At 48.5% G+C, this 117,500-nt stretch overlaps 2 protein-coding genes across 4 annotated transcripts in view; one reads left to right on the top strand and one right to left on the bottom strand.

Annotated features, from left to right (window-relative positions):
• Window positions 1–7,833: 7,833 nt before the first annotated feature.
• rhpn2 (rhophilin, Rho GTPase binding protein 2) lies at window positions 7,834–68,925 on the bottom strand. Of its 3 annotated transcripts, XR_014382873.1 has the most exons (16): window positions 68,583–68,924; window positions 53,254–53,369; window positions 39,851–39,979; window positions 33,627–33,702; window positions 28,849–28,926; window positions 28,589–28,713; window positions 27,161–27,327; window positions 24,546–24,733; window positions 23,455–23,611; window positions 21,341–21,460; window positions 20,493–20,687; window positions 18,830–18,906; window positions 16,400–16,549; window positions 14,466–14,621; window positions 11,997–12,758; window positions 7,834–11,955 (listed from the first exon to the last, which is right to left on the bottom strand). XR_014382873.1 is itself a non-coding variant. In XM_045708120.2 (15 exons), exons 1-15 carry the CDS (start codon window positions 68,646–68,648, stop codon window positions 12,498–12,500), a joined length of 2,031 nt encoding a protein of 676 aa, XP_045564076.1. In that variant the 5' UTR covers window positions 68,649–68,925; the 3' UTR covers window positions 7,834–12,497. The 3 variants fall into 3 exon arrangements, 2 of the variants coding, with proteins under 2 accessions (XP_045564076.1, XP_045564075.1); XM_045708120.2 differs by having other exon boundaries at window positions 7,834–12,758; window positions 18,860–18,906; window positions 68,583–68,925; XM_045708119.2 differs by having other exon boundaries at window positions 7,834–12,758.
• A 36,225-nt stretch (window positions 68,926–105,150) lies between these two features.
• The window catches only part of LOC106588049 (asc-type amino acid transporter 1), a 63,391-nt gene continuing 51,041 nt past the window's right edge, over window positions 105,151–117,500 (top strand). Inside the window, exon 1 of the mRNA XM_045708128.2 lies at window positions 105,151–105,410. Within this exon, the coding sequence (XP_045564084.1) occupies window positions 105,233–105,410 (178 nt within the window). The 5' untranslated portion in view covers window positions 105,151–105,232. The remainder of the gene's footprint in view (window positions 105,411–117,500) is intronic.

Here is a 117,500-nt window from a genome sequence, read left to right as displayed (position 1 = left end):
AGGCCGGGGGGGCGATGGGGGAGGGGTACGGGGTACAGCAGGCCGGGGTGCGATGGGGGAGGGGTACGGGGTACAGCAGGCCGGGGGGGCGATGGGGGAGGGGTACGGGGTACAGCAGGCCGGGGGGGCGATGGGGGAGGGGTACGGGGTACAGCAGGCCGGGGGTGCGATGGGGGAGGGGTACGGGGTACAGCAGGCCGGGGTGCGATGGGGGAGGGGTACGGGGTACAGCAGGCCGTGGGGGCGATGGTGGAGGGGTACGGGGTACAGCAGGCCGGGGTGCGATGGGGGAGGGGTACGGGGTACAGCAGGCCGGGGGTGCGATGGGGGAGGGGTACGGGGTACAGCAGGCCGGGGGTGCGATGGGGGAGGGGTACGGGGTACATCAGGCCGGGGGGGCGATGGGGGAGGGGTACGGGGTACAGCAGGCCGGGGGGGCGATGGGGGAGGGGTACGGGGTACATCAGGCCGGGGGTGCGATGGGGGAGGGGTACGGGGTACAGCAGGCCGGGGGGGCGATGGGGGAGGGGTACGGGGTACAGCAGGCCGGGGTGCGATGGGGGAGGGGTACGGGGTACAGCAGGCCGGGGGGGCGATGGGGGAGGGGTACGGGGTACAGCAGGCCGGGGGGGCGATGGGGGAGGGGTACGGGGTACAGCAGGCCGGGGGGGCGATGGGGGAGGGGTACGGGGTACAGCAGGCCGGGGGGGCGATGGGGGAGGGGTACGGGGTACAGCAGGCCGGGGGTGCGATGGGGGAGGGGTACGGGGTACAGCAGGCCGGGGGGGCGATGGGGGAGGGGTACGGGGTACAGCAGGCCGGGGGGGCGATGGGGGCTGCAGGGATAAAGCCATGAGCTATGTGCTTCTAAATGAAAACAACCACGGGAAACCTCGTTAGGGGAAACGTTGACGACAACACAGTGAAGGTGAGTTGATGAGGTGTGAGGAGAGAATATCGACGTTACATGGAAGTTGATGATTGTTGGAGTTGACGAAGACTATCTGTCTGAGCGAGTGGACGGAACCACAGCATCACACACACACACACACACACACACACACACGCACACACACACACGCACACACACACACACACACACACCTAAAAAGAAAGAAAAGGCACTTCTAAACCACTTCATTCTAGACAATTGCTTTTCTGTTTGTCATACAGTGTTCAATGTAAAGGGGAGAGAGGGGTGAAGTAGAGCCATCTTTTAACATACAGAATCACTCTGGAGAAACACTCCCCATCCAAGCTGACAGAGCTTGAGAGGATCTGCAGAGAAGAATGGGAGAAACTCCCCAAATACAGGTGTGACAAGATTGTAGCGTCATACCCAAGAAGACTCGAGGCTGTAATTGCTGCAAAAAGGTACTTCAACAAAGTACTGAGTAAAGGGTTTGAATACTTATGTAAATGTGTTACTTCAGCTTTTTTAAATTAGTTTTTTAATATAAATTAGCAAACATTTCTAAAAACCTGTTTTTGAGTTGTCCTTATGGGGTAGTGTGTGTAGATTGATGAGGGGGAAAAAAAACAATTTAAATCAATTTTAGAATAAGGCTGTAACCTGAAAAAATGTGGAAAAAATCAAGGGGTCTGAATACTTTCCGAAAGGCACAACCAGTCCAGGACCCCTGGACATTGAATAAGGTACTGACCCGTCTATACAACCAGTCCAGGACCCCTGGACATTGAATAAGGTACTGACCCGTCTATACAACCAGTCCAGGACCCCTGGACATTGAATAAGGTACTGACCCGTCTATACAACCAGTCCAGGACCCCTGGACATTGAATAAGGTACTGACCCGTCTATACAACCAGTCCAGGACCCCTGGACATTGAATAAGGTACTGACCCGTCTATACAACCAGTCCAGGACCCCTGGACATTGAATAAGGTACTGACCCGTCTATACAACCAGTCCAGGACCCCTGGACATTGAATAAGGTACTGACCCGTCTATACAACCAGTCCAGGACCCCTGGACATTGAATAAGGTACTGACCCGTCTATACAACCAGTCCAGGACCCCTGGACATTGAATAAGGTACTGACCCGTCTATACAACCAGTCCAGGACCCCTGGACATTGAATAAGGTACTGACCCGTCTATACAACCAGTCCAGGACCCCTGGACATTGAATAAGGTACTGACCCGTCTATACAACCAGTCCAGGACCCCTGGACATTGAATAAGGTACTGACCCGTCTATCCAACCAGTCCAGGACCCCTGGACATTGACCTGTATATACTTGTATTCTTGTGTTCTTTAACTCTCATCATAGTTCTTGTGTGGTCTTTATTCTTACTTGTATTTTGTATTGTATTTTCTGTTATAATTATATATTATTATCACTACATTGTTGGGAAAGAGCTCTCAATGTAAGAATTTCACTGTTCTGTTTTACACCTGTTGTATCCTGTTTAAGTGGCGAATTAACTTTGAAACATTCATGCATGGGTTCAGAACCTCATATTGAAGCATAGAGAGCCCGACTAACGTAAAGAACAAACTTAAAATGATCGACTTCTTTGGGTTTAGATACAAACATCATGAATCCTTTAAGTAATACATTCATTTGACCTGGTGAAATCCGTTTCTCCATGAGGTTTCTTCCTTCAACAGACTCCATGAAATGATTGATCTCTTCCTAAATAGCCTATTTGGTCAAATTATGACATTTTTGTGGATGGTTTCCCTAGAAACAAGGGTGGCTCAATTTAACCCACTCTCCCTATAGCTATTAAATACATTTGGTATATAAATATTATATAAAAAAAAGTTTAAAATGTCTAAATGTTTTTTTTTTTTTTAGACTTAATCTCAAGGATGAGTCTTGAACTATCACCTTGTAAGTTCACAGGTTTGAGACGTCAGTTCCCATCAATCATTAGCAGCTGGCTCAAATCAGTTCATCACCAAAGTAGCTCATTTAGCTTAGCTGAAGTAGCTCATTTAGCTTAGCTGAAGTAGCTCATTTAGCTTAGCTGATGTAGCTCATTTAGCTTAGCTGAAGTAGCTCATTTAGCTTAGCTAAAGTAGCTCATTTAGCTTAAGTTATTTAGCTTAAGTTATTTACTTTATTTACTTTGCCACCATGGCCTTTTTTTGCCTTTACCTCCCTTATCTCACATAATTTGCTCACATTGTATATAGTCTTATTTTTTTCTACTGTATTATTGACTGTATGTTTGTTTATTCCATGTGTAACTGTGTGTTGTTGTATGTTGTCGAACTGCTTTGCTTTATCTTGGCCAGGTCGCAATTGTAAATGAGAACTTGTTCTCAACTTGCCTACCTGGTTAAATAAAGGTGAAATAAAAAATAAATAAATAAAAAAGTTGAAGTAGCTCATTTAGCTTAGCTGAAGCAGCTCATTTAGCTTAGCTGAAGTAGCTCATTTAGCTTAGCTGAAGCAGCTCTTTTAGCTTAGCTGAAGTAGCTATTTTAGCTTAGCTGAAGCAGCTCTTTTAGCTTAGCTGAAGTAGTTCATTTAGCTTAGCTGAAGTAGCTCATTTAGCTTAGCTGAAGTAGCTCATTTAGCTAGCTGAAGTAGCTCATTTAGCTTAAGTTGAAGTAGCTCATTTAGCTTTAGCTGAAGTAGCTCATTTAGCTTAGCTGAAGTAGCTCATTTAGCTTAGCTAAAGTAGCTCATTTAGCTTTAGCTGAAGTAGCTCATTTAGCTTAGGAAGTAGCTCATTTAGCTTAGCTGAAGTAGCTCATTTAGCTTAGGAAGTAGCTCATTTAGCTTAGCTGAAGTAGCTCATTTAGCTTTAGCTGAAGTAGCTCATTTAGCTTAGCTGAAGTAGCTCATTTAGCTTAGCTAAAGTAGCTCATTTAGCTTTAGCTGAAGTAGCTCATTTAGCTTAGGAAGTAGCTCATTTAGCTTAGCTGAAGTAGCTCATTTAGCTTAGGAAGTAGCTCATTTAGCTTAGCTGAAGTAGCTCATTTAGCTTTAGCTGAAGTAGCTCATTTAGCTTAGGAAGTAGCTCATTTAGCTTTAGCTGAAGTAGCTCATTTAGCTTAGGAAGTAGCTCATTTAGCTTAGCTGATGTAGCTCATTTAGCTTATCTGAAGTAGCTCATTTAGCTTTAGCTGAAGTAGTTAATTTAGCTTAGCTGAAGTAGCTCATTTAGCTTTAGCTGAAGTAGCTCATTTAGCTTTAGCTGAAGTAGTTCATTTAGCTTTAGCTGAAGTAGCTCATTTAGCTTTAGCTGAAGTAGCTCATTTAGCTTTAGCTGAAGTAGCTAGCGACGTTAGCTAGAAGAAGCGCTAATTAAACCATTTCCACCAAGCAGAGAGGCATGTTGGTTGCCTAGGCAACCAGTCTAGTAAGAAGCATAGCTGTCTTGAGAGTCAATAGTAGTGAGGGGGTGAAAAAACTTGACTTACAAAGGCTTTCTTTTCACTTCTCCTGAAGCTAAATTTTGACATCCTGTCCTGATGTCGAATTTATGGTTGATTTGGTTGGAGGAAGACGTCTCTTGATGTTTGTTGTTTTTAGGCACTATAATAAAGAGTAGCTAACTAAATAGATAAAAGACAACGAAAAAAAAACATTTGTATTCACAGTCTTCTGTATCCAGACGCTTTGCACCTCAGTACAACGGCTAATTTTATTGGCTTATAGTAAAATTAGTAGCCACTCACCGTGTAGCTTTAATCCTCTTAGCAACGCCACCATTTCTCATTTTACACACACACACACACACTGCACGTCTCACAACAGCAGATGGCGCTATCAGACCACGTTGGTTTGACCATACAGGGACCTGAAATGTTGAGTGAGTGAGTGAGTGAGTGTGTGAGTCAGTCAGTCAGTCAGACTCTCTCTCTCTCTCTCTCACTCTCACACACTAGTGAAAAAAGTATTTAACTGGTCGAACCAGATATGAATTATGTACAGAATGTCTAGCCGGCTTTTTCATTTCATGCTTATTTCCTGTGATTTTCCTTCTGCAGACTGGAAAGGTCTTTTAGCTACTTATAATACACTACCAATTTCCCCTCATTCCTCTCTCTCTCTCTCTCTCTCTCACACACACACACACACACACACACACACACACACACACACACACACACACACACACACCACTCTGACATCAGCGCTGGGCTGCAGAAACCTTCGCTCTTTAATAACTCAGCCAAACCATCCAACCCACAACATCAGAAAGTGGAATCTGTGAGCCATTTAAAACCCATTAGGTCTCCGCAGGCTCTGCAGTGCCCACCGTTCTCATGCTTCTAGTATTCCACAGAGGTGAGGAAGGCATGGACATGTTTTAGCACTTAAAGCGTATATAATCTGGGTTTGAGGAAGGTAAACGTGTAGTGAATTACAGTAGTGAATAGGCCTATATGGGTATACTGTTAAATACATATGAAGGATACAGCTTTGTTTTCACCTCTCTTCTCAAAGCTATTGAAAGTATAAAATAAAGAACAAAACAGAACTTCTTTCATAGTCTTTTATAAGAGTAGCCTACACAGGATTTCAAGTTGGAGTTTCTGGCTTCTGCTTACAGTGTTGTTGTCACCCGTCTTTCCCCATGTGAACAACATGGGCTAGTCTCTCTCTCTCTCAGGTTGGGGTGGCAAGTGCACTGGAGCTGTTGATCATATGAGAAGACAGACGGACAGAGGCAGGCAGGCAGGCAGGCAGACAGACAGACAGAAACAGGAAGTACAGGAGACCAAGTCTTAGTCTTGAGAGAGGAAAGTCACACTGGGCTACATCTGAATCACATGGCGTTCCCAGACCAACACAGACAGAGAGGGATTTGTGCTGCAGTTTCAACAACACTTTCCATGAGGAATAGGGCCAGACTGGCATGGAGGGGAGGGGGGGATCAATGACAAAAAAATATCTGATTTTTAAGTAGACAAATGTTTCTAATTAAATGCATTCTGGTTCTTTAGCAGATGCTCATGTCCAGAGTGACTTACAGTGTATTCAGCTAGAGTAGAACTTTTCCCATTATGCATGTAATATCAATATCCAATAAACCAGTAGAATAAAGTACTTAACAAAAGTATATTTGTTTAGGAATGTAGTGAAGTAAAATAAAGTTCTCAAAAATATAAATAATAAAGTACAATTACATTTTGAATGCTTAGCAAAACTGGAAAAATTGTCAAATTCACGCACTTGTCAAGGTCATCCCTACTGCCTCTGATCTGACGGGCTCACTAAGCACACATGCTTCCTATGTAAATGATGTCCTAGTGTTGGAGTGTGCACATGGCTATCAGTACATTTAAAAAAAACTAAGACAAATGTGCCATCTCGTTTGCTTAAAATAAGGAATTTAAAATAATTTATACTTTTACTTTTGATACTTAAGTACAGTATATTTTTAGCAATTACATTTACTTTTGAGCCATAAGTATATTTTAAACCAAATAATTTTTGACTTTTACCCAAGTAGTATGTTTTACTTCAAGTAGGATTTTACTTTTACTTGAGTCATTTTCTATTAAGGTATATTTACTTTTATTCAAGTAAGACAACTGGGTACTTTTCCCACCACTGCAATAAACATGGACTGTATGTTAATTAAGCAATAAGGCACAAGAGGCAGTGCAGTATCATGAACAGGGCATACAATTCACTTTTTTGGTCCACCAGCCACTGTGGCAGGTAGATTTAAAAATCCCAAAAATATTTTTTTGCTACTGAAATTACACCAACGAAATGCACAAAAAAAAAACGAATGAACATGCTTTGTAATGTTTCTAAAGCAATACATGCATTACCAGTAAGAAGTAGCTAATGTGGTATATTGTTTAATTCAATTTTTGTGAGTCTTATAACCAAAATACTGTATCACAGATGAGACAAAAATGTTCACCTGCCCCTTTAAGGAGGCAGGTTCGGCGGTAGTGCGACTAGAGTCTGTGGCTTTGAGATTGAGTCTGTTATCTTCCCTAGTGGTTGAACCTCAAACATAGAAAATCCAGCCTGGCTTGTGAACAAAACAATGTAAATAGCCAAGAAACACAAGGACAAATTCTCACTTCAGTAGACTACCGGAGCCACGCAGAGATCAAATTGAGCTCTGTACCGCGTCGCTGTACGTCTCACAAAATGTTAGTAACAATACGAACGGCTTAAATATAGTTTCGCATTAACATGATTGGTTGACGGTAGCTGAGGAGGCGGGAGGTCCTGTAGAAACACACAAAACTCACTTCCTTGACAACGTCCTTCACAACGGCTCTCGTGTCGCTCGGCGAAGCACTAGAATTACGAATGCCCTGCTTTCTGCAGAGGCCATATCACCTAAATGCTGCACGGCCAATGCAGACCTTGCTATATTGTATTTACTTTGCCACCATGGCCTTTTTTTTTGTTGCCTTTACCTCCCTTATCTCACCTCATTTGCTCACATTGTATATATACTTATTTTTCGACTGTATGTTTGTTTTACTCCATGTATAACTCTGTGTTGTTATATGTTGTCGAACTGCTTTGCTTTATCTTGGCCAGGTCGCAGTTGTAAATGAGAACTTGTTCTCAACTTGCCTACCTGGTTAAATGAAGGTGAAATAAAAAATATAAAAAAATGGACCATGCAGTACCTTTTAAGGAAGGCACAGTGATTTTTCAGATGGACCTGTTAGCAGGAATAGGTGTGTCTGTGACGGCCAATAAAGCACAGCTTTGGACCGCTGCTCATCCAATCAGCATTTAGGATACATAACAACCAGTTTTTATAATAACGATTCGTCTTTATAAAATGTATAACACTTTGCTCAAACTCACTCCACTATGGGTGTAATGTCCCCTATAATGGAAAGCAGAAAGATGCTTCACCTATTCCGTTTATTCCCGTAGTTTATTGAGATTCAAGTTGACAGAAACATACATCGTGATGATAAAATAACAAATAGGTCATTGATCAACAGCAAGACATTGTCACCACAGATATTTTGTATTGTGCAGTAAGAAAGTAGGTACAGAGTGAAGCCTTGGAAACATCCAAAATGGCCTCCTATCCCCTTGTATAGTGAACTACTTCTAACCAGCGCTCTATGGGCTCACTATATAGGGAAATAGGGTGCCATTTGGGACGCACACCCACTGTAGAAGAACATGAGGACTGTGAAGATATATTAAATATATGCCTCCAAAAACAGAGATTATTAATACTTTATATAATCATGCAGTATACTGTATAACTCCCAACAGAGAAAAAAAAAACAGATTAATACTTTACAATAATATATCAACTCAAATCATATCAATTCATACATACATGAAGTCAATATGCCCATCAATTCATTTTCCTTCTTAATAAAATGTCACTTCATATTTAAAAACATAACTGAGCAGGACAGCGATTCATTATAAACCGTACTAGCAAGGCGGTAGTCGGTAGTACAGTTTACACAAGCATTATAAAAAAAACTGTACAACAAACTATTTAGTCATAATTGACTTCAGTAAAGATGAGACGGGCGACAGAAAAGGAAGGTGTCTGTCCTGGGGACGACAGGTGTGTTACAATCAAACTAAACGTAGAGTACCTATGACCTGCATACAATATGCTGCTTTGGAGAATTCAGGAAGCCGTGAGTGGCATTTCCTGAAAGAAGATGAAATGCAGTGAGAATATATATATATTTTACATACACCTTTGAAGACAATGATCTCAGAAAATACATTACAACAGCCAACAAGCTTCACAACTTTACCCGTCCACAAACGCTTTTACCGTCCACAAACGCTTTTACCGTCCACAAACGCTTTACAATGTCCACACATAGATATTCAGATGTTTCTTTTTTGTTGTGTTTTTTTATTACAGAAATAAATTTGATTATCAAATGTATAATAATCTACTTTGTAGATAATGAAATAGTGCAACACTGCAGTGTCAGCTAAATGTACAGGTGTACATCCAGTAGAAACCAGTAGAAACCAGCAGAGACCAGTAGAGACCAGTAGAGACCAGCAGAAACCAGTAGAAACCAGCAGAAACCAGCAGAAACCAGCAGAAACCAGCAGAGACCAGCAGAGACCAGTAGAGACCAGTAGAAACCAGTAGAAACCAGTAGAAACCAGCAGAAACCAGCAGAAACCAGCAGAAACCAGCAGAATCACAATGGTGGAATGAAACAGGGAACTGTTCCCTTCCATGGAACCCAGGCTTAGCGATATTACCATTAACCCGTTATATACGACTATATTAAACGTTAGCATCTGCAATACACTGAGAAAAAAAAAAAAAAACAGACAACACAACACCAGTCTCTCCCTTTTTATAAAAAATATCCTTCATTTGTTAACAGCAAATATTACACAAACATTCACAGAGACGGAACCACAGCTGTCCGAAGGGTAGGGAGAGTTGTCCTCGCTCGACCAGAAAATGGAGGTCATTAAAATGGCTGCCAGTCAGCAGTACAGGAAGAGGAGTGGGGATGGATATCTGAGTTCCACTGAAGACCACTTTCATTTAAAGGTTTGTGTTATAGAACTCACTATTACAATATGTCAGAAGCTTTAGGTTGAGAGCTATGTCTTGATGGCCCAGAGGATTTCAAGGCCCCTTTCTCCATCCCGTACACTTTCCCCCCCCCCTCTCAACCCAGGCCCTCTCTCCCTCCCTCCTCTTTTCCCCTTAACCCAGGCCCTCTCTCCCTCCCTCTCTTCCCTTAACCCAGGGCCCCTCTCCTCTTTTCCCCTCAACCCAGGCCCCCTCTCCCTCTCTCTTTTCCCCTCAACCCAGGCCCCCTCTCCCTCTCTCCTCTTTTCCCCTCAACCCAGGCCCCCTCTCCCTCTCTCCCTCTCTTCCCCTTAACCCAGGCCCCCTCTCCCTCTCTCCCCCTTAACCCAGGCCCCCTCTCTCCCCTCCATCCCCTGACATGCCAATCAAATGTAAAAACAGAGATTTCACAAGGCCTACATCAGAACAGCCCACCACACAATATTCCTACATTCAACCACAGTAATTGTCTTAACAAGAAATGACACCAAAAAATTCAAAAATTCAAATAAAAAATCTAATTTTCATCAGTTTACAGCGCATTGTGTTAGTCTATCACACACTCACTACAGACGTATCACTTCCTGGTTCAAGGGTTACATCCTTCACCGTTTACATAGTGGGATATCTCCATAGTGGGATATCTCCATAGTGGGATATCTCCATAGTGGGATATCTCCAGCCTCAATGTGCCCTCAAGGACAGCCTCAATGTGCCAGGACAGTCTCAATGTCTCACGACAGCCTCAATGTCTCAGGACAGCCTCAATGTGTCGGGTCATGGACTCTACAAGGTGTCAAAAGCGTTCCACAGGGAATGCTGGTCCATGTTGACTCCAATGCTTCCCACAGTTGTGTCAAGTTGGCTGGATGTCCTTTGGGTGGTGGACCATTCTTGATACACACGGGAAACTGTTGAGTGTGAAAAACCCAGCAGCTTTGCAGTTCTTGACACAAATCGGTGCGCTTGGCACCTACTACCACACCCCAGTTCAAAGGCACTTAAATATTTTGTCTTGCTCTTTCACCCTCTGAATGGCACACATACACAATCCATGTCTCAATTGTCTCAAGGCTTAAAAATCCTTCTTTAACCCGTCTCCTCTCCTTCATCGACACTTGTATAAACACATTTGTTTTCCAGTTAAAATGTGTTTTGTGTAGTCAATAATCATCCAATTACAGATCCAGATAAAAACCAGCCAATCACGGATCAAGATAAAAACCAGCCAATGATCCATGGCATTCTATAAAGTCCTTCAGTTTAAAAAAAAGTTGTGGAAGGTAAAAATACAGCCAGTACAGACATAGGGGTGACATAGGGATTAGTGGAGTATGGAAGGTAAAAATACAGCCAGTACAGACATAGGGGTGACATAGGGACTAGTGGAGTATGGAAGGTAAAAATACAGCCAGTACATACATAGGGGTGACATAGGGATTAGTGGAGTATGGAAGGTAAAAATACAGCCAGTACAGACATAGGGGTGACATAGGGACTAGTGGAGTATGGAAGGTAAAAATACAGCCAGTACATACATAGGGGTGACATAGGGACTAGTGGAGTATGGAAGGTAAAAATACAGCCAGTACATACATAGGGGTGACATAGGGACTAGTGGAGTATGGAAGGTAAAAATACAGCCAGTACATACATAGGGGTGACATAGGGACTAGTGGAGTATGGAAGGTAAAAATACAGCCAGTACAGACATAGGGGTGACATAGGGACTAGTGGAGTATGGAAGGTAAAAATACAGCCAGTACATACATAGGGGTGACATAGGGACTAGTGGAGTATGGAAGGTAAAAATACAGCCAGTACATACATAGGGGTGACATAGGGACTAGTGGAGTATGGAAGGTAAAAATACAGCCAGTACATACATAGGGGTGACATAGGGACTAGTGGAGTATGGAAGGTAAAAATACAGCCAGTACAGACATAGTGGTGACATAGGGACTAGTGGAGTATGGAAGGTAAAAATACAGCTAGTACAGACATAGGGGTGACATAGGGATTAGTGGAGTATGGAAGGTAAAAATACAGCCAGTACATACATAGGGGTGACATAGGGACTAGTGGAGTATGGAAGGTAAAAATACAGCCAGTACAGACATAGGGGTGACATAGGGACTAGTGGAGATAAATGCACTGTAACATAGCTAGACCAAACCAGTCAGTCCTGCTGTGTTAATACTACAGCCTCTCCTCCTCCTCCTCCTTCTCCTCCTCCTCCTCCTCCCTCCCTCCTCCCTCCTTCTCCTCCTCCTCCTCCCTCCCTCCCTCCCTCCTCCTCCATAACCGTGTCCCAACTCTGAGAAGCAACGCACAGTGCAGCAACAGAGACCACCACTCTAATGTGTAAATAGCGCAACGGGCTATGACTGTGCAAAACCTGTGCCTTTACTGACTGTGCAAAACCTGTGCCTTTACTGACTGTGCCAAACCTGTGCCTTTACTGACTGTGCCTTTACTGACTGTGCCAAACCTGTGCCTTTACTGACTGTGCCAAACCTGTGCCTTTACTGACTGTGCCAAACCTGTACCTTTACTGCAAACACATGGGTTCTCAGGCTGCTCCACAATGGGCTCCCTATTCCCTATATAGTGCACTACTTTAGACCAGAGCCCTATGGCACCCTATTCCCTATATATAGTGCACTACTTTAGACCAGAGCCCTATGGCACCCTATTCCCTATATATAGTGCACTACTTTAGACCAGAGCCCTATGGAACCCTATTCCCTAGATAGTACACTACTTTAGACCAGAGCCCATAGACCTCCAAAGTACTGCACTATATGGGGAATAGGGTGCCATTTGGGACCTTAACACAGTATTCTCTAACCCAGTAGAGTGTGTGTGTGTGTGTGTGTGTGTGTGTGTGTGTGTGTGTGTGTGTGTGTGTGTGTGTGTGTGTGTGTGTGTGTGTGTGTGTGTGTGTGTGTGTGTGTGTGTATATACAGTCCAGTATGTTTCAGGTCCTTCTCTAGTAAAGAGCGGGGTCGTTGTAGGAGCTGGAGGAAGGGAACGTTGGACAGGGTTTGTTCCAAGGCAGTGTTCCAGAGAAGTCTGCTGTGGGGAGGCTAAGGGTACTGGAGCTCTTCAGATGATTCTTCACGCCCCAGGACAGGAAGGAACCCTTCTTGGTCACCTTGCGACCCTTGGGGCTCTTGTCGTCGTCGAAGGCCAGGCAGATCATCGAGTAAGTCTTAGGGATACCTCCGCAGTACGTGGCACTCTTAGTGGGCTGAGGGGAGGAAGACGAGGGGAGAGAGAGAGACAGAAGGGGAGAGGGAGAGAGAGAGAGAGAGGAGGGAGAGAGGAGGGAGAGAGAGAGAGAGAGAGAGGGAGAGATAAGGGGAGAGAGGAGGGAGAGAGGGAGAGAGAAGGGGAGAGGGCGAGAGAAGGGAGAGAGAGAGAGAGAGAAGGGAGAGAGAGAGAAGGGGAGAGGGAGAGAGAGAAGGGGAGAGGGAGAGAGAGAAGGGGAGAGAGAGAGAGAAGGGAGAGAGAGAGAGAGAGAAGGGAGAGAGAGAGAAGGGAGAGAGAGAGAGAGAGAAGGGAGAGAGAGAGAGAGAGAGAAGGGGAGAGGGAGAGAGAGAGAGGAGGGAGAGGTGAGAGAGGAGAGAGAGGAGAGAGAGAGAGAGAGAAGGGAGAGAGAGAGAGAGAGAAGGGGAGAGGGAGAGAGAGAAGGGGAGAGGGAGAGAGAGAAGGGGAGAGAGAGAGAGAAGGGAGAGAGAGAGAGAGAGAAGGGAGAGAGAGAGAGAGAGAGAAGGGGAGAGGGAGAGAGAGAGAGGAGGGAGAGGTGAGAGAGAGAGAAGGGGAGAGGGAGAGAGAGAGAGAGGAGGGAGAGAGAGAGAGAGAGAGAGAAGGGGAGAGGTGAGAGAGAGAGGAGGGAGAGGTGAGAGAGAGAGAGAGAGAGAGAGAAGGGGAGAGGGAGAGAGAGAGAGGAGGGAGAGGTGAGAGAGGAGAGAGAGAGGAGGGAGAGGTGAGAGAGGAGAGAGAGAGGAGGGGAGAGGGAGAGAGAAGGGGAGAGGGAGAGAGAGAGAGGAGGGAGAGGTGAGAGAGGAGAGGGAGAGGTGAGAGAGGAGAGAGAGAGAAGGGAGAGGGAGAGAGGAGGGAGAGGTGAGAGAGAGAGAGAGAAGGGAGAGAGGGAGAGGGAGAGGTGAGAGAGGAGAGAGAGGGGGAGAGGGAGAGAGAGGAGAGAGAGGAGGGAGAGAGAGAGAGAGAGAGAGAAGGGGAGAGGGAGAGAGAGAGAGAGAGGAGGGAGAGGTGAGAGAGGAGAGAGAGAGAGAGAGAAGGGGAGAGGGAGAGAGAGAGAGAGAGAGAGAGAGAGAGAGAGAGAGAAGGGGAGAGGAGAGAGGATATTACTACAGTTAAAGACTAAACATTTCTAATTTCTACTTAAATGAGAAACTGTATGAAAATTTTTATTTTTTTAAATCCCCCAAAACTCTGGGTATTGTCACACAATATAAAAGCTTCTTGCAGTAGTTACCCATTTAACATGGGAAACTGCACCTTCTGTGTGTAACCACCAAGCTGAGAGAGAGAGGAACTCCTCCTCATCGAGAGCTGAGAGTTTGACAGCCCTGATAACAACTTAATGCAATTTATCTGCCATCGCCTGTCGGTCACAACTGAGGAAACAGAAAGGGGGACCTCCCGGGCTTCCTCAGGAGCCAACGAGGACCTCCCGGGCTTCCTCAGGAGCCAACAAGGACCTCCGGGCTTCCTCAGGAGCCAACAAGGACCTTCCGGGCTTCCTCAGGAGCCAACGAGGACCTTCCGGGGTTCCTCAGGAGCCAACAAGGACCTCCCGGGCTCCCTCAGGAGCCAACAAGGACCTTCCGGGCTTCCTCAGGAGCCAACGAGGACCTTCCGGGCTTCCTCAGGAGCCAATAAGGACCTTCCGGGCTTCCTCAGGAGCCAATCAGAGCCAGCGGGTGGACCTTACCATGGGCAGGCCGCTGTCCATCAAGCTAACAACGCGGATGTCGATCCCGTCCTCGTCCACGTCCTTCAGCAGCCGCATCACCTCGCTCACTACCATCCACTTACAGTCCGCGTCTCCCACGGCAACAATGTAGTCCCCCTCTTTCAGCCCGTCGACCTGGTAACGGAGAGATAACATTTAGTCATGAACAACAGGTGAAAGGAGGCTTTTAACAAGGGGGGGGGGGGTCAGTCCCAGATATAACACTGTGTCTGAAATGGTACCCTAAATAGAGCTCTTCCTCAATTCAATTCAAAAGGGCTCTACTGGCATGGGAAACATGTTTAGATTTCCATAGAGGCTCCAGAGGAAACATTACACTCATAGAGGCTCCAGAGGAAACATTACACTCATAGAGGCTCCAGAGGAAACATTACACTCATAGAGGCTCCAGAGGAAACATTACACTCATAGAGGCTCCAGAGGAAACATTACACTCATAGAGGCTCCAGAGGAAACATTACACTCATAGAGGCTCCAGAGGAAACATTACACTCATAGAGGCTCCAGAGGACACATTACACTCATAGAGGCTCCAGAGGAAACATTACACTCATAGAGGCTCCAGAGGAAGAGAGACCTTTCAGTTGTCATATAAAATGTATATTTACAGGGTTGTAACAATGTACAAATAGTTAAAAGTAAAAAAAAGGAGAAAAAAAAATCAACATAAATATGAGTTGTATTTACAATGGTGTTTGTTCTTCACTGGTTGAACTTTTTCTCGTTCAGTTCTGGCATTTAGGTCGACCAGACTATTAAATGCCCCTGGAAATGATTGATTTCCCTTCTGGGATGGAGAAGCTGTCTTCATTAAAGTACTAGTGGGGGGGATTTACAGTGTAATCGGGGGAGAAGGGCTTTGGTCAGGGAGGTGACCAAGAACCTGATGGTCACTCTGACAGAGCTCCAGAGTTCCTCTGTGGAGATGGGAGAACCTTCCAGAAGGACAACCATCTCTGCAGCACTCCACCCATCAGGCCTTTATGGTAGAGTGGCCAGACGGAAGCCACTCCTCAGTAAAAAGCACATGACAGCCCGCTTGGAGTTTGCCAAAAGACAAACAAAGGACATTCAGATCATGATAAACAAGATTCTCTGGTCTGATGAAACCAAGATTGAACTCTATGGCCTGAATGCCAAGCGTCACGTCTGGAGGAAACCTGGCACCATCTCTACGGTGAAGCATGGTGGTGGCAGCATCATGCTGTGGGGATGTTTTTTCAGCGGCAGGGACTGAGAGACTAGTCAGGATCAAGGGAAAGATGAACGGAGCAAAGTACAGAGAGATCCTTGATGAAAACCTGCTCCAGAGCTCTCAGGACCTCAGACTGGGGCGAAGGTTCACTTTCTAACAGGACAACGACCCTAAGCACAAAACCCTCCCCCCTTTAGCCCAAGTGTGCATCAGCCTAACCCTTCCCCCCTTTAGCCCAAGTGTGCATCAGCCTAACCCTTCCCCCCTTTAGCCCAAGTGTGCATCAGCCTAACCCTTCCCTCCTTTAGCCCAAGTGTGCATCAGCCTAACCCTTCCCTCCTTTAGCCCAAGTGTGCATCAGCCTAACCCTTCCCCCCTTTAGCCTAAGTGTGCATCAGCCTAACCCTTCCCTCCTTTAGCCCAAGTGTGCATCAGCCTAACTTTTCCCCCCTTTAGCCCAAGTGTGCATCAGCCTAACCCTCCCCCCTTTAGCCTAAGTGTGCGTCCGCCTAAATCTTCCCCCCTTTAGCTTAAGTGTGCGTCCGCCTAAATCTTCCCCCTTTAGCCTAAGTGTGCGTCAGCCTAACCCTTCCCCCCTTTAGCCTAAGTGTGCGTCCGCCTAAATCTTCCCCCTTTAGCCTAAGTGTGCGTCCGCCTAAATCTTCCCCCCCAGTAACCAGTAGTATAGCAGACTCACAGCGGCAGGGCAGAGTGGGTCCAGGGAGGTAACCTGGACAGGTACAGGGTCTCCTCTCAGGGTGAAGCCCAGGTCTCTGTCCTCCAGTCTCAGCCTGACGGTGCGAGGAGCTGTCCAGCGTAGCTTAGCAGAGAACACTGACAGAGGACCCTGGAGGGGGGGGGGGGGGGACAGGTTATTATGGGAGGGGGGACAGGTTATTACGGAAGGGGGGACAGGTTATTACGGAAGGGAGGGGAACAGGTTATTACGGAAGGGGGGGACAGGTTATTACGGAAGGGAGGGGAACAGGTTATTACGGAAGGGGGGGACAGGTTATTACGGAAGGGAGGGGGACAGGTTATTACGGAAGGGGGGGGAACAGGTTATTACGGAAGGGGGGGGAACAGGTTATTACGGAAGGGGGGGAACAGGTTATTACGGAAGGGGGGGAACAGGTTATTACGGAGGGGGGGGGACAGGTTATTACGGAAGGGGGGGGGGACAGGTTATTACGGAAGGGGGGGAACAGGTTATTACGGAAGGGGGGGAACAGGTTATTACGGAAGGGGGGGAACAGGTTATTACGGAAGGGGGGGGAACAGGTTATTACGGAAGGGGGGGAACAGGTTATTACGGAAGGGGGGGAACAGGTTATTACGGAAGGGGGGGAACAGGTTATCACGGAAGGGGGGAAACAGGTTATCACGGAAGGGGGGAAACAGGTTATCACGGAAGGGGGGAAACAGGTTATCATGGGGGGGAAACAGGTTATCACGGGGGGGAAACAGGTTATCATGGGGGGGAAACAGGTTATTATGGGGGGGAAACAGGTTATTATGGGGGGGAAACAGGTTATTATGGGGGGGAAACAGGTTATTATGGGGGGGAAACAGGTTATTATGGGGGGGAAACAGGTTATTATGGGGGGGAAACAGGTTATTATGGGGGGGAAACAGGTTATTATGAAAACTTCCCATGGACACCCCAACCTCGATAGGACTGACAAGTGTGCATCCCAAATGGTACAATGAGGCCTGGTCAAAGGTAGGGCACTATGGGGCCTGGTCCAAAGGTAGGGCACTACGTAGGGAACAGATGAGGGTCCGTTTGGGACACCACCACTGTTATTGTTATTGATTCACCATGACAAGGTGACCGAGTAAAGAGGCGTATTAACAGAGTTCAACACCACCGCTAATGACTTAGAGTTGACACGTTCTGTTGGGTTTGGATCCCTGTCTCCAGGGTTAATGTTGGTACTGCCATAGTGGTTCTGTTGGGGTTGATGTTGGTACTGCCATAGTGGTTCTGTTGGGTTTAATGTTAGTACTGCCATAGTGGTTCTGTTGGGGTTAATGTTGGTACTGCCATAGTGGTTCTGTTGGGGTTAATGTTAGTACTGCCATAGCGGTTCTGTTGGGGTTAATGTTAGTACTGCCATAGTGGTTCTGTTGGGGTTAATGTTGGTACTGCCATAGTGGTTCTGTTGGGGTTAATGTTAGTACTGCCATAGTGGTTCTGTTGGGGTTAATGTTGGTACTGCCATAGCGGTTCTGTTGGGGTTAATGTTGGTACTGCCATAGTGGTTCTGTTGGGGTTAATGTTGGTACTGCCATAGTGGTTCTGTTGGGGTTGATGTTGGTACTGCCATAGTGGTTCTGTTGGGGTTAATGTTGGTACTGCCATAGCGGTTCTGTTGGGGTTAATGTTGGTACTGCCATAGTGGTTCTGTTGGGGTTAATGTTGGTACTGCCATAGTGGTTCTGTTGGGGTTAATGTTGGTACTGCCATAGTGGTTCTGTTGGGGTTAATGTTAGTACTGCCATAGTGGTTCTGTTGGGGTTAATGTTGGTACTGCCATAGTGGTTCTGTTGGGGTTAATGTTAGTACTGCCATAGCGGTTCTGTTGGGTTTAATGTTAGTACTGCCATAGTGGTTCTGTTGGGGTTAATGTTAGTACTGCCATAGCGGTTCTGTTGGGGTTAATGTTAGTACTGCCATAGTGGTTCTGTTGGGGTTAATGTTAGTACTGCCATAGTGGTTCTGTTGGGGTTAATGTTAGTACTGCCATAGTGGTTCTGTTGGGGTTAATGTTAGTACTGCCATAGCGGTTCTGTTGGGTTTGGATCCAGAAAACAGCACCACACCGTCTGGGTGTTCAGAGAAAGTTGAACTGAATTTAACCGTTTCAACAAAAAAAAAACACAAATCCAGAGCTTTGTGATGCCATTTTCTGAATAAACCAGACACTTTACACCAAGGGCCGGTTTCCTGGACACAGATTAATCTTAGTCCCGGACTATAAAAAAACGAGTTTTTAAGAGTCACTTGTGATTCTCCATTCACCAAGTTTCATAGTCCAGGACTAGGGGTTTTAAAAATCGGTGTCCCGGGGACAGCAGCCCTGAAACGTTAGAACGTTAAAAAAAAATTAGTAAACCCACATACCAGCCTCCGGAAAAAGTCTGTGACTTTCACCTTTGTGGACATGGGTGATTCCATCTCTGCCTTGTGCTCCGTTTTAGCTGAGGAAGGAAAACAGGTCTGTTTATTACCACAACAACGTCCCTCTGGAGTACAGGGAGAGCATGACGACGCCGTAAACATTACATCAATACAACATCCTGTACCTACTAAATAACTGTCTAAAGGTTATTAGGTTGTTGAAGGTGAGGTCCAACAGTGACTCTCTCTCTCTCTCTCTCTCTCTCTCTCTCTCTCTCTCTCTCTCTCTCTCTCTGAAGTACATTTGGAAGTCAGTTGTATTGGATCAACAGTAATGTGGAACCAGAGCTGATGATGATGTAAAAAAGGCTTTTAAATAAAATAATGAAACTGTTCTGGAGTGGCAAGTGATAAATCCAGACCCGAATCCCATCAAAACCTATGTTGAACTTACTAAACGACAGAGAGTTTTACTGTGTGATATTAGGCTGCTTCTTGTGTAAATATTTCCCATCTGGATTTTAATGATTTGTATGTGCGTCACTTGAGAGGGTTGAGTCACTGACGTGGTCTTCCTGTCTGGGTTGGCGCGCCCCCCCCCTCTTGGGTTGTGCCATGGCGGAGATCTTTGTGGGCTATACTCGGCCTTGTCTCAGGATGGTAAGTTGGTGGTTGAATATATCCCTCTAGTGGTGTGGGGGCTGTGCTTTGGCAAAGTGGGTGGGGTTATATCCTACCTGTTTGGCCCTGTCCGGGGGTTTCATCGGATGGGGCCAGAGTGTCTGCTGATCCCTCCTGTCTCAGCCTCCAGTATTTATGCTGCAGTAGTTTATGTGTTGGGGGGCTAGGGTCAGTCTGTTATATCTGGAGTATTTCTCCTGTGTCCTGTGTGAATTTAAGTATGCTCTCTCTATTTCTCTCTTTCTCTCTCTCGGGGGACCTGAGCCATAGGACCATGCCTCAGGACTACCTGGTATGATGACTCCTTGCTGTCCCCAGTCCACCTGACTGTGCTGCTGCTCCAGTTTCAACTGTTCTGCCTGCGGCTATGGAACCCTGACCTGTTCACCGGACGTGCTACCTGTCCCAGACCTGCTGTTTTCAACTCTCTAGAGACAGCAGGAGCGGTAGAGATACTCGAATGATCGGCTATGAAAAGCCAACTGACATTTACTCCTGAGGTGCTGACCTGTTGAACCCTCGACAACCACTGTGATTATTATTATCTGACCCTGCTGGTCATCTATGAACATTTGAACATCTTGGCCATGTTCTGTTATAATCTCCACCCAGCACAGCCAGAAGAGGACTGGCCACTCCCTCATAGCCTGGTTCCTCTCTAGGTTTCTTCCTAGGTTTTGGCCTTTCTAGGGAGTTTTTCCTAGCCACCGTGCTTCTACACCTGCATTGCTTGCTGTTTGGGGGGTTTTAGGCTGGGTTTCTGAACAGCACTTTGAGACGTCAGCTGATGTAAGAAGGGCTTTATAAATACATTTGATTTGGGTTGATTGATTGGTTGGTTGGTTGATTGATTGATCGAGTTCCCAATAAGAGGTTCACTTACAGATGATGTCTGGAGCTTCACAAATACATTTGATTGATTGATTGATTGATTGATTGATTGATTGATTGATTGATTGATTGATTGATTGATTGTTCGACTCACAGATAATGTCTGGAGCCTCCAGGTAGTCTGTGAACTCGTCTTCTCGGTCGTTGTCATTGAACTTGGCCAGGGAGCGTTTGTGACTGGCCTGGAGGATGTCCTGGAGCACATCCAGCTTCCTGAGGTGACGACACAGACCATGGATCCTCAGACCCTCCTCATGACCCATCACAGCCCGCCGCAGGTGGGCCTTACCTGGGGGAGGAGAGGGGAGGGAGGAGAGAGGAGGTGGAGGAGGGTGGAGAGAGGGAGAGTCATTAAGGTAGGTGAGTAAGTATACAAGGTGTAGAGTCCAGACAGTCAGGGACTCTCTAAACGACAGCGTCTGTAGAGTCCAGACAGTCAGGGACTATATAAACGACAGCGTGTGTAGAGTCCAGACAGTCAGGGACTATATAAACGACAGCGTGTGGAGTCCAGACAGTCAGGGACTCTCTAAACGACAGCGTGTGTAGAGTCCAGACAGTCAGGGACTATATAAACGACAGCGTGTGTAGAGTCCAGACAGTCAGGGACTCTCTAAACGACAGCGTGTGTAGAGTCCAGACAGTCAGGGACTATATAAACGACAGCGTGTGTAGAGTCCAGACAGTCAGGGACTAAATAAACGACAGCGTGTGTAGAGTCCAGACAGTCAGGGACTATATAAACGACAGCGTGTGTAGAGTCCAGACAGTCAGGGACTAAATAAACGACAGCGTGTGTAGAGTCCAGACAGTCAGGGACTATATAAACGACAGCGTGTGTAGAGTCCAGACAGTCAGGGACTATATAAACGACAGTATCTAGACCTCAACCACATAATAAAGGGCCTGTGTAAACACGGCATTGGGGTTTGGGAGCCTTACCGACGTGTCGTCTCTCCTCTCTCTTCCTGAGGATGTCGACTGCGGAGCGGCCATCTGGCATGGCATCATACGCCTGGGACAGAGCCTTCTCCTGTTGGTCCTCATCATCACTGGGTCTCACTGGAAAACACAGAGACAGGAGACGGGGATTAGGGACGCGGCAACACAGAGACGAGGATTAGGGACGCGGCAACACAGAGACGGGGATTAGGGACGCGGCAACACAGAGACGGGGATTAGGGACGCGGCAACACAGAGACGGGGATTAGGGACATGGCAACACAGAGACGGGGATTAGGGACATGGCAACACAGAGACGGGGATTAGGGACGCGGCAACACAGAGACGGGGATTAGGGACATGGCAACACAGAGACGGGGATTAGGGACATGGCAACACAGAGACGGGGATTAGGGACATGGCAACACAGAGACGGGGATTAGGGACATGGCAACACAGAGACGAGGATTAGGGACACGGCAACACAGAGACGGGGATTAGGGACACGGCAACACAGAGACGGGGATTAGGGACGCGGCAACACAGAGACGAGGATTAGGGACACGGCAACACAGAGACGGGGATTAGGGACACGGCAACACAGAGACGAGGATTAGGGACGCGGCAACACAGAGACGGGGATTAGGGACACGGCAACACAGAGACGAGGATTAGGGACACGGCAACACAGAGACGAGGATTAGGGACATGGCAACACAGAGACGGGGATTAGGGACATGGCAACACAGAGACGGGGATTAGGGACATGGCAACACAGAGACGGGGATTAGGGACATGGCAACACAGAGACGGGGATTAGGGACATGGCAACACAGAGACGGGGATTAGGGACATGGCAACACAGAGACGGGGATTAGGGACATGGCAACACAGAGACGAGGATTGTAGGGATGTAGCCTTGGCTGTTGGCAGAAAGACAGTGTTGGCAGAAAGACAGTGTTGGCAGAGGACAGATCCAGCCTGGGACTGAGGCAGTTTGTTTTGAACAACACAAAAGACGTGTTACATAAATATTTATAACTGAACAGGGTGGTTCAGACTCAAACTCTACGCCGCTCTGGTCTCTACGCCGCTCTGGCCTCTTTATAAAACTAAAGATCTCAGTCCTCTGAGCTGCTCTGCTCTGAGCTGCTCTGCTCTGTCCTCAGTGGGGAGATTCCAATAAAAGTATTGATGAGAAGAGTCCATTAAAAGTCAATTTAAACTGATACCTGAGATTATGTCTTTGGGATGTGAGAGGAAAGAGGGTGAATGAACCAGTCTGTTCAGGTAAGGTCCAGGAAACCCGTCTAGTATCTAACAGAACCAGTAAGGTCCAGGAAACCCATCTAGTAACTAACAGAACCAGTCTGATCCAGTAAGGTCCAGGAAACCCGTCTAGTAACTAACAGAACCAGTCTGTTCCAGTAAGGTCCAGGAAACCCGTCTAGTAACTAACAGAACCAGTCTGATCCAGTAAGGTCCAGGAAACCCGTCTAGTATCTAACAGAACCAGTAAGGTCCAGGAAACCCGTCTAGTAACTAACAGAACCAGTCTGTTCCAGTAAGGTCCAGGAAACCCGTCTAGTAACTAACAGAACCAGTCTAATCCAGGAAACCCGTCTAGTAACTAACAGAACCAGTCTGTTCCAGTAAGGTCCAGGAAACCCATCTAGTAACTAACAGAACCAGTCTGATCCAGTAAGGTCCAGGAAACCCATCTAGTAACTAACAGAACCAGTCTGATCCAGTAAGGTCCAGGAAAAACATCTAGTATCTAACAGAACCAGTCTGTTCCAGTAAGGTCCAGGAAACCCGTCTAGTATCTAACAGAACCAGTAAGGTCCAGGAAACCCGTCTAGTATCTAACAGAACCAGTAAGGTCCAGGAAACCCGTCTAGTATCTAACAGAACCAGTAAGGTCCTGGAAACCCGTCTAGTATCTAACAGAACCAGTAAGGTCCAGGAAACCCGTCTAGTATCTAACAGAACCAGTCTGATCCAGTAAGGTCCAGGAAACCCGTCTAGTAACTAACAGGCATTACTACACATCTCCCCCTCCCTCTCGATCTCGCACAGAAGGGATATGATTGGCTAACTGCTTCTCGACTTACGCTGGTGGTCCAATAGCGCAGTAGCCAGGAAGTAGTGTGCCAGTGAACGGTAGTGGTTGGTCTTGACCTGAGCCATGGTGGACCAGAAGAACGGGACGTTGTCCTTGATGGGAGTCTGGATCATAGACTGGTGTACCTGGTCATAGGTGTCTCCGACCTGAGAGGGGACAGAGATGTACTGTTATAGTCCACATCCTACCTGAGATGGGACAGAGTCCACATCCTACCTGAGATGGGACAGAGTCCACATCCTACCTGAGATGGGACAGAGTCCACATCCTACCTGAGAGGGGACAGAGTCCACATCCTACCTGAGAGGGGACAGAGTCCACATCCTACCTGAGATGGGACAGAGATGTACTGTTATAGTCCACATCCTAACTGAGATGGGACAGAGTCCACATCCTACCTGAGATGGGACAGAGTCCACATCCTACCTGAGAGGGGACAGAGATGTACTGTTATAGTACACATCACAAATTACACCCTATTCCCTATATAGTGCACTACTTTAGACCAGAGCCCTATGGCATCCTATTCCCTATATAGTGCACTACTTTAGACCAGAGCCCTATGGCACCCTATTCCCTATATAGTGCACTACTTTAGACCAGAGCCCTATGGCACCCTATTCCCTATATATAGTGCACTACTTTAGACCAGAGACCTATGGCACCCTATTCCCTATATATATAGTGCGCTATCATAGACCAGAGCCCTATGGCACCCTATTCCCTACATAGTGCACTACTTTAGACCAGAGCCCTATGGCACCCTATTCCCTATATAGTGCACTACTTTAGACCAGAGCCCTATGGAACCCTATTCCCTACATAGTGCACTACTTTAGACCAGAGCCCTATGGAACCCTATATAGTGCACTACATTGCACTACTTTACTTTCAGCGTTGAGGTGAAACTCTCTCAGATTAACCCCAATTAGGGCAAAGCAGATGTGTTGAACATCAACGGACAAATCCATCCATCCATCTAACAGTGGTACTACACACCTGATTTAATCAGGATCAATCCGTCTGTACCAGCCTGTAGACGGTGGGGGAAAAATGATTCAACATTTATTATACACGCACCTTGGCAGCCTCTTGGGCCATCTTGAGGAGAGAGAAGAACTCGTTGCGGATGCCGGACAGAGCGATCTTCTCAAACAGACACTCCTGAGCTTGGGCCAGCATCAGCTTGATGAGCATACTGAGCATGGAGGGACTCATGTCATAGCTGGGGGTGTGAGTGAATGTCTCCTTCAGGTGATGGAGGACTCCTACAGGGGGGAGGGGAGACAGAGAGAGAGAGAGGGAGGTGAGTATAGAGGGACTCATGTCATAGCTGGGGGTGAATGTCTCCTTCAGGTGATGGAGGACTCCTACAGGGGGGGGGGGGGAGACAGAGAGAGAGAGAGAGGGAGGTGAGTATGGAGGGACTCATGTCATAGCTGGGGGTGAATGTCTCCTTCAGGTGATGGAGGACTCCTACAGGGGGGGGGGGGGAGACAGAGAGAGAGAGAGAGAGGGAGGTGAGCATGGAGGGACTCATGTCATAGCTGGGGGTGTGAGTGAATGTCTCCTTCAGGTGATGGAGGACTCCTATGGGGGGGGGGGGGGGGGAGACAGAGAGAGAGAGAGGGGGAGGTGAGTATAGAGGGACTCATGTCATAGCTGGGGGTGAATGTCTCCTTCAGGTGATGGAGGACTCCTACAGGGGGGGGGGGGGAGACAGAGAGAGAGAGAGAGGGGGAGGTGAGTATGGAGGGACTCATGTCATAGCTGGGGGTGAATGTCTCCTTCAGGTGATGGAGGACTCCTACAGGGGGGGGGGGGGAGACAGAGAGAGAGAGAGAGAGGGAGGTGAGCATGGAGGGACTCATGTCATAGCTGGGGGTGAATGTCTCCTTCAGGTGATGGAGGACTCCTACGGGGGGGGGGGGGGACAGAGAGAGAGTGGGGGAGGTGAGTATAGAGGGACTCATGTCATAGCTGGGGGTGAATGTCTCCTTCAGGTGATGGAGGACTCATTTCTAAATCGTTGCGTACGGATAAAAACATGCATGACCCAGTTCACACGCAAGAGTTCACATTTATAAAAACTGAACTTCACGTGAGAATGTGCTAATCCGTTTATACTCCCGGTAACGTTAGACCGCGAGTACTCACAGTTTCTACCGTTAGACATTAGGCCTTTGGAACTGTCCTAGTTTGGACTGAATCCCGAGGGACAGGACTGTCCTAGTTTGGACTGACTGCCTTTGGGACAGGACTGTACTGTGGGACATGATTCATGGGGAAGCTAGAGAAGCCAGAAGAGGACTGGCCACCCCTCATAGCCTGGTTCCTCTCTAGGTTTCTTCCTAGGTTCTGGCCTTTCTAGGGAGTTTTTCCTAGCCACCCCTCATAGCCTGGTTCCTCTCTAGGTTTCTTCCTAGGTTTTGGCCTTTCTAGGGAGTTTTTCCTAGCCACCGTGCTTCTACACCTGCATTGCTTGCTGTTTGGGGGGTTTTAGGCTGGGTTTCTGTACAGCACTTTGAGATATCAGCTGATGTAAGAAGGGCTTTATAAATACATTTGATTGATTGATTGGATAATTAATGGTTCAGCTTTACCAGTAGATATCAGCTGATGTACAAAGGGCTTTATAAATACATTTGATTGATTGATTGGATAATTAATGGTTCAGCTTTACCAGTAGATATCAGCTGATGTAAGAAGGGCTTTATAAATACATTTGATTGATTGATTGGATAATTAATGGTTCAGCTTTACCAGTAGATATCAGCTGATGTAAGAAGGGCTTTATAAATACATTTGATTGATTGATTGGATAATTAATGGTTCAGCTTTACCAGTAGCCAGTCAATATTTGTTCTGACAGGACATTTGAAACGATGAAAATGAAATTGTCAACTGGTTCTCTCTGACGGGCTGTTTTTCCCCTAAATCGGTAAACAAAGATCGCACAAGGAGAGAACTGGTCACTGCACCGACTCTGGGTTAGGTGACCTACAAACTTACAAGATGTATAAAACTAAATCAAATCTTGTAAACCTCTTGTAATCCAACTCTGAGTGTACTGTATATTCCACCAGTGTTATTGGCAATGAGTAGAGTCCAGCTGTGTTAGTGTAGTAATGGCCACTGGTGTTGTCCAAAATGGCACCCTATTTCCCTACATAGTACACTACTTTAGACCAGGGCCCTATTCCCTACATAGTACACTACTTATAACCAGGGCCCTATTCCCTACATAGTGCACTACTTTAGACCAGGGCCCTATACCCTACATAGTGCACTACTTCTAACCAGAGCCCTATTCCCTACATAGTGTACTACTTCTAACCAGGGTCCTATTCCCTACATAGTGCACTACTTCTAACCAGGGTCCTATTCCCTACATAGTGCACTACTTCTAACCAGGGTCCTATTCCCTACATAGTGCACTACTTCTAACCAGGGCCCTATTCCCTACATAGTACACTACTTCTAACCAGGGTCCTATTCCCTACATAGTGCACTACTTCTAACCAGGGCCCTATTCCCTACATAGTACACTACTTCTAACCAGGGTCCTATTCCCTACATAGTGCACTACTTCTAACCAGGGCCCTATTCCATACATATTCCCTCTATAGTGGGTACTATGGGCACTAAGGTGCCATGTGGGACACAGCCGACTGTGATTCTCGTTGTCTCCTCACCGGCAGCTTTCTGGAAGGCTGCGATGGCATCCTGGAGGCCGGCGGAGGTCTGGCGGTTGGAGCGCGTGCCGATCTGGGTGTAGAGAGCGCCGATGTTGAACAGAATACTGGCCTTCTCCAGAGACAGGTTCTGCTGGCACACCGGGACACCTGTGAACGAGTCATACCTGGGACAGACAGACAGACAGACAGACAGACAGACAGACAGACAGACAGACAGACAGACAGACAGACAGACAGACAGACAGACAGACAGACAGACAGACAGACAGACAGACAGACAGACAGACAGACAGACAGACAGACAGACAGACAGACAGACAGACAGACAGACAGACAGACAGACAGACAGGTCACAAGCTGCAATATGTCACTTGTTGGGAGACCCGACCAAATCCACATAGAAATGTGACTTATAGACCTGTCCTGTCTTGTCGACACACAGCCCCAACCTACTGTCCTGTTTAAGGGTTTAAACACTGCATCCCATGCTTGTTCAATGAACCATAAACAATTAATGAACATGCACCTGTGGAACGGTCGTTAAGACACTAACAGCTTACAGACGGTAGGCAATTAAGGTCACAGTTATGAAAACTTAGGACACTAAAGAGGTCTTTCTACTGACTCTGAAAAACACCAAAAGAAAGATGCCCAGGGTCCCTGCTCATCTGCGTGAACGTGCCTTAGGCAAGGAGGCATGAGGACTGCAGATGTGGCCAGGGCAATAAATTGCAATGTCCGTACTGTGAGACGCCTAAGACAGCGCTACAGGGAGACATCACGGACAGCTGATCGTCCTCGCAGTGGCAGACCACGTGCAACAACACCTGCACAGGATCAGTACATCGGGACAGGTACAGGATGGCAACAACAACTGCCCGAGTTACACCAGGAACAAACAATCCCTCCATCAGTGTTCAGGCTGTCCGCAATAGGCTGAGAGAGGCTGAACTGAGGGCTTGTAGGGCCTGTTGTAAGGCAGGTCCTCACCAGACATCACCGGCAACAACGTCGCCTATGGGCACAAACCCACCGTCGATGGACCAGACAGGACTGGCAAAAAGTGCTTTTCACTGACGAGTCGACTGGGTTTTGGAGACAGTCAGGTTAAGCTACTAGAGATACCTGAACCCCTGGGCTGGGTCGGACCCCTGGGCTGGGTCAGACCCCTGGGCTGGGTCAGACCCCTGGGACCCCTGGGCTGGGTCAGACCCCTGGGACCCCTGGGCTGGGTCAGACCCCTGGGGCCCCTGGGCTGGGTCAGACCCCTGGGACCCCTGGGCTGGGTCAGACCCCTGGGACCCCTGGGCTGGGTCAGACCCCTGGGACCCCTGGGCTGGGTCAGACCCCTGGGTTGGGTCGAACCCCTGGGCTGGGTCGGACTAACGATCGACTGGGTATTGGAGACAGTGAGATGCAACGTACCAAGTAAAGAAGATGCCCATCGGGCGGGTAGCGGAGAAGAAGCGGCTCTCCAGTAGAGGCATGTGGCTGAAGTACTTGGCCAGGGTCTCGATGCCGGCGTCATTGCGGCTGGGGGTACGACAGGCCTGTGGGTACGGTGGGGGAAAGAGGGTAAAAATACAACAAGACAGAGATGGAGATGTGTGGTGGGTGATTCCATAGAGAAAACCCAGTTCCCCATCGGACATGGTAGATTGCTATGAGACCTATGGTGAAAGTACCTGTCTCAGGTCCATCAGGTCAGCAATCTCCTCCTCGAAGCTGGAGCCATCTTCACTGTAGTGCTCCAGGATGAAGTCCTGGGGAAACAAAAACACACCAGAACAGGGAGACCATCATCAACACACTGTAATAAAGTCTTGTGATGTCCAGCCACCGACCCATCGAAACACCATCCACTGTCCCATAGAGCCGCCGACCCATCGAAACACCATCCACTGTCCCATAGAGCCACCGACCCATCGAAACACCATCCACTGTCCCATACAGCCACCGACCCATCGAAACACCATCCACTGTCCCATAGAGCCACCGACCCATCGAAACACCATCCACTGTCCCATAGAGCCACCGACCCATCGAAACACCATCCACTGTCCCATAGAGCCGCCGACCCATCGAAACACCATCCACTGTCCCATAGAGCCACCGACCCATCGAAACACCATCCACTGTCCCATAGAGCCACCGACCCATCGAAACACCATCCACTGTCCCATAGAGCCACCGACCCATCGAAACACCATCCACTGTCCCATAGAGCCACCGACCCATCGAAACACCATCCACTGTCCCATAGAGCCACCGACCCATCAAAACACCATTCACTGTCCCATCAAAACACCATCCACTGTCCTATAGAGCCACCGACCCATCAAAACACCATCCACTGTCCCATCAAAACACCATCCACTGTCCCATCAAAACACCATCCACTGTCCTATAGAGCCACCGACCCATCAAAACACCATTCACTGTCCCATAGAGCCACCGACCCATCGAAACACCATCCAAATGTCCCATCAAAACACCATCCACTGTCCCATAGAGTCGCCGACCCATCGAAACACCATCCACTGTCCCATAGAGCCACCGACCCATCGAAACACCATCCACTGTCCCATAGAGCCACCGACCCATCGAAACACCATCCACTGTCCCATCAAAACACCATCCACTGTCCCATAGAGCCACCGACCCATCAAAACACCATTCACTGTCCCATCAAAACACCATCCACTGTCCTATAGAGCCACCGACCCATCAAAACACCATCCACTGTCCCATCAAAACACCATCCACTGTCCCATCAAAACACCATCCACTGTCCTATAGAGCCACCGACCCATCAAAACACCATTCACTGTCCCATAGAGCCACCGACCCATCGAAACACCATCCAAATGTCCCATCAAAACACCATCCACTGTCCCATAGAGTCGCCGACCCATCGAAACACCATCCACTGTCCCATAGAGCCACCGACCCATCGAAACACCATCCACTGTCCCATAGAGCCACCGACCCATCGAAACACCATCCACTGTCCCATCAAAACACCATCCACTGTCCCATAGAGCCACCGACCCATCAAAACACCATTCACTGTCCCATCAAAACACCATCCACTGTCCTATAGAGCCACCGACCCATCAAAACACCATCCACTGTCCCATCAAAACACCATCCACTGTCCCATCAAAACACCATCCACTGTCCTATAGAGCCACCGACCCATCAAAACACCATTCACTGTCCCATAGAGCCACCGACCCATCGAAACACCATCCAAATGTCCCATCAAAACACCATCCACTGTCCCATAGAGTCGCCGACCCATCAAAACACCATCCACTGTCCTATAGAGCCACCGACCCATCAAAACACCATCCACTGTCCTATAGAGCCACCGACCCATCAAAACACCATCCACTGTCCCATCAAAACACCATCCACTGTCCTATAGAGCCACCGACCCATCAAAACACCATCCACTGTCCCATCAAAACACCATCCACTGTCCTATAGAGCCACCGACCCATCAAAACACCATCCACTGTCCCATCAAAACACCATCCACTGTCCTATAGAGCCACCGACCCATCGAAACACCATCCACTGTCCCATAGAGCCACCGACCCATCGAAACACCATCCACTGTCCCATAGAGCCACCGACCCATCGAAACACCATCCACTGTCCCATAGAGCCACCGACCCATCGAAACACCATCCACTGTCCCATAGAGCCACCGACCCATCGAAACACCATCCACTGTCCCATAGAGCCACCGACCCATCGAAACACCATCCACTGTCCCATCAAAACACCATCCACTGTCCCATAGAGCCACCGACCCATCAAAACACCATTCACTGTCCCATCAAAACACCATCCACTGTCCTATAGAGCCACCGACCCATCAAAACACCATCCACTGTCCCATCAAAACACCATCCACTGTCCCATCAAAACACCATCCACTGTCCTATAGAGCCACCGACCCATCAAAACACCATTCACTGTCCCATAGAGCCACCGACCCATCGAAACACCATCCAAATGTCCCATCAAAACACCATCCACTGTCCCATAGAGTCGCCGACCCATCAAAACACCATTCACTGTCCCATAGAGCCACCGACCCATCGAAACACCATCCACTGTCCCATCAAAACACCATCCACTGTCCTACAGAAGCCTGTTATAGACCCAACCTGGGCCCTCCTCCCCAGACCCAAACCCGGGCCCTCCTCCTCAGACCCAAACCCGGGCCCTCCACCCCAGACCCAAACCCAACCTGGGCCCTCCTCCCCAGACCCAAACCCAACCTGGGCCCTCCTCCCCAGACCCAAACCCAACCTGGGCCCTCCTCCCCAGACCCAAACCCAACCTGGGCCCTCCTCCCCAGACCCAAACCCAACCCGGGCCCTCCTCCCCAGACCCGAGCCCTCCTCCCCAGACCCAAACCCAACCCGGGCCCTCCTCCCCAGACCCAGACCCGGGCCCTCCTCCCCAGACCCAGACCCGGGCCCTCCTCCCCAGACCCAGACCCGGGCCCTCCTCCCCAGACCCAGACCCGGGCCCTCCTCCCCAGACCCAGACCCGGGCCCTCCTCCCCAGACCCAGACCCGAGCCCTCCTCCCCAGACCCAGACCCGAGCCCTCCTCCCCAGACCCAGACCCGGGCCCTCCTCCCCAGACCCAGACCCGAGCCCTCCTCCCCAGACCCAGACCCGAGCCCTCCCCAGCGGAGGTGTCTCTCTAGCCGCGTGACGATCAGTGTTGTGTCTCCTGACTAGCAGCCAGACGTCATGTCACTGACACCTGGTCATGAAAGCTAGTTGATTACAGGCAGGAAGTAGGGAACACTTAACTGGACAGACAGATACAGGAAGTACACGTCTCAAATGGCACCCTATTCCCTAGCGCACTACGTTTGACCGAGGCCCACAAGGGAGGACCCACAAGGGAGGACCCACAAGGGTTCTGGTCAACAGAAGTGGTCTATATGGGGAATAGGGTCCAATTTGGGACGTAGCCTAAGTCTATCATCTAGATACTGCCGAGTCCTTATCTGCACCTCACAGCGGTATATAAAACGGTGACATCATGGTATTCCCCACCACCGGTAGGCTTACTGTGCTGTTGTCATTTCCTGGTTGACACAGCTGTGACCTAGTTGACAATAATAAAAGCTGTTTGCTGAGGGTTAACTTGATTCTATTGAACCTGATGAAATGCTGAACAAAATGGTTTACGTCCCAATGGCACTGTATTCTCCGTGTAGTGCACTACTTTTGACCAGAGGACAACAGTAGTGCATAAAAATAGGGAATAGGTTGCAATTTGGGACGTAACCCTATATCTTTATATCCAGTACATACTAGTGAACAAATGGAGAATAGAGATTGCTGTCAAAGGAATTGATATCAATGAATTGTGAAACAGCTGCTGTACCTTAACTGTACGTCGGCCTGGACGTCGGCCTGGATAAGGGAACCGGCCTGGATAAGGGAACCTGCCTGGATAAGGGAACCGGCCTGGATAAGGGAACCGGCCTGGATAAGGGAACCTGCCTGGATAAGGGAACCGGCCTGGATAAGGGAACCGGCCTGGATAAGGGAACCGGCCTGGATAAGGGAACCGGCCTGGATAAGGGAACCGGCCTGGATAAGGGAACCTGCCTGGATAAGGGAACCGGCCTGGATGAGGGAACCGGCCTGGATAAGGGAACCTGCCTGGACAAGGGAACCGGCCTGAACGTCGGCCTGGATAAGGGAACCGGCCTGGATAAGGGAACCGGCCTGGATAAGGGAACCTGCCTGAACGTCGGCCTGGATAAGGGAACCTGCCTGGATAAGGGAACCTGCCTGAACGTCGGCCTGGATATGGGAACCTGCCTGGATAAGGGAACCTGCCTGAACGTCGGCCTGGATATGGGAACCGGCCTGGATAAGGGAACCGGCCTGGATAAGGGAACCGGCCTGAACGTCGGCCTGGATAAGGGAACCTGCCTGGACGTCGGTCTGGATATGGGAACCGGCCTGGTTAAGGGAACCTGCCTGGATAAGGGAACCTGCCTGAACGTCGGCCTGGACAAGGGAACCTGCCTGGACAAGGGAACCGGCCTGGATATGGGAACCGGCCTGGATAAGGGAACCAGCCTGGATAAGGGAACCTGCCTGGATAAGGGAACCTGCCTGAACGTCGGCCTGGATATGGGAACCTGCCTGGATAAGGGAACCTGCCTGAACGTCGGCCTGGATATGGGAACCTGCCTGGATAAGGGAACCGGCCTGGATAAGGGAACCTGCCTGGATAAGGGAACCGGCCTGGATAAGGGAACCTGCCTGGATAAGGGAACCTGCCTGGATAAGGGAACCTGCCTGGACAAGGGAACCTGCCTGGATAAGGGAACCGGCCTGGATAAGGGAACCTGTTAAATGATCTGAAATGTACAGGTAGTGAAGAAGTGGTGAAATGGAGGTCTGTATTACCTTGAATGACACAGAGAAGTCCATTTCTTTAGTCTCCTTCAGTCCCAGCGGGATGAGAGGGATGCTGGAGGTCTCTCTGGAAACAGGAAAGGAGATATCGTTAACATGTGATATTTAACTGTTAAACAGTGATGTTAGTGGTAAATAGCGAGGCTCAGAGTTTTATGGTCCCGTGGTGGCTCAGTTGGTAGAGCATGGTGTTTGCAACGCCAGGGTTGTGGGTTCGATTCCCACGGGGGGACCAGTACGGAGAAGAAAAAAAAAAAATGTATGAAATGTATGCATTCACTACTGTAAGTCGCTCTGGATAAGAGCGTCTGCTAAATGACTAAGATGTAAAATGTACACACATTAACAGCCATATTGTTGAAGTGACATAACAGACAGGTTGGTAGTTAAAGGGGTGAATCCGAACTTCCATTTAAGTCACATTTTCACTTAGTAATCCCATTGACATCAATACATAACTAAATTAAATATTTAAAAATTGGGAGAAAGTTTAGATTTGCTATTCAGATTGCAGGTCAGAGGGAACACCCTTTGACAACAGTCTCTCTTTACATACAGACACGCCAACACTGCCCCACAATACACTGCAACCCAGAACAAATACCCAGGGGTATCTGGGTCCACCTTACTCACACCAACAGGGCCCCCCACCTTACAGGCTGACTACACCGCTCGCGTTGCAAAATACATTTAGAGGAGGGGAGAGGAGAGAGTTTGACCTGATATAGAGGAGGGGAGAGGAGAGAGTTTGACCTGATATAGAGGAGGGGAGAGGAGAGAGTTTGACCTGATATAGAGGAGGGGAGAGGAGAGAGTTTGACCTGATATAGAGGAGGGAGAGGAGAGGGGAACTGCTAGTGCAATGAAAAAAGGTAGTGAGCGTTTTTACTTTTCAGTCCAGGGAATTCAACCCAGATATCCCTGAGCACCTCTTGGAGCGTTCCATCCCTCAGTAAAAAAAACACCCAAACACACAGACCACAAAGCATTGTGGGTTGTTTTCAGACGTGTTCAACACTAAGAGAGTTAACTTGGAGCTTCTCCAGGAGACGTGGGTTAGGTGGTCACTGTAGTCTGGGGCTTGCCACTACATTCTCTATATAGTGCCCTACTTTTTCACCAGGAAACACATGGCTCTGGTCTAAAGTAGTGCACTATATAGGGAATAGGATGCCATAGAGATCTGGTCTAAAGTAATGCACTATATAGGGAATAGGGTGCCATAGGGCTCTGGTCTAAAGTAGTGCACTATATAGGGAATAGGGTCCTGTAGGGCTCTGGTCTAAACTAGTGCACTATATAGGGAATAGGGTCCTGTAGGGCTCTGGTCTAAAGTAATGCACTACGTAGGGATTAGGGTGCGGTTTGGGATGCATCCTAGGCGTGCTTCACCCTCAGCCAGGCTGTGTGTTTTATACAGGTCGTTAGATATCCCTGTTCCGTCTCACACAAACAGCCTTAGAAAAGGAACTGGACCACAAAAACACACCGACCAAGAGGCAAGTAGGCCAACGCCATATTACAAAGGCTTTTAATCCTCCTTCTGGGAATCTGTACAAGATAATACTCAGAGAGGACAATGCAATGGATGGTACAACAGACAGTACCAATTCACCAGGATGGGTCTGGCACCCTACTCCCCTCTGGGTCTGGCACCCTACTCCCCTCTGGGGTCTGGCACCCTACTCCCCTCTGGGGTCTGGCACCCTACTCCCCTCTGGGGTCTGGCACCCTACTCCCCTCGGGGGTCTGGCACCCTACTCCCCTCGGGGGTCTGGCACCCTACTCCCCTCGGGGGTCTGGCACCCTACTCCCCTCTGGGGTCTGGCACCCTACTCCCCTCTGGGGTCTGGCACCCTACTCCCCTCTGGGGTCTGGCACCCTACTCCCCTCTGGGGTCTGGCACCCTACTCCCCTCTGGGGTCTGGCACCCTACTCCCCTCTGGGGTCTGGCACCCTACTCCCCTCTGGGGTCTGGCACCCTACTCCCCTCTGGGGTCTGGCACCCTACTCCCCTCTGGGTCTAATCAAAAGTAGTGCACAGAGAAATAGGGTGCCATTTGGGCCGGTCAGATCTTCTCACCAGAATTGTAAGAAAGAGAACGTGCTTGGGCCAGGCTCCAGGGGCTCCGATTGGGCCTCAGATAGGGCACTCTGACCAACCAGGATGTTCTGTTTGTTTCTGGTTGTCATGGAGAACATGGCGTCTTACCGAGGAGTGTGTGTGTGTGTGTCTGCATACAGATGGAAGTTCAGGGTGTTTTCCACTGCCAACTGTCATACTTGAGTAAAAGTGAAAGTCACCCAGTAAAATACTACTTGTGTAAAAGTAAAAAAAAAAAAAAAAAAAAAGGTATTTGGTTTTAAAAATACTTAAGTATCAAAAGTGAAAATGATTTCAAATTCCTTATATTAAGCAAACCAGAGATTTTATAGTTTTTTTCTTGTTTTAATAAACGTGGGTAATCTGCCTCTACCATCAGTCCTATTAGCTAACGTACAATCATTGGATGACACATTTAGATACCGTTTTTTAATATTTTATGTTGTTTCACCGAGTCGTGGCTGAACGACAACAGGGATAACGTCAAGCTGGCGGGGTTTTGGCCGTAACGGCAAGATAGAACAGTCGCCTCCGGTAAGAAAAGCGGTTTCGATCTGTTTATATTTGTAAACAACAGCTGGTGCACGAAATCTAATATTAAAAAGGAAGTCTGGAAGTTTTGCTCACCTGAGGTAGAGTATCTCATGATAAGCCGTAGACCACACTATTTACTTTAAGAGATGTTTATCTATATATTTTTACATAGCTTTCCATTTACTACCACAAACCGTTGCTGGCACTAAGATCGCACTCAATGAGCTGTAGAAGGCAATGAGCAAACAGGAAACCGCTCATCAAGAGGCGGCGCTCCTAGTGGCCGGGGACTTTAATGCAGGGAAACTGAAATCCGTTTGACCCAATTTCTACCAGCATGTTAAAATGTGCAACCAGAGGGAAAAAAAACAAAACAATTCTAGACCATCTTTACTCCACACAGGGAGACACGTACAAAGCGTCTCCCTCGCCCTCCATTTGGCAAATCTGACCATAATTATATCCTCCCGATTCCTGCTTACAAGCAAAAACGAAAGCAGGAAGTACCAACTAAGTTCAACGTTGGGTGTTTGTTATATTCTACGATAGGAGCTTTGAAAGGGCAAGCTATTTCCAGCAATAACTTGGTTAGAACGTGGAGCATTCGCAAAATGGTGTATACAAGCTGTACCCATCTAGATGTTGAGACACACAAAACCAAAACAAAAAAAATGGCTCACAACTGTGAGCTGCTTGCTAACTGAAGGCGGGTCCCCATGCTAACTGAAGGCGGGTCCCCATGCTAACTGAAGGCGGGTCCCCATGCTAACTGAAGGCGGGTCCCCATGCTAACTGAAGGCGGGTCCCCATGCTAACTGAAGGCGGGTCCCCATGCTAACTGAAGGCGGGTCCCCATGCTAACTGAAGGCGGGTCCCCATGCTAACTGAAGGCGGGTCCCCATGCTAACTGAAGGCGGGTCCCCATGCTAACTGAAGGCGGGTCCCCATGCTAACTGAAGGCGGGTCCCCATGCTAACTGAAGGCGGGTCCCCATGCTAACTGAAGACGGGTCCCCATGCTAACTGAAGGCGGGTCCCCATGCTAACTGAAGGCGGGTCCCCATGCTAACTGAAGGCGGGTCCCCATGCTAACTGAAGGCGGGTCCCCATGCTAACTGAAGGCGGGTCCCCATGCTAACTGAAGGCGGGTCCCCATGCTAACTTCCTCATCAGACAATACGAGTGGGTGTAAATCTTCTGAGATCACTTGGTTCCTCATCCGTTATCCTTCGTTTCTGTTCTCAACCAGACAGGCCAGTTCTTTTCCCTCGCTCTGTTGCTCTCGCTCCCTCTCTCTCTCTCTCTCTCTCTCTCACCAGCTCTTTGTTTTGATGGGAAGCCTCTGAGTTGCTGCGGTGCACGTCAGCCTAATCAAAGCATGTCAAAGCTCTCCGCATTCCACAGCAATGTGCACGTTGTGTGTTTATTAAGGTTCACGGTGTTTTATTTAAGGCCCAGATGACTGTAGTGTATTTAGGTTCACGGTGTTTTATTTAAGGCCCAGATGACTGTAGTGTATTTAGGTTCACGGTGTTTCATTTAAGGCCCAGATGACTGTAGTGTATTTAGGTTCACGGTGTTTCATTTAAGGCCCAGATGACTGTAGTGTATTTAGGTTCACGGTGTTTCATTTAAGGCCCAGATGACTGTAGTGTATTTAGGTTCACGGTGTTTCATTTAAGGCCCAGATGACTGTAGTGTATTTAGGTTCACGGTGTTTCATTTAAGGCCCAGATGACTGTAGTGTATTTAGGTTCACGGTGTTTCATTTAAGGCCCAGTTGACTGTAGTGTATTTAGGTTCACGGTGTTTCATTTAAGGCCCAGTTGACTGTAGTGTATTTAGGTTCACGGTGTTTCATTTAAGGCCCAGTTGACTGTAGTGTATTTAGGTTCACAGTGTTTCATTTAAGGCCCAGTTGACTGTAATGTATTTTAGGTTTTATTGTTTTATTTAAGACGGGTCCTACGGACGAGTTCACATCCTCTAGCAACAACTGAACTCATTCAACACTCTGACATCAGAAACCAGATTGTAATAAACCCTAGAAGAAGAGAAATGGAGGAGGTCCTATCAGAACTTAATCCAGGAACTTGTCCTCTCCCATCTGGACGACTGCAACTCGCTGTTGGCTGGGTTCCCCTCTGGTGCCATCAAAACCCTGCAACTCATCCAGAACCCTGCAGCCTGCCTGGTGCTCAACCTTCCCAAGTTCTCCCATGTCGCCCCGCTCCTCCTCCGCACACTCCACTGGCTTCCTGTCGAAGCTCACATCCACTACAAGACCGCGGTGCTTACCTACGGAACAGCAAGAGGAACTGCCCCTCCCTACCTTAGGGCTACGCTCAAACCCTACACCCCAACCAGAGCACTCTGTCCTGCCACCTCAGGTGTCATGGTCCTCCCACTCCGTCCTGCCACCTCAGGTGTCATGGTCCTCCCACTCCGTCCTGCCACCCCAGGTGTCTTGGCCCTCCCACCCCAACCAGAGCACTCTGTCCTGCCACCTCAGGTGTCTTGGCCCTCCCACCCCAACCAGAGCACTCTGTCCTGCCACCTCAGGTGTCATGGTCCTCCCACTCCGTCCTGCCACCCCAGGTGTCTTGGCCCTCCCACCCCAACCAGAGCACTCCGTCCTGCCACCTCAGGTGTCTTGGTCCTCCCACCCCAACCAGAGCACTCTGTCCTGCCACCTCAGGTGTCATGGTCCTCCCACCCCAACCAGAGCACTCCGTCCTGCCACCTCAGGTGTCATGGTCCTCCCACTCCGTCCTGCCACCCCAGGTGTCTTGGCCCTCCCACCCCAACCAGAGCACTCCGTCCTGCCACCCCAGGTGTCTTGGCCCTCCCACCCCAACCAGAGCACTCTGTCCTGCCACCTCAGGTGTCATGGTCCTCCCACCCCAACCAGAGCACTCCGTCCTGCCACCCCAGGTGTCTTGGTCCTCCCAACCAGAGCACTCTGTCCTGCCACCCCAGGTGTCATGGCCCTCCCAACCAGAGCACTCCGTCCTGCCACCCCAGGTGTCTTGGTCCTCCCAACCAGAGCACTCTGTCCTGCCACCCCAGGTGTCATGGCCCTCCCACCCCAGGTGTCATGGCCCTCCCACCCCAGGTGTCATGGCCCTCCCACCCCAGGTGTCATGGCCCTCCCACCCCGTCCTGCCACCCCAGGTGTCATGGCCCTCCCAGCCTAATGGAGGAACCAGCTTCCCCCTTGGGGGAGGCTATGTACAAAAACCACAGTAATTTCCAAAACGGTTCACCCGATAGGATTGAAAATATCCTCAAATTATAAACCTACAGTCCTTAAATCTCATAGTTAAATCCAAAATGCTGGAGTACAGAGCCAAAACAACAGCTTGTTTCACCAATACTTTAGAGATCACTGTATGGTTATATTACATATGACGTTATGGCCAATTCTCACGTGACCACATGTAGCATGATAGGTAGGGTGGTTGGGGGGTAAAGAGGAGTAGACAGGGCGGCGTTTAAAAAAGGGGCAGCGTTTTAAAAAAGGGGCGGCGTTTTTAAAAAAGGGGCGGCGTTTTTAAAAAGGGGCGTCGTTTACTCACTGGATGTTCTGGTAGACGTCCACTGAGCTGTTGAGCCCCTCCAGTTGTTCCATGAGCAGCTGCAGGTTAGAGTTTATGTAGCTCAGCTCCAGGCCGACCATCTCACACACTTTGTTGTTGGACGTCGCCCTGGAGACGGGAAGAGGAAAGGATAAAGACATGTTAGCGTCCACAATACGAACTGAAGAAAAAAAAAGAGGGTTGTAGGAGTATACAAGAACAACGGTCATCACCCTACATGATAAGGCTGTCCCCCAGCCATCACCCTACATGATAAGGCTGTCCCCTAGCCATCACCCTACACGATAAGGCTGTCCCCTAGCCATCACCCTACACGGTAAAGCAGTGATAAGGCTGTCCCCTAGCCATCACCCTACACGATAAGGCTGTCCCCTAGCCATCACCCTACACGGTAAAGCAGTGATAAGGCTGTCCCTAGCCATCACCCTACACGGTAAAGCAGTGATAAGGCTGTCCCCAGCCATCACCCTACACGATAAGGCTGTCCCCTAGCCATCACCCTACATGATAAGGCTGTCCCCTAGCCATCACCCTGCATGATAAGGCTGTCCCCTAGCCATCACCCTACATGATAAGGCTGTCCCCTAGCCATCACCCTACATGATAAGGCTGTCCCCTAGCCATCACCCTACATGATAAGGCTGTCCCCTAGCCATCACCCTGCATGATAAAGCAGTGATAAGGCTGTCCCCTAGCCATCACCCTGCATGATAAAGCAGTGATAAGGCTGTCCCCTAGCCATCACCCTACATGATAAGGCTGTCCCCTAGCCATCACCCTACATGATAAGGCTGTCCCCTAGCCATCACCCTACACGGTAAAGCAGTGATAAGGCTGTCCCTAGCCATCACCCTACACGATAAGGCTGTCCCCCAGCCATCACCCTACATGATAAGGCTGTCCCCCAGCCATCACCCTACATGATAAGGCTGTCCCCTAGCCATCACCCTACACGGTAAAGCAGTGATAAGGCTGTCCCCAGCCATCACCCTGCATGATAAGGCTGTCCCCTAGCCATCACCCTACATGATAAGGCTGCCCCCTAGCCATCACCCTACACGATAAGGCTGTCCCCTAGCCATCACCCTACATGATAAGGCTGTTCCCAGCCATCACCCTACATGATAAGGCTGTCCCCTAGCCATCACCCTACACGGTAAAGCAGTGTTAAGGCTGTCCCCTAGCCATCACCCTGCATGATAAGGCTGTCCCCTAGCCATCACCCTACATGATAAGGCTGTCCCGTAGCCATCACCCTACATGATAAGGCTGTCCCCTAGCCATCACCCTACATGATAAGGCTGTCCCCTAGCCATCACCCTACATGATAAGGCTGTTCCCAGCCATCACCCTACATGATAAGGCTGTCCCCAGCCATCACCCTACATGATAAGGCTGTCCCCTAGCCATCACCCTACACGGTAAAGCAGTGATAAGGCTGTCCCCAGCCATCACCCTACATGATAAGGCTGTCCCCTAGCCATCACCCTGCATGATAAAGCAGTGATAAGGCTGTCCCCTAGCCATCACCCTACATGATAAGGCTGTCCCCAGCCATCACCCTACACGGTAAAGCAGTGATAAGGCTGTCCCCAGCCATCACCCTACATGATAAAGCAGTGATAAGGCTGTCCCCAGCCATCACCCTACATGATAAGGCTGTCCCCAGCCATCACCCTACATGGTAAAGCAGTGATAAGGCTGTCCCCTAGCCATCACCCTACATGATAAGGCTGTCCCCTAGCCATCACCCTACACGGTAAAGCTGTCCCCTAGCCATCACCCTACACGATAAGGCTGTCCACTAGCCATCACCCTACATGATAAGGCTGTCCCTAGCCATCACCCTACATGATAAGGCTGTCCCCTAGCCATCACCCTACATGATAAAACAGTGATAAGGCTGTCCCCCAGCCATCACCCTACACGGTAAAGCAGTGATAAGGCTGTCCCCAGCCATCACCCTACATGGTAAAGCAGTGATAAGGCTGTCCCCAGCCATCACCTTACATGATAAAGCAGTGATAAGGCTGTCCCCAGCCATCACCCTACATGGTAAAGCAGTGATAAGGCTGTCCCCAGCCATCACCTTACATGATAAAGCAGTGATAAGGCTGTCCCCAGCCATCACCCTACATGATAAAGCAGTGTTAAGGCTGTCCCCTAGCCATCACCCTACATGATAAAGCAGTGATAAGGCTGTCCCCTAGCCATCACCCTACATGATAAAGCAGTGATAAGGCTGTCCCCAGCCATCACCCTACATGATAAGGCTGTCCCCCAGCCATCACCCTACATGATAAGGCTGTCCCCTAGCCATCACCCTACATGATAAAACAGTGATAAGGCTGTCCCCAGCCATCACCCTACATGGTAAAGCAGTGATAAGGCTGTCCCCAGCCATCACCCTACACGGTAAAGCAGTGATAAGGCTGTCCCCAGCCATCACCCTACATGATAAAGCAGTGATAAGGCTGTCCCCAGCCATCACCCTACATGATAAAGCAGTGATAAGGCTGTCCCCTAGCCATCACCCTGCATGATAAAGCAGTGATAAGGCTGTCCCCAGCCATCACCCTACATGATAAAGCAGTGATAAGGCTGTCCCCAGCCATCACCCTGCATGATAAAGCAGTGATAAGGCTGTCCCCTAGCCATCACCCTGCATGATAAAGCAGTGATAAGGCTGTCCCCTAGCCATCACCCTACATGATAAGGCTGTCCCCTAGCCATCACCCTACATGATAAGGCTGTCCCCTAGCCATCACCCTACACGGTAAAGCAGTGATAAGGCTGTCCCTAGCCATCACCCTACACGATAAGGCTGTCCCCCAGCCATCACCCTACATGATAAGGCTGTCCCCCAGCCATCACCCTACATGATAAGGCTGTCCCCTAGCCATCACCCTACACGGTAAAGCAGTGATAAGGCTGTCCCCAGCCATCACCCTGCATGATAAGGCTGTCCCCTAGCCATCACCCTACATGATAAGGCTGCCCCCTAGCCATCACCCTACACGATAAGGCTGTCCCCTAGCCATCACCCTACATGATAAGGCTGTTCCCAGCCATCACCCTACATGATAAGGCTGTCCCCTAGCCATCACCCTACACGGTAAAGCAGTGTTAAGGCTGTCCCCTAGCCATCACCCTGCATGATAAGGCTGTCCCCTAGCCATCACCCTACATGATAAGGCTGTCCCGTAGCCATCACCCTACATGATAAGGCTGTCCCCTAGCCATCACCCTACATGATAAGGCTGTCCCCTAGCCATCACCCTACATGATAAGGCTGTTCCCAGCCATCACCCTACATGATAAGGCTGTCCCCAGCCATCACCCTACATGATAAGGCTGTCCCCTAGCCATCACCCTACACGGTAAAGCAGTGATAAGGCTGTCCCCAGCCATCACCCTACATGATAAGGCTGTCCCCTAGCCATCACCCTGCATGATAAAGCAGTGATAAGGCTGTCCCCTAGCCATCACCCTACATGATAAGGCTGTCCCCAGCCATCACCCTACACGGTAAAGCAGTGATAAGGCTGTCCCCAGCCATCACCCTACATGATAAAGCAGTGATAAGGCTGTCCCCAGCCATCACCCTACATGATAAGGCTGTCCCCAGCCATCACCCTACATGGTAAAGCAGTGATAAGGCTGTCCCCTAGCCATCACCCTACATGATAAGGCTGTCCCCTAGCCATCACCCTACACGGTAAAGCTGTCCCCTAGCCATCACCCTACACGATAAGGCTGTCCCCTAGCCATCACCCTACATGATAAGGCTGTCCCTAGCCATCACCCTACATGATAAGGCTGTCCCCTAGCCATCACCCTACATGATAAAACAGTGATAAGGCTGTCCCCCAGCCATCACCCTACACGGTAAAGCAGTGATAAGGCTGTCCCCAGCCATCACCCTACATGGTAAAGCAGTGATAAGGCTGTCCCCAGCCATCACCTTACATGATAAAGCAGTGATAAGGCTGTCCCCAGCCATCACCCTACATGGTAAAGCAGTGATAAGGCTGTCCCCAGCCATCACCTTACATGATAAAGCAGTGATAAGGCTGTCCCCAGCCATCACCCTACATGATACAGCAGTGATAAGGCTGTCCCCAGCCATCACCCTACATGATAAAGCAGTGTTAAGGCTGTCCCCTAGCCATCACCCTACATGATAAAGCAGTGATAAGGCTGTCCCCTAGCCATCACCCTACATGATAAAGCAGTGATAAGGCTGTCCCCAGCCATCACCCTACATGATAAGGCTGTCCCCCAGCCATCACCCTACATGATAAGGCTGTCCCCTAGCCATCACCCTACATGATAAAGCAGTGATAAGGCTGTCCCCTAGCCATCACCCTGACAGTGGACTCCAACATGTCAGAACATGTTCTGTTATTTCCACAACCAGTAAAAGAGGGCTTGAGATAAAACCCTGCTGGAACAACGAAGGGTTTTTCCACAGCTGTCAAAACCCAAACACAAAGTCTCCCACCAAGGAGATGTCTCCATCGTTCTGGTCAGCTGACCTTATAGACCTCAGAGAGACCGGTCTTCACCCTGGGTGTCTGCTTAACACAACGGGCCTCACAGCTAGCCTGACCTGTCAGTTGGAGAGGACAGACAGACAGCCTATCATCCAGACAGACAGACAGCCTATCATCCAGACAGACAGACATCCTATCATCCAGACAGACAGACAGACATCCTATCATCCAGCCAGACAGACATCCTATCATCCAGCCAGACAGCCTATCATCCAGCCAGACAGCCTATCATCCAGCCAGACAGCCTATCATCCAGCCAGACAGCCTATCATCCAGCCAGACAGCCTATCATCCAGCCAGCCAGCCAGCCAGCCAGCCAGCCAGACAGACAGCCTATCATCCAGACAGCCTATCATCCAGACAGCCTATCATCCAGACAGACAGCCTATCATCCAGACAGACAGCCTATCATCCAGACAGACAGACAGACAGACAGACAGACTATCATCCAGCCAGACAGACAGACAGACTATCATCCAGCCAGACAGACAGACAGACAGACAGACAGACAGACAGACAGACAGACAGACAGACAGACAGACAGACAGACAGACAGACACAGACAGACAGACAGACAGTTTCTCTTACAAGAAGCTGTGAAGCCTGCCGCCACCTTGTCTTTTTACATATTGCTTGGTTTACGTACGGAAGGAGGGAAGGACAGACGTACAATTATGAGACTGGCTGTCAGATCTCTTGGGGTCGCAGGGCGGGCACACTGGGCCTCTTGGGGTCGCAGGGCGGGCACACTGGGCCTCTTGGGGTCGCAGGGCGGGCACACTGGGCCTCTTGGGGTCGCAGGGCGGGCACACTGGGCCTCTTGGGGTCAAAGAGCAGAGAGAGGACTGGGCTAGCGGGGCCTGACCCAGGAGAGAGGACTGGGCTAGTGGGGCCTGACCCAGGAGAGAGGACTGGGCTAGTGGGGCCTGACCCAGGAGAGAGGACTGGGCTAGTGGGGCCTGACCCAGGAGAGAGGACTGGGCTAGTGGGGCCTGACCCAGGAGATTGACAGAGGACTGACTGGAGCCAAGCGAGGTCCATGGGAACTGCTCAGTTGAGGCATAGTCTGAGTCCCAGATGGCACCCTATTCTCTATATAGTACACTACTTTAGACCAGGGCCAATAGGGGGTGTGTGCCATTTGGGACACAGTTAATTGAGGTTTCCTGACCTGGCTCTGATATCGGCCTAGATGGGCTCAGGGGAAAGAATTCATCCGGCTCGTCACACACCAATACATGGAAACACTTAGACCCCAATGTGTGGTGTGGTCGAGCCTCAGCCATTCTCCTGAATCTGCACATTTTATTTATCATGGCATCAAGTTCCATGTATTTCGAGGGGTTTTGAGAAGGACCTCTTCCAGAGAGGAAGTGAAGGACCCCTGAGGTCAGACTAGATACAGTGAGTCTCAAAATGGTACCCTATTCACTATATAGTGCACTACTTTACACCAGGGCCCATAGGGCTCAGGCCAATAGTAGTGCACTATATAGGAAATAGGGTGCCATAGGGGACGCAACCATAATGACAGATCCCGACTCCGGTAGCTCAGTTCACACAGGAGAGAGACAGTAAAGAGACAGGAGACAGTAGAGACACAGTAAAGAGACAGGAGAGAGACAGGAGACAGTAGAGACACAGTAAAGAGACAGGAGAGAGACAGGAGACAGTAGAGACACAGTAAAGAGACAGGAGAGAGACAGGAGACAGTAGAGACACAGTAAAGAGACAGGAGAGAGACAGGAGACAGTAGAGACACAGTAAAGAGACAGGAGAGAGACAGGAGACAGTAGAGACACAGTAAAGAGACAGGAGAGAGACAGGAGACAGTAGAGACACAGTAAAGAGACAGGAGAGAGACAGGAGACAGTAGAGACACAGTAAAGAGACAGGAGAGAGACAGGAGACAGTAGAGACACAGTAAAGAGACAGGAGAGAGACAGGAGACAGTAGAGACACAGTAAAGAGACAGGAGAGAGACAGTAAGAACAGGAGACAGAAAGACAAGAGAGAGCCGGTAAAGAGACAGTAAGAACAGTAGAGAGACAGGAGAGAGACAGTAGAGAGACAGGAGAGAGACAGTAAGAACAGTAGAGAGACAGGAGAGAGACAGTAGAGAGACAGTAGAGAGACAGTAGAGAGACAGTAGAGTGACAGGAGAGAGACAGTAGAGAGACAGGAGAGAGACAGGAGAGAGACAGTAGAGTGACAGGAGAGAGACAGTAGAGTGACAGGAGAGAGACAGTAGAGAGACAGGAGAGAGACAGTAAGAACAGTAGAGAGACAGTAAGAACAGTAGGGAGACAGTAAGAACAGTAGAGTGACAGGAGAGAGACAGTAGAGAGACAGGAGAGAGACAGTAAGAACAGTAGAGAGACAGTAAGAACAGTAGAGAGACAGTAAGAACAGTAGAGCCAGTGGAGACAGTAGAGACAGTAAACACGATAGAGACAGTAGAGACCAGGGGATTATTATCAGGGAGTGACTCCACAGAAATAAACCTGGACAAACCAGTCGGTCTGGTCGGTACACTTCTTTACCTGCTGCAAGGAGAGAGGAGGAACGTAGAACTACTGAAACCCCACAACAGACAGAGATAGAGGCCAGGTACGGGTATAGGGGGAGGACAGAGAGAGAGAGAGAGAGAGAGAGAGAGAGAGAGAGAGAGAGAGAGAGAGAGAGAGAGAGAGAACACGAGAGAGAACGAGAGACCAGGTGAGGGGAGGACAGAGGAATAAATAAAGGTCACCTTTGTAATTCACCTGCCTCTCTCTCTCTGCCACTCCTCAGGAGCCAGGAATGCTGTCCCATTCCAGGTGACCAGCCAGGTAGAAAAGACAGGTGGAACATAATCCATCTCTTCAGTAAGGACTAGCCTATTCAGGAGACTGTCAGGCTGATCCAAGCTACCTCAGTAAAGACTAGACTATTCAGGAGACTGTCAGGCTGATCCAAGGTACCTCAGTAAAGACTAGACTATTCAGAAGACTGTCAGGCTGATCCAAGCTACCTCAGTAAGGACTAGCCTATTCAGGGGACTGTCAGGCTGATCCAAGGTACCCCAGTAAGGACTAGACTATTCAGGAGACTGTCAGGCTGATCCATATACTGTATTCCATATAGTCCAGAAAGTATTTTGAATTAGGTTGAATTTGATATATGGTGCTGTATGAGAGCATTCCTGTGGGCAAGCCAAGCCTCTCCTAGCCCATACTCCCAACGCTCCCTCCATACCCCAGCTGCAGCCATAACGTCCTCTACTGGAATCATATTACAGGCTGTTCATATCAGCTCCTCCTGGCTGCTACAGGCCTCAGCCAAACCACACAACCACAAGGGGAGAGGAGGAGGAGGAGAGGAGGAGACACCAGTGAGGAGGGGAGAGGAGGAGGAGACACCAGTGAGGAGGGGAGAGGAGGAGGAGAGGAGAGGAGGGGAGGAGACACAGTGAGGAGGGGAGAGGAGGAGGAGAGGAGGGGAGAGGAGAGGAGGGGAGGGGAGAGGAGAGGAGGGGAGGAGACACAGAGAGGAGAGGAGAGGAGGAGGAGAGGAGAGGAGACACAGAGAGGAGGAGACACAGAGAGGAGGGGAGAGGAGGAGGAGACACAGAGAGGAGGGGAGAGGAGGAGGAGACACAGAGAGGAGGGGAGAGGAGGAGGAGACACAGAGAGGAGGGGAGAGGAGGAGGAGGAGAGGGGGCAGAGGGGGGGCAGGAGGAGGAGAGGGGGGGCAGAGGGAGAGGAGGGGCAGAGGGAGAGGAGGAGGAGGAGAGGGGGGGCAGAGGGAGAGGAGGAGGAGGAGAGGGGGGCAGAGGGAGAGGAGGAGGAGGAGAGGGGGGCAGAGGGAGAGGAGGAGGAAGAGAGGGGGGCAGAGGGAGAGGAGGAGGGGCAGAGGGAGAGGTGGGGCAGAGGGAGAGGTGGGGCAGAGGGAGAGGAGGAGGAGGAGGAGAGGGGGGAGAGGAGGAGGAGGAGGAGAGGGGGAGAGGAGGAGGAGGAGGAGAGGGGGGCAGAGGGAGAGGAGGAGGAGGAGGAGAGGGGGGCAGAGGGAGAGGAGGAGGAGGAGGAGAGGGGGGGCAGAGGGAGAGGAGGAGGAGGAGAGGCAGAGGGAGAGGAGGAGGAGGAGAGGCAGAGGGAGAGGAGGAGGAGGAGAGGCAGAGGGAGAGGAGGAGGAGGAGAGGCAGAGGGAGAGGAGGAGGAGGAGAGGCAGAGGGAGAGGAGGAGGGGGAGGAGAGGGGGGGAGAAGGGGGGCAGAGGGAGAGGAGGAGGAGGAGAGGGGCAGAGGGAGAGGAGGAGGAGGGGGGGCAGAGGGAGAGGAGGAGGAGGAGGGGGGGCAGAGGGAGAGGAGGAGGAGGAGGAGAGGGGGGGCAGAGGGAGAGGAGGAGGAGGAGGAGAGAGGGGGGCAGAGGGAGAGGAGAGAGGAGGAGAGGGGGGCAGAGGGAGAGGAGGAGGAGGAGAGGGGGGCAGAGGGGAGAGGAGGAGGAGGAGAGGGGGCAGAGGGAGAGGAGGAGGAGGAGAGGGGGCAGAGGGAGAGGAGGAGGAGGAGGAGAGGGGGGGAGAGGGAGAGGGAGGAGGAGGAGGAGGGGGGAGAGGGGGGGGCAGAGGGGAGAGGAGGAGGAGGAGGAGAGGGGGCAGAGGGAGAGGAGGAGGAGGAGGAGGAGGAGGAGAGGGGGGGCAGAGGGAGAGGGAGGGTGATGGGTAACAAAGCTGCTGTTGACGTCAGAGAGATTTGTCCCACTGTGGCACGAGCCCGCCTGGCACCATGGCAACGGACAACACACTAAACAGTAGGCCAGGTCACCGGGGCAACCGATTATCCAGGCATCATCATTATCTGTGTTTACTAACCTGGACCGTACACACACACACACACACAGAGAGAGAGGCATTCTGGGAAAACACAGAACAGCCTCGCCTCACCACAGATCAAATACAAAAAACTTTATTGGCAACCTTGGAGGTTACAAATCGTATTTCCTGAGGCATACGGACCACTAATGAAGATGACAGGGGGTTCCCAGGTCCAGAATCTGATTCAGACAAGAACAGGAGAAACCGCCAGTTCACAGTGTGTCTCCAGGTTTATATAAAACGCTTATTTGGTTTATAAAGGTTCATCTCTTATTTCCAATCCTGGCCCGGGTTGAGCTGGTCGGGTTGAGCTGGTCTGGCACCCTGACCCGGGTTGAAATGGTCGTGCACCCTGGCCCGGGTTGAGCTGGTCGGGTTGAGCTGGTCTGGCACCCTGACCCGGGTTGAGCTGGGCTGGGTCTTATGTTGACAGCCATGTGAGGTGTGGCTCATTAGCTCATTGACAGGCCCAGCCAGTCCACTACAATACCTCACTGTTTTTGTTACGAGGTGTTACCTCTGAGCTACATTCATATCACAGGGATGGAAGCTTTCTGTCAATCACAAGAAAAACATCCCAACAGTTTCTCAACCATCAACTTTATGCAAACCAGATCTCTATACCTGGTTGTCATCACAACGGGACATCCAGAGAGGACCGCCCAATCACAACGGGACATCCGGAAAGGACCGCCCAATCACAACGGGACATCCAGAGAGGATCGCCCAATTACAACGGGACATCCGGAGAGGACCGCCCAATCACAACGGGACATTCAGAGAGGATCGCCCAATCACAACGGGACATCCGGAGAGGATCGCCCAATCACAACGGGACACCCAGAGAGGACCGCCCAATCACAACGGGACATCCAGAGAGGACCGCCCAATCACAACGGGACATCCAGAGAGGACCGCCCAATCACAACGGGACATCCGGAGAGGACCGCCCAATCACAACGGGACATCCGGAGAGGATCGCCCAATCACAACGGGACATCCGGAGAGGATCGCCCAATCACAACGGGACATCCAGAGAGGATCGCCCAATCACAACTGGACACCCAGAGAGGATCGCCCAATCCGCAACGGGACATCCAGAGAGGATCGCCCAATCCGCAACGGGACACCCAGAGAGGATCGCCCAATCACAACGGGACATCCAGAGAGGATCGCCCAATCACAACGGGACATCCGGAGAGGATCGCCCAATCACAACGGGACATCCGGAGAGGATCGCCCAAACCACATGTCACCTAGTCCATGTCAACTATGTTATAACATGTCGCCTAGTCCATGTCAACTATGTTATAACAGGTCACCTAGTCCATGTCAACTATGTTATAACAGGTCACCTAGTCCATGTCAACTATGTTATAACAGGTCACCTAGTCCATGTCAACTATGTTATAACATGTCGCCTAGTCCATGTCAACTATGTTATAACAGGTCGCCTAGTCCATGTCAACTATGTTATAACAGGTCGCCTAGTCCATGTCAACTATGTTATAACAGGTCACCTAGTCCATGTCAACTATGTTATAACATGTCGCCTAGTCCATGTCAACTATGTTATAACAGGTCGCCTAGTCCATGTCAACAATGTTATAACATGTCGCCTAGTCCATGTCAACTATGTTATAACAGGTCACCTAGTCCATGTCAACTATGTTATAACAGGTCACTTAGCTAACATTGGAATCTAGACCATAAACTTAGCAACATGCACTGCAAAACAACACTACTGCCACCTTCTGGTTTGGAGTATTTTAACAAGGCTGGGTGGCTGACGACTTCAAGGTCTTTGCTGTGTGAACACATAAAAAAAGATAGGAAAAACTCCCTAGAAAGGCAGGAACCTACATCTGCATTACTTGATGATTCATGGGGAAACTAGAGAAGCCAGAAGAGGACTGGCCACCCCTGGTTCCTCTCTAGGTTTCTTCCTAGGTTCTGGCCTTTCTAGGGAGTTTTTCCTAGCCACCCCTCATAGCCTGGTTCCTCTCTAGGTTTCTTCCTAAGGTTCTGGCCTTTCTAGGGAGTTTTTCCTAGCCACCCCTCATAGCCTGGTTCCTCTCTAGGTTTCTTCCTAGGTTCTGGCCTTTCTAGGGGAGTTTTTCCTAGCCACCCCTCATAGCCTGGTTCCTCTCTAGGTTTCTAATCTCCACCCGGCACAGCCAGAAGAGGACTGGCCACCCCTCATAGCCTGGTTCCTCTCTAGGTTTCTTCCTAGGTTCTGGCCTTTCTAGGGGAGTTTTTCCTAGCCACCCCTCATAGCCTGGTTCCTCTCTAGGTTTCTAATCTCCACCCGGCACAGCCAGAAGAGGACTGGCCACCCCTCATAGCCTGGTTCCTCTCTAGGTTTCTTCCTAGGTTCTGGCCTTTCTAGGGGAGTTTTTCCTAGCCACCCCTCATAGCCTGGTTCCTCTCTAGGTTTCTTCCTAGGTTTTGGCCTTTCTAGGGAGTTTGTCCTAGCCACCGTGCTTCTACACCTGCATTGCTTGCTGTTTGGGGTTTTAGGCTGGGTTTCTGTACAGCACTTTGAGATATCAGCTGATGTAAGAAGGGCTATATAAATACATTTGATTGATTGGCTGCCAACACTCTGTTCAGGAAGTGTTATTAAGTAACGTCGGCAAGAAAACGTTTGACATTTCTACCGGTGTTTCTGAGCTATGAGGAATGTTTTGTCTTCGAGTCGCTGTTTGATCTCAAGCAGCATTCCGACAGTAGAGACTGTGGTGACAGCGGGATGACAGACAGACAGACAGGGGGATGACAGACAGACAGGGGGATGACAGACAGACAGACAGGGGGATGACAGACAGGGGGATGACAGACAGACAGACAGACAGCGGGATGACAGACAGGGGGATGACAGACAGACTGACAGACAGAGGGATGACAGACAGCGAGAGGGATGACAGACAGCGAGAGGGATGACAGACAGCGAGAGGGATGACAGACAGCGAGAGGGATGACAGACAGCGAGAGGGATGACAGACAGCGAGAGGGATGACAGACAGCGAGAGGGATGACAGACAGCGAGAGGGATGACAGACAGCGAGAGGGATGACAGACAGCGAGAGGGATGACAGACAGACAGGGGGATGACAGACAGACAGGGGGATGACAGACAGACAGGGGGATGACAGACAGACAGGGGGATGACAGACGACAGGGGGATGACAGACGACAGGGGGATGACAGACGACAGGGGGATGACAGACGACAGGGGGATGACAGACGACAGGGGGATGACAGACGACAGGGGGATGACAGACGACAGGGGGATGACAGAGAGGAGGACTGAAACCCTTCGACAACAACAACGTGGCCCTGTCCTCTACATATTCAGGCCCCCTGCTGAACGGACTAAGGTTACTATGGTAACTACCCTAAGGTTACTACGGTAACTACTCTAAGGTTACTACGGTAAATACTCTAAGGTTACTATGGTAATTACTCTAAGGTTACTATGGTAATTACTCTAAGGTTACTATGGTAATTACTCTAAGGTTACTATGGTAATTACTCTAAGGTTACTATGGTAATTACTCTAAGGTTACTACGGTAATTACTCTAAGGTTACTACGGTAATAACTTGAATAGTTGTTGACAACATCTGGAGACCTCTGCGTGGATGGGTTGGATGCTGGGACAGTGACTGACTTACCGAACAGGGCCTGTTCAGCTGGAATGGAGACTGTGTGTGTGTGTGTGACTGTGTGTGTGTGTGTGTGTGTGTGTGTGTGTGTGTGTGTGTGTGTGTGAGAGAGAGACTGTGTGTGTGTGAGAGACTGTGTGTGTGTGTGTATGAGACTGTGTGTGAGAGAGACTGTGTGTGTGTGTGTGTGTGTGTGTGTGAGAGAGACTGTGTGTGTGTGAGAGACTGTGTGTGTGTGAGAGACTGTGTGTGTGTGAGAGACTGTGTGAGAGACTGTGTGTGTGTGTGTGTGTGTGTGTGTGTACGTACCTCAGTAAATTCTCTGCCCCAGCTCTCATCCTCATCTGTCTGATGATCTGTTGGTTGATACTGGCTCTCTCATTCTGCAGCTTGGAGCGGCCCGTCAGCGCTAGAGGATTACATCCCTACAGGACAGACAGGAAGAGAACAGTCTGTCAGGGCTAGAGGATTACATCCCTACAGGACAGACAGGAAGAGAACAGTCTGTCAGGGCTGGAGGATTACACCCCTACAGGACAGACAGACAGGAAGAGAACAGTCTGTCAGGGCTAGAGGATTACATCCCTACAGGACAGACAGGAAGAGAACAGTCTGTCAGGGCTAGAGGATTACATCCCTACAGGACAGACAGGAAGAGAACAGTCTGTCAGGGCTGGAGGATTACACCCCTACAGGACAGACAGGAAGAGAACAGTCTGTCAGGGCTAGAGGATTACACCCCTACAGGACAGACAGACAGGAAGAGAACAGTCTGTCAGGGCTAGAGGATTACACCCCTACAGGACAGACAGACAGGAAGAGAACAGTCTGTCAGGGCTAGAGGATTACATCCCTACAGGACAGACAGGAAGAGAACAGTCTGTCAGGGCTAGAGGATTACACCCCTACAGGACAGACAGACAGGAAGAGAACAGTCTGTCAGGGCTAGAGGATTACATCCCTACAGGACAGACAGGAAGAGAACAGTCTGTCAGGGCTAGAGGATTACACCCCTACAGGACAGACAGACAGGAAGAGAACAGTCTGTCAGGGCTAGAGGATTACACCCCTACAGGACAGACAGACAGGAAGAGAACAGTCTGTCAGGGCTAGAGGATTACATCCCTACAGGACAGACAGGAAGAGAACAGTCTGTCAGGGCTGGAGGATTACACCCCTACAGGACAGACAGACAGGAAGAGAACAGTCTGTCAGGGCTAGAGGATTACATCCCTACAGGACAGACAGGAAGAGAACAGTCTGTCAGGGCTAGAGGATTACACCCCTACAGGACAGACAGACAGGAAGAGAACAGTCTGTCAGGGCTAGAGGATTACATCCCTACAGGACAGACAGGAAGAGAACAGTCTGTCAGGGCTGGAGGATTACACCCCTACAGGACAGACAGACAGGAAGAGAACAGTCTGTCAGCGCTAGAGGATTACACCCTTACAGGACAGACAGACAGGAAGAGAACAGTCTGTCAGGGCTAGAGGATTACACCCCTACAGGACAGACAGGAAGAGAACAGTCTGTCAGGGCTGGAGGATTACACCCCTACAGGACAGACAGACAGGAAGAGAACAGTCTGTCAGGGCTGGAGGATTACACCCCTACAGGACAGACAGGAAGAGAACAGTCTGTCAGGGCTAGAGGATTACACCCCTACAGGACAGACAGACAGGAAGAGAACAGTCTGTCAGGGCTAGAGGATTACACCCCTACAGGACAGACAGACAGGAAGAGAACAGTCTGTCAGGGCTGGAGGATTACACCCCTACAGGACAGACAGGAAGAGAACAGTCTGTCAGGGCTAGAGGATTACATCCCTACAGGACAGACAGACAGGAAGAGAACAGTCTGTCAGGGCTGGAGGATTACACCCCTACAGGACAGACAGGAAGAGAACAGTCTGTCAGGGCTGGAGGATTACACCCCTACAGGACAGACAGGAAGAGAACAGTCTGTCAGGGCTAGAGGATTACATCCCTACAGGACAGACAGACAGGAAGAGAACAGTCTGTCAGGGCTGGAGGATTACACCCCTACAGGACAGACAGGAAGAGAACAGTCTGTCAGGGCTGGAGGATTACACCCCTACAGGACAGACAGACAGGAAGAGAACAGTCTGTCAGCGCTAGAGGATTACATCCCTACAGGACAGACAGGAAGAGAACAGTCTGTCAGGGCTGGAGGATTACACCCCTACAGGACAGACAGACAGGAAGAGAACAGTCTGTCAGGGCTAGAGGATTACATCCCTACAGGACAGACAGACAGGAAGAGAACAGTCTGTCAGCGCTAGAGGATTACATCCCTACAGGACAGACAGGAAGAGAACAGTCTGTCAGGGCTGGAGGATTACACCCCTACAGGACAGACAGGAAGAGAACAGTCTGTCAGGGCTAGAGGATTACACCCCTACAGGACAGACAGGAAGAGAACAGTCTGTCAGGGCTAGAGGATTACATCCCTACAGGACAGACAGGAAGAGAACAGTCTGTCAGGGCTAGAGGATTACATCCCTACAGGACAGACAGGAAGAGAACAGTCTGTCAGGGCTGGAGGATTACACCCCTACAGGACAGACAGGAAGAGAACAGTCTGTCAGGGCTAGAGGATTACACCCCTACAGGACAGACAGACAGGAAGAGAACAGTCTGTCAGGGCTGGAGGATTACATCCCTACAGGACAGACAGGAAGAGAACAGTCTGTCAGGGCTGGAGGATTACACCCCTACAGGACAGACAGACAGGAAGAGAACAGTCTGTCAGGGCTAGAGGATTACACCCCTACAGGACAGACAGACAGGAAGAGAACAGTCTGTCAGGACAGACAGGAAGAGAGACTGTTAGCGTCTGTACTCAGAGACTGGACTAGTGTAATGAGGCAGGGTTAGTCAGGGTGAGAGACCTTGTTGACTGTACTGTTCATGGGATGAAATATAAAAACCCAGAAACGGTATGCATTCAGGGACCTGTGCTGGATAGGTGACCAGGTGAAGCTGACGTCGAGGACGTTAGATGTCTTGGTGACAAACCCAGAACCTCACAACAAGCTGTAATTATTAAGGACAATGCAGACAGTCCCCATGTACTTCTGCCCCCTCTCTCTGTACTTAAACCCCCATGGACTCTCTTCTGGTGTTCAGAGAAACAGGCTGCCAGACCTAACTACCTGTTCTTCTGGTGTTCAGAGAAACAGGCTGCCAGACCTAACTACCTGTTCTTCTGGTGTTCAGAGAAACAGGCTGCCAGACCTAACAGAGAAACAGGCTGCCAAACCTAACAGAGAGAAACAGGCTGCCAAACCTAACTACCTGTTCTTCTGGTGTTCAGAAAAACAGGCTGCCAGACCTAACAGAGAGAAACAGGCTGCCAGACCTAACAGAGAAACAGGCTGCCAGACCTAACAGAGAAACAGGCTGCCAGACCTAACAGAGAAACAGGCTGCCAAACCTAACAGAGAAACAGGCTGCCAAACCTAACAGAGAGAAACAGGCTGCCAAACCTAACAGAGAGAAACAGGCTGCCAAACCTAACTACCTGTTCTTCTGGTGTTCAGAGAAACAGGCTGCCAGACCTAACTACCTGTTCTTCTGGTGTTCAGAGAAACAGGCTGCCAGACCTAACTACCTGTTCTTCTGGTGTTCAGAGAAACAGGCTGCCAGACCTAACTACCTGTTCTTCTGGTGTTCAGAGAAACAGGCTGCCAGACCTAACTACCTGTTCTTCTGGTGTTCAGAGAAACAGGCTGCCAGACCTAACTACCTGTTCTTCTGGTGTTCAGAGAAACAGGCTGCCAGACCTAACTACCTGTTCTTCTGGTGTTCAGAGAAACAGGCTGCCAGACCTAACTACCTGTTCTTCTGGTGTTCAGAGAAACAGGCTGCCAGACCTAACTACCTGTTCTTCTGGTGTTCAGAGAAACAGGCTGCCAGACCTAACAGAGAAACAGGCTGCCAGAACTAACAGAGAGAAACAGGCTGCCAGACCCAACAGAGAGAAACAGGCTGCCAGACCCAACAGAGAGAAACAGGCTGCCAAACCCAACAGAGAGAAACAGGCTGCCAAACCTAACAGAGAAAAACAGGCTGCCAGACCTAACAGAGAAAAACAGGCTGCCAGACCTAACAGAGAAACAGGCTGCCAGACCTAACAGAGAAACAGGCTGCCAAACCTAACAGAGAAACAGGCTGCCAAACCTAACAGAGAGAAACAGGCTGCCAGACCTAACAGAGAAACAGGCTGCCAGACCCAACAGAGAGAAACAGGCTGCCAGACCTAACAGAGAGAAACAGGCTGCCAGACCTAACAGAGAAACAGGCTGCCAAACCTAACAGAGAGAAACAGGCTGCCAGACCTAACAGAGAAACAGGCTGCCAGACCCAACAGAGAGAAACAGGCTGCCAAACCTAACAGAGAAACAGGCTGCCAAACCTAACTATGTCAACACACAGAGAGAGAGAGAGAGAGAGAGAGATAGATAGATAAGGACACTGACTCATACAAATGAATGTAAATGTTACCGGAGGTGAATTGAATAGTCAGTCAGTCTCCTCCGCGGTTAGACAGTCATGTTGTTCCTAAGCCAGTAGTAAATCTGACAGCGTGATAGAGGTGTGTCAACACATACAGCAGGACGGATAGAAACTGGTCCGCTTAGCAACACACAGTCGCTAAAATCGTTGTGACGAAATCAACGACACTACATCAGAAGGGAGGGGACTGACAGGGCTCGGCCCGATGACAACACTCTGATGCTAATGCTAATGCTAATACAGCATCAATACCAGTTTATTACAGTCATTCATGATGATGTCAGGAAAATCATATTTATGGCCACATTAGACCATCAAAAGAAAGCTGTAATCTCCATCACAATACCCAGGCAGGAAGCTGTAACCTCCATCACAATACCCAGGCAGGAAGCTGTAACCTCCATCACAATACCCAGGCAGGAAGCTGTAACCTCCATCACAATACCCAGGGCAGGAAGCTGTAATCTCCATCACAATACCCAGGGCAGGAAGCTGTAACCTCCATCATAATACCCAGGCAGGAAGCTGTAACCTCCATCATAATACCCAGGGCAGGAAGCTGTAACCTCCATCATAATACCCAGGCAGGAAGCTGTAACCTCCATCATAATACCCAGGCAGGAAGCTGTAACCTCCATCACAATACCCACGGCAGGAAGCTGTAACCTCCATCATAATACCCAGGCAGGAAGCTGTAACCTCCATCATAATACCCAGGCAGGAAGCTGTAACCTCCATCACAATACCCAGGCAGGAAGCTGTAATCTCCATCACAATACCCAGGGCAGGAAGCTGTAATCTCCATCACAATACCCAGGGCAGGAAGCTGTAACCTCCATCATAATACCCAGGCAGGAAGCTGTAACCTCCATCATAATACCCAGGGCAGGAAGCTGTAACCTCCATCATAATACCCAGGCAGGAAGCTGTAATCTCCATCACAATACCCAGGCAGGAAGCTGTAATCTCCATCATAATACCCAGGCAGGAAGCTGTAACCTCCATCACAATACCCACGGCAGGAAGCTGTAACCTCCATCATAATACCCAGGCAGGAAGCTGTAACCTCCATCATAATACCCAGGCAGGAAGCTGTAATCTCCATCACAATACCCAGGCAGGAAGCTGTAACCTCCATCACAATACCCAGGGCAGGAAGCTGTAACCTCCATCATAATACCCAGGCAGGAAGCTGTAACCTCCATCACAATACCCAGGCAGGAGGCTGTATCCTCCATCATAATACCCAGGCAGGAAGCTGTATCCTCCATCATAATACCCAGGCAGGAAGCTGTAAGTTCCATCACAATACCCAGGACTGGACTGTGTGTTTTTAAGGTGTCGTTGTCCCCAAGGAAACCCCTGCAAGTCAGATATAAGCTGTTATAAACTCTTGCATCCCAAATAGCACCCCATTCCCTACATAGTGCACTACTGGCACCCTATGCACTACTGGCACCCTATTCCCTACACAGTGCACTACTGGCACCCTATTCCCTACACAGTGCACTACTGGCACCCTATACCCTACACAGTGCACTACTGGCACCCTATTCCCTACACGGAGCACTACTGGCACCCTATTCCCTACACGGAGCACTACTGGCACCCTATTCCCTACACGGAGCACTACTGGCACCCTATTCCCTACATAGAGCACTACTGGCACCCTATTCCCTACATAGAGCACTACTGGCACCCTATTCCCTACATGGAGCACTACTGGCACCCTATTCCCTACATAGAGCACTACTGGCACCCTATTCCCTACATAGTGCACTACTTCCCTGTGGGTTCCGTTGAAAAACATGGTTCAGTCAGGAACCAGTGTGGCAGGAAGTACAGCTCTGATCCACACAGAGAGATTAGCACATTCCTCTAGCTAGCATCAACGCTCTCGGAGGGAAAACCTAAACCTGAGTCACCTGACCAGGTGGACTCACTGCTCTTCCTCCTCCTCTTCACTAAAGGAGGGTCATGGGATCTGTCTCTTGACTAAAGGACACAGAGGGACATGTGATCTGTCTCTTGACTAAAGGAGGGTCATGGGATCTGTCTCTTGACTAAAGGAGGGTCATGTGATCTGTCTCTTGACTAAAGGAGGGTCATGTGATCTGTCTCTTGACTAAAGGACACAGAGGGACATGTGATCTGTCTCTTGACTAAAGGAGGGTCATGTGATCTGTCTCTTGACTAAAGGAGGGTCATGTGATCTGTCTCTTGACTAAAGGACACAGAGGGACATGGGATCTGTCTCTTGACTAAAGGAGGGTCATGTGATCTGTCTCTTGACTAAAGGAGGGTCATGTGATCTGTCTCTTGACTAAAGGAGGGTCATGTGATCTGTCTCTTGACTAAAGGAGGGTCATGTGATCTGTCTCTTGACTAAAGGAGGGTCATGTGATCTGTCTCTTGACTAAAGGAGGGTCATGTGATCTGTCTCTTGACTAAAGGACACAGAGGGACATGTGATCGGTCTCTTGACTAAAGGCATCTCTGTCACAGAAAACATTCTGTCTTCTAGGGTTCTAGAGCATATAGGCTGTTATCCAATCCCAATCCCAATCCCAATCCCACTGAAACCCCAAATCCTGACTCCTGTCCCGCATTAAAAATTCCTAACTTTATTCTGTAACCCATAGGCAGCATTATAAAAAAGCATGTGTAGCCTACACATGTCAAAATACCTCTAGAATATTCCCCCCGCTGTCTCGTAACTGCTGCCTATGTTGAGTTTAGGGTAGAGAACGTGTGATCAACGGTATGAGAGAGTAGATATGAATATAGTCGGTCCACGTTAAGATACCTTGATATTTAAAAAAAATAAAAATAAATTATACTCTTCATTTCCCCGTTAGTTCACGAGCTGATCGGCTAGTTTTATAAAAAAATCATCAAGTCCGTTTAGCCAAATACAGGAGATATTTCGGGTCACTGCGTTGAAGGAGGTTATCTAGCGAGCTCATTTGACTTTAGTTTGACTGCCGTTACAAAAAGTTTTGTATGATGATTCAACAAGGCTATATTTGGAGTGTGCAGCCAAGCCGACAAGGGGGCACCGCGGGCCCCTCTTACTTGGGGAGAACCCTGGCGTAGTAACCAGATATTGGTTTTAAACCATTTAAAAAATTTAAAAAATGGACATTTTTGGTTGTTGCTGTATTTTCCCAGAAGTCTCTTGAAACTAGGTAGATTTTGGGGGAAAGTATGAATCCCTAGTCCCAAGGATGCTTCCTGATTGGTCCTTTAGATACTGCAGCCGGCTGAAATCCATTTAGTCAAATCTGAATCTAAGTTACAGTAGAGAAACAGCATGCTGTATGGATCGATTTATGTCCAGAACCTTCCAGAGTCCTATTAAAAACAGTCCAGAACGGAAAACAGTCCACAACGGGAACAGTCCACAATGGGAACAGTCCACAACGGAAAACAGTCCACAACGGGAACAGTCCAAGTTAATCACAAAGCGTCTCAGAATAGAAGTGCTGATGTAGGATCAGGCCCCCCTCCTTTTTATTCTGTTATTATTTAACAGGCTAAACTGATTCTAGAACAGCACTGCTATACTGAGAGGCGCTTTGTGAAAACAGGCCCAGAACAGAGTCCTATTAGTGTGTTCATTAGTAACGGAGCTCAGCCTGGGACAAAGACTCTCAGTCTCTCTCAGCCCTGTTCATCCAGTCTGGACCAACAGCCTGGGACTAAGACTCTCCGTCTCTCTCAGCCCTGTTCATCCAGTCTGGACCAACAGACTGGGACAAAGACTCTCAGTCTCTCTCAGTCATCCAGTCTGGACCAACAGCCTGGGACAAAGACTCTCCGTCTCTCTCAGCCCTGTTCATCCAGTCTGGACCAACAGCCTGGGACTAAGACTCTCCGTCTCTCTCAGCCCTGTTCATCCAGTCTGGACCAACAGACTGGGACAAAGACTCTCCGTCTCTCTCAGCCCTGTTCATCCAGTCTGGACCAACAGCCTGGGACAAAGACTCTCCGTCTCTCTCAGCCCTGTTCATCCAGTCTGGACCAACAGACTGGGACAAAGACTCTCCGTCTCTCTCAGCCCTGTTCATCCAGTCTGGACCAACAGCCTGGGACTAAGACTCTCAGCCCTGTTCATCCAGTCTGGACCAACAGACTAGGAGGACTGTGTCTGCTGGCCAGGCCACTAACAAGCTCCCAATAACAAGCCCCAAGTTATGTCTGCATCCCAATTAGCACCCGACATAGTGTACTACTTTGACCGAGGGCCCTATGAGCCCGGAGGGCGGGGGGTCCAATTGGGACGCCGACACAGTAAAAATCAAGGAACCTTTGAATTAGCTGCCCTCTCTTGTCTTTGGACAGGCTACTGAAGAGACCCTCTCCACTGAGCCAAACCCATTCCGAATGAGGAAAGGCAGTGTTGTGTAACGTTAACATAAAAACGAAAATGAATTTAGAGAGAGAGCGACGGTTCATCATGATAAACATCTCTAAAAACATTATACAAAAAAAAAAAAAGGTGCAAATGTGGACAGAAGGCTAGAAATCAAAAAGGTGAAAGTTCACCCTCATTCACCCTCATTCATGGTTGAGTTCTCTCTGCAGAATCACAATAGAATGCAGCCATCCCAAACCTCAAACATGATTAAACCATCCCTGATTAAAGGGAAGTAGCTGGAGTCATTCTTAAAGGGACGGTTCAGTGTTATTTTGCAGTAGTAGTAACCCCACACTGGGGGCTTTTTACTGCGTTTCCTCTGACATTGTCCAGACAGACTGCAGAGGCAGGCAACAGTCTGAGGTTGTGTACCAAAATGGCACCCTATTCCCTATATAGTGCACTACTTTAGACCAGAGCCCTATGGCACCCTATTCCCTATATAGTGCACTACTTTAGACCAGAGCCCTATGGCACCCTATTCCCTATATAGTGCACTACTTTAGACCAGAGCCCTATGGCACCCTATTCCCTATATATAGTGCACTACTTTAGACCAGGGCTATGTAGGGAATAGGGTGCCATTTGGGACACAAGCCCAGCCTCTCTTTCTCTGGGCCAGGGCATGTTGTCAATTTGTGGGTTGGGGACTGGGACAGTCTTGGGCTGATTCTACGTCAATGGTATCTGGCTGCTGTCGCACTGGGGGACAAAACGTCCCTATCGCCTGGGGGGGGGGGACCAGCTCAGGGAAACAGCAGAGGTTTGGGAACCCGGCCTGAAACCACGTTACCATGGCAACATCACATTATTATCTGTCAGTCCAGGAGTTGAGCGGAGAGTCTGTGGAGCATTTGTTAGAGCAGCATAGTAAATCACTGAGCTCATTCTCACCAAGCAGAGAAGACCGAGACAGGAGAGACGAGACAGGAGAGACAGAGGAGAGACAAGAGACAGAGGAGAGACAAGAGACAGAGGAGACGAGAGAGAGGAGAGGAGACAGGAGAGACAAGAGAGAGACAGAGGAGAGACAGAGGAGAGACACGAGACAGAGGAGAGACACGAGACAGAGGAGACGAGAGAGAGGAGACGAGACAGGAGAGACAAGAGAGAGACAGAGGAGAGACAGAGGAGAGACAGAGGAGAGACAGAGGAGAGACAGAGGAGAGACACGAGACAGAGGAGACGACACAGAGGAGACGACACAGAGGAGACGACACAGAGGAGACGACACAGAGGAGACGACACAGAGGAGACGAGACAGAGGAGACGAGACAGAGGAGACGAGACAGAGGAGACGAGACAGAGGAGACGAGACAGACAAGAGAGACAGAAAAAAGGGCCAATTCTCCACTTAACTGAAAACTCATTTCCCACCAGCGCCAAAACACTGTTTCCAAATCACAAATCTGGTTAAAAACATGACCAAATCACCAGTACAGTCCAGTATGTGTTATTGCCCTGTGGTTTCCTGAATGTGCAAACCTCTTCAGACAGAGACCGAGCTTTGGCTTGGGAAGCCGGCTTACAGGAGTGGGAAAGGTTGTTGTGGTGTGTGAAGACACTATGGAAAAACTCAAAATCAGTGTTCCATGAAATATACTGTTGCGTTCTACACGAGAGAGAGAGAGACAGAGAGAGACAGAGAGAGACACAGAGAGAGAGACACAGAGAGAGAGAGAGCTAGAGAGAGCGAGAGCTAGAGAGAGAGAGAGCTAGAGAGAGCGAGAGCTAGAGAGAGCGAGAGCTAGAGAGAGCGAGAGAGAGCTAGAGAGAGCGAGAGAGAGCTAGAGAGAGCGAGAGCTAGAGAGAGAGCGAGAGAGAATAGAAAAGGAGAGAGAGGTCTAACTCCCACCCTCTCCCTTGATCATCAGACTCATAACAGAGCATTAATAGACAGAGGAAGTCTGCTACAAAGCCTAAAGCCAGAGTCTCTTCACAGGGAGATCAGGGCAGCTTGACTACAACAAAGAACCCTTTCAACAACTAACACCTTTCAACCCCCCTTTCAACCCCTAACCCCTTTCAAACCCCAACAACCCTCCTTTCAACCCCCCTTTCAACCCCTAAACAATCCTTTCAACCCCCCTTTCAAACCCCAACAACCCCCCTTTCAACACCTAACCCCTTTCAACCCCCCTTTCAACCCCTAAACACCCCTTTCAACCCCCCTTTCAACACCTAACCCCTTTCAACCCCCCTTTCAACACCTAACCCCTTTCAACACCTAACCCCTTTCAACCCCCCTAACACTCCCCCCTTTCAACCCCTAACCATTTTCATCTCTGTACTAACTAGAGGTTGTTGCACTGAGAAAACAAGCCTCCGCCCGGGCGGATACACAAATATGTGACGGATCTGGTTTATCCTGTGAGAACGGAGTCAACACGGTTACAACACGGTGGAGTTACGACACGGTGGAGTCGCACGACACGGTGGAGTCTCCGCCTGGGCGGATGCTCTGGTTTATCCTGTGAGAACGGTGACAGCCAGAGTCAACACGGTTACAACACGGTGGAGCCGCGCGACACGGTGGAGCCGCGCGACACGGTGGAGTCTCTGCCTGGGCGGATGCTCTGGTTTATCCTGTGAGAACGGTGACAGCCAGAGTCAACACGGTTACAACACGGTGGAGCCGCGCGACACGGTGGAGCCGCGCGACACGGTGGAGTCTCTGCCTGGGCGGATGCTCTGGTTTATCCTGTGAGAACGGTGACAGCCAGAGTCAACATGGTTACAAACACGGTGGAGTCACATGACACCCTATGGGTCCCGGTCAAAAGTAGTGTACAGTCTTACATAGGGAATAGGGTGCTATTTGGGAGATAAACCATTACTCAACGACAGACTAGTGAATTATCTTCCTCCATAGATAAAAGGTTTAAAACGGGACACAGTAAATATTGACATGTACTGCAACTATCTTATGACTTTGACCTTTGGTCTCCCGAGTGGCTCAGCGGTCTAAAGGCACTGCATCTCAGTGCGAGAGACGTCATTACAGACACCCTGGTTCGAATCCAGGCTGTATCACAGCCGGACTGTGATTGGGAGTCCCATAGGGTGGCGAACAATTTGGCCCAGTGTCGTCCGGGTTTGGCCCGGGGGTTAGGCCGTCATTGTAAATAAGAATTTGTTCTTAACTGACTTGCCAAGTTAAATAAAGGTTAAATAAATAAATAAATAAGTTACTTTTAAAAATTTTAAACAAATAAAAATGAGAAAGACACACCAGACAATGTGTACAAATAGTTTTTTTGGTGATCTATTTAAATAGGCTATACCCTGGGCTTTTATGGATATCTATTATACAATTGAACAGTCAACATTTTTAACTACCTCCTATTTGACCAGAAACTAAAACCATTTTCTACAGAAACTTCCAGAAATCCCAGATTCAATCCCCCAGTGAAACTACGTCTCTGAAGAATAACTCAGGTTTCATAACAGGTCTTTCATGGGGCAGTGTCCCAAATGGCCCCTAATTCCCTATAGTACACTACTTTAGACCAGGGCCCCTAGAGTGCACTACTTTAGACCAGGGCCCCTAGAGTGCACTACTTTAGACCAGGGCCCCTATAGTGCACTACTTTAGACCAGGGCCCCTATAGTGCACTACTTTAGACCAGGGCCCCTAGAGTGCACTACTTTAGACCAGGGCCCCTAGAGTGCACTACTTTAGACCAGGGCCCCTAGAGTGCACTACTTTAGACCAGGGCCCCTATAGTGCACTACTTTAGACCAGGGCCCCTAGAGTGCACTACTTTAGACCAGGGCCCCTAGAGTGCACTACTTTAGACCAGGGCCCCTATAGTGCACTACTTTAGACCAGGGCCCCTAGAGTGCACTACTTTAGACCAGGGCCCCTAGAGTGCACTACTTTATTGTATTTACTTCGCCACCATGGCCTTTTTTTGCCTTTACCTCCCTTATCTCACCTCATTTGCTCACATTGTATATAGACTTATTTTTCTACTGTATTATTGACTGTATGTTTTGTTTATTCCATGTGTAACTCTGTGTTGTTGTATGTTGTCGAACTGCTTTGCTTTATCTTGGCCAGGTCACAATTGTAAATGAGAACTTGTTTTCAACTTGCCTACCTGGTTAAATAAAGGTGAAATAAATAAATAAATAAATAACACTTTAGACCAGGGCCCATAGGAGAATAGTGTACCATTTTGACCAGGGCCCATAGGAGAATAGTGTACCATTTTGACCAGGGCCCATAGGAGAATAGTGTACCATTTTGACCAGGGCCCATAGGAGAATAGTGTACCATTTTGACCAGGGCCCATAGGAGAATAGTGTACCATTTTGACCAGGGCCCATAGGAGAATAGTGTACCATTTTGACCAGGGCCCATAGGAGAATAGTGTACCATTTTGACCAGGGCCCATAGGAGAATAGTGTACCATTTTGACCAGGGCCCATAGGAGAATAGTGTACCATTTTGACCAGGGCCCATAGGAGAATAGTGTACCATTTTGACCAGGGCCCATAGGAGAATAGTGTACCATTTTGACCAGGGCCCATAGGAGAATAGTGTACCATTTTGACCAGGGCCCATAGGAGAATAGTGTACCATTTTGACCAGGGCCCATAGGAGAATAGTGTACCATTTTGACCAGGGCCCATAGGAGAATAGTGTACCATTTTGACCAGGGCCCATGGGAAAATAGTGTACCATTTGGGACACAACCCTAGGCCTAATGTATAAAGGAATGTTACAGGGCCAACGACCGATGCCTGGCTGGAATTCATCCTCTATAACTCTTGTCAGCTCGCTAGAAGACGCCGACCCCTACCGGAGGAAAACAACCTCAATACAGGGATGGGACACGCCCCTGTACTCCAAACTTTACCTTTAGGAAAGGGGAGATACCTACTCAGTTGTACAACTGAATGCCTTCAACCTCAAAAATGGGTCTTCTGCATTTAACCCAACCCCCTCTGAATCAGAGGTGTGAGGGGCTATCGACGTCGTCGGGCACCCTGGGAACTGTTGTTGTTGTTGTGGGTTAACTGCCTTGCTCCAGGGCACAACGGCAGATATCTCCATGTTGCCCGGCTCGGGGATTCGAAACCAGCCACCTTTCGGTTACTTGGCCCATCGCGATTAACTGCTAGGCTACCTTCATAACGGCTGTTGTAGTTACTGCTAGCTAGCATGGAGGACACACATTTTTTTTAAAAAGGGTCGTTTTTCTGGGGGGGAAAAAAACAACAGTATTTCAAATCTTCTCGACGGAGCAGTGCGGAACCTGTGGATATAGATTCAGTTTGGAGAACACGGACATATCCCATCCCAGCATTGAGGTATGTTTTACCGACCCATATATCTCTCGCCGATTCCACGGCGGGGTTAATGTAAACATGATTTGTGCTCGAACCCCTTGAGCAGGTCAGTGTAAACAAGCGTAACAGTAAGGTTGGTATCTCTCCAACACTCGCCAGCTATCTCTCCAACACTCGCCAGCTATCTCTCCAACACTCGCCAGCTTGTTATCCAGGGGCATGTTCCATAGAAAATACACACGCCACACAGACAGGAGCACAAACACACACACACACACACACACACACACACACACACACACACACACACACACACACACACACACACACACACACACACACAGGAGCACACACACACACCACAGACCCACAGGCAGGCAGGAAGGAGCACACACACCTCAGTAGATAAAAGCATTCCATAAATACCTGATAATGTATTCACAGTAGGCTGTAAGATATAGGTCCATTAGGCTGGCCACTAACACACACACACACACACACACACACGCACACACACACACACACACACACACACGCACACACCCAATACTCCCTAATGGTTTCTTTCTTGTAAGCGAAAAAATGGGAGCAATAGGATATAACGTTTACGTTCTTTCACCCTGGTCCCGTCTTTAAAATGGACCAAGTGATCAGCTGATCATCCACAGATTGAAGAAGAAGGAAATAAATTCCACCAAATGAACCTGTGAATTGAAATGCATTCCAGGTGACTACCTCACGAAGCTGGTTGAGAGAATGCAAAGATTGTGCGAAGCTGTCATCAAGGCTGTCATCAAGGCAAAGGGTGGGGCTATCTGAAGAATCTCAAATATAAAATATATTTTGATTTAACACTTTTTTTTTTTTGGTTACTACATGATTCCATAGGTGTTCTTTCATAGTTTTGATGTCTTCACAATTATTTTTACAATGTAGAAAATAAAGTATAAAATAAAAACCTTTCTAAAACGTTTGACCGGTAGTGGATATCACCAGAAGATCTTTGCCAACCAACTGCCTGATGTTCTAATACGGCCATGAAGTGGTCACTGCCACACCTGACAAATCAGTCAAACCCCATTAAAAACCGCAGAAAAACAGAGTATAAAGCCACTAATCAAACAGGTAGTACGTCAGACATCAACACTGGTTGCTTTGATAGAGATGAAATCCATCTGAAATACATCCACTAGGCCGCGATTCATTTCAGTGAAAGCAGAAACACTGCGTTTATTATTTTTTTTAAACCAGACAAGAAAGAGTACATTTATAAGTCAACGGGTTTGTAACACATTAATCGTTATGAACGTCCCCTTGCGTAACTGCGCTGTCATCTTTTACCATAAAAACTTATTTAAAAAAAAAAATAAATCACTCACCTTTTTAAAATATCCATTCTGACCCGCTCGGTCCTTGATTCCGTTGGTCATTATTGTATCCGTCATTCTGAACTTTTTTCAAAACGCAGCCCAGAGAAGAAGAAAAAAAGACGGTGAAAGTGGAATATCGTTGTGAGCCTGTTATTCAACAGGTGCGCTTTTCCCCCGCAGCTACGATCACAATCAGTCACTGGTTCGGTCTCTCCTCTACTCGTTATGTGACATCACTCTACCAGACAGTCGCTATTCTCCACGCAGCTCCACTATAAACCCCACCCCACCGAAAGTGTGACGGTAGCGGATCGCAGCACAGACAAAACGGTCGGTTATCGGTATCTTTAGTTTCAGTGTGTTTTTTTTTTTTTTGTAGGTAGGAGGAGCTCCAAATCGCTCCTCTTGAGTATTTGCGTAATAGGCGTAGCCCTCTCTCTGCCCAGGAACCTGCTTTATTGTTGTACGTGGAAGGATCCTTTGCCTAAAGAGAATGTTTTATGATACAGAAGTATGCAAGAAAACATATTCAATATGTTTGGCTTAGCCTACTTTTCTTCTTGTTTCTCTCACTTACATAGAGAACAGTAACTTATAGCTGCACGCAGCAATGAACGGGGTTCACAAGATGACAAGATCAGAGTGGATTTACAGTGGTTTGAATACAAAACTTAGCATGGTTCCTCATGGTAATGTCTTTGATGATCCTAAAAGGTTTCAAGCTGATAGGCTATTCTGAAGTGGATTTACAAAGGATTTAAAGGTGCAATATTCAATAACCCTAACCCTCCATTTCCTGGTTGCCAAAATTCTAATAGTTTGCGTTATTTCAGTTTATGTGACAAAACAAGCTACTCAGAGTGTAGAGAATCATTGTACCATCTTAACCGCTGTGAAATATATTTTCAATAACTAAAAATATAATTTTTTCAGCTGTTTGAATCTGGTGAACAAAACCAAAAGTAAAAGATGCAAAAATAAAACTTAAGAACAGGAAGCATAGAAAGCATGAGGATGTGGCCAGTGAATACTGACACATTCATGTGTCAGTCGAAACTTGGAAACTCTGACATTTCCAACTTGTTAACTGGTTGTAGTTATACACGTGACGCGTTCAACCAGTTAACAAGTTGGACATTTCCAAGTTTTTCCTGCTGTATGATTAGGACACTGTGTAGTGAGTACCATGGGGCCCTGCTGTATGATTAGGACACTGTGTAGTAAGTACCATGGGGCCCTGCTGTATGATAAGGACACTGTGTAGTGAGTACCATGGGGCCCTGCTGTATGATAAGGACACTGTGTAGTGCGTACCATGGGGCCCTGCTGTATGATTAGGACACTGTGTAGTGCGTACCATGGGGCCCTGCTGTATGATTAGGACACTGTGTAGTGAGTACCATGGGGCCCTGCTGTATGATTAGGACACTGTGTAGTGAGTACCATGGGGCCCTGCTGTATGATAAGGACACTGTGTAGTGAGTACCATGGGGCCCTGCTGTATGATAAGGACACTGTGTAGTGAGTACCATGGGGCCCTGCTGTATGATTAGGACACTGTGTAGTGCGTACCATGGGGCCCTGCTGTATGATTAGGACACTGTGTAGTGCGTACCATGGGGCCCTGCTGTATGATTAGAACACTGTGTAGTGAGTACCATGGGGCCCTGCTTTATAAGGACACTGTGTAGTAAGTACCATGGGGCCCTGCTCTATGATAAGGACACTGTGTAGTTGAGAGACATGAGGCCCTGACTGTGTAATGTGTGCTGTGGGGCCCTGACTGTGTAATGTGTACCGTGGGGCCCTGACTGTGTAATGTGTACTGTGGGGCCCTGACTGTGTAATGTGTACCGTGGGGCCCTGACTGTGTAATGTGTACCGTGGGGCCCTGACTGTGTAATGTGTACCGTGGGGCCCTGACTGAGTAATGTGTACTGTGGGGCCCTGACTGAGTAATGTGTACTGTGGGGCCCTGACTGTGTAATGTGTACTGTGGGGCCCTGACTGAGTAATGTGTACTGTGGGGCCCTGACTGTGTAATGTGTACTGTGGGGCCCTGACTGTGTAATGTGTACCGTGGGGCCCTGACTGTGTAATGTGTACCGTGGGGCCCTGACTGTGTAATGTGTACCGTGGGGCCCTGACTGTGTAATGTGTACCGTGGGGCCCTGACTGTGTAATGTGTACCGTGGGGCCCTGACTGTGTAATGTGTACCGTGGGGCCCTGACTGTGTAATGTGTACCGTGGGGCCCTGACTGTGTAATGTGTACCGTGGGGCCCTGACTGTGTAATGTGTACCGTGGGGCCCTGACTGTGTAATGTGTACCGTGGGGCCCTGACTGTGTAATGTGTACCGTGGGGCCCTGACTGTGTAATGTGTACCGTGGGGCCCTGACTGTGTAATGTGTACCGTGGGGCCCTGACTGTGTAATGTGTACCGTGGGGCCCTGACTGTGTAATGTGTACCGTGGGGCCCTGACTGTGTAATGTGTACCGTGGGGCCCTGACTGTGTAATGTGTACCGTGGGGCCCTGACTGTGTAATGTGTACCGTGGGGCCCTGACTGTGTAATGTGTACCGTGGGGCCCTGACTGTGTAATGTGTACCGTGGGGCCCTGACTGAGTAATGTGTACCGTGGGGCCCTGACTGTGTAATGTGTACCGTGGGGCCCTGACTGTGTAATGTGTACTGTGGGGCCCTGACTGTGTAATGTGTACTGTGGGGCCCTGACTGTGTAATGTGTACCGTGGGGCCCTGACTGAGTAATGTGTACTGTGGGGCCCTGACTGTGTAATGTGTACCGTGGGGCCCTGACTGTGTAATGTGTACCGTGGGGCCCTGACTGTGTAATGTGTACCGTGGGGCCCTGACTGTGTAATGTGTACCGTGGGGCCCTGACTGTGTAATGTGTACCGTGGGGCCCTGACTGTGTAATGTGTACCGTGGGGCCCTGACTGTGTAATGTGTACCGTGGGGCCCTGACTGTGTAATGTGTACCGTGGGGCCCTGACTGTGTAATGTGTACTGTGGGGCCCTGACTGTGTAATGTGTACTGTGGGGCCCTGACTGTGTAATGTGTACCGTGGGGCCCTGACTGAGTAATGTGTACTGTGGGGCCCTGACTGTGTAATGTGTACCGTGGGGCCCTGACTGTGTAATGTGTACTGTGGGGCCCTGACTGTGTAATGTGTACCGTGGGGCCCTGACTGTGTAATGTGTACCGTGGGGCCCTGACTGTGTAATGTGTACCGTGGGGCCCTGACTGTGTAATGTGTACCGTGGGGCCCTGACTGTGTAATGTGTACCGTGGGGCCCTGACTGTGTAATGTGTACCGTGGGGCCCTGACTGTGTAATGTGTACCGTGGGGCCCTGACTGTGTAATGTGTACCGTGGGGCCCTGACTGTGTAATGTGTACCGTGGGGCTTACATGGCCTTGGAGCACATCTATTCATCTATTCACACTAACGACACGCCTCCTGCCACACCTCCTGCCACACCTCCTGCCACACCTCCTGACACTCCTCCTGACAAGCCTCCTGACACGCCTCCTGCCACTCCTCCTGACACGCCTCCTGCCACTGCTCCATGCACGCCTCCTGCCACGCCTCCTGCCACGCCTCCTGCCACTCCTCCTGACACTCCTCCTGACACTCCTCCTGCCACTCCTCCTGACACGCCTCCTGCCACTCCTCCTGCCACGCCTCCTGCCACTCCTCCTGCCACGCCTCCTAACACTGCTCCTGACACGCCTCCTGCCACACCTCCTGCCACACCTCCTGACACTCTCATGCCACACCTCCTTGCCTCACTTCCTGACACACCTCCTAACACTGCTCCTGTGTACACTAAAGATTGTTAATGCTGTGGTATATATGTGCTGTTACAGCTGTCATGCTGGCTTTTCAATAGCCTGTACTGTCTATAGCCTACTGTTACCAAGGTTACTGACAGCGTTTTGTCAGCCATATTGTGCTTTGTGATATTACTCCTCTCTGTCACCAACAAGTGGCAGGATACTGGGGGGGGGGGGAAATACAAACCGATAACATAATTGTCCTCACGTCGTGCGTGCGTGTCTGGGTAATTGGTGTGTCTTTGGTTGCTAGGAAACTGTATGGGGGGGGGGGGGGAACTCGAAACGTTATTTCTAAGCTCTTCAGAGACAGTTGTTGTTCTTCAAGGTTGTTGCCGTGGTGATTATGTTGTCGATTGCTCAGTAATGATTCCAGCTCGAGGAGGGCAGGCGTTTTCTTTAACACCTGGTCTGTCTTTTTATTTATAGGGAACCTCGAATTAAAAACCTTTTTAGAAGTAAAACTATTTATGTGGTTGTCGTCTGAAAACTGTAATATCTTCTGGATTTTTATCCAAATCTGTATCGAAAAAGAAAATACTTTTTTTTTTTTACTTCAGATTGAATTGGAATAAAAGGAATAAATAAATTATATAGATAGCTCATAGCTGTTGTTAAGATAGGCAGGGAGTTCATCCTAAAGGAAACACCCTGGTTACTTGGTTTCTAAATATGACAGACATGAAAGACATCTTTCATGTGAACAAAATGGCGTCGACAGAGAGGGCTGCCTCGCTTCTGGTCCTTAGGAAACTTTGCAGTATTTATTTTTATTTTTTATATGTATTACAAGCATTTACACCTACACTCGCAATAACATCTGCTAACCATGTGTATGTGACCAATAACATTTTATTTTATTTTATTTGACATTAATAACTCATAAAGGAACAATTCACTCCAAAAATATATTTTGGTATTTCTTTTCATTAGTCCGCTGTTGATGCGGTCCCAAAATGTTTTATATGTCAGCAGTCAAGTTTCCGAGATATTGGACTAGCAAGAAGCAACATGTCACCGGCCACATTATCATGACGATGTGGCCGGTGACTACTGACGCGTTCATGTGCTACTCGGAACTAGGAAACTCTGACATTTCCGACTTGTTAGCTGGTTGTAATTATACACGTGCCGCGTTCAACCAGTTAGCAAGTTGGACCTAGAAACTCTGAAATGTCCGACTAGCACGTGAACGCGGCAACTTGGCTCAAGGTTAGGGTCTGCCAGGGACTGAGGGATAGGGATAGGGTCTATCAGGGACTGAGGGATAGGGTTCTATCAGGGACTGAGGGATAGGGTCTATCAGGGACTGAGGGATAGGGATAGGGTCTATCAGGGACTGAGGGATAGGGTCTGTCAGGGACTGAGGGATAGGGTCTATCAGGGACTGAGGCGTAGGGATAGGGTCTGTCAGGGACTGAGGGATAGGGTCTGCCAGGGACTGAGGGATAAGGTCTGTCAGGGACAGAGGGATAGGGTCTATCAGGGACTGAGGCGATAGGGATAGGGTCTATCAGGGACTGAGGGATAGGGTCTATCAGGGACTGAGGCGTAGGGATAGGGTCTATCAGGGACTGAGGGATAAGGTCTGTCAGGGACTGAGGGATAGGGTCTATCAGGGACTGAGGGATAAGGTCTGTCAGGGACAGAGGGATAGGGATAGGGTCTATCAGGGACTGAGGGATAGGGTCTATCTGGGACTGAAGGATAGGGTCTGTCAGGGACTGAGGGATAGGGTCTGTCAGGGACTGAGGGATAGGGTCTGCCAGGGACTGAGGGATAAGGTCTGTCAGGGACAGAGGGATAGGGTCTATCAGGGACTGAGGCGTAGGGATAGGGTCTATCAGGGACTGAGGGATAGGGTCTATCAGGGACTGAGGGATAGGGTCTGCCAGGGACTGAGGCGATAGGGATAGGGTCTATCAGGGACTGAGGGATAAGGTCTGTCAGGGACTGAGGGATAGGGTCTATCAGGGACTGAGGGATAAGGTCTGTCAGGGACAGAGGGATAGGGATAGGGTCTATCAGGGACTGAGGGATAGGGTCTATCTGGGACTGAAGGATAGGGTCTGTCAGGGACTGAGGGATAGGGTCTATCAGGGACTGAGGTCTGTCAGGGACTGAAGGATAGGGTCTATCAGGGACTGAGGGATAGGGATAGGGTCTGTCAGGGACTGAGGGATAGGGTCTGTCAGGGACTGAAGGATAGGGTCTGTCAGGGACTGAGGGATAGGGTCTGTCAGGGACTGAGGGATAGGGTCTATCAGGGACTGAGGGATAGGGTCTGTCAGGGACTGAGGGATAGGGATAGGGTCTGTCAGGGACTGAGGGATAGGGATAGGGTCTATCAGGGACTGAGGGATAGGGTCTATCAGGGACTGAGGGATAGGGTCTATCAGGGACTGAGGGATAGGGTCTATCAGGGACTGAGGCGTAGGGATAGGGTCTGTCAGGGACTGAGGGATAGGGTCTATCAGGGACTGAAGGATAGGGTCTGTCAGGGACTGAGGGATAGGGTCTATCAGGGACTGAGGGATAGGGTCTATCAGGGACTGAGGGATAGGGTCTATCAGGGACTGAGGGATAGGGTCTGTCAGGGACTGAGGATGAATGTAACATCAATCTAACTGAGATTTCAACACACTGGACTGGATACCGTGAGAAACAGCATCCCCCAGCCCAGTGGACCGAATGAACATGGCCTGCCAGCAATGGGTCAGTAAACTGGGTCGAGTCTGGGGCATTACTACCTGGTGACATCATGCAGAAATGGGTCAATAAACTGGGTCGAGTCTGGGGAATTACGACCTGGTTATGTACAACTATTGGCCAAAAAACCCTGGAGGTTTCAGAGACTTATTGGAGGCTTCGGATTTAGTGTTTCAGTGTTCTAACAAACAACAGAAAACCAATTACACAATAACATGTTTCTGTTCGATTTGTCCAGCTACTGAGCTCCCTCTAGAGGACTGATAAAGAGTGGAGGGGTGGAGGGATGGAGGGATGGAGGGTGGAGGGGTGGAGGGATGGAGGGATGGAGGGGTGGAGGGATGGAGGGATGGAGGGTGGAGGGGTGGAGGAGGACAGATAAAGAGGGAGTCCGTGGAACAGACATCAGAAGAAGCCTGGCTACATCTTACCTTCAGCACATACAGTATGTTCAATTACATTTTATTCAGTTTAATAGATATGTTTTTGTCTCCAAAGGTGAATTTGTGAGCAGCGTAAAAACCTGATGAGTCCTTGGTTTGGAAAACAGAGACATAGCTCAGTCTTACCTTCAGTGCAGACAGTACTGCTGAATCTATTCAATAGGGTATTTCTGTCCCCGAAAGGTGAATTCAGCATGAAACCATATAAACAAACACAGACAGAACAACAAACACAGACAGAACAACAAACACAGACAGGCTAGTTGAGAACAAGTTCTCATTTACAACTGCGACCTGGTCAAAAATAATAAGTGTTTAGACCCCGTTTTTTTTGTTTGTAGGTGTAATAAATATATCCTGTTTTATTTGGGAAGTTCACCAAAATGTGTTTCATAAGAATTGAATTAAATGTTATTGAGTTCATGTTTGAATATGTCCTGTAACTAAATGAAAAATCTTCAGATATTCCTGTCGACAGGTTTCATTCATGTGTCCTTGACTGACACCGTGTGGCTGGTTGACGGTATTGCACCTTTAGCTGTTGTATTATTTCTGCGCACCATTTTCCCCTCACACTCTTTGTTTAAATTGTCAAAGAATATAACATACATATATACACATATATATATATATATATACATACATGAACTAATGTACAATGTAATGACGTGTAATTTGTCATAATGTGAAGTGTACTTTCGTTGTTTTAACAGTTTCCATGCTATCGTTAGCTATGTTAGCTGTCGTCCTGTTAGCCATGTACACTGTTAGCTAGCGTGCTGTCCAAACCTACAAGGTTCAACATTTCTCTTGAGCTTTTTTTTAAAATCCTTTTAGGAGTTTGAGAGAAGTCATAAGTTAACTAACACGCAGGGATGTGACGGTGTCGCAGGGATGTGACGGTGTATGTTTATTGTCTGTCGAGGGATGTGACGGTGTATGTTATTCTCTGTCGAGGGATGTGACGGTGTCCCAGGGATGTGACGGTGTATGTTTATTGTCTGTCGAGGGATGTGACGGTGTATGTTTATTATCTGTCCCAGGGATGTGACGGTGTATGTTTATTGTCTGTCCCAGGGATGTGACGGTGTATGTTTATTCTCTGTCCCAGGGATGTGACGGTGTATGTTTATTATCTGTCCCAGGGATGTGACGGTGTCCCAGGGATGTGACGGTGTATGTTTATTCTCTGTCCCAGGGATGTGACGGTGTATGTTTATTGTCTGTCCCAGGGATGTGATGGTGTATGTTTATTCTCTGTCCCAGGGATGTGACGGTGTCCCAGGGATGTGACGGTGTATGTTTATTCTCTGTCCCAGGGATGTGACGGTGTATGTTTTTTGTCTGTCCCAGGGATGTGATGGTGTATGTTTATTCTCTGTCCCAGGGATGTGACGGTGTATGTTTATTCTCTGTCCCAGGGATGTGACGGTGTCCCAGGGATGTGACGGTGTATGTTTAGTCTCTGTCGCAGTAATATAACAGGCTGTTTAATGCTGATGAAAACCGTAAATCAACGAACTCTGCTATTGTCTGTCCCTGAACAAATAAATACAGATTCTACGAGTACCGTTGTGTCCATGCCTGCTGATTGGTTGCCTCGGGAAAGGAGTTAAAACCGGAAGGTTACATTGGTATATATTATATGTATATATATATATATGTATATTATGTATATATATGTATATATTATGCTTCCACCTACTATTTACAAGTCTACAATGCAGCTGGTAATCGTTGTCTCTAATTGGAGATCATATTTAAGTGGTTGTTTTTCCCACTAGGTTTTTGTGGGAGATTGTTTTGAGTCAGTGTATGTTGCACCTCACGATCTGTTGTTTTGTTTATTAGTTTATTTGTATGTATTGCAGTTTAAATAACATGTGGAACGATACACGAACGTGACAGGGACGGTATAGACCACGTATGGGGCATGTCTGATGTGCCTAAACACGTCAATAAATGACAGATGTGTAACAGAGCGACAGGCGGGGTATAACAACCTGGACGTACAACCACTCCTCATCCACCACCAGGGGGCGATAAACGTTTGGGTTTCAGTAGTTGTCCTGCTCTCTCCACCTACCTGTGTTAGAGAGCATCAAAGCCGCTGATTGCATGACAATTCATTCTACCAAAGATACTGATATATTTTTTGAAAGATAAAAATGAAATGTAATGGAGGAGTGGAGGGATGGAGGGATGGAGGGGTGGAGGGATGGAGGAGTGGAGGAGTGGAGGGATGGAGGGGTGGAGGGGTGGAGGGATGGAGTGGAGGAGTGGAGGGGTGGAGGAGTGGAGGAGTGGAGGGATGGAGGGATGGAGGAGTGGAGGGATGGAGGGGTGGAGGGGTGGAGGGGTGGAGGGATGGAGGGATGGATGAGTGGAGGGGTGGAGGAGTGGAGGGATGGAGGGATGGAGTGGAGGAGTGGAGGGATGGAGGGGTGGAGGGATGGAGGAGTGGAGGGATGGAGGGATGGAGGGGTGGAGGAGTGGAGGGATGGAGGGGTGGAGGGTGGAGGGATGGAGGGGTGGAGGGATGGAGGAGTGGTGGGGTGGAGGGCAGATAGAGGGACAGAGGGAGTTCATGGAACAATCCCCTCATGGCATGTCTGATGTGCCTAAACACATGAATAAATGACAGATGTGTAACAGAGCTACAGGCGGGGTATAACAACCTGGACGTACGACCACTCCTCATCCACCACCAGGGGGCGATACACGTTTGGGTTTCAGTAAGGTGCAGATTTCCAAGAACCGTGGAAAAAGGTATTTTACCAGGTATTTGACAGGCATTGAAATCACATTGCATCATGTAAAGCTGGTACATCTGAAACACTAAAATACTCTATTCCTTGGTCCATTAGAGAGATGTTTTTAGAATCTCCTCTAAAGTTTAAACTTCCAACAGAGTACAAGATAATAAACAGCAAGACAGAACAGCTGCCTCCGGTAAGACCAGGTGGTCTGTGTGCCTATTTATCAATAACAGCTGGTGAGCAAAATCGAATATTAAGGAAGTCATGATAAGCTGTAGACCACACTATCTACCAAGAGGTAGAGTACCTCATGATCAGCTGTAGACCACACTATCTACCAAGAGGTAGAGTACCTCATGATCAGCTGTAGACCACACTATCTACCAAGAGGTAGAGTACCTCATGATCAGCTGTAGACCACACTATCTACCAAGAGGTAGAGTACCTCATGATCAGCTGTAGACCACACTATCTACCAAGAGGTAGAGTACCTCATGATCAGCTGTAGACCACACTATCTACCAAGAGGTAGAGTACCTCATGATCAGCTGTAGACCACACTATCTACCAAGAGGTAGAGTACCTCATGATCAGCTGTAGACCACACTATCTACCAAGAGGTAGAGTACCTCATGATCAGCTGTAGACCACACTATCTACCAAGAGGTAGAGTACCTCATGGTCAGCTGTAGACCACACTATCTACCAAGAGAGTTTTCATTTATATTATTCGTAGCTGTTTATTTATTTATGTATCACCACAAACCGACTCTGGAACTAAGACCACACTCAACGAGCTGTATAAAGGCCAAAAGCATCCAGAGACAGCGCTCCTAGTGGCCGGGGACTTTAATGCAGACAAACTTAAATCCATTTTACCTCATTTCTACCAGCTTCCTGACGGGCCGCCCCCAGGTGGTCAGGGTAGGTAATAACACATCTGCCATGCTGATCCTCAACATAGGGGCCCCTCAGGGGGGCATGTTTAGTCCCCTCATCCCATGTTCACCTACAACTGCGTGGCCAAGCACGACTCCAACACCATCATTAAGTTTGCCGACGACACAACAGTGGTAGGCCTGATCACCGACAATGACGAGACAGCCTATAGGGAGGTCAGAGATCTGGCAGTGTGGTGCCAGGACAACAACCTCTCCCTCAACGTGAGCAAGACAAAGGAGATGATCGTGGACAACAGGAAAAGGAGGGCCGAACACGCCCCCCATTCACATCGACGGGGCTGCAGTGGAGCAGGTCGCGAGCTTCAAGTACCTTGGTGTTCATTGAATCATCTAAACTGCTGTGAGAATCATTGAACCATCTAAACTGTGAGAATCATTGAACCATCTAAACTGTGAGATTCATTGAACCATCTAAACTGTGAGAATCATTGAACCATCTAAACCGCTGTGAGAATCATTGAACCATCTAAACTGTGAGAATCATTGAACCATCTAAACTGTGAGAATCATTGAACCATCTAAACTGTGAGAATCATCGAACCATCTAAACTGTGAGAATCATTGACCATCTAAACTGTGAGAATCATTGAACCATCTAAACTGTGAGAATCATTGACCATCTAAACTGTGAGAATCATTGAACCATATAAACTGTGAGAATCATTGAACCATCTAAACTGTGAGAATCATTGAACCATCTAAACTGTGAGAATCATTTAACCATCTAAACTGTGAGAATCATTGAACCATCTAAACTGTGAGAATCATTTAACCATCTAAACTGTGAGATTCATTGAACCATCTAAACTGTGAGATTCATTGAACCATCTAAACTGTGAGAATCATTGAACCATCTAAACTGTGAGAATCATTGAATCATCTAAACTGTGAGAATCATTGAATCATCTAAACTGTGAGAATCGTTGAACCATCTAAACTTTGAATATCTTTCCATAACCACATATATAGTATTTTTCAGCTGTTTGAAGCCGCTGTACAAAACCGAAAGTAAAAATATGGAAAAACGAGACTTAAGAACGGGAAGTATAGAAATAGGGCACATAGAACAGATCTACCGCTTCTCAGACTTGCTTTCAATGAGAAGGACGGATCTATAACTCACATTTCTATGTGGATTTGGTTGGGTCTCCCAAAAAGTGACATATTGCAGCTTCGGGGAGAAGTGTTCTCTGTAGAAACTCAATGTTATGTATACAACAAGAGGTTTCCGCTCAGTTAAAAAACAAAATTAATCAGGAAGCACAGAGCGGATTGTAACAGTGTCTGCCTGCATCCCAAATGGCATCCTATCCCATATATAATCGGCCAGGGCCCCTCTCTCTCTCCCTCCCCACACACACTGGTTGAATCAATGTTGTTTCCTAAATCATTTCAATGAAATTACGTTAAACCAACGTGGAACAGATGTTGAATGTGGACGTCTGTGCCCAGTCGGTCTCTCTCTCTCCATCTCTTGATCTCTGTCTCTCTGTCTCTGTCTCTCTGTCTCTCTGTCTCTCCTCTCTCTCTCTCTCTCTCTCTCTCTCTCTCTCTCTCTCTCTCTCTCTCTCTCTCTCTCTCTTGATCTCTGTCTCTCTGTTTCTCCTCTCTGTCTCTCCTCTCTCTCGCTCTCTCTCTCTGTCTCTCCTCTCTCTCTCTCTCTCTGTCTTTGTCTCTCTGTCTCTCCTCTCTCTCTCTATCTTTCCTTGTCTCTCTGTCTCTCCTCTCTCTCTCTCTGTCTCTCTCTCTCTCTCTCTGTCTCTCTCTCTCTATCTTTCCTTGTCTCTCTGTCTCTCCTCCTCTCTCTCTCTCCTCTCTCTCTCTCTCTGTCTTTCCTTGTCTCGCTGTCTCTCGCTTCTCTCTCTCTCTCTCCTCTCTCTCTCTCTCTCTCTCTCTCTCTGTCTTTGTCTCTCTGTCTCTCGCTCTCTCTGTCTCTGTCTCTCTCTCTGTCTCTCTCTCTCTCTCTCTCTCTCTCTGTCTCTCCTCTCTCTCTCTCTCTCTCTCTCTCTGTCTCTCCTCTCTCTCTCTGTCTCTCTCTCAGGTCAAAAGTAGTACAGTATAGGCTACAATTTGTAACACAAGAGACAGTAGAGATTGTTTTCCCTCCTCTATATTCTGGATGGCCGACCTCCCAGGAGAGGAAGTTCATAAGGCTCTTGCCCCCCTCCACTGGTCGGTTGCTATGCAGCCATCGCCTGGCGCCCAAAGAACTTTAACTTTGCTGTTTACAAATGATTTTTTGTGCAGGAGCATGGCAATCCATTACAGCCAGAGAAGGACTCTGCTTGATGGATACTTCAGGATCCTGCTTTTAAAGGAGGAAGGAGGGAGGAGGGGTGGAGGGAGGAGGGGTGGAGGGAGGAGGGGTGGAGGGGGGGAGGGGTGGAGGGAGGAGGGGTGGAGGGAGGTGGGGTGGAGGGAGGAGGGGTGGAGGTTTGGAGGGGTGGAGGGAGGTGGGGTGGAGGGAGGAAGGAGGAGGGGTGGAGGGGAGGGGTGGAGGGAGGAGGGAGGAGGGATGAAAGGAGGGAGGGTATAGCTCCCTTATGGGCTATGTCTTAACAGAGGTGAGTTATCGGGACTAAAGGAGGAAGGATGGAAAGGAGGGGTTGAGGGGTGGAGGGTGGAGGGAGGAAGGAGCGAGAGAGAAAGAGAGAGAGAGTGAGAAGGGCGGGGTGAGGGAGAGGCGAGGTGAGAGAGAGAGAGAGAACAAATTCTGGGCCTCCATCCAGCATCACCCCTCCCACTTCCGGGTTGTGAGTTCACTTCATATGCCTTCCAACTGGGCCAGAGCACAATGACAGAAACGTACTACCAAGAAAACTCTCATTGGCCAGCATTGGTTTTACAGCCACCACAACCACTACAACCACTACAACCACTACAACCACTACAACCACTACAGCCACCACAACCACTACAACCACTAGGAGTCTCCCCAGAGGGTTCTAGAAGTCTCCCCAGAGGGTTCTAGGAGTCTCCCCAGAGGGTTCTAAGAGTCTCCCTAGAGGGTACTAGGAGTCTCCCCAGAGGGTTCTAGGAGTCTCCCCAGAGGGTTCTAGGAGTCTCCCCAGAGGGTTCTAGGAGTCTCCCCAGAGGGTTCTAGGAGTCTCCCCAGAGGGTTCTAGGAGTCTCCCCAGAGGGTACTAGGAGTCTCCCCAGAGGGTTCTAGAAGTCTCCCCAGAGGGTACTAGGAGTCTCCCCAGAGGCTTCTAGAAGTCTCCCCAGAGGGTTCTAGGAGTCTCCCCAGAGGGTTCTAGAAGTCTCCCCAGAGGGTTCTAGGAGTCTCCCCAGAGGCTTCTAGAAGTCTCCCCAGAGGGTTCTAGAAGTCTCCCCAGAGGGTTCTAGGAGTCTCCCCAGAGGCTTCTAGAAGTCTCCCCAGAGGGATCTAGAAGTCTCCCCAGAGGGTTCTAAGAGTCTCCCCAGAGGGTACTATGAGTCTCCCCAGAGGGTTCTAGAAGTCTCCCCAGACGGTACTAGGAGTCTCCCCAGAGGGTTCTAGAAGTCTCCCCAGAGGGTTCTAGGAGTCTCCCCAGAGGGTTCTAGAAGTCTCCCCAGAGGCTTCTAGGAGTCTCCCCAGAGGCTTCTAGAAGTCTCGCCAGAGGGTTCTAGAAGTCTCCCCAGAGGGTTCTAGGAGTCTCCCCAGAGGGTTCTAGAAGTCTCCCCAGAGGGTTCTAGGAGTCTCCCCAGAGGGTTCTAGGAGTCTCCCCAGAGGGTTCTAGGAGTCTCCCCAGAGGGTTCTAGAAGTCTCCCCAGAGGGTTCTAGGAGTCTCCCCAGAGGCTTCTAGAAGTCTCCCCAGAGGGTTCTAGAAGTCTCCCCAGAGGGTTCTAAGAGTCTCCCCAGAGGGTTCTAGGAGTCTCCCCAGAGGGTTCTAGGAGTCTCCCCAGAGGGTTCTAGAAGTCTCCCCAGAGGGTACTAGGAGTCTCCCCAGAGGGTTCTAGGAGTCTCCCCAGAGGGTTCTAGGAGTCTCCCCAGAGGGTACTAGGAGTCTCCCCAGAGGGTTCTAGGAGTCTCCCCAGAGGGTTCTAGGAGTCTCCCCAGAGGGTTCTAGGAGACTCCCCAGAGGGTTCTAGAAGTCTCTCCAGAAGGTTCTAGAAAGCTTTTACTATAATAACCATTGATGAGGTCACGTTTACGCTGAACACTTCCTACTTCCCTGAAACATTAATAATTCAACTGAATCAATAGACAGGTTAGCTGACATCGTCAAGTGCGTGCACTTCCATATGGCGTAGAAGACTGTGTGTGGTTGGGATTCTGCTAGCAACAACGACAAGAAGCTGGTGGTTCGTTTCTGCTGGTATTACCGTGTTCTTGATACCACATCTTGTTTTGAGGTGTTTTGACTGATGTCGGCTCTATGCTAATATTTATGCCTAAAATGTACGAGCTAGTTATATGCTGTCAACAATCTGAGCCAATCCTGTCTGTTTTTGCACCATTGTTGCTTTAACAACCAACCCTCACATAAACCTCCTCCTCCACCCCCTCTCCCTCCTCCTCCCGCTCCCTCCTCCTCCCTCTCCTACTCCTCCTCCTCGCCCTTTTCCTGCCTCACCTCTTCCCTCTCTCCTCCTCTTCCCTCTCTCCTCCTCTTCCTACTCCTCCCTCACTGTGGCCACCCTGAATGCTCTGCTGGGACTGAATCAGGGAGGATGAGGTGGAGAAGGAAGAGGAGGAAAGAGGGAGGAAGAGAGAGAGGGGGAGGAGAGGGAGCAATAGACTGTAGCCCCTTCCTCTCCTCCTCCCCTTCTTCTCTCCTCCTCCTCCCCTCCTTCTCTCCTCTTCCTCCCCTCCTCCTCTCCTCCTCCTCCCCTCCTTCTCTCCTCCTCCCCTCCTCCTCCCCTCCTTCTCTCCTCCTCCTCCTCTCCTCCTCCCCTCCTTCTCTCCTCCTCCTCCCCTCCTCCTCCCCTCCTTCTCTCCTCCTCCTCCTCTCCTCCTTCTCTCCTCCTCCCCTCCTTCTCTCCTCCTCCCCTCCTTCTCTCCTCCTCCTCCTCTCCTCCTCCTGTCCTCCTCCTCCCCTCCTTCTCTCCTCCTCCTCCTCTCCTCCTCGTCTCCTCCTCCTGTCCTCCTCCTCCCCTCCTTCTCTCCTTCTCCCCTCCTTCTCTCCTCCTCCTCCTCCCCTCCTCTCCTCCTCCTCCTCCCCTCCTTCTCTCCTCCTCCTCCTCTCCTCCTCTCCTCTCCTTCTCTCCTCCTCCCCTCCTTCTCTCCTCCTCCTCCTCTCCTTCTCCTCCCCTCCTCCTCCCCTCCTTCTCTCCTCCTCCCCTCCCCTCCTCCCCTCCTGTCATCCTCTCCTCCTCCTTCTCTTCCTCCCCTCCTTCTCTCCTGTCGTCCTCTCCTCCTCTCCTCCTCCTCCCCTCCTGTCCTCCTCTCTTCCTCCTCCTCCTCCTCCCCTCCTGTCATCCTCTCCTCCTCCTCCTTCCCTCCTCACCTCTTCCTCCTCTCCTCCTCCTCCCCTCCTGTCGTCCTCTCCTCCTCTCCTCTTCCTCCTCCTCCTCCTCCCTCCTCCTCCACCTCTCCAACAGTTGTACACAGTAGCCAGTGTTTCAACCTTCCTGTCTCCTGGCTAAACAAAGCCTCTCCTCTCTTTGTAGGTTGGGGGCCTCCTCTCTGCTCTGCTCCAGTTCTGGGCCCTGCCTGCCCCCTGGGAAACTCTATATTCAGCAGGAAGCGTTGGTGTGTGTGTGTGTATTTTCAGAGAAAGGCCCTGTTTGTATCCGCCACCACTTGACGACTTGACTTTCTAAATGCAGAGGTACCTTTATCAGACTCAAAGGTATGTGTCCCAAATCACACCCTGTTTCCATTGGGCCTGTGGTCAAAATCAGTGCACTATTTAGGGAATAGGCTGCCATTGGGGGATGCAGAACCCACCTCTATTAGAGGGTAAGTAACGAGGGGGGGTGGACATGTTGTCCTCCAATACAGGGCCCCCTGCTCTTCTCTCTCTCTCTCTCTCTCTCTCTTCTCTCTCTAATCCCTGGTCTCCAGCGATGGCAGTTCCCACTAGGGATTAACATGAATAACCAGGATCCTCATGAAGCCTCCTCACGTTTCCCCCCCAATGTGGCACTACTGTAATTCCACAAAATACACAACATGAGCAGCATCAGATTAGCAAAACATAAATAGCACATTATCCAAATAGGATGTTAATGGATGCCTTTAGACTAGCATATTTACTACACACAATAGGTTGTTAATGGGAGCATTTAGCCTAGCATATTTACTACACACAATAGGATGTTAATGGAAGCCTTTAGCCTAGCATATTTACTACACACAATAGGATGTTAATGGGAGCATTTAGCCTAGCATATATACTACACACAATAGGTTGTTAATGGGAGCATTTAGCCTAGCATATTTACTACACACAATAGGTTGTTAATGGAAGCCTTTAGACTAGCATATTTACTACACACAATAGGTTGTTAATGGGAGCATTTAGCCTAGCATATTTACTACACACAATAGGATGTTAATGGGAGCATTTAGCCTAGCATATATACTACACACAATAGGTTGTTAATGGGAGCATTTAGCCTAGCATATTTACTACACACAATAGGTTGTTAATGGAAGCCTTTAGCCTAGCATATTTACTACACACAATAGGTTGTTAATGGGAGCATTTAGCCTAGCATATTTACTACGCACAATAGGTTGTTAATGGAAGCCTTTAGCCTAGTATATTTACTACATACAATAGGTTGTCAATGGAAGTCTTTAGCCTAGCATATTTACTACACACAATAGGTTGTCAATGGAAGCATTTAGCCTAGCATATTTACTACACACAATAGGTTGTCAATGGAAGCCTTTAGCCTAGCATATTTACTACACACAATAAGTTGTTAATGGAAGCCTTTAGCCTAGCATATTTACTACACACAATAGGTTGTTAATGGAAGCCTTAGCCTAGCATATTTACTACACACAATAGGTTGTTAATGGAAGCCTTTAGCCTAGCATATTTACTACAAACAATAGGTTGTTAATGGGAGCCTTTAGCCTAGCATATTTACTACACACAATAGGTTGTCAATGGAAGCCTTTAGCCTAGCGTATTTACTACACACAATAGGTTGTTAATGGGAGCCTTTAGCCTAGCATATATACTACACACAAAGTCGCCATAAATTCAAAACACACATAATTGACACTGCTGGACTGAACAAGAGACCCACATGCAGTCAATTCATCTCACAGGAAACCCCTATAGTTTAGCCTATAAAATAAAGTCTCTTCGATGTCATTGTGACTCTTCATAAAGTCACAAATTTGATAGGCCTGTGGACAATCCACTACATCAGGCATCTGTGTCACAGACATGAAGTCTGTTAACTGTGCAGACACATGGATGTGAATGAGTGTGTATGTATGTATCTGTTGCTATGGTGTAATGATGTTAGGGACAATATTTTTTTATTTTTTATTTATTTAAACTAGGCAAGTTAGTTAAAAACAAATTCTTATTTACAATGACGGCCTATTGGGAACAGTGGTTATTATTAACTGCCTTGTTCAGGGGGCAGAACGACAGATTTTTTACCCTTGTCAGCTCGGGGGATTCAATCTAGCAACCTTTAGGTTACTGGCACAATTCCTCTAATCACTAGGCTACCCTGCCACCCCTCCACTCTAACCACTAGGCTACCTGCTGGTTACTGGCCCAACGCTCTTACCACTAGGCTACCTGCTGGTTACTGGCCCCAACGCTCTAACCACTAGGCTACCTGCTGGTTACTGGCCCAACGCTCTAACCACTAGGCTACCTGCTGGTTACTGGCCCAACGCTCTAACCACTAGGCTACCTGCTGGTTACTGGCCCAACGCTCTAACCACTAGGCTACCTGCTGGTTACTGGCCCAACGCTCTAAACCACTAGGCTACCTGCTGGTTACTGGCCCAACGCTCTAACCACTAGGCTACCTGCTGGTTACTGGCCCAACGCTCTAACCACTAGGCTACCTGCTGGTTACTGGCCCAACGCTCTAACCACTAGGCTACCTGCTGGTTACTGGCCCAACGCTCTAACCACTAGGCTACCTGCTGGTTACTGGCCCAACGCTCTAACCACTAGGCTACCTGCTGGTTACTGTCCCAACGCTCTAACCACTAGGCTACCTGCTGGTTACTGGCCCAACGCTCTAACCACTAGGCTACCGGCTGGTTACTGTCCCAACGCTCTAACCACTAGGCTACCTGCTGGTTACTGGCCCAACGCTCTAACCACTAGGCTACCTGCTGGTTACTGGCCCCAACGCTCTAACCACTAGGCTACCTGCCACCCCTCCACTCTAATCACTAGGCTACCCTGCCGCAATAATTGTTTACTAAAATAATAATTGATTGCCACAAAAAGGTAAACCTGGTTATAGGTAACAATCCTTCTCATGAACTACCGCTACGTTTATTACACCTATTATTTATTAATTGTGGAAATTAAGATACGCAAGATATATATATATATATATATATTTTTTAAATAACTGTATATAATACAATTGAAGTGAGGGCGTGTTTTTGGTGGTTGAGCTGCTTCTGCTCTGTGTGTGGCCACTACGTTCTCTTTTCGAAGGACGGGCCCCTGTCTCTCAGGGGCCCTGGGATCCGGGGGGCCCCTCGTCTCTCGGGGGGCCCCTGTCTCTCGGGGGGGCCCTGTCTCTCAGGGGCCCTGGGATCCGGGGGCCCCTGTCTCTCAGGGGCCCTGGGATCCGGGGGGACTTGGGTGATCTGCCGGTCAATAGTGGAATAGTGGAGAACAATTGGAGGGTTACTTAGTAGCGATGCAAATATCCTGTTACAGCTACATGGACACTCAATCACAATGTGTCACGCCCTGATCTGTTTCCCCTTTCCTTGTGCTTGTCTCCACCCCCATTCCAGGTGTCACCCAACTTCCCCATTATCCCCTGGGTAATTATAGCTGTGTTCTCTGTTTGTCTGTTACCAGTTCGTCTTGTTTGTCAAGTCAACCAGCGTTTTTGTCTCAGCTCCTGCTTTTCCCCAGTCTCTCTTTTTCTCGCCCTCTTGGTTTTGATTCTTGCCTGTCCTGTCTCTGAGCCTGCCTGCCGTCCTGTACCTTCGTCCTGTACCTCTGGTTATCGACCCCTGCCTGCCTTGACCTGTGGTTCGCCTGCCTTGACCTGTGGTTTGCCTGCCTTGACCTGTGGTTCGCCTGCCTTGACCTGTGGTTCGCCTGCCTTGACCTGTGGTTCGCCTGCCTTGACCTGTGGTTCGCCTGCCTTGACCTGTGGTTTGCCTGCCTTGACCTGTGGTTCGCCTGCCTTGACCTGTGGTTCGCCTGCCTTGACCTGTGGTTCGCCTGCCTTGACCTGTGGTTTGCCTGCCTTGACCTGTGGTTCGCCTGCCTTGACCTGTGGTTTGCCTGCCTTGACCTGTGGTTTGCCTGCCCCTGTCGCTGTAATAAACAGTCTTACCTTCAAATCTGGGTCTGATTAACCCTGATTAACTCTTTAGTCATATCCCAGTTTACCCTGATGAACTCTTTAGTCATATCCCATCCTTGTATAAAATACATTATGAAATGAATGTTGTCATGTCGGCTCCAGGAAGTATGAAATGCGTAATGAAGAAAATCGTGTTTGCCTTCTGTTGCAGACAGGAGCAAAGGGCCTTTCTGACTGAAAGTTCACCAGTATCCCCAAGAAAAACAACCATAGAAAACCGTATTGGCATTAATAAAAATAAAAATAAAAAACATTAAAATAAATAAAAAATAAGGATACAATTATATTATAATTATTTCGGTGATAACCTGGTTGATTGACAAAATTGGGTTGTTAACACATTTAAAAAAAAATATATATATATATATATATATAAATACATGTGGGACACAAAAAAAGGCAGTGTAGAACAACATTACCCATCATGCATTGCTCTAATAACTTTCAAAGGACTATTCTGAAGTTTGCCACCCCAAAAAAATGGATTTTCCTATAAATGAAGTCCTACAATTTTTTCCTACAAATTAAGTTGCCAAAATTTTTTTTGTGTATTTTCACAAGAATTAAACTCTCTCTCTCTCTCTCTCTCTCTCTCTCTCTCTCTCTCTCTCTCTCTCTCTCTCTCTCTCTCTCTCTCTCTCTCACAAAAATCTACCGAAATACTTTTTGTACATATTTGCAGGAATTGAGAGTGAGATTGTGTTGCTTCTTTTGTTAATGAAATCAGTCTAGGGATGTTCATAAGATTCAGTCAAACGATCTTAAATGAGAGTCTCATTTCCCCTGACTGCAGCAGAGAGAGAAACCGGTTGGCTTAGCTGTTATTATCAGCTGAACCATAGATCTGAAAACCACCTGGACTCTAGAGAAAGGAGAACTCTGTCTGTCTGTCTGTCTGTCTGTCTGTCTGTCTGTCTGTCTGTCTGTCTGTCTGTCTGTCTGTCTGTCTGTCTGTCTGTCTGTCTGTCTGTCTGTCTGTCTGTCTGTCTGTCTGTCTGTCTGTCTGTCTGTCTGTCTTCTCTCTCTCTCTCTCTCTCTCTCTCGAACAATAACAATGAACAATAACAATAAGCATACAGTAGAGGACATGTGCAGGTTGATTGGTCTGTCAGACACTGTCCCTCATCTTATGGCAGGCAGCAATGTAGTGCGCTGCCAACCCACAGATCTATGCGTCCTCCCCCAACAGGATGGGTAGTCTACGCTCACCAGAGAGGTCTTTGAAATGTTCCAATTTTTTGACATTTTGTCAGGAAATGCAGCTCCGTCTCAGGTTCTGCTGTGGTGCAGTGGTTGCACAGCCTTTCCTCTACAGGGAGCCAGGTTTTCCTGTGTCTACCCTTCTCAATGGCAAGGCTGTGCTCACTGAGCCTGTACTTTGTCAAGGTTTTTCTAAGGTTTTGATCAGTAACCGTGGTCAAATATTTAGCCACGGTGTACTGTTGATATAGAGCCAGATAGCACTGCATTTTGCTTTGTGTTTGTGCTTGTGTTTCCCAATAAACAATGTAGTTTTGTTTTGACTGTGTTGTAATTTGGTTTATTCTGATTGATTGGATGTTCTGGTCCTGAGGCTTCAGTGTGTTAGTAGAACAGGTTTGTGAACTCAGCCCCAGTCTCTCTCTCTCTCTCTCTCCTTACCTCTCTCTACCTCTCTCTCTCTCTCTCTACCTCTCTCTCTACCTCTCTCTGTCTCTCTCTGTCTACCTCTCTCTCTACCTCTCTCTCTCTCTCTCTCTCTCTCTCTCTCTCTCTCTCTCTCGTCAACAGAAGAAGAAACCAGTCTGTTGAGAAGTTTTCCCTCACGTAAAAAAAGAGAGAAACACGTCTCCAACCCTCCGTGTTGTGTGGACACTATTCTGCCTGAAGGACACAACAGAGAGGATGTGATCAAGCAGACCTGATTCTAATTTGGCACAGCACCCCTCTACCCTTCTCCCGCTCTTGTCCTGACTAATAGGGTTAGATAACGACCCTCGTCCCAGCTCATTTAAATAATCACCTGTTCATATTAACAGACAACAGAAGACGAGGAGAGAGAGAGAGAGAGAGAGAGAGAGAGAGAGAGAGAGAGAGAGAGAGAGAGAGAGAGAGAGAGAGAGAGAGAGAGAGAGACAGAGAGAGAGAGAGAGAGAGAGAGAGAGAGAGAGAGAGACAGACAGACAGACAGACAGACAGACAGACAGACAGACAGACAGACAGACAGACAGACAGACAGACAGACAGACAGACAGACAGACAGACAGACAGACAAGACAGACAGACAGACAGACAGACAGTGACAATAGTTATAGTCGGTTGAAAGAAGATGGCTGCATTCATTCACTATTCTCTTTTCTCTTTCATTTCACGCGATCAGGTTCCACCAGGCTAACAACGTTAGGGAAAGGAAGCTAGTTCCACCAGGATAACAACGTTAAGGAAAGGAAGCTGGTTCTACCACCAGGCTAACAACGTTAAGGAAAGGAAGCTGGTTCCACCAGGCTAACAACGTTAGAGGAAAGGAAGCTGGTTCCACCAGGATAACAACGTTAAGGAAAGGAAGCTGGTTCCACCAGGATAACAACGTTAGGGAAAGGAAGCTGGTTCCAACAGGCTAACAACGTTAGGGAAAGGAAGCTGGTTCCACCAGGCTAACAACGTTAAGGAAAGGAAGCTGGTTCCACCAGGCTAACAACGTTAGGGAAAGGAAGCTGATTCCACCAGGCTAACAACGTTAGGGAAAGGAAGCTGGTTCAAACAGGCTAACAACGTTAGGGAAAGGAAGCTGATTCCACCAGGCTAACAACGTTAGGGAAAGGAAGCTGGTTCCAACAGGATAACAACGTTAAGGAAAGGAAGCTGGTTCTACCAGGCTAACAACGTTAAGGAAAGGAAGCTGGTTCAAACAGGCTAACAACGTTAAGGAAAGGAAGCTGGTTCAAACAGGCTAACAACGTTAGGGAAAGGAAGCTGGTTCCAACAGGCTAACAACGTTAGGGAAAGGAAGCTGGTTCCAACAGGATAACAACATTAGGGAAAGGAAGCTGGTTCCACCAGGCTAACAACGTCAGGGAAAGGAAGCTGGTTCCAACAGGATAACAACATTAGGGAAAGGAAGCTGGTTCCACCAGGCTAACAACGTCAGGGAAAGGAAGCTGGTTCCAACAGGATAACAACGTTAGGGAAAGGAAGCTGGTTCCAACAGGATAACAACGTTAGGGAAAGGAAGCTGGTCGCAACAGGATAACAACGTTAGGGAAAGGAAGCTGGTTCCACCAGGATAACAACGTTAGGGAAAGGAAGCTGGTTAAAACAGGCTAACAACGTAAAGGAAAGGAAGCTGATTCCAACAGGATAACATACCCATTGATTCTTCCAGGAAACATCCTTTCACCCTCCGCATCATCACTGCTGACCAATAGTCCATACTGGTAGTTTTTAAAGATGGAAACTGTAGCAAGAAAGAAAACAGCACCACTCTCTGCACCACCTCAGACAGTAGGGGAACAGCACCACTCTCTGCACCACCTCAGACAGTAGGGGGGAACAGCACCACCTCAGACAGTAGGGGGGACAGCACCACCTCAGGACAGTAGGGGGGAACAGCACCACCTCAGACAGTAGGGGGGGAACAGCACCACCTCAGACAGTAGGGGGAACAGCACCACCTCAGACAGTAGGGGGGGACAGCACCACCTCAGACAGTAGGGGGAACAGCACCACCTCAGACAGTAGGGGGGAACAGCACCACCTCAGACAGTAGGGGGGACAGCACCACCTCAGACAGTAGGGGGAACAGCACCACCTCAGACAGTAGGGGGAACAGCACCACCTCAGACAGTAGGGGAAACAGCACCACCTCAGACAGTAGGGGGAACAGCACCACCTCAGACAGTAGGGGAAACAGCACCACCTCAGACAGTAGGGGAAACAGCACCACCTCAGACAGTAGGGGGAACAGCACCACCTCAGACAGTAGGGGGAACAGCACCACCTCAGACAGTAGGGGGAACAGCACCACCTCAGACAGTAGGGGAAACAGCACCACCTCAGACAGTAGGGGGAACAGCACCACCTCAGACAGTAGGGGGAACAGCACCACCTCAGACAGTAGGGGAACAGCACCACCTCAGACAGTAGGGGGGGACAGCACCACCTCAGACAGTAGGGGGAACAGCACCACCTCAGACAGTAGGGGGAACAGCACCACCTCAGACAGTAGGGGGGAACAGCACCACCTCAGACAGTAGGGGGGACAGCACCACCTCAGACAGTAGGGGAACAGCACCACCTCAGACAGTAGGGGGAACAGCACCACCTCAGACAGTAGGGGGAACAGCACCACCTCAGACAGTAGGGGGAACAGCACCACCTCAGACAGTAGGGGAAACAGCACCACCTCAGACAGTAGGGGAAACAGCACCACCTCAGACAGTAGGGGGAACAGCACCACCTCAGACAGTAGGGGGGACAGCACCACCTCAGACAGTAGGGGGAACAGCACCACCTCAGACAGTAGGGGGAACAGCACCACCTCAGACAGTAGGGGGAACAGCACCACCTCAGACAGTAGGGGAAACAGCACCACCTCAGACAGTAGGGGGAACAGCACCACCTCAGACAGTAGGGGGAACAGCACCACCTCAGACAGTAGGGGGAACAGCACCACCTCAGACAGTAGGGGGAACAGCACCACCTCAGACAGTAGGGGGAACAGCACCACCTCAGACAGTAGGGGGAACAGCACCACCTCAGACAGTAGGGGAAACAGCACCACTTCAGACAGTAGGGGGGAACAGCACCACCTCAGACAGTAGGGGGAACAGCACCACCTCAGACAGTAGGGGGGACAGCACCACCTCAGACAGTAGGGGGAACAGCACCACCTCAGACAGTAGGGGGAACAGCACCACCTCAGACAGTAGGGGGAACAGCACCACCTCAGACAGTAGGGGGAACAGCACCACCTCAGACAGTAGGGGGGAACAGCACCACCTCAGACAGTAGGGGGAACAGCACCACCTCAGACAGTAGGGGAAACAGCACCACCTCAGACAGTAGGGGGGACAGCACCACCTCAGACAGTAGGGGGAACAGCACCACCTCAGACAGTAGGGGGAACAGCACCACCTCAGACAGTAGGGGGAACAGCACCACCTCAGACAGTAGGGGGAACAGCACCACCTCAGACAGTAGGGGGAACAGCACCACCTCAGACAGTAGGGGGAACAGCACCACCTCAGACAGTAGGGGGAACAGCACCACCTCAGACAGTAGGGGGAACAGCACCACCTCAGACAGTAGGGGGAACAGCACCACCTCAGACAGTAGGGGGAACAGCACCACCTCAGACAGTAGGGGGAACAGCACCACCTCAGACAGTAGGGGGAACAGCACCACCTCAGACAGTAGGGGGAACAGCACCACCTCAGACAGTAGGGGGAACAGCACCACCTCAGACAGTAGGGGGAACAGCACCACCTCAGACAGTAGGGGGAACAGCACCACCTCAGACAGTAGGGGAACAGCACCACCTCAGACAGTAGGGGGAACAGCACCACCTCAGACAGTAGGGGGAACAGCACCACCTCAGACAGTAGGGGGAACAGCACCACCTCAGACAGTAGGGGAAACAGCACCACCTCAGACAGTAGGGGGAACAGCACCACCTCAGACAGTAGGGGGAACAGCACCACCTCAGACAGTAGGGGGGACAGCACCACCTCAGACAGTAGGGGGAACAGCACCACCTCAGACAGTAGGGGGAACAGCACCACCTCAGACAGTAGGGGGAACAGCACCACCTCAGACAGTAGGGGGGACAGCACCACCTCAGACAGTAGGGGGAACAGCACCACCTCAGACAGTAGGGGAAACAGCACCACCTCAGACAGTAGGGGGAACAGCACCACCTCAGACAGTAGGGGGAACAGCACCACCTCAGACAGTAGGGGAAACAGCACCACCTCAGACAGTAGGGGGAACAGCACCACCTCAGACAGTAGGGGGAACAGCACCACCTCAGACAGTAGGGGGAACAGCACCACCTCAGACAGTAGGGGAACAGCACCACCTCAGACAGTAGGGGTAACAGCACCACCTCAGACAGTAGGGGGAACAGCACCACCTCAGACAGTAGGGGAACAGCACCACCTCAGACAGTAGGGGAAACAGCACCACCTCAGACAGTAGGGGAACAGCACCACCTCAGACAGTAGGGGGAACAGCACCACCTCAGACAGTAGGGGGAACAGCACCACCTCAGACAGTAGGGGGAACAGCACCACCTCAGACAGTAGGGGGGGACAGCACCACTGGCTGGGTGTCTCAGGCTCTATCAGATCCTCCTCTCAGGGCTGGGTATCTCAGGCTCTACACACTCTTGGATTGCATCCTACATGGCAGTCCACTCCTACCAGGTGAGGTGGAGAGGATTTGTGTCTGCGTCACGTACTCTCACTACTGGTGTCCCCCAGGGCTCGGTTCTAGGCCCTCTCCTCTTCTCTCTATACACCAAGTCACTCAGCTCTGTCATAGGGGTGGCAGGTAGCCTAGTGGTTAAGAGTGTTGTGCCAGTATCCGAAAGGTTGCTGGTTTGAATCCCCAAGCCGACTAGGTGAACCCTAATTGCTCCTGTAAGTTTCTCTAGATAAGAGCGTCTGCTAAATGATTAAATTGGTCAATGTAAATATCCTCACATGGTCTCTCCTATTATTGCAATGCGGATGACACTCAACTATCTTTCTACTTCCCCCCCCCCCCCTCCTTCTGACACCCAGGCGGCGATGCATCTCTTCGTGCCTAGCAGACATCTCAGCTTGCTCTTGCTCCCCGGGGGGGGGGGGGGGGGGGGGGAGGCCTGCCCGCTCCAACACCAGAGCATCACAGACCATCACAGTTGACAACTCCACGTCCCAGAGTGCAAAGCACCTTGGTGTGACTCTGGACAACACTCTGTCGTTCTCTTCAAACATAGGAAGGATTGACCCTACTCCTGTTGGTTTCATGCTCTACAACGTCCGTAGAGTTCGACCCTAACATCACACAGGAAGAGGCGTAGGCCTTAATCCATGAACGAGTCATTTCCACCATCTGGACTACTACAACTCGTTGTTGGCTTGGCTCCCCGCCATCAAAGCCATGCAACTTAACCAGAATGCCACAGTCCGCCTGGTGTTTAACTTTCCCATGTTCTCCCAAGCTCGCATCCACTACAAGACCATGATGCTTAGCTACGGAACAGCAAGAGGAACTGCCCCTTCCCTACCTTCAGGCTATGGTCACATCCCAACCCGAGCACTCTGTTCTAAACCCCTACCTTCAGGCTATGGTCACATCCCAACCCGAGCACTCTGTTCTAAACCCCTACCTTCAGGCTATGGTCACATCCCAACCCGAGCACTCTGTTCTAAACACCTTCAGGCTATGGTCACATCCCAACCCGAGCACTCTGTTCTAAACCCCTACCTTCAGGCTATGGTCACATCCCAACCCGAGCACTCTGTTCTAAACACCTTCAGGCTATGGTCACATCCCAACCCGAGCACTCTGTTCTAAACACCTTCAGGCTATGGTCACATCCCAACCCGAGCACTCTGTTCTAAACCCCTACCTTCAGGCTATGGTCACATCCCAACCCGAGCACTCTGTTCTAAACACCTTCGGGCTATGGTCGCATCCCAACCCGAGCACTCTGTTCTAAACCCCTACCTTCAGGCTATGGTCACATCCCAACCCGAGCACTCTGTTCTAAACCCCTACCTTCAGGCTATGGTCACATCCCAACCCGAGCACTCTGTTCTAAACACCTTCGGGCTATGGTCGCATCCCAACCCGAGCACTCTGTTCTAAACCCCTACCTTCAGGCTATGGTCACATCCCAACCCGAGCACTCTGTTCTAAACACCTTCGGGCTATGGTCGCATCCCAACCCGAGCACTCTGTTCTAAACCCCTACCTTCAGGCTATGGTCACATCCCAACCCGAGCACTCTGTTCTAAACCCCTACCTTCAGGCTATGGTCACATCCCAACCCGAGCACTCTGTTCTAAACACCTTCGGGCTATGGTCACATCCCAACCCGAGCACTCTGTTCTAAACACCTTCGGGCTATGGTCGCATCCCAACCCGAGCACTCTGTTCTAAACCCCTACCTTCAGGCTATGGTCACATCCCAACCCGAGCACTCTGTTCTAAACCCCTACCTTCAGGCTATGGTCGCATCCCAACCCGAGCACTCTGTTCTAAACCCCTACCTTCAGGCTATGGTCACATCCCAACCCGAGCACTCTGTTCTAAACCCCTACCTTCAGGCTATGGTCACATTCCAACCCGAGCACTCTGTTCTAAACCCCTACCTTCAGGCTATGGTCACATCCCAACCCGAGCACTCTGTTCTAATCCCCTACCTTCAGGCTATGGTCACATTCCAACCCGAGCACTCTGTTCTAAACCCTTACCTTCAGGCTATGGTCACATTCCAACCCGAGCACTCTGTTCTAAACCCCTACCTTCAGGCTATGGTCACATCCCAACCCGAGCACTCTGTTCTAAACACCTTCGGGCTATGGTCACATCCCAACCCGAGCACTCTGTTCTAAACCCCTACCTTCAGGCTATGGTCACATCCCAACCCGAGCACTCTGTTCTAAACCCTTACCTTCAGGCTATGGTCACATCCCAACCCGAGCACTCTGTTCTAAACCCCTACCTTCGGGCTATGGTCACATCCCAATCCGAGCACTCTGTTCTAAACCCCTACCTTCAGGCTATGGTCACATCCCAACCCGAGCACTCTGTTCTAAACCCCTACCTTCAGGCTATGGTCACATCCCAACCCGAGCACTCTGTTCTAAACACCTTCGGGCTATGGTCACATCCCAACCCGAGCACTCTGTTCTAAACACCTTCGGGCTATGGTCACATCCCAACCCGAGCACTCTGTTCTAAACCCCTACCTTCAGGCTATGGTCACATCCCAACCCGAGCACTCTGTTCTAAACCCTTACCTTCAGGCTATGGTCACATCCCAACCCGAGCACTCTGTTCTAAACCCCTACCTTCGGGCTATGGTCACATCCCAATCCGAGCACTCTGTTCTAAACCCCTACCTTCAGGCTATGGTCACATCCCAACCCGAGCACTCTGTTCTAAACCCCTACCTTCAGGCTATGGTCACATCCCAACCCGAGCACTCTGTTCTAAACCCCTACCTTCAGGCTATGGTCACATCCCAACCCGAGCACTCTGTTCTAAACCCCTACCTTCAGGCTATGGTCACATCCCAACCCGAGCACTCTGTTCTAAACCCTTACCTTCAGGCTATGGTCACATCCCAACCCGAGCACTCTGTTCTAAACCCCTACCTTCGGGCTATGGTCACATCCCAATCCGAGCACTCTGTTCTAAACCCCTACCTTCAGGCTATGGTCACATCCCAACCCGAGCACTCTGTTCTAATCCCCTACCTTCAGGCTATGGTCACATCCCAACCCGAGCACTCTGTTCTAAACCCCTACCTTCGGGCTATGGTCACATCCCAACCCGAGCACTCTGTTCTAAACCCCTACCTTCGGGCTATGGTCACATCCCAATCCGAGCACTCTGTTCTAAACCCCTACCTTCAGGCTATGGTCACATCCCAACCCGAGCACTCTGTTCTAAACCCCTACCTTCAGGCTATGGTCACATCCCAACCCGAGCACTCTGTTCTAAACCCTTACCTTCAGGCTATGGTCACATCCCAACCCGAGCACTCTGTTCTAAACCCCTACCTTCGGGCTATGGTCACATCCCAACCCGAGCACTCTGTTCTAAACACCTTCGGGCTATGGTCACATCCCAACCCGAGCACTCTGTTCTAAACACCTTCGGGCTATGGTCACATCCCAACCCGAGCACTCTGTTCTAAACCCCTACCTTCAGGCTATGGTCACATCCCAACCCGAGCACTCTGTTCTAAACCCTTACCTTCAGGCTATGGTCACATCCCAACCCGAGCACTCTGTTCTAAACCCCTACCTTCGGGCTATGGTCACATCCCAACCCAAGCACTCTGTTCTAAACCCCTACCTCTTCAAAGAGTATCTTAAATACCACTCTCATTTGACTTTTACTTACCCTACTAGTGCTGACTCTGCTGATATGCTAACTTTATCGAGATGTTATTTTATTTATTTACTTACTACGACTGTGATATGTGGTTGTCCCACCTAGCTATCTTAAGATGCACTAACTGTAAATCACTCTGGATAATAGGTGTTTGCTAAATCGGGATTTTGTGATGTTCAATTTCATTTCAATTATCCTAATATCACCACTGATTGTTGAAGAACATAACTTTATGAGCCTTATGCGTGTAAATGTGTCTGTCTGGCTGACTGCTGTTGTCACACAGACAATGCCTGGAGGATTTCCGAAGCCCAAAATGAACCTCATACCTGCCCTTTTTGTTTGTATTTATGAGATAAGGATGTTTATGGAAACACTGGACTCACAGTTGACAGTTGGTTTGGGCGGGGCATGGGGGTGGGGGGTGGGGGCTGGGGGGGGAAGGTGGAACACACGTAAGAAACGTACCATTAGCTCACTTCACAGCTAGCTTGAAACGATACCAATGGTGCTATCCAATTCGGATCCTTTTCTACAGCACCACTGGTTGGTAAGTTGTCCAAGAGGGTGGTCACGTGTGTTTGTGATCAGAAGACCACTGGTTCGAGCCTAATAAGGGGACAGGGACAGTGGAGGAAGCAAAGCTGTTAGCAGCACACCGATGTCAGTTACAGAGGTACAGTAGGATAGGAGACACGCCATATATAGATCGCAGGTGGAATCTGTACTGTACAGCGTACCTCTGAAAGGAATCTGGACTGGACTGTACAGCGTACCTCTGAAAGGAATCTGGACTGGACTGGACAGCGTACCTCTGAAAGGAATCTGGACTGGACTGTACAGCGTACCTCTGAAAGGAATCTGGACTGGACTGGACAGCGTACCTCTGAAAGGAATCTGGACTGGACTGGACAGCGTACCTCAGAAAGGAATCTGGACTGGACTGGACAGCGTACCTCTGAAAGGAATCTGGACTGGACAGCGTACCTCTGAAAGGAATCTGGACTGGACAGCGTACCTCTGAAAGGAATCTGGACTGGACAGCGTACCTCTGAAAGGAATCTGGACTAGACAGTACAGCGTACCTCTGAAAGGAATCTGGACTGGACTGTACAGCGTACCTCTGAAAGGAATCTCTACTGTACAGCGTACCTCTGAAAGGAATCTGGACTGGACTGTACAGCGTACCTCTGAAAGGAATCTGGACTGGACTGTACAGCGTACCTCTGAAAGGAATCTGGACTGTACAGTGTGCCTCTGAAAGGAATCTGGACTGGACTGTACAGCGTACCTCTGAAAGGAATCTGGACTGGACTGTACAGCGTACCTCTGAAAGGAATATGGACTGGACAGCGTACCTCTGAAAGGAATCATGTGAAGCTGAAAGAAAGGCTAGGATCAGACAATACTGTAGCTTATGCTTATGTGTGTCTTACCGCTAGGCTACCTGCTGCCATACGGGTTACAACACTCTTACCGCTAGGCTACCTGCTGCCATACGGGTTACAACACTCTTACCGCTAGGCTACCAGCTGCCATATGGGTTACAACACTCTTACTGCTAGGCTACCTGCTGCCATATGGGTTACAACACTCTTACCGCTAGGCTACCTGCTGCCATATGGTTTACAACACTCTTACCGCTAGGCTACCTGCTGCCATATGGGTTACAACACTCTTACCGCTAGGCTACCTGCTGCCATATGGGTTACAACACTCTTACCGCTAGGCTACCTGCTGCCATACGGGTTACAACACTCTTACCGCTAGGCTACCTGCTGCCATATGGGTTACAACACTCTTACCGCTAGGCTACCTGCTGCCATACGGGTTACAACACTCTTACCGCTAGGCTACCTGCTGCCATATGGGTTACAACACTCTTACCACTAGGCTACCTGCTGCCATATGGGTTACAACACTCTTACCGCTAGGCCACCTGCTGCCATATGGGTTACAACACTCTTACCGCTAGGCTACCTGCTGCCATATGGGTTACAACACTCTTACCGCTAGGCTACCTGCTGCCATACGGGTTACAACACTCTTACCGCTAGGCTACCTGCTGCCATACGGGTTACAACACTCTTACCGCTAGGCTACCTGCTACCATATGGGTTACAACACTCTTACCGCTAGGCTACCTGCTGCCATACGGGTTACAACACTCTTACCGCTAGGCTACCTGCTGCCATACGGGTTACAACACTCTTACCGCTAGGCTACCTGCTGCCATACCTGAATGCTGCAGAAACACACGTTTAACAATGAGTATTACATTGTTTATTGGCCAAAATACCTGCTGCATTTTGTACATTGCAGATTATTTTAGCCCTTTCTTTCTGCCGATGACCAAAAGAGCCGTCTTTGGCCTGATGGGTGAAAATGTTACTAAGATTTTTCATTATTTCATAATTAATAAAAATTAAAATTAAAATTACAACGAAATCCTGGTGTTTCTGTGTCAAACAGTGTTTTTATATTCCAGTCTTCAGCGATGCATTATAATATATAATATATTAAGTGTCCTATTGGGATGAAAACTCAACATTGAAGACATTTCAACTCTGATGGTAGAGCTGTCTTCCGTCTTTAAGCCCATAGCCATGTGTGTGAAGTGGATATTTTTGTTTCAAAGTAGACTGTCAACAATCCCTTTGTGTGACCCTGGTTTAGCCCAACGCAGTAAAAATGGTTAAAGAGTAGCTTATATTATGTTCAAAATAACTGGATACAAATTCAAAATGATAAGGATTGAACAGGCCTTAGTGCATTCAGGTCATAAACGAAATGGGCCGCAGTTTCAGTACCGCTGCAGAAACTAAAGGAAAGTTACCTGGTGAGGAAAGACAGGCAGGTAGCAGTACCGCTACAGAAACTAAAGGAAAGTTACCTGGTGAGGAAAGACAGGCAGGTAGCAGTACCGCTACAGAAACTAAAGGAAAGTTACCTGGTGAGGGAAGACAGGCAGGTAGCAGTACTGCTGCAGAAACTAAAGGAAAGTTACCTGGTGAGGGAAGACAGGCAGGTAGCAGTACTGCTGCAGAAACTAAAGGAAAGTTACCTGGTGAGGGAAGACAGGCAGGTAGCAGTACCGCTGCAGAAACTAAAGGAAAGTTACCTGGTGAGGGAAGACAGGCAGGTAGCAGTACCGCTGCAGAAACTAAAGGAAAGTTACCTGGTGAGGGAAGACAGGCAGGTAGCAGTACCGCTACAGAAACTAAAGGAAAGTTACCTGGTGAGGGAAGACAGGCCGGTAGCAGTACCGCTACAGAAACTAAAGGAAAGTTACCTGGTGAGGGAAGACAGGCCGGTAGCAGTACTCCTTAAAGTGTGTATAACAGTCATAAATCATGCCTTTGAGTGTGTCACAAATGGAACCCTATTCCCTTCATAGTTCCCTGCTTTTAACCAGGACCCATAAGGCATGGCACCCTATTCCCTTCATAGTGCCCTGCTTTTAACCAGGACCCATAGGGCAAAAGGGTGCCATTTGGGACACCCCCCACCCCCCTTGGTTTGAGTCAGTATTGACATGATGTCATCAGTTACACGCCCTCGAGATGCTCCTAACAAAACAACATTTCCTGTCATGGGAGGATTACCTTTATTTCTGTAGCGGGTTTGGGGTAATTATAATGACGACACGACAACAAACTATCGTTGTACTGTATCTCATCACCGTTTAATATCTAACTAAATACTGTCCTTAATTAGAAGACATTCTGTTCTATGACCACATTATAGCATGGCTTTCGATTCATTTTTTTCATATAAATCAATTTAAAATTCTGACAAAAACACCTGTATTCTAGTCACACTGTGAACAGGTGGGCAGAACCAGAACACACAGGGCAGAACCAGAGAACACAGGGCAGAACCACAGAACACAGGGCAGAACCACAGAACACAGGGCAGAACCAGAGCAGAACCACAGCTCACAGGGAAGAACCAGAGCACACAGGGCAGAACCACAGAACACAGGGAAGAACCACAGAACACAGGGCAGAACCACAGAACACAGGGCAGAATCACAGAACACAGGGCAGAACCACAGCACACAGGGCAGAACCACAGAACACAGGGCAGAACCAGAACACACAGGGCAGAACCACAGAACAGAGAGCAGAACCACAGAACACAGGGCAGAACCAGAGCACACAGGGCAGAATCACAGAACACAGGGCAGAACCAGAACACACAGGGCAGAACCACAGAACACAGAGCAGAACCACAGAACACAGGGCAGAACCAGAGCACACAGGGCAGAATCACAGAACACAGGGCAGAACCACAGAACACAGAGCAGAACCACAGAACACAGGGCAGAATCACAGAACACAGGGCAGAACCACAGCACACAGAGCAGAACCACAGCACACAGGGCAGAACCAGAACACACAGGGCAGAACCACAGAACACAGAGCAGAACCACAGAACACAGGGCAGAACCAGAGCACACAGGGCAGAATCACAGAACACAGGGCAGAACCACAGAACACAGAGCAGAACCACAGAACACAGGGCAGAATCACAGAACACAGGGCAGAACCACAGAACACAGGGCAGAACCACAGAACACATGGCAGAACCAGAGCAGAACCACAGCACACAGAGCAGAACCAGAGCAGAACCACAGCACACAGGGCAGAACCAGAGCAGAACCACAGCACACATGGCAGAACCAGAGCAGAACCACAGCACACAGAGCAGAACCAGAGCAGAACCACAGCACACATGGCAGAACCAGAGCAGAACCACAGCACACATGGCAGAACCAGAGCAGAACCACAGCACACAGAGCAGAACCAGAGCAGAACCACAGCACACATGGCAGAACCAGAGCAGAACCACAGCACACATGGCAGAACCAGAGCAGAACCACAGCACACAGAGCAGAACCAGAGCAGAACCACAGCACACAGGGCAGAACCAGACAAAGGGACTATTTTAAGTGGTGGAAAAAGTACCTAATTGTCACACTTGAGTAAAAGTTAAAAAAATACCTTATTGGAAAATGACGCAAAGTAAAAATGAAAGTCACCAGATAAAATTTTACTTGAGTAAAAGTCAAAAAGTATTTATGTAAATATCAGAAGTACATGTAAATGATAAAATATACTTAAGTATCAAAAGTAAAAGTGTAAATTATTTAACATTTCTTATTTTAATCAAACCAGATGGAAGCATTTACTTATTTGTTTTATTTACTCAGAAAAAATTACAAACTAAGCATGTCTGTTTAGTGAGTCCTCCAGATCAGAGGCAGTAGGGATGACCAGGGATGTTCTCTGTTTAGTGAGTCCTCCAGATCAGAGGCAGTAGGGATGACCAGGGATGTTCTCTGTTTAGTGAGTCCTCCAGATCAGAGGCAGTAGGGATGACCAGTGATGTTCTCTGTTTAGTGAGTCTGCCAGATCAGAGGCAGTAGGGATGACCAGGGATGTTCTCTGTTTAGTGAGTCCTCCAGATCAGAGGCAGTAGGGATGACCAGGGATGTTCTCTGTTTAGTGAGTCCTCCAGATCAGAGGCAGTAGGGATGACCAGGGATGTTCTCTGTTTAGTGAGTCCTCCAGATCAGAGGCAGTAGGGATGACCAGGGATGTTCTCTGTTTAGTGAGTCCTCCAGATCAGAGGCAGTAGGGATGACCAGGGATGTTCTCTGTTTAGTGAGTCCTCCAGATCAGAGACAGTAGGGATGACCAGGGATGTTCTCTGTTTAGTGAGTCCTCCAGATCAGAGGCAGTAGGGATGACCAGGGATGTTCTCTGTTTAGTGAGTCCTCCAGATCAGAGGCAGTAGGGATGACCAGGGATGTTCTCTGTTTAGTGAGTCCTCCAGATCAGAGGCAGTAGGGATGACCAGGGATGTTCTCTGTTTAGTGAGTCCTCCAGATCAGAGGCAGTAGGGATGACCAGGGATGTTCTCTGTTTAGTGAGTCCTCCAGATCAGAGGCAGTAGGGATGACCAGGGATGTTCTCTTGATAAGTGTGTGAATTGGACCATTTTCCTGTCCTGCTAAACATTCAAAATACAACTACTACTTTTGGGTGTCAGGGAAAATGTACGGAGTAAAAAATACATAATTGTCTCTAGGAATGTAGTGAAGTAAAAGTAGTCAAAATAATTAAATAGTAAAGTACATTACCCCCCCCCCCCCCCAAAAAAAAAAAAATAACTTAAGTACTTTAAAGTATTTTACACCGCTGTCAATTTGCATGCTATTCAAATCAAGCACACTGTCCTACCGCCGCGCATGCGTGTGTGATGTCCACGGACCTTGGCGTGCATCGATGCTGTATATGAGCTCAGCTGAAGGCACTGAGTGAGGCAGTGTGTTTCCAGTTGCGCCTCTCGGACATGGATGGGACAGAGAGGAGTCGGCAGAGCTGCGCTGCAGCTCCGCGGGCTGAGACGGACCAGGCGCAACGACAGCCCATGATGGAGCTGAACGGGACGGATCACAGGGACTCGCCGTCTGATAGAGTCACGCTTAAAAAAGAAATCGGGCTCCTCAGCGCATGTGCCATTATTATTGGTGAGAAAATAAAACAGCTTTTTATTTATTTATTTATTTACTTCTTATGTATGTGGAAGCAGTGGCTTTGAAAGAGTAAGCAAGGTTGTGGAAGAAATGTGTAGCAGACTGTCTGGCTGACGGTCTATTGAGGATTAAAGGAGAGTAGTATAGACTCTAATCTGGTTTCTGTTCTTCCGCTTCATTTCAGACACGCGGAGTTGGTTGTAGTTATGGCGTTGATATCCCGTTGTTTTAGTCTACGTTATTACAGATAGATCATTATCCACGGAGAAAAACAACTAACTGTGTGGCGCAACATTACGCACAGACAACTTTCTTTTTTTTTGTTGTGGTTCATGAAGTCTAATCGTTACCATTGAGGCTATAGTTTTAACGGTAACGTACCGGCTACCGGAATATCAGAGTGTCTCTGAATAGGATACAAGTTGTGGTCGACATAAAAGGGGAAACCTCCTGACGATGTTGCGTCATGTGAGAGGTGTAGTACGGAGACTTCGGGACTTCTTCTACTGTTACAGATAATGCTTACGTGGCTGGATATCTCTCCGCTGATCTCTATGTGGTTGAATGGGCCAACTCGACCAGGCAGCGGACTGTATTATAACACGCCGGTGGACTTTATGATCTGATCCGATCCGGTCTGATCCGATCTGGAGGGATACCTACTTAGAGGAAATGGATCGTGTTCAATTTAGCTGTTGCCGCTAAAAACGAACCTATATATTTGTTTTAGATTTTAGTCATTTAGCAGACGCTCTTATCCAGAGCGACTTACAGTAGTGAATACATACATTTCATAATATTTTTTTTTAATTCTGTACTGGCCCCCGTGGGAATCGAACCCACAACCCTAGCGTTGCAAACACCATGCTCTACCAACTGAGCTACAGGGAAGGCTCTGGAAGGCTATATCGTCTCTGATCACGTTAAAGGTCATTGTTGATCAAATATCATATTTAGGGTATTATTTTTAAAAGTATCCTAATGGTATTGAACACGTATTATTCCACACTTTAGACATTTATCGTTGAACACATTATTCCAGTTATCTACTTTGTTGTTACAGCCTGAATTTAAAATTGATTTAAATATATATTTTTCTCACCCATCTACACACAATACCCCCAATAATGACATTTTCTCAAATTTATTTGAAAATGAAATACAGAAATATCTACATGTGTGTGTATATAAGTATTCACACCCCTGAGTCAATACTTTGTAGAAGCAGCTTTGGCGGCGATTACTGCTTTGAGTCATCTTGGGTATCTCTATCAGCTGCGAGTCATCTTGGTTGTCTGTATCAGCTTTCCACATCTAGATTTGGGAGATTTTCTCTCATTTTTTCTTTGCAGATTTTCCTCAAGCTCTGTTAAGTTAGATGGGGAGTGGTGGTGAACAGCAATCTTCAAGTCTTTTACATGGATTTTCAATGGGATTCAAGTCTGGGCTTTGGCAGGGCCACTCACTTTCACATTGTTGTTCTGAAGCCATTCCAGCGTTGCTTTGGCAATATGCTTGGGTTCATTGTCCTGTTGGAACGTAAAGTCTTCGCTCCAGTCATTGTTCCCCCTCGACCCTTACCAGTCTCTCAGTCGCTGCCACTGAAAAGCATTACCCATAGCATGATGCTGCCGCCACCATGCTTCACAGTAGGGATGTTGTTAGATGGGTGATGCTGCCACCACCATGCTTCACGGTAGGGATGTTGTTAGATGGGTGATGCTGCCACCACCATGCTTCACGGTAGGGATGGTGTTAGATGGGTGATGCTGCCACCACCATGCTTCACAGTAGGGATGGTGTTAGATGGGTGATGCTGCCACCAACATGCTTCACAGTAGAGATGGTGTTAGATGGGTGATGAGCTGTGTCTGGTTTTCTACAGACATAGCGCTTTGCATTCAGGCCAAAGAGTAACATATTTGTCTCGTCAGACCACAGGATCTTTTGCCTTATGATCTCAGAGTCTTTCACGTGCCTTTTTTTTTGCAAATTCCAGGCGTTCTGTCATGTGCCTTTTTCTCAGTAGTGGCTTCCGTCTGGCCGCTTTCCCATAAAGCCCAGATTGGTGAAGTGTTGTAGAGACTGTTGTCCTTTTGGCAGGTTCTCCCATCTCACACGAGGAACTCCGTAGTTCTGTCAGAGTGGTCATTGGGTTGTTGGCCAACTCCCTGACCAAGCAAGGCCCTTCTTGTCCGGTGGTCGGACGGCCAGCTCTAGGCAGAATCTGGGTAGTTCCATGTTTTTTTTTAAATTTCCCAATAATGGAGTTCCACTTTGCTCTCGGAAATGTTCAACACTCTAGAAATTGTTTCCTACCCTTTCCCCCAGATATATGCCTCATCACAATTCTATCTCAGAAAATCTACGGACAGTTCCTTGGACTTCGCGGTATAGTTTCTGCTCTGACGTGCACTGTCAACTGTTGGACCTTATATAGACAGGTGTGTGTCTTTCTAAATCATGTCCAAACAGTTTTAATATGCCACAGGTGGACTCCAATCAAGATTGTAGCGACGTCTCAATGATGATCAAAGGAAATTGGACGCGCCTGAGCTTAATTTGGAGCGTCATAGCAAAGTGGTGTGAATACTTATGTAAATTTGATATTTCTGTATTTCAATTTCAATAATTTAGCAAAAAATATCTAAAATCATGTTTCCAGTTTGACAAAATGGAGTATTGTGTGTAGATGGGTGAGAATAAATGGGTTAAAACCCATTTTGAATTCAGGATGTAACACAACAACATGTGGAATAAGTCAAGGGATATGAATACTTCCTGAAAGCACTGTACATGTTCTATTTATGCCTTAGACTACACTAACAGTGATCTGTTTCATTATTTATGTCTTAGACTACACTAACAGTGATCTGTTTCATTATTTATGCCTTAGACTACACTAACAGTGATCTGTTTCATTATTTATGCCTTAGACTACACTAACAGTGATCTTAGACTACACTAACAGTGATCTTAGACTACACTAACAGTGATCTGTTTCATTATTTATGTCTTAGACTACACTAACAGTGATCTGATTCATTATTTATGTCTCAGACTACACTAACAGTGACCTGTTTCATTATTTATGCCTTAGACTACACTAACAGTGATCTTAGACTACACTAACAGTGATCTTAGACTACACTAACAGTGATCTTAGACTACACTAACAGTGATCTTAGACTACACTAACAGTGATCTTAGACTACACTAACAGTGATCTTAGACTACACTAACAGTGATCTTAGACTACACTAACAGTGATCTTAGACTACACTAACAGTGATCTTAGACTACACTAACAGTGATCTTAGACTACACTAACAGTGATCTGTTTCATTATTTATGTCTTAGACTACACTAACAGTGATCTGTTTCATTATTTATGCCTTAGACTACACTAACAGTGATCTTAGACTACACTAACAGTGATCTTAGACTACACTAACAGTGATCTTAGACTACACTAACAGTGATCTGTTTCATTATTTATGCCTTAGACTACACTAACAGTGATCTTAGACTACACTAACAGTGATCTGTTTCATTATTTATGTCTCAGACTACACTAACAGTGATCTGTTTCATTATTTATGCCTTAGACTACACTAACAGTGATCTGTTTCATTATTTATGCCTCAGACTACACTAACAGTGATCTTAGACTACACTAACAGTGATCTTAGACTACACTAACAGTGATCTGTTTCATTATTTATGCCTCAGACTACACTAACAGTGATCTGTTTCATTATTTATGCCTTAGACTACACTAACAGTGATCTGTTTCATTATTTATGCCTCAGACTACACTAACAGTGATCTTAGACTACACTAACAGTGATCTTAGACTACACTAACAGTGATCTGTTTCATTATTTATGCCTTAGACTACACTAACAGTGATCTTAGACTACACTAACAGTGATCTTAGACTACACTAACAGTGATCTGTTTCATTATTTATGCCTCAGACTACACTAACAGTGATCTGTTTCATTATTTATGCCTCAGACTACACTAACAGTGATCTGTTTCATTATTTATGCCTCAGACTACACTAACAGTGATCTGTTTCATTATTTATGCCTTAGACTACACTAACAGTGATCTTAGACTACACTAACAGTGATCTGTTTCATTATTTATGCCTTAGACTACACTAACAGTGATCTGTTTCATTATTTATGCCTCAGACTACACTAACAGTGATCTTAGACTACACTAACAGTGATCTGTTTCATTATTTATGTCTCAGACTACACTAACAGTGATCTTAGACTACACTAACAGTGATCTGTTTCATTATTTATGCCTCAGACTACACTAACAGTGATCTGTTTCATTATTTATGCCTTAGACTACACTAACAGTGATCTGTTTCATTATTTATGCCTTAGACTACACTAACAGTGATCTTAGACTACACTAACAGTGATCTTAGACTACACTAACAGTGACCCGTTTCATCATTTATGTCTTAGACTACACTAACAGTGATCTGTTTCATTATTTATGTCTTAGACTACACTACCAGTGATCTGTTTCATTATTTATGCCTTAGACTACACTAACAGTGATCTTAGACTACACTAACAGTGATCTTAGACTACACTAACAGTGACCCGTTTCATCATTTATGTCTTAGACTACACTAACAGTGATCTGTTTCATTATTTATGTCTTAGACTACACTAACAGTGATCTGTTTCATTATTTATGTCTTAGACTACACTAACAGTGATCTGTTTCATTATTTATGCCTTAGACTACACTAACAGTGATCTTAGACTACACTAACAGTGATCTTAGACTACACTAACAGTGATCTGTTTCATTATTTATGCCTTAGACTACACTAACAGTGATCTTAGACTACACTAACAGTGATCTTAGACTACACTAACAGTGATCTTAGACTACACTAACAGTGATCTGTTTCATTATTTATGCCTTAGACTACACTAACAGTGATCTTAGACTACACTAACAGTGATCTTAGACTACACTAACAGTGATCTTAGACTACACTAACAGTGATCTGTTTCATTATTTATGCCTTAGACTACACTAACAGTGATCTTAGACTACACTAACAGTGATCTTAGACTACACTAACAGTGATCTGTTTCATTATTTATGCCTTAGACTACACTAACAGTGATCTTAGACTACACTAACAGTGATCTTAGACTACACTAACAGTGATCTTAGACTACACTAACAGTGATCTGTTTCATTATTTATGCCTTAGACTACACTAACAGTGATCTTAGACTACACTAACAGTGATCTTAGACTACACTAACAGTGATCTTAGACTACACTAACAGTGATCTGTTTCATTATTTATGCCTTAGACTACACTAACAGTGATCTTAGACTACACTAACAGTGATCTTAGACTACACTAACAGTGATCTGTTTCATTATTTATGCCTTAGACTACACTAACAGTGATCTTAGACTACACTAACAGTGATCTTAGACTACACTAACAGTGATCTTAGACTACACTAACAGTGATCTTAGACTACACTAACAGTGATCTTAGACTACACTAACAGTGATCTTAGACTACACTAACAGTGATCTTAGACTACACTACCAGTGATCTGTTTCATTATTTATGCCTTAGACTACACTAACAGTGATCTTAGACTACACTAACAGTGATCTTAGACTACACTAACAGTGATCTTAGACTACACTAACAGTGATCTTAGACTACACTAACAGTGATCTTAGACTACACTAACAGTGATCTTAGACTACACTAACAGTGATCTTAGACTACACTAACAGTGATCTGTTTCATTATTTATGCCTTAGACTACACTAACAGTGATCTTAGACTACACTAACAGTGATCTTAGACTACACTAACAGTGATCTGTTTCATTATTTATGTCTTAGACTACACTAACAGTGATCTTAGACTACACTAACAGTGATCTTAGACTACACTAACAGTGATCTGTTTCATTATTTATGTCTTAGACTACACTAACAGTGATCTTAGACTACACTAACAGTGATCTTAGACTACACTAACAGTGATCTTAGACTACACTAACAGTGATCTTAGACTACACTAACAGTGATCTTAGACTACACTAACAGTGATCTTAGACTACACTAACAGTGATCTTAGACTACACTAACAGTGATCTTAGACTACACTACCAGTGATCTGTTTCATTATTTATGCCTTAGACTACACTAACAGTGATCTTAGACTACACTAACAGTGATCTTAGACTACACTAACAGTGATCTTAGACTACACTACCAGTGATCTGTTTCATTATTTAGGGGAACAACTACTTCAAGGTCTCAGAGCGAGTGACTGTCGCCCGATTGAAACGCTATTAGCGCGGCACCACCGCTAACTAACTAGCCATTTCACATCGGTTACGCGTATAAGGTCCACGCTCCGTATAAGGATCCTATCCTGTGATATCCTTGTGATCTCATGATGTCTTGAGATGAGTTCAACAACCTCTAAGAGTGGATGGATTCGCTTGCTATAGAAAACCTTGTTTTGATCGAGCTAAAGACAAACTGAGCCAGTATTACTTAAAAGACCTTGTTGCAAACCGAATGGATGATTTTTGGAGTGAATGTTTTATTAACACGGGCTTCCATCTTTTTCACTCTGTCACACAGGCCAGTAATGTGGTGTGAATGCAATGCTAACCCTGGGAATAGAGCTTTTTGTATTTCAGCAGGTTAATTACACAAATTGGAATGCCAAAGACTCCAGAATGGCTTTCCAAGTGGTGCTGAGTGTTCCTGAATGATCTAGTCTCAGTCCAGAATGGCTTTCCAAGTGGTGCTGAGTGTTCCTGAATGATCTAGTCTCAGTCCAGAATGGCTTTCCAAGTGGTGCTGAGTGTTCCTGAATGATCTAGTCTCAGTCCAGAATGGCTTTCCAAGTGGTGCTGAGTGTTCCTGAATGATCTAGTCTCAGTCCAGAATGGCTTTCCAAGTGGTGCTGAGTGTTCCTGAATGATCTAGTCTCAGTCCAGAATGGCTTTCCAAGTGGTGCTGAGTGTTCCTGAATGATCTAGTCTCAGTCCAGAATGGCTTTCCAAGTGGTGCTGAGTGTTCCTGAATGATCTAGTCTCAGTCCAGAATGGCTTTCCAAGTGGTGCTGAGTGTTCCTGAATGATCTAGTCTCAGTCCAGAATGGCTTTCCAAGTGGTGCTGAGTGTTCCTGAATGATCTAGTCTCAGTCCAGAATGGCTTTCCAAGTGGTGCTGAGTGTTCCTGAATGATCTAGTCTCAGTCCAGAATGGCTTTCCAAGTGGTGCTGAGTGTTCCTGAATGATCTAGTCTCAGTCCAGAATGGCTTTCCAAGTGGTGCTGAGTGTTCCTGAATGATCTAGTCTCAGTCCAGAATGGCTTTCCAAGTGGTGCTGAGTGTTCCTGAATGATCTAGTCTCAGTCCAGAATGGCTTTCCAAGTGGTGCTGAGTGTTCCTGAATGATCTAGTCTCAGTCCAGAATAGTTTTCCTGTCCATCAATGATTCCCAACCAAATGTACTGAGCTTGAGCACATTGTGACAAAAACAATGAATATATATGTTGCCCTAAAGCAGTTGGTAGAATCTTAATCAAACTGATTCCCAGCTGTAATGGCTGCCAAAACGTCCGTCCACCCACCAACTATTAACTGTATATAGTGAACAATCAATACATCTTAATACTGAACAATCAATACATCTTAATACTGAACAATCAATACATCTTAACACTGTATATAGTGAACAATCAATACATCCCTGTTAGTTACATTCCTGTTAGTTACGTCCCTGTTAGTTACATTCCTGTTAGTTACATTCCTGTTAGTTACATTCCTGTTAGTTACATCCCTGTTAGTTACATTCCTGTTAGTTACATTCCTGTTAGTTACATTCCTGTTAGTTACATTCCTGTTAGTGTTAGTTACATTCCTGTTAGTTACATTCCTGTTAGTTACATCCCTGTTAGTTACATTCCTGTTAGTTACATTCCTGTTAGTTACGTCCCTGTTAGTTACATTCCTGTTAGTTACGTCCCTGTTAGTTACATTCCTGTTAGTTACATTCCTGTTAGTTACGTCCCTGTTAGTTACATTCCTGTTAGTTACGTCCCTGTTAGTGTTAGTTACATTCCTGTTAGTTACATTCCTGTTAGTTACGTCCCTGTTAGTTACATTCCTGTTAGTGTTAGTTACATTCCTGTTAGTTACATTCCTGTTAGTTACATCCCTGTTAGTTACATTCCTGTTAGTTACATTCCTGTTAGTTACATTCCTGTTAGTGTTAGTTACATTCCTGTTAGTTACATTCCTGTTAGTTACATTCCTGTTAGTGTTAGTTACATTCCTGTTAGTTACATCCCTGTTAGTTACATTCCTGTTAGTTACGTCCCTGTTAGTTACGTCCCTGTTAGTGTTAGTTACATTCCTGTTAGTTACGTCCCTGTTAGTGTTAGTTACATTCCTGTTAGTTACATTCCGGTTAGTTACGTCCCTGTTAGTGTTAGTTACGTTAGTTACATTCCTGTTAGTTACATTCCTGTTAGTTACATTCCCCCCACCACCCTCCCCCACTACAGAACCCCCCCTCCCTCCCCCACTACAGAACCCCCCCTCCCTCCCCACTACATAACCCCCCTCCCCCACTACAGAACTCCCCTCCCCCACTGCAGAACCCCCCCCCTCCCTCCCCCACTACATAACCCCCCTCCCCCACGACAGAACCCCCCTCCCCCACGACAGAACCCCCTCCCCCACTACAGAACCCCCCTCCCCCACTACAGAACACCCCAACCCCACTACAGAACCCCCCTCCCCCACTACAGAACACCCCTCCCCCACTACAGAACACCCCTCCCCCACTACAGAACACCCCTCCCCCACTACAGAACACCCCTCCCCCACTACAGAACACCCCCCTCCCCCACTACAGAATCTCTCCCCCCTCCCCCACTACAGAACCCCCCTCCCCCACTACAGAACCCCCCTCCCCCCTCCCCCACTACAGAACACCCCCCTCCCCCATTACAGAACACCCCCCTCCCCCCTCCCCCACTACAGAACCCCCCTCCCCCACTACAGAACCCCCTCCCCCACTACAGAACCCCCCTCCCCCATAACAGAACCCCCCCCTCCCTCCCCCACTACAGAACCCCCCTCCCTCCCCCACTACAGAACCCCCCCCCCCTCCCCCACTACAGAACCCCCCCCTCCCTCCCCCACTACAGAACCCCCCTCCCCCACTACAGAACACCCCCCTCCCCCCTCCCCCACTACAGAACCCCCCCTCCCCCACTACAGAACACCCCCCTCCCCCCTCCCCCACTACAGAACCCCCCTCCCCCACTACAGAACCCCCCTCCCCCACTACAGAACACCCCCCTCCCCCCTCCCCCACTACAGAACCCCCCCTCCCCCACTACAGAACCCCCCTCCCCCACTACAGAACCCCCCTCCCCCCTCCCCCACTACAGAACCCCCCCCTCCCCCCTCCCCCCTCCATCCCACTGTGTGACAGACCGGCTAACTCCTTTTAATTCTGAGTAAGGCTTGTCACAGTTCATGTTTTGTCTGCTTGCCAAGATACTTCTGAGTATTGTGAAACTGGTATGTTGAACCCTATTTCTGAGTAGTGGATTTATGCCATGTTCTGGTCAATTATATAATCCTGTCCCCTGTTCCACCCACTCTAATTATTCCCCTCTACCTCAGCTAATCACGTGGCTGGTATTTACTAAGCCAATATTGTAAGCGTTTTTTTTTTGTTTTTAATCTTTACGGTATCTTGGCAGGATATCTTTTGAACAAGGTCAAGTGCATTATGGAAAGTGCCTCAGTGCTCCTAATGCAGAGTTCTGTCTTACTATCCAGGTCTCTGTACCGAAACAATTCGAGCTTCTACTTCTAAACTACTTTCTACTTCTACTTCTTCTTCGAAACAAGTCTCTCACCGTTGCCGCCTGCAATAGACCCCCCTCAGCCCCCAGCTGTGCCCTGGACGCCATATGTGAATTGATTGCCCCCCCATCTATCTTCAGAGCTCGTGCTACTAGGTGACCTAAACTGGGACATGCTTAACACCCCGGCCATCCTACAATCTAAGCTTGATGTCCACAATCTCACACAAATTATCAATGAACCTACCTGGTACCGCCCCAAATCCGTAAACACGGGCACCCTCATAGATATCATCCTAACTAACTCGCCCTCCAAATACACCTCTGCTGTTTTCAATCAAGATCTCAGCGATCACTGCCTCATTGCCTGCGTCCGTAATGGGTCTGCGGTCAAACGACCTCCACTCATCACTGTCAAACGCTCCCTAAAACACTTCAGCGAGCAGGCCTTTCTAATCGACCTGGTTGGGGTATCCTGGAAGGATATTGACCTCATCCCATCAGTAGAGGATTCCTGGTTATTCTTTAAAAGTGCTTTCCTCACCATCTTAAATAAGCATGTCCCATTCAAAAAATGTAGAACCAGGAACAGATATAGCCCTTGGTTCACTCCAGACCTGTCTGCCCTCCCACCACTGCGACCTGTATGATCTCGTTGGCTGGCTTTCGCTTCATACTCGTCGCCAAACCCACTGGCTCCAGGTCATCTACAAGTCTCTGCTAGGTAAAGTCCCCATCTTATCTCAGCTCGCTGGTCACCATAGCAGCACCCACTCGTAGCACTCGCTCCAGCAGGTATATCTCTCTGGTCACCCTCCAAAGCCAATTCCTCCTTTGGCCGCCTTTCCTTCCAGTTCTCTGCTGCCAATGACTGGAACGAACTGCAAAAATCTCTGAAGCTGGAGACTCATATCTCCCTCACTAGCTTTAAGCACCAGCTGTCAGAGCAGCTCACAGATCACTGCACCTGTACATAGCCCATCTGTAAACAGCCCATCTATCTTCCTACCTACCTCATCCCCATACTGTATTTATTTATCTTATAGATTTTTCATTAAGGACAGTGTCCCAGTGCTCCTAATACAGTAGCACCGTGTATTAAGGACAGTGTCCCAGTGCTCCTAATACAGTAGCACCGTGCATTAAGGACAGTGTCTCTGTGCTCCTAATACAGTAGCACCGTGCATTAAGGACAGTGTCCCAGTGCTCCAAATACAGTAGCACCGTGTATTAAGGACAGTGTCCCAGTGCTCCTAATACAGTAGCACCGTGTATTAAGGACAGTGTCCCAGTGCTCCTAATACAGTAGCACCGTGTATTAAGGACAGTGTCCCAGTGCTCCTAATACAGTAGCACCGTGCATTAAGGACAGTGTCCCAGTGCTCCTAATACAGTAGCACCGTGTATTAAGGACAGTGTCCCAGTGCTCCTAATACAGTAGCACCGTGCATTAAGGACAGTGTCCCAGTGCTCCTAATACAGTAGCACCGTGCATTAAGGACAGTGTCCCAGTGCTCCTAGTACAGTAGCACCGTGTATTAAGGATAGTGTCCCAGTGCTCCTAATACAGTAGCACCGTGTATTAAGGACAGTGTCCCAGTGCTCCTAATACAATAGCACCGTGTATTAAGGACAGTGTCCCAGTGCTCCTAATACAGTAGCACCGTGCATTAAGGACAGTGTCCCAGTGCTCCTAATACAGTAGCACCGTGCATTAAGGACAGTGTCCCAGTGCTCCTAATACAGTAGCACCGTGCATTAAGGACAGTGTCTCTGTGCTCCTAATACAGTAGCACCGTGTATTAAGGACAGTGTCCCAGTGCTCCTAATACAGTAGCACCGTGCATTAAGGACAGTGTCCCAGTGCTCCTAATACAGTAGCACCGTGTATTAAGGACAGTGTCCCAGTGCTCCTAATACAGTAGCACCGTGTATTAAGGACAGTGTCCCAGTGCTCCTAATACAGTAGCACCGTGCATTAAGGACAGTGTCCCAGTGCTCCTAATACAGTAGCACCGTGTATTAAGGACAGTGTCCCAGTGCTCCTAATACAGTAGCACCGTGCATTAAGGACAGTGTCCCAGTGCTCCTAATACAGTAGCACCGTGCATTAAGGACAGTGTCCCAGTGCTCCTAGTACAGTAGCACCGTGTATTA

Source organism: Salmo salar, chromosome 26 (genome assembly GCF_965601325.2).
Source record: "Salmo salar chromosome 26, fSalSal1, whole genome shotgun sequence".
Classification (NCBI taxonomy): Eukaryota; Metazoa; Chordata; class Actinopteri; order Salmoniformes; family Salmonidae; genus Salmo; species Salmo salar.
Note: the sequence above shows the minus strand (reverse complement) of the source record. Positions and strands in the feature narration are given on the sequence as shown.

Bases quoted from the DNA above. Each gene is read 5' to 3' on its own strand.
- rhpn2 (XM_045708119.2), bottom strand. From the start codon at position 68,648: ATGACGGATACAATAATGACCAACGGAATCAAGGACCGAGCGGGTCAG. The intron at 21,461-23,454 runs GTAAGTCGAGAA...TGTGTTTTCCAG, and splicing joins TGCGCTATTGGACCACCAGC to TGAGACCCAGTGATGATGAG. The intron at 12,759-14,465 runs GTAAGGTCCACC...TCCTCCCCTCAG, and splicing joins TGGACAGCGGCCTGCCCATG to CCCACTAAGAGTGCCACGTA.